The sequence below is a fragment of the Meriones unguiculatus genome, chromosome 10, assembly GCF_030254825.1.
Source record: "Meriones unguiculatus strain TT.TT164.6M chromosome 10, Bangor_MerUng_6.1, whole genome shotgun sequence".
In the NCBI taxonomy this organism is placed as follows: Eukaryota; Metazoa; Chordata; class Mammalia; order Rodentia; family Muridae; genus Meriones; species Meriones unguiculatus.
In genome coordinates, this window is record NC_083358.1 from 76,173,556 (window position 1) to 76,287,968 (window position 114,413).

A 114,413-nucleotide genomic window follows, 5' to 3' on the forward strand; every position below is an offset into this window, starting at 1 on the left:
TCGTTACGGGTTGCGCTGAATGATATCTGGGTTCCCACCCAGCTTTACCACCACTATTTTAAAGCAAGACATGGCTCATCAAGTTCGACAAATGCAGGAAGGTTAGATGGGGTCAGGCCTGTTAAAACCCACAGCCACCTTTTTGTTTATATTTCTGCGCCAGAGTCTTGGCCTATAGCCTAGGCTGCGGTCCAACTTGCTTTGAACATACTATCTTACATCGGCCTCCCAAGTGTTAGGATATTGGCCTGTCTTTTCTATTTCTTTACACATTTACATCTTGATGAACTGATGTCTTTTACCGTAACCATAACACTGTGCTCTGAGGACTCGGTTTGCTGTCTCTGCCTTTAGGGATTACGTTCTCAAATGCCAGATTTTCTGGCACCTTTTTTCTTTTCCGTTGCACACTGTGTAGTCTCACTGAGCTCCCCAGAGGACACCACAAGTTCAGAATAACCCGAGTGCCTATAACCCGTTTCAGTTAGTCTCTTCTCTTAATCTGCCATCCATGGCCACACCAATCACCTCATAATTATGAGATAAATAAAAAGTAATAATGAAATATTAAAAATCTCACAGTTGCCGTAGACTCAAATCCCTCTCCCTGGTACCATGCAGTCTGTTTTGTCTCCAGCTGCTGTGTCTTCTCTCCTTACCCTACCTAGAATCAGGGCCACTCTCTCCTTCCCCAACTTGGCTTCTACCGTCTTCAGTTTCCCTTGGAACTGTCTAGGGTTCTTCTGTCTTCCATATCTCATTTCATCCCTCCACTCTCCCCTATACATCTTTCTCCCTAATTCCTGCTTGGACTTTCTAGAAGTCTTCAGTTTCAGCGCTTGGGCACAAGGGCCACACCCAGCTTGTCCTTTTCTCTGATGTACCCTGGGCGCCAGGGCCACCAAGCTGCTCTCCATCCTGTGTCTGGCTGGCTCCTCCAGCCGCAAGGTCTCTGGAAAGCTGCTCTTCTGTGCCTGAGTTTTCTTTTCTGCTGCCATGAGAAAGTACTCTGACAAAAACAACGTGAAGAACCAGTGAGGTAGCTCACTGTTTGCTAAGAGAGCCTCATAACCTGTTGATGCCTGGAACCCGTGGTGGAAGGAGAGAAGGGAGTCCCTCAAGTTGTCTGCTGACCTCTGCATGCACTTACACACACACACACACACACACACTGAAAATGATATGATAATAATAATAAGGCTTGTTTGTTTTTCTGGCTCAGTCCCAGCGTCCCATTGGTCACAATAAAGAAGTCAAAGTTGCAAGAGCTTCAAGCAGCTGGTCCCATCCCAATTGGAAAGCAGAAAGCAATAAATGAGTCACTTTCCACACATTACACATCCCTTGCCTGGGAAGCAGTCCTACCCACTATTGAGCTAGCTCTTCTCACATCAGTTAAGGGACTCAAGATAATTCTGTGCAGAGGCCCATCTCCTAAATTCTTCTCGATTCTGGAAAGTTGGCAGTCAAGAATCACCATCACATTCCATAAGCCAGATTAAGCTCAACTCTGGGAGAAGTGCTCTTTGGTACATCAGGCTGAGTGCCACTGAGTTTTCTTACCATTGTTTCTGCAAAGTCCAGCTTCATATTTTATTTTCCAGTTAGCCTCATATGACATAGAAAATCTTGATTATGACAAGCTATTCACAGCTCAGTTATATATAACCCAAGGATCATATATATATATGTATATGTGTATATATATATATATATATATATATATATAAATTACTTCTAGCTCCCTTTGTTCTCATAACTCGCCAATAAGCAGCTGCAGTGGTTCTTGGTTAACTCTCTGTCTGCAGAATGGCCTGGGGTCCCTTTCCTGAGGTAGGGGAGGGCTTTCCTGCCATCCTTACATTTAACCTAGTTTGTTATAAAAGCCAGAATACATGAAGAGACAGTAGTGCCTGTTTAGTTTTGCTTCTGTTGCTGTGATAAAGATTATGATCAGAGGCAATCCGAGGATGAGAGGATTCACGTTGCCTTACAGTTCTGGATAGTGGTTTATCACTAAGGAAAGTAAGGGCAAGACGTCAGGGCAGGAACCTGCAGGCACGACCTAAAGCAGAGGCCATGGAGGAATGCTGCTTCCTGGCTTGCTCCTCCTGACTTGCTCAGTTCTCAGGATCTCCTGCCCAGGGGTGGCACTGCCCCCAGTTATCCTGGCTCTCCCACATCTACCATTAATGGAGAAAATGCTCACCAATTTGTCTACAGGTCTACAGGCCAGTCTGATGGAGGCATTGAGTCTGTTTGATAAAGCCAATCATACTGCATTCTGTTGTCTGTAATTCAGAGTCCTGAGAGAGACCTCTGAGTTGATAAAACCCTGGAGTCAGCGCATCCCATTCCCACTGTACCTGGTCTTTTTCTACACAGAGCCACTTTGGAGAGCTGACCCATTGCCCTTGAGAACCTGACCCTAGTACATTCTGGGCTTTTTGTTCATCTTTGCAGGTTTGAAGTCCCTGTGCATTGTTGGTATAATGTTCTTTTGGAATGTAATTTACCCTTGTTCATTTAAATGATGATTTCTCTACCCCATTATCTGGTTTCAATCCAGACATTGTTTTATGATGCTTATTCTAATCATCACTGGTCTCATGTAAACATGCCACCCTTTGTTCTCTATATTGTCAATTAAACAACCAGCCCAAATGCTGAGCAATGGAGAGGATAGGGTGGGACATCTTGGTCCAGACGAAGAGGAGGAAGCAAAGGGAGGAGAGCGGAGAATCCGCAGGAGAGGTCTTGGAACCATGTGGAGAGATGGACTGGACCTAAGATATGACTAAAAGCATGTATAATGGGTGAAATCTGAATGGTAGGAAATTATGTGGGCTTGGAGGTTTAGGATGGATTAACTATCGCCTAGCATTGTGCTCTAGGTTAAATAAATCCTAGTCTCTGGTGATTTGGGTATACAGCTGATTTAGGACTAACCACTGCTTAATTAGTATTTACTAAACACTAAATACCCACAACAGTGCAGCCTGCTGCCTTTACCACACATGTGGCAAAGTCACACTGCGTGGTGACTTTCCACACACAGGTATCTTCTGAAGATTCTTCCATACATTGTCCTGGAGCTGTAATGCTTCTCAGAGCTGTAAAAGCTCTCCACGAGCCTCTGGCTGCTACTGTGAGTTCATGGCAAATTGTTTAAAGCTGTTAACCACAAACTGAGAGCAAAGTAGCTCCTTTTTTTATTCATTGTCTGACCAAGGTAGTTCTTGGAGGACGGTGAGGCAAGAACCCGGCTGGAGATGCCTCCACTCACTGCTTCATAATGACAGCACTGATTTGAAAACAAGTCCTAAAGTCAGTTAATGCTGATTCACTGAACATCTCTGAATTAGGAGCAGGAGGTACAGCTAAGAGGAGGACAGACAAGGACTCTTGTCTGTTGTACATTGTCCTTGGGGTGACAGTTGGAGAAGAGGTAGGAAACTAATAGAAAGAATACTGGGAGGATGGTAGGTGCTGTTCTGAGGTTAAAAGCAGGGCGTTGTCATGGAGGTAGAGCACTTGCTGAAGCCGTGACAGGATAGTGATGTCATGTGCAGAGGTGAGAGGGGAGGGGCACATTAGGAAATACAGGGTTGACCACGTCACTCCTGAAATGGCACCTGTTAGTGGCACATTTAGTTAGTCTGGCATTCTAGGAAAATGTCAAGGCTGGAGATGTGAATTCATGAGTCCTTGGATTGTGAGTAAAACTGAATCCGAGTCGAGATACAGAACAACATCAAAAGAGCAAAGTAAAAGAAGCAGCTGGAAGTACAGGTGTCTGGCAAGGAGGTTAGGATCGAGGAACCCAAGATACAACTAGTGCTGCTGATGTGAGATCAATCAAGTAGCTGTGACAGCATGGAGAGCTGTGCAGAGCTTTCCAGAAAGGGTCGAGGGGAGCCTGTGACATGAGGGGCAAAGACAAATCTGAGGAAAAGAGTCACTAGGCCCTTGTCCAAGGTAGTGTTAGTGGTAAGCAGCAGCTGGGAGAGGAGACTGTCTTCCATGGAATTGCCTACAAATTAGGTAGGGAGCTCCAGAGCATCATCTCTGGGTGTCACTGATACTTGGGGGAGCCTATTCAGGTGATCCAGCTGCTCCTCCATGGTCCTGTAAAGAACCCCAATAATGCATTGCTTTACCAAGCTAGACTTGGGTGGAATAATTTCTTTGGTCTGCAGTTGGTGCCCCGTTTGGGACAAATAGATGCTTGTTCATGTTTCCCAGGGAAAACCGCAAAATACAAGTTGAAAACTAGACACAAAGAAAGTAGCAAATCACCCGAGGTCTAGTATAGCAGGTGGCAGCTTTGTGGCTTGAACACAGTCTTGTGTGATTCCAGTGTCATTAAGCTGTGGTCAAAACATCATTCCTTCCCGAATAGCTAGTCTAGTCAAACTTTCTGTGAATAAAACTTATAGGTGGAGGATGTAGCTGAGTGGTACTCAGCACTGAAAAACAAACAAACAAAAGGCCACCTTGTATGCTTGACCAGAACATTTATTTGGAAATTATATGGCAGAATTCTAAAATGGCATAAACTCTGAAGAAACAGAACTAACCAGTAAGACTTGCCTCTTGCCATATCTGAGAGGAACAAATTACACAGCTCCATTTCAACTGACTCCTGTAAGAATAAGTGTAGAAGGAAGGAGGTTGTAGCTTCAGACGTTGTGTTGAGAAATAAGGGACCTTCCCACGTGATAGCTAATCCAGTCAAAATAAGTGGCCACTCTGGTGTAAACACCCGGGAACTCTGGTTGTCCACAGTTTTCACCCCAGCTCACAACACCCCAAACATAAGTCACGTTGTTTACATCCTCGCAGACCAGGGGCCCTCCAGAGTCTCCTTTGCAGGCATCTATGGACCCATCGTTGGTACCTGAGAGAGAGAAATCACATTTCCTTCCATCTGTCAGGGCCACTGTCCCGCTGTCCTGCCTTCTGGAAAGACTCGCACTTTTTTGAGCTTTCCTGATAGGGAAGCCCATGGGTCCCTATGGGGATTGCAATGCAGCATGGGAAATCATTTTTAACCTTCTGTTTGTGGCTAGCACAGTCTTCCTGCTCGTCTTTTGTCTTCTGCACTGCTGTGTAAGGGGATGCAGATATAACATGGAAGTATCCGAAGCAGACTCATACAGTGCATATCCCAGGTTCACCACGGGGCACTTACCTGCACATAGCATTTCTTTCTCATAGTAGCGGTCCTGGTAAAACTGAGAGCAGTTGTCCATTAGCTTAACTTCACCCCATCTAAGTGAGTAGACCCTTTGGTTATCTATACAAAGTGAGAAAGCAGACATTTAGAAGCCACAAATGAGAAACCTAAATAAAGGTGGTCATAACTTAGTCAACCATGAAGAAGATAAATGAACCTACATTACTATTACATGTATTAATCATTGACACTAAGTGTTAATATGTTAGATATTAACACTTCCTTGGCACATTTAAATCATAGTCTCTTCATATCCTTAGTCTCTAGAATTATCTTTCTAAATTTAAATGAACAGTTAAGGAAAGTTATTGAACATGTGAACTGAAGTCACAGCCATTTAGTAAAGAGCTGACCCTCGTGGTGCCTGAGCTGTGACTCTTTCCTGTTGCTGGGATCAGTAGGGGAATGGCATAGGAGGCAGGGCCTGCTCACATGTATATTTTTGGTGTCTTTTTACAGCTCCTAATTTCCTTGACGTTACTATTAAAAAACAGCCTCAAAGAAGCCAGAAAACACACATGAAGTTGTCAACATGCACATGTGTTTGTGTGTGAAGAAGTCCCTATTTAAATGATCTGAGCTGATGGGCAAGGAGATAGGACTCTCTTCACATTGAAGTCGAAGTTTGGGGAAGGAGAAAGGCCGGGTGCTCCTGACTGACAGACCATGGAAAATGAGAGAAGCGTAAGCGCATTCAGAGGTGGGTGGGGCGAGGAGCGAGGCTTCATCCCAGGTTCCCCTCTTTTTAGCTCACAGCAAATTTATGATGCAGTTTTCCATTCAATGCCTGCTTGCTCACTATGCAAAGTTCCGAGAGCTCAGGGGCTAGGCCTGCCTCATTGCTTAGCAATATCCAGAATCTCCTTGCACAAAGTAGTTGCTTAACAAATACTTAATGTAATTAGTGACTGCATAAAATCACAGTCATGTAATTGCATACCTTACAGGTCCAAATCACTCTCCCTGCCTACATCTCAGCACTGTGCTGAGCAACACGGTATATGATCTCTCTACACCTACTCTCTCAGGAGGTCCATTCAAAATAAAAATGTTTAATAGCCCTTCTCTAGGTCAAATATACAGCAAATCTAATTGATCTCAAGGATGGTCTTGAACCCCTTGATCCTTCTGCTTCTGGGATTATAGATGTGTACCATCAGAGAACACATTTGGTCTCTTGTTTTTGGTCCTGGGGATGAAACCCAGGAACCTGCACATGCTGGACAAGCACTGTCTCATTAAGCTACATCTCCAGTTCTCTGTGGTCCTCCCACAATGAGAGTCTGAGCAGCGATGGAGGTCATGAGCCCAGGCAGGCAAGCCCTTCCTGGATGGGCGCCCACTTTTCTGTACAGGCTGTTTCTCTGAGTACTGCAGTGATCCCTTGCATGTCTACTCCTATCTCCGACCCCAGAGGTAAAGCACATACCTTTCTCTCGACCCCATCCAGAGATGACGCACATGTCGTTTGGCTGGAATAGATATGGAGACCATGGGACACACGCAGGGACAGAATTAGGGAGCTCACATTCTTTCTTGCCCGCTTGCTTTTTCATTTCAATCAGAGCTATGTCATTTTGGTAGGTGGTTCCACTGTAGTTCTCATGAACAATAACTCTGCTCACTCTCTGAACTGCCAACTCCAAGTTAGGTTTCAGCCAGTCTAACAATGCAGTCCACACTTGGTAGTTGCGGTATCTACTGGGTCTATAAGAGAAAGGAAATGTGTATCAAGGAAACGATATAGAGGTTGATGCTTCCTTCCTTATAGTCTTTCCGTTAAAGGATGACTTTCAGTTTCTGAATTTTTATATTGGTGAGATGAAGCTGTAAAATTAAATTTATTTAGGGTAGGGTTAGCTGAGTGGTAAATGGAGAGAGTGGGTCCCCAGCTGTTCCTATGATCTCATTTTCTAACCTTTCCAAATAATGAAGTATTTGTCACAAAAGGGATCGTCCATAGGCAAAATACTTGAATATTTAAAATATCTTCTTAAATTATATCCTCAGTATCTTATTGAAAATTATCTGTAATCTTGTTTTCTCATCAAATAGCATAAACTGAACAAAATTTATCTTTCCTTAACTTTTGGCTCAGACGGTCATATTATAGTTCAACAGCAATTCCTAGGAGATAATATGTTTGGATGTTTTTATTTATACTTAAGTATCCCAAGAATGCTGTCATCCTGTTGATTTGGTGTATTATAGGCTCAGGGATCATAAATGTTCCTTGGAGGTTAACCCTGTTCATATGGCTTAGTGGACACAGATGTAGTGTTTACCAGCTACAGACAAGGTGTTGTACCAGTCACTGGGGTGAATTAGCAAAACCAGAAAGCATTGAGAAATCACGTATCACTAAATGGGTGATCACAACGACGATGAGATATAGTCTATGAGAAGGGAGAGGCGTGATCAGGAGAAAGGCTTTTTAGAACTTATCAGGAAGGCTTTGATTGAAAGCACTGGGGGAAGATTCCATAGAAAATTAAGGGTTGAGTTGAGATCTGAGTGAAGAGCAACCTTAACTAGGCAAGGGAGTCAAGGAAGCTCATGTCAGGCAGGGGAAGAATAAGGATATACGAGGGTCTCTTTGCGGAGGAAGCAATTGCTTTTGAGTATCTGAAGAAGCCCAGAGTTAATGGATCAACAGTCAGGCAGGAGGTGATGGTGTGGGGCAGGATGAGACTGGTGAAGGGAAGGAAGGCCAACTCATGTAAGGCCTTCCGTGATATATATGTGTTGACATTTTTGTTTTGATGCTGTCTGAAGAGACTGCAAAACTCTCGAATTGCATGTAGCTGCACCAGAGGACAGACAGGTAGGGCAGTGGATAGACAGAGTGCATGTAGCTAAGGCAATTGGACAAGTCCTGTAATCCAGATGACAAACAGAAGCAGGATGATAACAAAGGAGTAAGACTCGGGAAGCATTTAAACATTAAGAATTAAAGAGGAATTAATTAACGAAGTAATTCTTGAGAAGAATTAGACATTAAGAGTGCCTGTGCTGCAGGGAGGTTGGGAGAGTGGAATAGGATGGTTCTTAGATGTCTGCCTGTGATAACTACCTAACTCGTGTTTGTTAAGACAGGAAACCATATTTAAGAGAACTGGAATATGTCCAAGTAGGCCTTGGACATTTGGAATTCAGTATTCTCTCTCAGTGTGTGTGTGTGTGTGTGTGTGTGTGTGTGTGTGTGTATGTTTATGTTTGGGAGGGGGAAATATGTGCACATACATGTGTGTGCACGTGAAGACCAGAGATAAATCTTGGGGCTTGTTCCTCAGGCACTGCCCACCTTGTTTTTGTTGCAAGATCTGTCATTGGTCTGGAACTTACCAAGTAGGCCAGGCTGGCTGGCCAGCAAGCTCCAAGGAGCTCCCTCCCCAGTGGCTGGCATTCCAAACACATGCCACCACACCGAGCCTAAAATAATAACTGTGGTGTCAGTTCTGCTGCTCAGATTCAGCTCTTCATGCTCGTATAGCAAGTGCCGACTGAACCGTCTCTCCAGCCCCCAATGTCATTGTATGTAGCCGGGAACTACAGATGGGTGTTGACTGTTGGCAGTGGTTGGAGGAAAGTCTCTATTGCGGTTGCCTCTCAGTCACCGTAGAGTGGGCTGTTGGAGCCACAGAGAACTTTCAGAAGAATGAGTAAGAGGGGAAGAGGAAGCCAGGTGAACATTGAAGCACTCCAACTCTTCAGAGGTGCTGTGAGGCAAGCACAGAGACAACCTAGAAGGACAGCAGAGGAGGTACAGCTGAGGGTGGGGGCGGGGGAGAAACCAGGGAGATGCTGAGCTGCAGAAACTAAGAGAGAAGCATCTTCAAGAAGGAAGAAGAAGAGGGCCTTGCTGTTCCCATCCATGGAGGTTTTCCCAGGTGTCACTGAACACACAATTCATCATTCAGTATAAACACCACCTCTCACAAAGTTAGGTCACCGGAAAATTAGTTACAGAGGCTTTTGTCCTAATTTTAATCAAATGCTAATGATGTCCTGGCTCTACCTAACTGGTTGTATAGCTTCCGCTAAGTTGCTTATTTAGCTTCTCGGTTCAGTATACTTATCTGCAGAGTAGGAGGAGTCCTGGTAAGCCCCTAAAATTGTTGAGAAGGCCAAAGAAGGCAACATGTGAAGGTGTCTGACCTAGGAAGTGCTCGATAAACAGCACGTTCACTCTGAAGTCCAAACTGAGGCCAGAAGCTTTTTGCAAATTGCCTTTGATTTGTCAGTGGACCAAAACCTTTGGAAGATTGCAATCCCATCACTATGCTGGGCTGAATTTTATCTGATGCATTGTGGGTGTCCTGATCCCCTGAATTTGGAGATGGTGCTTTTAACCAGGCAATTAAGATTAAATGGCATCACAAGGGTTGGGCTTTAAGCCAGTGAGGCAGGGGTCTTCATGGGGACAAAGAGTATCTTAGAGCAGCATGTGTACAGAAGAAACCTCTGAAGGGCACAGGGAGAAGGGAGTACACACAAGCCCAAAGGGACTCCAGGAAGAGCCAGTGCTCCAGTTGAGCTTGACCATCTATGTTATTTGTTGGCAAAGTAATACAGCCTCGTGTAATGCTCCTTGATGAACATGTGTCAGACTTGTATTTTTCTTTTGTCACAATCCAAAGCTGAGGCCATATTATGCCTAACCTGTTTCTCTGACCTGAGACTTTCAAAACCCTGTCAGAGGGTGCACAGTATGATCAGTCTTCAGCACATGAGTTCCCTCTGTCCACTGGCTCTTCCCACCCCATCCTCACCCCCTGACCCCAACAGTGTTTCTCTGTGTAGCCTTGGCTGTCTTGGACTCACTTTGTAGACCAGGTTGGCCTCCAACTCACAGCAATCTGCCTGCCACTGAGTGCTGGGATTATATGCTCGGCTTGTCCACCGGCTCTTTTATGATTCAAAGTCTGTCAGGAGCAGACCCCACACCCCTACACTTGAGCGATCTTCCCAATAGCAACCCGCGTAGTACCCCTACCTGGTACAATTCCTTCCCTTCAAAGCAGCTTTCATCATGGCACATGTAAATCATTTATCCATATTCAAAGCGCAAGCCAGCCAATGCTGGATCAGTTTATCAGACAATTAACACTGAGCATTGGACATTTCCTTTATTGCTTCGAACACACTTTAAATGCATTAAGGGTATGTGGATTTGAAAAACTGATCTGTGGTTGTGGAGTAAAACTAGCTCTTTAAATGTCCTTGTTATGGAAAGAGCAGAGGGAATGCCAGGTTAGCATTACCCCTTCGTGAATGCTCAGTCATAAACTCTTCCAGACAGCTTTGTCCTAGCATGGTGCAAATGAGCCAAATAAAGTCATATGGCATTTAAGCTCTGCCCTCACTGCAGCTTAGCACCTGGTCTGTGGAGAACAAAGTGGGTTCTGAGGGACTGGTTCCTTCAGTCCAGGTCATGAAGGCATTTAAGAGATGACAGAGCAGAAATTAATTTCTCACACAAGCCTTTATCTGTCATCTACCATCATCTCTATTATTTGTTTCTCATGTTTCAAGAGTTCTAAAACCCACTGAGGACATTCTTACCTGACACAGTGTGCAGCAGTCAGAACCCAGCAGCCACCAATATAAATTCCCCCGCAGGTGATTTTTTCGCCATCCCTAATTGCCACCTGCCACGGGTGGTCGCCCTGTAACAGACATTTGTGTGGTTACTGGATGGTGTCACACAAGGTGACCCGAGGACATTTCCACATAAGGACCTGGTCTCCTGTGAGTACAGCGTCCCTCACTTCTTTCTGACTCAGGCTGGTCCTTGGAGGTACTGGGATTTGGGTGCAGGCTTACCACCTTTGCTGGCTTCCCTCCAATCACTCTTTTCCTTCGAGTGTGTGTGTTTCTTTTGACGCCACAGGATAGTTTAGGTAATAGGGACTTCATCCGTTTTCTTTCTTTAAGAAAGGAAGAGGGTGTATCATTATTTCCCCAAAACCGCTATCTTGCGGATAGAAACTTCTTGGTTCTATCTATTTATACCCATCCATCCATCTGTCCATCTATCTATCTGTCTGTCTGTCTATAAGTGCATGCACATGTCTATTTGAAACCAGAAGTTAACCATCAGACACCTTCCTCAATCACTTCCCATCTCATTTTTTGAGAGTCTCTCACTAAACCTGGGATCCACTGATTGGCTAGGTTGGCTGGCCAATGTGCTTCAATGATCTGTACCTCTCTTTCTTCAGCCTAGCACTGGCATTACAGACACGTACCACCACAGGGCTCCTTACTTGGGTGCTGGGATCTAAACTCAGGTCCTGCTACTTGTGAATAGATTATATACGTAACACATGCACACACATTATCTAGTGTATGACAAAGCAGCCCTATTCATCAGTAATCGTTTTGGGGATTAAACAGTGCTGTTTACCTTAACAGGAAAATCTGAGGCAAGATTAAAATTGACTTGATTTTCTGAAGTTCTGACGGAAAGTGGACTTGGGGTGGAAAGCTGGCCGAGAAGTTAAACATTTACCAGCCTCTGATAGATGAAAGATGCCACATGACCAGGCATTACTACAACGAGAACTCAGGGTGAAGGATGTGCCACATTTTGAACTCATCAGAATAAGATTATGATATAGAGCAATGCATCTTTCATTGTTGTGGTTTTTACTTTCTAGGAGAAAATCTTTTTTCAAAAAATATCAATACGATAGCACGTACTTTGTGTTTGGGCCCACACTAAATGTTCCATATATTTTGTCTCATATATATTTATATAATTAATAACTTATCTCCATGTATATTAATCCTGAGAGATCATATGTCAGGGACTCTGGATGATTGAATCAGCAGGCCTCCTAGGGGAGCATATACATGTGATGTATTTGTCAACAAGAAACCATGCTAGAGCAAGACTCAAAGGGTGACGCTGCAAGGGAATGCATCAGAAAGGAAGAAAATGGGACTGGAAGGATTTTTTTTTCATTCTCTCTCTGTATTTGCCTTGTCATGAAAAGGTCAATAAATAGTTTCTTCCAATGAGAAAGGACACTTCATATTACTAATGATTTCTTTGGGCATATCAAGAGGAGGTAGGATCCTAAGGAAGAGAAGTTGCAAGTGAACATAAAGAAATTTACTTTGGTCTAGTCTATTCTATAAACTGAGTTGAGGGAAGAGTGTGATGATCTTAAGGTTTTATTTAGACTCTTGCAGTAAGAGAACTAGCCTCATTCATGGAAGTACGTGAAACCAGGATGGGTGGAATATGAAAACAAATATTATCTCTAGTACACAAAAAAAATGGGGTGTATATGAAAAGCCCTCTTATCTGTAAATAGGAAGTAGAAATATTTTACTCAGTGGCTTATTTAGGAAATTATTTACTAATTTGAGACCCTGGAAATTAGAAGTTGATATCATATTAATTTCATTTTAAAATATCCCAAAACCAACTGGTACATAATCTAAGGTGAGAGAGGTGATAAAATTAAATAGTCAATAAAAACAACGGATCAAAAGTCAGTCTTGCTACCTTCAATAAATTACTCCCTTCTCATGAATGTACATCTAACTCAGTTTGGCTCTTACTGCACAAGTGCCCAGGATACAGGGCTTCAGGATTCCCTGCTACCGTGATTTATAACACTGAGAAGACACAGATCTACTTAACTAATGTAGATTATTTCCCATTTCAGAAGATGTTTGAAATCTAGTTATTTTTGACAAAACTAAACTGACAAAGCTCTTATCTCTAAGGAAAAACTCCATGTGGAAGTGTGTCACTGCAGAATCATTCATTTTAACTAACCTGGCTTTAAGAGCAACTCTCAATAATATGAGCTTGCTTTTCTTAAAAGCAATGGGGAAGGAGAAAGACAGTGTTACATTTTCTTTTACTTAAACCAATATCAAAATTAATTTCTATTTGAATTGATTATATATGCAATACATGCATACATATTATATATTATTGTGTATATTATACACATGGTATATACATGGTTGTTACTAAGATGAAACCATGAACTACCAGTAAAAAAAAAAAAAATGTTAACTACCAGTAAAAAAAAAATGTTAACTCACCTATGCTCATATCAGGAGTCAAAATTTCTATTTCTTCAGTTTCATTTCCTGTGATAAACAACAGAAAATCCAAGTGGTTAATGTCAGGTCTCTTAGAGAAAATTCAATCATTAAAGTGACTTAACTCTGATAATTTTGAATATTGCTTTCTTTTTATAGACAAACACCCGAAGCATGTCGTCTGGTTTCCTCCCGATAGCTGAGCACCTGTAAAGATGCAGATGAACCCTGTAGGAATCCCTGCTGGAGATGGGTGGCAGGGAAGAAAGAGAACTTCTCCCTCTATTCTCGTTATGTCCAGCTCTTTACATGGTAAAGAGAATAGCCAAGGAGCCCATGCGGGCATCAAAAAGGCTGCCCTACATGGCACATCATGAGGTGCACAGAGATATCTTAATGATTTTCATGTAGGATTGGCTAGATAGCAATGTGATCTGGGGTACAAAACTCAAAGAAAAGGGGTGCCCTGCTTCCTTAGACTGTTGCTTACACTTATGTGGACCTATCCACCCTGCCATCCCAAGACACCTTGTCAGATAGCATCACACTCCCTGTCGCCTTCAGGTCCACAGGCATATCCCTGCCAACATGCAGCTCTGTTTAGGATGAGGATAAAGCTGGGGACAGAGCAGGCCAGTCTAACAACTCAACTTTGACACGGCGGTCTAAGATTTTGTTCCTGGATTTCTCAAGTTCTCTTTGGAACAGGCAAATAGGGGTCTATTATATCACATACCTAAGTTGTGTCCCCAGGCACAAAGGGCTTCACTCAGAGGTATTCGCATGAGTACACGTGTAAATCAGAGATGACTAAAATATTAACATTAAATGCTCAACAAAGGCAAGTAAGGGAAGTCCAGTGCAGCTCAAGTGTTCTGGGCATGAGAAGAGTGAAAAGCTTCAAAGGCACAAGCCAGAGGAAAAGCAATTGATGTCTTTGGTGCTGTAAAAATGAAGGATTTCCATTTTTTCACATTTAATGTTGCACACATGTGTAAGTATTGTGTACTTGTGGCCATAAGGACGTGTGTGGAAGTCAGAGGACAACCTGAAAGTGTCAGTTCTCCTTCCACTATTCCTGGGGATTGGACTCAAGCAGTCAGATGCGATGGCAACTGCTCTTATCCGCTTATCCAGCTTGCTGACCCAAAACTAAGAATTTCTTTTCAATAGGTTTTTATCACGGATGGAGCCAGTTGACAGAGAGGTGACAGAATAAAGATATTTGTGATGTTTAAAGTTGACAAAGGGTTAACATCTAGACTGTAAAGGGGACCTCTGCAAACCAGTAAGAGAGAAGACTGCAGTGAAAGATGTCTATGTGAGCCGCTGAGAAGATGTGAAAAATGGGCGAAAGGAAAGAAAAGGCAGAAGGACAACCTGCAAAAATACCAGTAGACCCGTGACTCTTACCCAAGCCATTGCCTATTATCAGTGTCTAAGCTAGCAATTAACGATGCCATCACCTGGCAGTTGGCAAGCAGCACTGTGTAAAGATGGATAGTGATCTACGTTGGTGGGTGAGGAGGAAGTCCAGACAGCATAGATTGATGTGAGAACTGGTCCTTAAGGCTACTTGTCGATTAAGGAGTTGCTGCTTACCGCAAGAATTAAGCTCTTGCCAGGTTGATGTTTCAAAGGGATTTATACATTTGTGGAGAAGATGTTTATCACAGCACAGTGGTGGGCTGATAGTTCACTGCTCAAAAATATTGAGTAAATTGAGAAAGCTGAATTTGCATTTTAGGCAGCAGCTAGAAGCAGCAGAGTGGATTTACACATAGCAACATGGTCAGAGCCTTCAAATCCAAAGATACAAAAAAAAAAAAAAAGATCTACAATACAGTGAAAGATATGTGATCACTAGATCACAGAGTACATTGGAGAAGAAAGCACACATGCAAAGCCACACGTACATTCAACCACACTAGAATAATTGGCAGGGAAATAGGATTAAGAACTGGGGGTATGAGATAAGCAGGACTGGCCTAGAAAGAACCAGTCTGATCACATAAAAAGACCTGAGCAGTGCCATCTTCACTGATGTCTGAAGCTAGAGAGGGAAGAAGGAGGGAGGAAAAGGAGAAGAGGAGTAAGTGGGGGTGAGCAGCAGCTTCAGAGGGATGAGGATGACAAGTGAGATGGAACACAAGGTATTAACTGAGAAGTGACACTTAGGGCAAGGGTTGATTCTAAGGTAGGTCACCTCCAGAATTCTTAAGAAATTCTAAGGAAAACCACAAGCCTGTGGCATTATGTGTGTTGGGGACTTGAGTCATTTTATATGAATGGCCAGGGGAGGTAGGGGTGAAGAGATGAGACAGGAGAATCTACTAATACTCTGAAAATGTCATAATGATAGCTAATACGTTCTATGCTAAGTTTTTTAAAAACGTAGCTCCAAGGAGCTGGAGTATTTGGGGATACCAAGTATATGAAATAAACATCAAAATCTGAAATCTGTTATAGTTCCTCTTGTGTCAGTTCCTTTAAAAGCTTGGTTTTGTGGGGGAAAAAATAAGGGAGACAAGAACTGTGTTGTGCAAAGGCGCCAGGTGCGGGGAAACACCCACTGTGGGTGGTGTTCCCATGGGTGTGACTGACAGTTTTTCTCACCGAAGAGAAGCCTCTGCCAGCTAAACAGCTGAGAAAACTGGGGTCTTGCTTGTGCACGCTCGTACCATACTCAGTTAAAAAAAAAAATCACCTTTTTCTTTCTTTTTTTTTTTTTTGCAATATTCTAATATTTTAATAAAAACTTACCTCGATCTGACCGTGCAGGGCCTGAAGAACAACAAAACACAAAAGCAGAGTTTTACAGCAGTGAAGAATAACTTTAACGGCGGGAAAAATAAAACCTACATCATGTTATTACACATGTACCCAAACTAGAATTATAAAATTTCTATTAAGAAACAGATTTACCTTTATGAACCTTAGGCCACCTGGCTTCTAAAATCAAAAGGAAACAAAACATTACTACAAAGAGATTGTTAAGTAAAACACTTGCAAATAATTAATATTCCAGAAACTGTAACAACTTAAAATTAATGGTAACAAGGATTAAAAAAAAAAAAAAAAGAAGCCAAATATCATGCCATTTTAAATTACACTTTATTCACTTTGTATCCCCCCATAAGCCCCTCCCTTTTTTCCCTCCCAATCCCACCTTCCCTCCCGCTTCTTCACACGTGCTCCTCCCCAAGTCCACTGACAGGGGAGGTCCTCCTCTCCTTCCTTCTGATCTTAGTCTATCAGATCTCATCAGGAGTGGCTGCATTGTTATCTTCTGTGGCCTGGTAAGGCTGCTCCCCCCTCGGGGGGGGGGGGTGATCAAAGAGCAGGCCAATCAGATTATGTCAGAGGCAGTTCCTCTTCCTATTACTATGTAACCCACTTGGATATTAAAAGGGGTCTTCTCTGGGAAGACCCCTGTGTTCAAATTTTCTGATTCTGTTGCTCTCCTTATGGAGTTCCTGCACTCTCCAGATCTTACTGTTTCCCACTTCTTACATAAGATTCCATGCACTCTGCCCAACAGTTGGAATTATTTTAACCTTAAAAGAGATTAGTTATTTAGAAACATCTGTACACATACTCAAAAGCAAAATTATTATACAATTGTACGAAATTATAACTATTTTTAACTTACACTAACAAACAGGGTATTCTGTTTTTTTTCATCTTGACACAAACCTGGACTATTTGGGAGGAGAGACTCTTGAAAGAGAAAATGTCTCCCCAAGAGATTGGCCTGTAGGCAAGTTTGTGGGCATTTTCTTGATTAATGATTGATGTGGGAGGTAGGAGGGCCCAGCCCACTGCAGGCAGGGCTACCCCTGGGCAGGTGGTCCTGGGTTGTAAGAAAACAGGCTGAGCAAGCCACGTGAAACAAGCCACTAAATAGCATTCTTCCAGGGCTTCTGCTTGAGTTTCCTCAGTGATGAAGTGTGTCCTGAGAGTAGGATGGAATAAACCTTTTCTTTCTCAAGTTGTTTTTGGTCATGGTGTTTTAGCACAGCGACAGAAACCCAAGTATGACAGAGAACTTCTAAGAGGTAAATGCGATTGAGAGATGATACGAGCTTGCTTTGATTCAATGACTTTGATCTGGCTACTTAATAGTCAGTGTGGTGGTTTGAATAGGTCTGGCCCCCATGGACTCATGTGTGTGAATGCTTGGCCCATGGGGAGTGGGCCTATTAGGAGGTGTGGCCTTGTTGGGTCCTCTTCATAGCAACAGAACATTGACTGAGACAGTAGGCACACATTCCACAGTGCACATATAGAGAGGACAACCTGTGCGTTGAACTCAGGTCATCAGGCTTAGTAGCTGATACTTTTACCCACTGCTCCATCTCACTGACCTCTCATAGCACTTTTGTTTTCACTGAATGTTCACTTATTTCTCTTATTTGTTGTTTTTCTTCCTCTGCTGAGACTTAAAAATCTACAAAGAGTAGATATCTTTATTTATCTTTGAGACAAAGTTTTGCCGTGTAGCCCCTGCTTTTTAAGAGCTTGCTAAGCAGGCCACACTGACCTCACATTTACAGCCATCCTCCTGCCTCTGTTTGCTGACTGCTGATATTTCATGCCAGCTTGGGTAGGGCTTTTGAAATGATATCACTATCATGGCTCTGTTATCTAGAACAGGGCCAGGGGTATATAACAATAAAGGCTCACTTAGGAAGGAAAGAATACAATACTTATATTTTCCCTTCAGAGCCTCATGGCTGAAAACAAAAAGTCAGTGTGGAAAAGAATAGGTTCATAATAACTTTTTTTTAACCATTTGGAGTCATTCATTGAGACTTGGTAAATAACAGGAATAACAAAGTATTACATGTTATTAAACATTTCTACCATTAATTGTATCACATGAAAATGAAACAGTGAGAGTTTATTCCCCTATAATTTTAGTTCATACATACAGAAACTGATAAAATGAGCAATCAACATTTTATAGCCTTTTGCTGACATAATGGATATAGACAGCAATTTCAGGTCTGCTAAGACTATAGGTGAATGATTGAGATGGAGCTTTTCAATGCAGACCTTAAACTTACCAGGGGAAATCTTAACATCAGTAGAAGTGAAATGGTGAAGCAACCAAAATTCACTCTACCACCTCATCAAAAATTCATGCCACGCATCTAACCAAGTCTATGAATCTAGAATAAGGATCACTGCCCAATGGGTGTAGCAGCCTTGCCAGGCCACAGAGGAAGAGGATGCAAGCAGTCCTGATGATGGTAAGGGAGGAGGTCTCCCCCTTTCTGAGGACTAGGGGAGGGAACAAGAGGAATGGAGGGTGGGACAGAGATGAAGGAGTGGGCTGCAATTGGGGTAAAAAGTGAATAAATTATAAAAAAATAAATTACAAAAACAAAGTTAATGATCAATTGTAACATCCATGTTCCTGGGTATCTTGGTTTGAATATGTTAACTTAAAAGATGCCTTTTTTTGTTGTTGTTAGGAAAATTTGAACATGGCTGTTATTAAATGATGCAAGAGAGTATTACTATTTTCAGGACCACTTATGAGAGAGAAGCTTAAGATATAGTGTTCTTATATGAGAGAGGTATATAAATTAAGTGACATGGTATCTGAAGCTTTTTAAATACTGCAACAAACAAACAAACAAACTGGAAGACAGAAAGAGCATGACTAGCAAACATGCTGTCACAGTTGGAAGATGGTTCCCAGGAGATCATGCTAATGTCATATCTTTTTATATATGATAATGTGTGCTGTGATAACAAGTAGCTATAAAGAGAGGGTCACCCAACCATTATTCAAGTGCCTGCTCACCAACAGTGCCACTCAGAGCTCTTACCTATGACCACTTAAGGTTGTGATTTACCTAAGGAGAGGTCTCACACTTCAGGGTCCAGTATAAAATAGAATGGCCACAGAATTTTGGATTACCTTCACAACCACTCTCATCTTCTCCTGTAATGCAGTCCACCTCACCATTACACTTATACTGGTTTGGAATGCACACTCCGGACTTACATAAGAAAGCTTTACCTCGGCAACCTGTGTGAACACAAGTACAACTTATTTCTACTCTTCAGTGTTGAGAGAGGTGGGGGCTGAGGCAGCAGCTCCATGCTTGTATAGCTTGTGAGAGGCCCTGGGCTCAGTCCCCAACACACACACATATACACGCACGCACACACACACACACCACATGCTTGCACACATATGAAATGAGACCTTGTGTTTAATAACGGAGCTGTTTTGACATTTTCAGTCATAATAATGAACGTAGAGGATTTCAAAAGTGGGTTTATCCCTACCTTTGCAACATAGCTCATCACTTTGATCTCCACAATCATTGATGCCATTGCAGGCTTTCTCCTGAGGAATGTGCTTCCCGTTCACGCACTTGAAGGACCGATTTATTGCAGAATCTGTAAAGTAGGGATTATATTCGTGCAATTTATTTATGGGCTCATGGTATAACATCCTTAACATATTATGGGATACAGGGGTAACTAAGATAAAATATGACTTCAAGAAATGATATAATTGGTGTGGCCACTATGGAAATCAGTGTGCAGGTTTCTTAAAAAAAAAAAAAAAAAAAGATAAAAGTAGAATGTGTATGTGACCCTGACAGATATCCAAAACAACTCTATACCTTATGACAAAGATACTCTCAAATCTGTGTTCTTTTCTTCTGTATTCACAAAAGTTAGGAAATGGGCTTAGCTGTCCCCCAGCTGATGAAGGGATGATGTGATACACATACACAACGAAATTTTTTTCTATCGTAAAAAGAAAATGTGCAGCTAAATGAATGGAACCGGAAGTTATTATACTAAATGAGATAATCTAGGCCCAGAATGACAAATGCTCTATCTTCTCTCTCAAATGTGGATTTTAGCTTTGAATTTCTAGATTTCTGTGTATAGATTGGCATGTCAGTCAGTGGAGGCCAGGTAGTAAAAAAGGAGCCAGGGGCTAGGTGAAGGCAATAAGAGGGAAAGATAGTGAAAAGTATGAGATATGAAAGTGAGGAGGGCATGCTAGGCAACCAAAAGGTTTAAATAGGCGTTGGGGTAGGAAGGTAGGGGGGCATGAGGATGAGGTATGGATTGAAAAAATCAAAGGATTGAGAAAAAAGCCAAAAGAAAGCTGCTTTCTAAGCTAATTAAAAAACAATGATTTAAAAAAGAAGTTTGAATAAAGAGATCCTACATCTGCCACTCCCAGACTTATACATTTTTTTTTAAATGAAACTCCCCCACTCTAGGTATGGGGCACCTCCCTGCAAGTTTTTAGTCAGAGGGAGTCCCCAGGAACTCCCGAAATAGTAACGGTTACTGCCCTATTATTCTTGGCTGCCCTATCATAACTAGATTGTAAGACTCTTTTGCTAAAGACACCACATCCTTTGTCTGCCAGACACGTAGAAATCAAGCTGGAACTAAGCTGTAAGCTTCTTCCTCGATGGCTAGCTTACGCAGTACCAGAAGGTGCTACGTATGGTGCTGGGGAAAAAAAAACTATTAATGGTCTTACCTAGTGGGTGGGGCCTGCCTTCTGTAATACAAATCTTCCAGGCAAGATATGCCTACTGGTGTAATAGCATCCTGACTGTTTTGAGGATGATCAACCCATTTCTGACTGGATTTGGGGCCCGCTTTGTGGGAGGGATTGCGTGCCTGGTACTGTAAGCCAGGTAAATCTCTATGGCTGGAGCAATCATAGGCCCTAGGGGAGACCCTACTTATGATGGTTTGAATAAGCACAGCCCTCACAGGCTCCTATATTTGAATGATTGGTCACCAGGGAATAGAACTGTTTGAAAGGATTAGAAGGATTAGGTGTGATCTTGTTGGAGGAAGTATGTCGCTGGGAGTAGGCTTTAAGGTTTCAAAAGCTCAGGACAGGCCCAGTGTCTCTCTCTGTCTCTTTGTCTCTGTCTCTGTCTGTCTGTCCGTGTCTCTGTCTGTCTGCCTGCAGGTTAGGATACTGCTCTCAGCACTCTACCTGTATACCGCCTTGTTCCCTGCCATACGATAGTGGACTACACCTCTGAACAAGCCAATGCTTTCTTTTTCTAAGAGGTACCTGGTCATGGTGTCACTTCACAGCAATAAAGCCAGTGACTACAACGTTATGACTGTTTTTTGCTAAATGATCATATTGTCCAACTGCCTTCAAAATATTTGTGTTTATATCTACAGACCAGTGTGAGTCTGCCTTGGGACAGAGAAGCTTCTTCTTGCCATGGATGAAGGTTGATGCATACATTTATGTCTGGTCAGTGTGCTAAGAACAAAAATGACTACTAAGTGCTCAGCCATAAATAGGACATGTCTGTATCACCTCATCTAAGGCCCAGGGACCATTGCAGAAGAGGTGTTTCATCAGGGTCAGTGGAAGTGTCCATAAGGCCCTGCTCCCTTCTAAGGAACTACTCTCTCTCTCTCTCTCTCTCTTTCTCTCTCTCTCTCTCTCTCTCTCTCTCTCTCTCTCTCTCTCTTTCTCTCTCTGATTCTTTTTCTTTTTCTTCCTTTCTTTTTTTTTTGATACAGGGTTTCTCTGTATAGGCTGTCTTGGACTCACTTTGTAGACCAGGCTGGCCTTGAACTCACAGAGATCCACCTGCCTCTGCCTCCCTGAGTGCTGGGATTATAGGCATGCACCACTGTGCCTGGCTGTGTGTGATTTTCCTAAGTTGTGTAGGCACTGGTGTGTTGCTCATGCTCCAAAAATAGCTCCTAACCACTGGGGGTGAAGGTACAGCTGGGTGTGGTGGTAGGTGCATGTCATTAACCCCAGCACTTGGGAGGCAGATCTTTGCGTGTTCAAGACCAGCCTGGTCTACAAAGGGAGTTCCAGAACAGCCAGGGATGCATTGTAATACCCTATCTCTCAAAAAGAAAAAAAAAAAAAGTAATGAAAGCAAAAGGGAAATTTTTTGGCAAGAAGAGAGAGCTCACAAGGAAGCAGGAAATAAGACAGAGTATTAGGGGGTAATATATTGTAGAGGTGTATGATTATTAAAACTAAAAATCAACACAAGTAAATAATCTAAAAAATAAAACAAATCATTAAATATATTGGTTGCTAGGACAGAACTCAGGAGCCCCGAGCGTCACCTGACATTGGGAATCTACTGATCACCCTTTATTGTTTTGCTTTAGCGGTAACCCAGCTTCCAGTCTTTGGACTCAATGGGCCAGACCTTTATAGGTCCTAGTACTTTTGATTTTTTTTTTTTTTTTTTTTTTAGCACTGGAAAGGGTATGATTCTGTTCATTGATCTCATACATATGCCAAAATATTTCTAAGTTAGGATAGAGGAACATCTGGCTGTGGTTTCTGGAAAAACTGAGGCAACAAAGTGATCACTTAAGCATTCAAAAGAAATATATATATATTTATTAATGATATATATATATTAATGTATATAGGATTTAATGCTCGAAAGAGGCGCCAAGGTGTCTATGTTTAATCAACTTATTTGCAATGGTTATTTGAGCCTTCATATTCAAGGAAGCAAAGAGGAGGCAGATAATTTTGCTTCCACACAGGAACCTGAACAGCAGGTTTTGAGTGGCAAAATAAAAACAATGGAGGTCACAAATATAAGTTCTAAACCCCAAACCTCGGTAGAGGTATCATTGTCTCCTTAACTGATCATTGCTCATCCATCATTGCTTCTTTACTATAGGCCTCTATGAAAGAAGTGAGCTTGATGGAAGCACTCTATACCAACCTGTATCGTTTGTGTAACACATGACATCCGCTAAATTCTCAGAAACGTTAGTTCTCTTCTTGGTAAAGGTACACTCTGCCAAGCTGGTCTCATCACCCCGGCAACGTACATGCAGGCATTCTGTGGCGTTCATTTGGAGGTTTCTCGGTAGAGTTAACCTCCTTCGTATGTGAACAGCACCCCTGCGAAAGGAAGGAGTGAAATCTGGTGGAGGAACAATTCAACTTTGCATTTAAAACTTCATCGCAGGAAGGAGGCTCTACAGAAAACCCCTCCCCAAAATGATCTGCAGACTGTAGAAGGCACTAACACTCTCCTTCTTGTTGTCTTAAAACCTTCACTTGAGCCATAATGTCTCTTTGGGTTTTGTGAAGATTAACTAAAATAATCAGTTTCAACCAGCCAGTCAGCAAACATTCGGCAAATATTGTTTTCCCGATTTTATTAAGAAGAACGTCTCCTTTTCATTGGATGGTTCCTCCTCTTTAGAGAAGGTCATTCCTGACTTCTTATTATGTTTTTTTTTTTTTTTTCTCCCTTACAAAAGACAGTGAGTTGCCTTGGTCAGAGGATTCTGGAAGTATGTGTCAGTAAATGTCAGCACAGATGTTTTCCATCTTTTCTTCTGAGGAGTCTCCACACCTGCCCCTGTTGTGGAAGCCTTACCTGGTTGATCTCATTATTGCTTAAGACTTGGAAGATTAACTTGTTTGAGCTATAAGTTTCATTTGGCCTTTGCAATAAATCGCACCTTTGATTGAGTCTTGATAGTATGAAGGAGGCATTTCTTTGGACATTAATTTTGGCTGTCAATTTTGACATTCTCTTTAGGAAAGCACAGTGCTGGCTGTGTCTGTGAGGAGAAAGGTTTCCAGAGAGAACTAGTTCCAGAAGGCTCTGACCCAATGAATGGTTAAATCCCTTGATGTGTTCATAATATGACGGCCTTGTTTGCAGTGGAAAAGGAGTAGAGTCTCATTAGAGGAAGTGTATCAGTGGGAGGATACACTTGGGGGCCACTTCTTGTCACTAGCCCCTTCTGGACTGGTTGTTTCCTGTCTGCCAGGAGACACCTTTGCTACACATTTCTACCCCCATGATAATCTGCCTCACCACAGACCTAGAAACAAAGGACCTAGGTATGATAGAGGGAACTCTGTGAAACTGAGAGCCAAAATACATATTTTCCGTTAAGTTTCTCATTTACATGTGTTTTGTCAATGCAGTGCAAAAAGTAACTAATATAATGTTATTTGACTTCTCAGTTTTTAAGGAAGATGTGAAGAGAAACTTTTTGTTACCCAACATCCCACAAATGATGACTCACAGTGAACTGTTATTCTAGGATATTCGATTGTTTCCTGCTTCTCTTTGGGGGAAAATGAATTAAAAAGAAAAGTCGAGCAAACAACTTCTTTAGTCAACAGGAAAATGTGAATCAAAATTACTCTGAGAGTCCATCTCACACCGGTCAGAATGGCTAAGATCAAAATCCAAATCGACAACACATGCTGGAGAGGATGTGGAGAAAGGGGAACCCTCCTCCATTGCCGGTGAGAATACAGCAATCTTTGTACAACCACTTTGGAAATCAATCTGGCACTTTCTCAGAAAATTGGGAATAGCTTTACCTCAAGACCCAGCTATACCACTCCTGAGTATGTATCCAAAAGACTCTCCACCATACAACAAGGACATTTGCTCAGCTATGTTCATAGCAGCCTTATTCACAATAGCCAGATTGTGGAAACAACCTAGAAGGCCCTCAGCCAAAGAATGGATAAAGAAACTGTGGCACATTTACACAATGGATTACTACTCAGCTCCTAAAAACAAAGAAATGATGACATTTGCAGGCAAATGGATGGAAACAGAAAAGATCATCCTGAGTGAGGTAACCCTAAGTGGACTTTAGCCCTATAGTACAGGATAAGCATACTGTGAGGCACAGACCCAAAGAAGATAAGCAACATAGAGGATCCAAGGGAGGACGGATAAATCTCACTTGGAAGGGGAGACAGAATAGACAGAGGTAGTGGCTGAAGAGAGAGAACAAGGTAGGAGAGGGGACATAGAGAGTTAAGAGGTGGAGATCTGACCTGGGGAGAGTGAGGGCAAGGGTAGGTTAAACTTCAGACCTAAGTCAGGGTAAGCTCCTGAGAGGACATGAAGGGTACTCAAGCAAAGACACCTAGTAGCAGAGGCCATAGAGACTGAAGAGGACACCCACTAGCTTGACTAGTCTCCTAGCATAGGGAAGGGAACACCAACCCACCCACAAAAACTTTGACCCAAAATTTACCCTGCCTACAAGGTGTGCAGGGATAAAGATAGAACAGATACAGAAGGGATTGAGGGAATGCCCAAAAAAAGACTTATCCTATGGGAGTGCCAACCCCTGACACTATGAACAATGCTCTGCTAAACTTGCAGACAGGAACCTGACAGAGTTGTCCTCTGAGAGATGCTACCCAGCAGCTCCTCAAAACAGATGCTGAGACTCACATCCAAACATTGGGTGATGAAGAGGGGTCTCATAGAAAGAGAAAAGGACCTGGAGGTGACAAGAGCTCCACAAGAAAAACAACAGAGCCAACTAACCAGATGGGCTTGCTGAGACTATAAAGCCTCAACCAAAGACCATGCATGAACTGGACCTAGGCCCCCTACAAAGATGTAGCAGGTGGGCAGCTTAGGCCTTATGTGGGTCCTCTAGTAAGGGCAGTGAGGACTGAATTGGACACAGACTCACTTGCCAACTTTTTTTTTTTTTTAAATCATTTTCCCCTGGCAGGACTGCCTTGTCAGACCATAGGGGAAGAGGACATACTCAGTCCTGATGTTCTGGGGTGGATGGGAAAGGGAGCTCCCCTTTTCTGAGGAAAAAAGGAAGGAGGAGGGGGGTGGGGCAAGTAGGGGAGGAGGGATATGGCTACAACAAGGATATAAAATGAATAAAAAAGAATAAGAAAAACTGAGTAAAGACACATCAGAAATGGAAATAGAAATAAAATGCCAATTGCAATATAAGTAACAGATTAATTAGAAAGAAAGGCAAAAAGAGAACAAAGGTAGTATTTCTAGTTTCTCTGAGTCCATAATGAAGACACAGAATAGTCATACCAAAAAAAAAAAAAGTCATCAGGGGCAATGCACAAAGTATTGGGTTTAATTTCCAGCACTGTGCTAACTGGTTGTGGTGGCACAAGCCTATAATCTTAGCATTTTTGGAGGTGGAAGTAGAAGGAAGAGAAGTTAAAGGCCACAGTATACCTTTTTAAGGAATCTCTACCATGATTTTCATAGTGGCTACACTCCATGCATCAGGGAGTAAGTGCTTCTCTTATCTGATACACGAGCCAGCATTTGTTTGAGTTTTTTGTTTATTGATTTGTTTGTTTCGATCACAGCCAATGTCACTGGGCAAAATGAAATACCAAAGTCTCTTTAATGTGTATTTATCTGAGAGTGAAGGAGGATTAAAAAATAAATATTTCATAGCCAAAAAAAAAAAAAAAAAAAAGAAGAAGTTAAAGGCCATCCTTGGATCCATGGTGAATTTGAGACCAGCCTGGGCTACATGAGAGCCTGCCTCTAAAACAAAGCCAAGAGGCCTCACTGCCTGAAATCATAGAAGTCTGTCCCATGAACTTAGGCAATTTATGGGAAAAATAAAAGTACCAAGAAGGTTAAAGACCAAGGGTTCACTCCTAGGCTGGTCATGGTGGTACACGCCTTTAATCCCAGCATTCAGGGAGGCAGAGGCATGATCTCTGTGAGTTTGAAGCCAGCCTGGTCTACAAAATGAGTCCAGGACAGCCAGGGCTACACAGAGAAACAAACCAACAAACAAAAAAATTAAAAAAAAGAAGTTCATTACTAGGTAAAAATGATAGGTTGAGGGCCACAACTACAACAAATCAGAAATATGCTGGGGCTCACCCAGACACCGAGAGGCCCGCTCATGCACTCACCACAGCCTGGTTACCAGGAAAGCCAGTAAAACAATTCAGAATGAGCAGAGGAGATACTCGTGGGCCTGGCCAGAACCGAGGAGCTGCTGGGTAGTGGGAGCTACTGGGGAAGGGAGAGGCGTTTTTCTCTGGGGGTATGGCCACTAGTGACTTGCTCATGCTCCAGTGAATGGCTCTCTACCCATGCATGTGTTATTGGGAGGAGGGAGGTGTTACAGAAGGTGATGCAAGATAATGTGGATGGAAATGACCAAATGACTTGTATGAAATTCCCAAAGAATAAAATTATATATTAAAGGAAAGAAAGAAAAGATTTGAGTAAAATAGTTAACTTGCTTATTGTAACATATAGCTATTTCTTAGACCTCTGAATATAAGTATTTAAAATAAAAAATCAAACTCCAACGAGTATTTTAAAACAATAACCATAGAGGGTCATTCTGTGACAATACCGTTAACTAGGAAATCAATAACAAATAGTTAATTAGAAGCAAACTAATGTCTTCATTTGTGAAGCACACAAGAAACTTCAAAACTGCATCAAAAAAGACATTGTGTTGGAAAATTAGGATATGTTATGAGTTAAACCATAAATAAAATATCACTTATGGAAACTTATAATAGCGTTTTCATAATCTTATAGATGAAGCATTCCCAAAGTAAGTTAAACATCCAACCTCAGGGGTTAGAAAACAAATCCAAAGGAGGGCTGGGGCTATATTGCTTCATGGGCATGAGGCTCTAGATTAAATTCCGAGGACTGTCCTCTTCAATTACATAAAGAAACAAACAGAGGGAAATTAAGCAGGAAAAGGACACAGATAAAGGTAACAGCAAAGATTAAGGATATAGAAATTAATAAGAGCATTTACAAGCACAAAAAATAAGAGTAATCAAATACATCTCTGCAAGGCCGACAAAGAGGAGAAAGGGCAGAAATAAACAATAGGAGATCAAAAGTGGATGGATGTCGTTCTAGATGCGTGAAAACAAACCGTCGGAAGTGTATGTGAGGGTGTAAACATCTCCACGGGATTCCGTCCAGAAGCTCAGGCTGACAGGTGCTCTGTGCTCAGCGGGACATTCAGTCCCAGCAACAGTGCTGTGAGGTGTAGTTTTCATTCTCAGGTTACATGTACGGGCACTGCAGCGTAGAGAGATTAAGCAGGCGAAAGGAAAACAGTTGGAACAATGAAATTAATTATACGGTAACTCCTGTGGGACAAGCACTCACTGTTGAAATCCAAGGTCAAAGCAGGCCACGTTGGCTTCGGTCATGCTCCAGCTCTTTCTACATAAGAACATTTTCTCATCTCGGTCCACAAGTTTGACTTGAACAATTCCCTCTGCATTTGTGCTCCCACAACATAAAGAAACATTAAAATTTCCTGAAATAAAAAAACAAAAGGATGGACAATATTTTAGTATTTATGTTTTCTCCCTTATACTTGTCTATTAAAACAGCTAATTCCAAATTAACTGTGAGCATCATAATGATTTTAACAAATGATAAGCTATTATTTTGTGAATGCTAATCATGCGTTAGTGGCCATACTGATCAGTGGCAAAATACTAAATTCTCATACCAACCCTTAAGGACTGTTACACTTATCTTCAATTGAAGACACCACTTACCCAAGTAGTAAAGCTGGGAATTGGGATTTGCTTTACTGTCATGGTTTGAATGCAAATGGCCCCCATAGGCTCATACATTAGAATGGCTGGTCCCCATTCTAAATGGCTCCCTAGTTGGTGGAACTGTTTGGGAAGGATATTGACCTTGGTGGAGGAGGCATGACACTGAAGGGGTGGGTTTGAGGGTTCAAAAGCCCATGCTAGGCTCAGTCAGTCTCTGTCTCTCTCTGTGTCTCTGTCTCTGCCTCTGTCTGTCTCTCTCTCTCTGCCTCCAACTTACAGCTAAGATGTGAGCTCTCAGCCACTGCTCCAGCAGCCTGCCATGATGGTCTCACCCTCTGAAACTGTAAGCAAGTCTTCAATTAAATGTTTTCTTTTATAAGTTGCCTTGGTCATGGTGTCTTCTTACAACAATAGAAAAGTAACTAAGACGCCTTCTCTAACCTTACTCCAACAGCCACACTCTTAGAAGTAAGCCAGACAATGAAAGAACACATCCAAGGGGTTTCTACAGTCTCACAGATGTGAAGTAGTCGGTGCTTCAGGAGAAGAAAAGTGATGCTTAGCGTGTCAGCCACTGCCTTTCTGTCTACCCATCAGCGGGTAGTAGAGGCTGACCCAAATGGGGAGTCTCATTCCTCATTTGCACAGTGTCTTACCCCTTTCACCTCGTACCACTGAAACACTAAGCTATGACAGCAGGCCTGTGTCACGGTACCTAGAAGAGGGATGCCCTAAGCATACCTGCCCAAACGCAATGTGCCTGCGGTAACCGTGCATCTGGGGGTGGAGCCTGGGTTTTGCTCTGATAGCCAAACTGTAATGAGTCTTTGCAAAGAGCCTTGCACACTTCATTTTAGTTCCCACAAGAGTCTTAGGCCTTACCAACTTGTACTATTCATACTTTACAGGTGATGGAACTGGGGTTGGGAGTGGTCCCAAAGGTCACGTAACAGCTGGGTAAACTTACAGGAGCTTGAAATTAAGCTTGACTGGCAGGGAGGTCCCTAATTCTTTATCCTGTATACATTCCTAATCTGCATGCCAGGGGTCTAGCTTCCTAGTCCCATCAGCACAGGACTCAGCTCCTGGACTGAGTGAAGACAAGCTCTGGCCTGAGGTGCTGCGTTGTCCCAGGACGCTAGTGTCTCAAGCTAACCTTGCATAATCAGGGTCAGTGGGCTGGGTCTGGATAAGAGAAATGACAGGGTTGAGGGGACAGATATTAGAAGATATTGCTAAGGTTAGATGTCTGAAGGGTGAGCTGAGGCCAGAGCAGACTGTATCTGTACAAATCTTATGCTAAGATGGTTTCAGGATTTATTGTTTGTTTATGTGTAAGATTGTGCTGTGTGTGTGTGTGTGTGTGTGTGTGTGTGTGTATAAGGAAGATGCCCCAGAGGCCAAAAGAGGGCTTTGGATCTCCTGCAGCTGGAGTTACAGACAATTGTAAGCCAACCAACATGGGTGTTAGAGTCCAAATTCTGGAAGAACAAGGAGCTCTCATGACCGTTGAGCCATCACTCCAGCCCCCTCCTAGCAAGACCTTTTCACTGAATTCTGAAGCAGTTGGATGGCCCTGTGACTAATCCCTTAAATCAAGCAGAGGGGGCGGTGGGGAGATCCTGAAGGGCTGGGCAGCAAAGAGGGCAACCTCAGAGGCATGGGGACTGAAGGGAAAGCTGTATTCCTATGACCCCTGTTTTTCTAGTGATCACTGTTATCTAAAAATGGCTTATAGATGGTGGGTCATGGCCCTACATGGCTGGTTAATTGATTGTGAGTGGCAAAAGTTGGCAAAGAGTTCCTGAAAGCATAAACCAAAAGTTAACAAAAAAAAAAAAAAAAAAAAATCAAACATGTAGGTGGCTTGTTGCTGACTCACACCTTTAATCCCAGCACTCAGGAGGCAGAGGCAGGCAGATCACTGTTTGTCCAAGGCCAGCCTGGTCTACAGAGCAAGTTCTGGGACAGCCATGGCTAGACATGGACACCCAGCCTCAAAAAAAAAAATCAAAAGTGTAATGACTCTCAGGTGTTTCTGTCAGTGCATGGCCATGTTGCTTCATGTGATTTTACTTTAGCCGTGGTTTCAAACACACACCACTCACACTTTTCTCTGAGCATGCGCCATGCCGTGCAGTAAAGATGAATGCCGTCAGAAATGCCTTGGCTCAGATCCAAGACTACTGTAGCTTTTTTTAAAAAACCATACATGCATACCTTTTTGCTCATACAGAAACATAATGCTCTAATTGCAGAAAACAAACACTTCTAATATTTTCCCACCATCCTCTCTCAGCACACAAGCCTCAGATTACTGTGCATCTTTGGATTATATTGTATTAGGATGTTTAATTTTTTTTTAATTACTGACTGAGTTGCTGACTTAAGTAGTATTGGTTTTTTTTTTGTTGTTGTTGTTTGTTTTTTGTTTTTTTTTTTAAACAATTAAATGTATTTTGGCTTGGGATCAGGACAGAATTTTGAACAATTTCTGAGGCAGTCCTAACCATACCCCTGCTGCTTTGTATTAGTATGAACCAAGATTGCCCCAACTGACAGACTCCAAAATCAAAATATTGATCACCTCTGAAAAACACTGAAGATTATGTCCTACAATGTCTAATGCTTAGGCAAGATTCAACGCATGTAAAAATAAGGACATCCATATCATTAAAATGCAAGTTTTCTTTCATGTTAAAAGTAAAACTATAGACATATCAAAGAATTACTTTTAACTTTTTATAATCACCATCCAATATTTGGTGTGCACACCCATTTCATGTATTTATATATTCAGAGTCACTCAAAAATTTCCTGAGTGAAAAGGGGGTCATGAATGGGAAAAAAATGTTTTAAGAAGCCCCCAGTCTAAAGAATGTTAAGCTGCCATTAGAATACTTCGCAGCAGAAGCATTTTGTGACTGAAGGGGTCACATTTCATCGCCCTCCTGTTAGAATAGCCTGTTACGCACATCTTCCCTCCCTACCTTCATCCGCGCAGGTTCCATTATTTGAAAACTTTGTCTGCGGGTTAAGACACTCGGCACTCTTCTGGTGACAGTACGTCGGGTAGACCCTTCCGTTCGTGGCGCACACTGGGAAGTCCTTCCTTGGGCACTGGTAAGGGAGTTTGCAGACACAGGTTCCGTCGACACATTTCTGCCACGGCTGGCAGAAGACTTTGTAACAGGAGCGATGTGTGTATTTTTGCAGCAAGCATTTCTGATCTAGCAGATCCTCCTGAAGCAGAGCTGACGCTTGCGCGCGCTGGGAACAAGAAGTAACAAAACACAAGTTTTGTGAGAAAAGTGGAGTTAAAGAACGAAGCAGACCCAAATGGCAGCACAGGTGAGGTATCAGCTGGTGGTCTCATGAATCGGACAAACCGACTCGTAGCCCCAGGTTTGGTTACTTTGGGCAAGTTACCCTCAAGAAACGTGAATGCTGTCATCTGCACAATGAGGTTGTAATATCTCCTACTTTTTTGCAGTTTCATTTGAAGGTTCAGTAGGAATATCTCAGTGTTGGAAGGTCCCAGGAATGCAATTAATTGAGCTATTATAAGGATGCTGGGATAAAAATGTGCCTTGGAAGAGATTGGTGAATCTCAGTGCCATGGTAAGGGGCAACAAACTTGATGCTGGATACAGTCTCATAGGATGACTTTGATGCTTGTCGTTTATTAATTCTATTATTAAATGCAAAACCACTTAATGAACTAGTACTACATGTAGAAGCATGCAGAGCATGACAGTCTCTGTATTTTAAGGGCTTGATTACCTGATGATAATTAGAGACGAACACACACATTAATGTTCTGCAAGGCAGAGGGTGTGTTGCATCAATGTGCTACAAATACGACGTGGTGGTGAGGAGAAACAGGTTGAGAGAGTGTCTTCCTGGTTCTCTTAGAAGTAGCAGCCCATGAACAAGGCCAGGATGAACATGGCTGGCGCTAGAGGAAGGAACATTGCACAGTATATACTAGGAATAGCAAGTAGTCTTAACGCTGGCGTTTTCAACCCTGAGTGCCGAAGATGGGTGGTCACGGATATTGAACCTGGGGAAACGGAGGCAGCCAGAGCACAGCATGACAATGGCCTGGAAAAGTACTTGTCAAGGTGAAACAATAGGATTCAACAGTTTAATCCATGTGGGAGTTGAAAGTGGGAGTGATTAAATACTGTTTTTCCTCCAGTTGGTACTACCAGGGACCATTTGAAATACACGTATCAAATTCCATTAATGGCTGGGCAGTGGTGGTGCTGCCTTTAATCCCAACACTCAGGAAGCAGAAGCGAGCTGAGTTATGTGAGTTCAAGGCCAGCCTGATCTACAGAGTGAATTCCAGGACAGCCAAGGCTACACAGAGAAACCCTGTCTTGAAAAAATTCCATTAATGACCAATTTCTCTTTATGAATTTATTCTCCATGTTTCTGTTTGGCATATCCTTTTTTCTTGATATGCCATTAGAATAAAATTGATTTCAAAAATAAAGTGATGAGTGACATCACTAAAAGATGAAGTTTTTAATTGTTTATTGATTATTATTTATAAATAGATTCATGTATCTTGGGATTCATGTATCCCCATCATTTTAAGCAATTGTTAGCATAACTTTGTGTTGTGGGACACTGTTCCCCAGAAGACAGGAACAAATATTTATCCACCCCAGACAGGGAACCAAGAGTAGAGCAAGATGAGCATACCAGCAGAGTCCAATGTGGTTAGCTGTTGGGGGGTGGTCTTGTGCACAGTGTATTCGGGTGCTGATTTCTGTGCCCAGAGAGCTGGTTACAGTACGGACATGGGCACTGTCATTTCTATGAAGAATCTCTTGTCTCAATATTGTATAAAAATTGTTCTCTGTCTTTCCTGATTGGTTAATAAAGAAGCTGATCTGCCTGTGGCTGATCAGAGAGAGGACAGGAGGCTAAACTTGTGATTCCAGTGAGGGGCTCTCAAGTAGGTCCCAGGTAAAAGAGAGAAGAGTATGGATCCATGAGGAGGTCAGCATGAAGGGGACTTAAGGGAGCTGCCATGAAGACAAAGATGGAGCAGGATCAGCCAGGGCGAGACTAAGATGGCAGGTAATGAGACGCATGGCTGGGAAGTAGGCCATGGCCAATGTAGACAGCTTAAAATAGAAGAATATCTGCCCAGTTATAGTACTTAAATCTTGTTGAATAAATAGGTCTCTGTGTCGATTATTTGTGAGCTATGCGATCTTTAGTGAGTAGCTTTTCCCTTCTCATCCTGTTTTTGCTAAATAAAAAATAATGGTCTCAGTTACTGAGGATCAAATTAACGGAAGATGGGAGATAGCTAATTATTAAATTGGTAGATCAGTGGTCAGGGAGGTCCTAGGCCAAATCAAACTAACCTGACTCTTTTCTCTTTAGATTTGCTATGGTTTACTTCTTATCCCCAAAGAAACTCCTCTTGAGGCGTTTTACCTCTCTGGAAGGTAGCTGGATGACCCTTGAGGATGGGCGAGGCAGGCTTTCTTCTCGAGAACATCAAAGGTCCCTATCCTCAGTCTCACCCTGCTGTCATTTAAAATGACACCACAGGCTGAAGGCATTGTGCCAGGTCCAAGAAGGAGAAAGGCTATGGCTATGGCTATCCATGTGTGTGTGTTTGTATATATGGATGCTTATTTCTGTGTATGGATATATATATATATATATATATACATATATATATATATATATATATGAATGCACACACACATACATATATATGTATACGTACACATGTTTCAAGTTACGTAGGAAATTCAATATGGTGTTTATTGTTTTGGTTGGGATATTTTTTAAACATAAATACCCCTCCTTTCCCAGAATCAGCATGCAGTTGGAACTGGCAGGAAGGTGGCCACACAGTGTGGGCAAGAAGGGTGGGATCTTCCATGCTTCTCTCTAATTGCTCCAAAGGAATAGAAAGCATTGTTTTGGAATCAACTCTATTATTTTTTCCTTGGGGATTAAAAAAAAAAAAATCATTGGCCTACTTAGTTCTTGTGGTTTCCCAGAGGTCAGTAGTGTATATATGAGGAAATAGTTTCCTCTTCAGTTCCTCTGACCACTGTAATTTTCATCTAATGGCCCCACAGGCAGACTCTGAAAAGAAGCAATTTACTTTGTTTCCCATGTCTCGCTGCTATAAATAATACTACAATGAGTTTCCTTATTCATGCACATTTCCCACATATGCTACCTACATCTGTCAGACACTTACCTGGGTATGAAATCACTGACTCTAAAGCATAAACAGCTTTAACACTGAAAAATGACTCAATTTTTCTCAACAGAGGTTTTCTCTCCTTCGTGCTTGTGGTTCAAGATGTGCATTTTCAGCTTTCTGTTCCTGCTGCCAGGCCTGCTGCCTAAGCTCCTGTTGCCATGCTTCTGCTCTGCCCGTATGGATTCTTTTCCCTTGGGAACTCTAAGCCAAAATAACACCCTCCTTTTTATAAATTGCCTTTGTCATGGTTTTTTTGTTTGTTTGCTTGCTTATTTATTTGTTTTTGAGACAGGGTCTCACTATAGAGTTTTTGCTGGCCTCGAACTCACAAAGATCCACTTGCCTCTGTCGTTCAGTGCTGGTTAAGGCATGCAACACTACACCCAATGGTTGTGGTTCTTTTATTATACCACCAGAAAAGTTACTAATACAAGTCCCAAGGCAAAGCAGTTTGAGCAGAGAGCTTGATAAAAACATATCGAGGACCCTACAAAATTCTTAGACTGTTTGAAATGAATAGAGCATACATAGATAGTGATCCAAAGACAACAGAAACTTTGAAATGACAAAGCTGACTTTCCTTGGTGTTCTAGTTTGGTTTCTGTTGTTGTGATACACATGGATCCAAAACAACTTTGGCTCACAGATTATAGTCTATCAGTGAGGGAAGTCAAGTCAGGAACTTAAAACAAGAACCCAGAAGACTGACTCAGAGACCATGACGAACACTTCTTACTGGCTTGCTCAGCTACCTTTCTTTTAATAGCCCAGGCCCACCTGCCCAAGGGATGGTACCTCCCATAATGCACTGGGCCCTTCCCCATCAATCATCAGTCAAGACAATGCTCCACAGTTTGTTGTAGGCAATCCTTCACCTGAGGGTTCCTCTTCTCAATTGTGTCCAGTTGACAACCAAGGTTAGCTATAATTGTCCAGAGTACCTCAGATACACAAAGTAAGGTAAATGGAACCCTGGAGCTGCCTCAACTGGCAAAACTGTCCTGTGACATTTCAGTAGCAAGGACTTTCTTAAAAATGGAAGGAACATCAAAAGATGAAATTATCAGGTGCATGGATTCAAAGACCATTCCTTGACTTGCCATGGAATAACCAGAACTAAGATCGGAAGCCCTGTTCTAATTCCCAAATTGCATGGGTCATCCTACTGTGGAAGCAATTTAGTTCATCTTTAGCAAGCACAAGACCTATTAAAAAAAAAACAAGAAGAAATAAAAAGGATGCCCCTAACTACATAGAAATCTTTAAAATTTTTTTACTTTATTTTACTTTTATATTTTAAGGCTTTGAATTTTATTTTCTGTTTCAACTATTAAAAGATTATTCTTTTTATTAATAAGTGTTATTCACTGATTTTTAAAATTTAAATAATCCTGATTACTCTTTCATCTCTCCTCTCTCGTTTCTCCCCCACCCCTACCACTACCCATTCTTTCCTACATATTTTTAATTAATTAACTTATTTATTCACTTGATATCCAATCGTAACTCCCTCCCTCCTCTACTCCCCATCCCATCTCCCATCCTCTTCCTCCTATCTCCCCCATCCCTACCTCTCAGAAAAGGAAAGCCCCACCACCACCAATCTAACCAGACAGGACTCCTAGTGGAGAGAGGGGAACACCAACCCACCCCCCAAAATCTTTGACCTAAAATTACCCTGCCTACAAGATGTGCAAGGATAAAGATAGAGCAGAGATTGAAGGAATGTCCAACCAATGCTTGGCCCAACCTAAGACCCACCCCGTGGTGGGTAATCCCTCACACTATTAATGATACTCTGTCATCCTGCAGCTAGGAGTCTAGCATAGCTGTCCTCCAAGAGGCTTCACCCAGTAGTGGTTAGAAGCAGATGCTGAGACTCACAGCCAAACATTGGGCAGAACAGAGGAAACTTTGTGGAAGAGTAGGGTGTGTGTGTGTGTAAGGATAGAAGCACCTGGAGGTAATAGAAAATCCACAAAGACCAACAGAGTCAACTAACCTTGGCCCAGGGAGGCTTGTGGAGGCTAAAGCACCAACCAAGGACCATGCACGGATTGGACCTAGACCCCCTATTCATTGTACCTGATGGGCAGCTTGATCTTTATGTAGGTTCCCTACCTAGTAAGAGGAGTGGGGACAGTCTTTGACAAGGACTCTGTTGCATGCTTTTTGATCACTTTGCCTTGGCGGGGCTACCTTGCCAGGCCATGGAAGAGGAGGATGCACTCAGTCCTGATTGACTTGATGCGCTGGGGAGGGTTGGTGGGAGGAGCTCCCTTTTATTTTTATTTGTGTGCATGTAGTTATAGTTGTAGGTATGCATACATGAGTGTAGATGCCTGTGGAGGCCAGCAGAGGGCATCTCATCCCTTGGAGCTTGAGTTACAGGGGTTTGTGAGCCACCTGACGTGGTGCTGGGAACTGAACTCAGCAGCTCTGGAAGAGCAGTAAGTATTCTTAGCTGATGAGCTATATATCTGGACCTACATAAAATTCTTCAAGATGGTGGACAATGAGTAGTTCACCAGATGCAGGGGTTAATGTTAATTCTGGAGCTCACTCTGACCCCACTGTCCCTGTCAGAGCTTCCTTTGGAAAGCCTGGTGGCTTGGATGATGAGAAGCACACTGTTGGATTTTTCTCATTGACATTAGGTCAACTACTTGATTTTAAACATAAGCTTCCCAAATTTTCTGGAGAGACAAAGATTCAGGGGAAACCTCAAAAATTTTTTACTTCTTAGACTGACAAATAAGAAACACATACTAAAAGAATCATTCCCTACTATGCATGCTGAATGTACTGTTCAATTGTTGGGATAAGATCTACTGAAAATTATGTCAGAGTGACCTTTGAGCCTGATGAATGAACATGTAACTATCACCTGAACAGACTTGTGGCCTGTAAGCTGAGAGAAATGAAAGAAACCCTTTAAGAGTTAAGATTGGACATCTGAGCACATAGGATCCAGGGAAGGGGACATGAACATTTACATTTGTCCCACACCAAGAATTCCAAATTTGAGGTCATAGCCACTGAAAGAACATACTAGAAAAGCTATTGAACTTCTACTGGCTACGTTTTCTGTATACGACCTCAGCTACCCATTCTGGCCCCACGTAACATCCAATTTTACTAGTACAAAAGTGAAGTTTTAGGACATTAGTCAGATTGTGGATGATACCGGCCCAAAGGTGTCAAACTCACCGTTTTGACCAGAGGTTTCTGTTGGCTTGTAGTTCTCAAGGATGCTTTGTTCTGCCGTACATCAGCCTGAGAGAAGTCACATATGCTAATGAGCATGCATGTAATTATATCCATATAGCTGAATGAGTAAATGAGTTTATTCCAGCTGTCCTGTTCTAACAGACCTGAAACCATAGGATGCTCACAATTGGGAGTGGCTCTGTGGAACAAGAACTTGTAAGAATGAGTATCTGGTGATATCATGTCAAACGACAATGGTAACAGCAACTCCTTCACATAGAAGATAGAATTTATAGTCCTAGTAAGGACCCTCCACCTGGGCAAGGATAGGAGAGCACTAATGTGCTTTTTCAGTTCACTGTTGTCGTTGTTGGTGGTGATGGTCATGGTGGTAGTGGAAATCAAACGGAGGATCCGGCGCACACTAAACACATGCTATATTGCTGAACTACATTCCAATTCCCATGGGTCGATTTGGAAAGAGAGAGACTGTGAGACAGTTAAGAGAGAGAAACTGAACATGCTAGCAAGCTTCAGATTTGTTAGAAACTGTCCTGCAGTCATTGGCCATAGTCTGTGGCAACAGATATCCATTTATCTGCCTGTTAAAGGAAGCAATTGAGCAAGTCAGAAAGCGAAGGCCCTAGGTCCCTCCCCAAATGTCCCTGATTCTTGGGATTTCACAAATATTCTCGAAGAGTGCTCCTGGGGAGGGGCTTGCTCAGTGGGTAAAGTGCTTTCTGAGCAAGCAAGAGTGCCTCCCTGATTTTGGAATCCTAGGACCAATGTGAAAGCCAGGCATGACAAGAGACCGTGTCTTAAAAGGAGAGCAACTGAGGAAGATACATGGTGTCAGCCTTTGGGTCCCCCAATACGCATAAATGGATGAGTACAGGTGTGTAGAGCACACACACAGAATGTTCCTGAGAGCTTAACAACAGTCAGCAAATAGGGACTTGATTGGAGTTTGTCCTACTCCGAGACCCAAAGCAGGTTGGGTATCTATGACAATAGTGCAGCAAGCAAAGTGCTCTGCTTTGGTAACATTCTTTCTTGGTTCTTAAAAGCCACATATGTGCGTGTTACAGTCAGCTCTTGTTGCCTTGACCCTTTTCACACCGATCTATCACGATGTTCTGGTTCAAGAAAAAGCAAAATAGACAGGGGTATTTTTTTCCCACCCCCTGGGTAGAAATGTGCATCTGGCATTTAAAATAACAAAAATATCTCCCAGATGACTATAATTTCATTTTGAAAACGCAGTTTGAGCTCTTTGAACACATTTGGGTTGCTCCTACGATAAGCTGTATTATAAACAGTGGAATAAAAGTGTTCCATTTTCTTTCATAAACTGATTTTTTTTAAAGTGCGGAAATCTGTGCAAACTTTGTATTAGCGTTTGTTTGTTTTGTTGGGAGTGGGGTGTGTGAGCCACAGCCTGTGTGCGTGGAAGTCAGAGCACAGCTTGTGGGAGCTGGTTCTCTCCCTCTACCACGTGGTGCCACAGAGCAAACTCAGGTCACGGGCTTTGGTGGCAAGTGCCTTTTCCCACTGAGCTATTTAGCTGGCTCCAAATGCAGTTCTTAAAGCACCAAAGAGATCTTTATTTTCAAAAGACTGTTCAAAAAAAGAAAGCCACCTTGTTGTTGTTTCCAAGTGGAGTACTACTGTATTAATTCTTTAGTTTGTTTCAGGAAGCAGAAATGGGACTATAACGGTTAGTTTACCCTGTCAACTTTATACAACCCAGAGTCACCCGGGAAGAGTCTTGATGACAATTTCTCTAGACCAGATTGGCCAGCTTGTGTCTGTGAGGGATTGGTCATGATTGTTAATCGCTGTGGAAAGACCCAGGTGACTACAGGGAGCACCATTCCTAAGAATTGGTTCTAGAACGGTATAAAGTGGGGGAGGGGAATTTAGCTGAGAGCAAGCAAGCAAGGATCTGTGTGTTGATTCTTTCTGCTCTTGACTGTACATGCGATGCTTTCATTTCCTGCCTCTACTTCCCCACAATTATAGGCTATAACTTGGAATTAGGAACCAAACAAACCCTTTCTTCTTTAAGTAGCTTTTTGTCAGGATATTTCTCAATTTCTCACAGTAACAGAAATGAAACTAGAACAGGGCTATAAATATTCTAAATAAAATTTCTAATTATGAATGTTTTAACAAAACAGATTTTTAATTGTGAAATTTAAAAATATAGAAAACATAAAATATCAGTAAAACAAATGCCCAGAGATAAGAGCTGTTAAATATTTGACACATACACCACAAGAATCTTTTAATTGTCATATAGAGAAGGAGCTATACTATACATTTATGTGTTGTGTCTATATATCTATTCACATGTGTATTTCTTCTATAACAAAATATACTATCATTCAATTTATTTCTTATCAGTGAATGTTTAGCTTAGTCCCATTTTATCAATATAATAACAACATTTTAAATGATACATGTAAAACCCTGATCTCATAAATAATTCTGATCTCATAAGTGGTTTTTTGTTACATAGTTGCTTTTGCAAGCTACAGAAAAGCAAAAATTTTGGGAATATTGTCTCAAAGTTGACAGTCAGCAACAGATGTTTAAGATGGCTTAAACATGTTTAGCCTTAAGAGACAGTGTACCATTACAGTTATCTTCTCTTGGAGACTACAAAGTTTCTTTACTTGAATGGGACACATTTACTTAGCTGGAGGACAGGTGGTACTTAAAATACCTGCTCCCCTTTCTGCCTGAAAGGGCTGCAAAGGATCACTCTTTCTTACCAACTGTCAAATCAAAACTGGAAAGACGGGCCCAGCATAAGTCCCTCTTGTTCCATAGTCTCATCCTGACCTCTAAACTTTTAGTGATTTCTCCTCTCACTGAAGTTATTCACCCTCTGGTATTTTTACCACTTTGGCAATTAGGTGTGTAGAGACACTTTATAACCATTTTCCTTCCAATAGTATTTAAATGATACATATCTATGCTACAAATTTTGATCTTTCTTGAACTAATGCTATGTGGCCACATCCCTTTGAAAGCTGGGACACACGGTGATCATCAGGGTGAGCAGCCACATCTTGCCAGTGTATCCTAGACCTTGTGTTTTGACACCCTGACCTGTGTACAAAATGCCCTGTACTCAGAACAGTATTCAGCAGACTGCGGAAGACAATCAGTGCTTCCCACGGTGCTCTTATTGGATGACTTTGCCCAGCTTCAGGAGAGTGTGCCTTGAGCATGGTTAAATTAGGGTAGGCTACACTGTCAAGTGCAGTTTCATTAGATACATTTCCCACTTAATGGTACTTTCAGGGTATGATGGGTTCCTCAGGATGCAATACCATTACAAGTAAAGAATCTCTTTCTGATCTTGTAATAGCCCCCTTGTTTTTGCATTTTCAAAGGTAATTTAAGTCTTACTTACTATTTTTTGTCTGACACATTTAATCATCTTTCTGCAATTTTGTTAAAAGGGTGCTCAAGGATCACTCCTATTATCTTCCTATCACTGTACCTTACACTCAGAAGAAGCACGGTGAAGGTTTATTGATTTAGTAGAACAGTAAATTATAGCAATGAATCAACAAGTTCTTATTCAGCTCAATATTTATGCATATGTTAAGCATATTAAAAACTATTTCCTTAAGCTCCTTTTATCAAGATATTAATTCAGGATCCTTGCTACTGTATTTTTGCTTTCTTAACAACTGACCTACTGTAATGTTTATGTCTAAATCACATATTTTAAGGATTTCCCTATATTTTTATAATCTTCAAAATGTCTCCTTAAAAGACTTTCCATAATGATCGCATCACTCACCTTAGAAGAGCTCCAGTGGAGGTACAAAAGCAGCAGAATAAGACGAGAGAGCTTCATGCTGGAGGTGTGCGGGGCTGGGTCTCCACGAAAGACTCTTGTCCATGTCGGATATTCTCCCGAAATTTAATCTTTAACCTCTGAAAAAATATTTAAAAAGGAAAGAGCTTTGTACTTTTGAACTCTTAGAGGATTTGGCTAATATCCAGAGTTTTACCGTAACTGAAACAAAAAACAGTCTTCCCAGTAAATAGCTGGGGCAGGCTACCAATAGGAAGTGTTTGCACCAGGGGATTGTTCCATCTTGGCTTTGACAATGCCCCAATTCTGTTTTCCAGGGAACTGTGTGTGTGTGTGGGTGGGTGGAGGGGGGGAGGATTTGGTAAATAAATTACACTCTTCGGCTTCAGACTGAGGAGGAGAGGGCTGTGGCAGCTGAAATGCTGCCTGGCTGCGTTCTCTAGAGCCATATATGACAGAGGCTTGGGTGCAAGACTCTCATCAGGCATCAATATCCATGCTTCCATGGAGAGAGAAGCAATGGGAGAACAGGGGGAGAAATGGGTCCTCTGTGTGGGTTCAACAAAAGCCGGCTAACCTTAGCCTGCCTATGGGGCGCCCTGGAGAACTGTGCCTCCTGAGACAAAGACGACCGTGAGACCTCACCTTGCTCAGTCAGAGGCAAACCCTTAGGGAGAGCAGTTCACTGTAGCTGATGCAGACTTGGAGGGCTCTGACAAGGGCTTGTTGTCTGGTGTTTCCTGGCCCTTCTCACAGCCGGCCGGCAAGTTCTTCCATGAAGGACACATCTGGAAGACGCACCTGTGTCTTCAGTGCGCTGCTTGTACCCTTTCCAACTCCTTCCATATATACTCCAAAAGTAGTTCTTCCAAAGTTCTTCTTTGGGCCTCTTCTGCCGGAGAGAAAGCTCACAGGAGGGAGTTGGGGAAACCCCACTAACTCAGACAATGCAGGTCATGTTGAGGCCACAGATGATGCTTATTGGCTGTCTCTTCATGGATTCCCTATCCTCTTCCCTCTGGGAGCCTGACCTCTGTGGCTTTATGGCTTACGCGGTGGTATTAACCCACAGCCTCTTCCAGGCATGGGCTAATGTCCTGGCTTCCACTCTCAGCGCAAAGTTACTGTTTCCAGGCCCTCCAGAAGTCACATGATTCCACACACACACTCCTTCCAACCCCCACTGGGAGTACAGGAGCTCTGGTTCTCCTGAGTTGTCAGAGCCAATTACCTCTGTCAAGACCAAGGCCCCATTTCTTTCTTCCTTGTCCCTAGTCACAAAGAGGCCAGTGTGTACCAGGAAACAGCTTAGCTTTCATTTGATTAATGGTGTTTTTGCTGATATTGTTATTTCAAGGCAGGGTGTCAGTTCCAAAACGTAACCTTGGCTGGCCTGGTTCTTACTATGCAGACCAGGATAGCCTCAAAGTTATAGGGATCCTATTCACTCTGTCTCCCGAGTGCTAGAATTGCAGATGTGTGCCACCACAGCTGGCTCAATAGCGTTCTTCCTGCACTCCCTGGTGAAGGTGTGGTACTTCCGGGGACCCAGACCTCTATCAAAATCCACAGAGCACACGATTGTAAGGACTGGCAGTGCTAAGTGTGGGCATTCCTGCCTATTTCCCTTGGAAGTTCCCAGACCCATGGGTCCTTCCTATGAAAGACACAATATTAAGTAAGAGGCTGTGGTTAAATGTACACATTGATTGCTAGAGGAAGGAGCAGTCTTCTCAGCGTGCTGCTGACTAGCACGCTGGCTCTGCACTCAGCAGGTCCGGCAATGCTATACTATTTTTTGGGGGTGTGGTATGTGATAATGCAGTGGAATCCTGGGCATAGGCCAACTTCTGTATCTCTTTTGCTGTCAAGAGGGTACTCTTGTCAGGCAGGTTGTTATGTGGGCTCTCTTACTTTGAGATCCTTTGGCTCATGGCACTAACCAGGTCTGGAGGACCCAAAAGGCACACCCCTATCTCAAATACATCTGCCGTTGTGATAAGACACGGCTGTTGTTTTTAGGCCTGAAGGAGTCAGATGTAGTCAATTAGCCACTTGGTCTCCTTGATGAATTGTGCCATCTTGTGGGCACCATGTTTTACTTTGCAGCTGCTGAATCAAGCGTTGTGTTGATGGCATCAGCTAAATAGACTTTGGAGGTTATCCTCCACTTCTGCTTCCAAGGCCATATCTGTCTTGTGCTTATTATGCCAGCACTGGGTCGACAGATGGCTGAGTCTGGGTGATATCAAATGTCATTAAAAAATCTTAGTGTCTTTTCTCTTGGAGCACTTTCTGGCAGATGTTGCCATGTGACACAAGGAGCTTGAAAACTTCATCCCATTGGCTTATGTACACCCACATACTTCTACCCCAAATTTCTTTAAGTATGTTTTAGTCTAGGAAGATGGTTATATGAATACTGCAAGTAATTATATATGTAAAATAGTTTAAGTCTGATTCCAGACCTGGGAATGACCAGGCTCGTTAAGGCTTATTCTAAGGCAGAATTTCACAGCCCTGGAACTCAGTCGTCATGCCTCAATCTCTCTGCTGCTGGGATCCACATTGCATCCCAGTGAGCATGGGATGACTGCTGGTTTTCAAAGCCACCAGGAGGTGGGTGTAATGAGATGCCCTTTGGTTTTGATTTGTACCCACACATCCCATGCAACCGTCTAAAAGTCTCTCTCTTCCTTCAGCTGCTCAGAACACATTCCCCCACAGAGTCAGAGGTGAGCTGAGACATGGTGGCCATGTCAACTGTTGGAGGTTTTGCTAGCAGGTCTGAGTTACTTGCTGTGTAGCTTGCTTGTGACCTCTGACTCTGTGTTTGATTACGGAGGTGACATTTTCACGAGGCTTGCCTTGTCTAATGTTTTAGTTTCCTAGTTGAGTTAGTTTAGTGTGTAAGGACCCAGTTCATGAGGTGCAGCTCTAGACACATGATGACCAGGCTTCCTGGTTTTTTTCTATTTCAATTACCAGGGAGCAGAAGAGTGCATAATGCTTCTCAAAAGGAGCATGGTTATCTGTTGTTGCTGGATTGGCCTATCACATCGATTTTGCATTACTCTTCTCTCACTGAGTCCTTCTCAAATACCACACACCGTTTTCCTCCATGACACCTTGTGACACCTTGGGGTTTTCTGTCTGTCAAAAGAGCTAAAGAGTCCCAGAAGACTTGCTAGGCTTATGCTTCTTTGGAGGTGAGAGGTATAGTGTGAAATATCTTGTCTTTCACTGGAGGGAGGATGTTTTGACTTTACTGCTGTGCCCAGGCCTCCTCTCTTATCCCCAGGAGCACACATACCTTATCAAAGCACCAGCATGCTACCACCGCTTGCTTGTCTGCTTTGATCAAGGCAATGCCATCACTGCAAAAACAACAACATGTTTATGGAAATCCTGAGGACCCAGATTTCTTCAGATTTATGATGGCAAAAAGTAGGAGATAAGACCTGCCAAACATAGGATTTTACTGTTGTGATAAGCAACCTGGGGATGAAAGGGCTTATTTCAGCTTATAGTTGTCCATCATGAAGGAAGGTCAGAGCAGGCACTCAAGGACTGGATCCTGGAGGGAGGAGCTGAAGCAAAGGCCATGGACAAACACGTCTCAGTCCCCTGGTTTGCCCAGAAGGCATTCTTGCATACCACATCATTCTGCTAGAGATGGCAGCTCAAGCCGTGGTCTGGGCCTTTCTCCATCAATCATCAACTGGAAAAAAAATGCCCCCACAAGTTTGCCTAGAGGCTAATTTGATGGAAGCATTTTCTCAGTTGAGGTTTTCTCAGATGACTCTGGCTTGTCTGGTTGACAAAAACCTAACCGACACAAGAACTGAGGAGACACCAGGTGTTCACCATCCCAGTGAATGAAAACTCTTTGTGGTTCTCTTTTCTGCTGAAGAGAATTTCAGTTTACCATTTATTACTACGCCTTAAATTATTGCTAAACTAGAATCAACATTCTCATATGTAAAACAAATTCTACTGAATGAGTTTTAAACTTTAGGCAATAAGTGGAATTTCTTTTTTAAAAAACAATTTATTTGCCAGGCAGTGGTGTCTCATGTCTTTAATCCCAGAACTCAGGAGGTAGAAGCAAGAAGATTTCTTATCTACAGAGAAAGTTTCAGGATAGCCTGGACTCCACAGAAAAGCTCTGCCTTGAAAACATTTCAAAATTATTTTTTATTAGTGTGTATGTGTTTGTGTGAATGTATGCCATGTGTGTTCAGGTGCCCATGGAGTCCAGGAAAGGGCAGTAGATGCCCTGAAGCTGGAGGTACAGATTGGCTGTGAACCTCCTGAAATAAGTACTGGGAATTCAACTTGCGAGAGCAATAAACATTCTAAACCACTGAGTCATCTCTCCAGCCAGTGGATAGAATTCACACACTTAAGAATAATAGAAAAAGGCAAAATGAAAAGACAATTATACATCTAGGTTATATTAATTTAGCGGTGTCTTCCTTTGGGAAATGCAAGGCACTTCACGAAGAGCAGTGCTTATATCAGTACCTATGGTGCCCATAAGCACTCGGCTCCTTGATGGTTTCTATATCAAACCATATCTATATCACTCCTATATCAAAAAAGCAATCCTAATAGATTCACGACACACTGCTCTCCACCCTTGTCCCCTCCAGAAAGATGGTGATGTCAGAAAGTTGGGGATAAAATGAAAAGAAAGTTCTGTGTGGTGTTCTAAGAATGGTGTTTAGACTACCTCGTTACTATGACCAATACTTGACATAATGCACATAAGCACTTAGATCATGCTTTCTGAGCATCAGCCCATCAAGGCAGGGAGGGCGTGGCAGAGCATGGCACCACACTGCATGGCAAGGCAGTTCACTTTGTGGTCTCCAGGAAGCAAAGGAAGAGGAATGGATCGATGAGCGGCTGTAAGCATCTTCCTCTATTCAGGCCTCAACTCCCAGAGTTGTGTTATTAGCTGTGTTCAAACATTTGACACATGAACCTGTATGACACAGTTCTAAATGAAAACATGGTATTTATCAAACACGAGCTACTTCACTCAAGAACACTTAAAAAAAAAACCTGAAAATCTAGTAAAAAAACCATACAGATCTCTTGCAACTTGTACAATTCTTGTGATTTAGCAAACTGTTTGTTCTGGGGGGGGGCAATATTTATTGACTCTGGCCACTAAGCACCAGTGTAAATTATAACAGTGTAAGCTAAAGTGTAGGGTTTTAGCAATTAAAAGGATGTCTGAGTTGAAAGTGAAGTGTAGGAATCCTTCCTAGAAAACAGCAGGCCAGAGGTTCCCATGGGACTTGCAGATGAAAGATGGCTGTAGAAGTGTCCATACAAGAAAGTTTTCACCACATTAACTAGTTCAACAACTATCTCCATGTCTTTAGGGAAAATATTTAGATTTGGTCATGAGATTCTTGGGCTTAAACTGATATTGACTCTTTGAAAATCATATTGTAAAAGGAAATTAAGAATACTTTAACCTGATCAAAAACTCAAGTGACAACACATGCTGGAGAAGATGTGGAGAAAGGGGAACCCTCCTCCATTGCTGGTGGGTATGTAAACTTGTACAACATTTTTGGAAATCAATCTGGCATTTTCTCAGAAAATTAGGAATAGTACTTCCTCAAGATCCAGCTATACCACTTCTGGTCATATATCCAAAATATGCTCAAGTATACAAGGACATTTTCTCAGCCATGTTTGTAGCAGCTTCATTCAAAAGAATCTGGAAATAATCTAGATGCCCCTCAACTGAGGAAAGGATACAGAAATTGTACATATGCACAATGGAATACTCAGCAATTAAAAACAAGGAAATAATGAAATTTGCAGGCGATATTAGCTATATAATATAGGATAAACATACTAAAATCTATACTCCTAAAGAAGCTATAGAAGATGCTTTATCATCATTCAGAAGGGCAAACAGCATAAACATTGAAAACTGGAGAAGACGGAACAGGACAGAAGCCTATCACAGAGGGCCTCTGGAAGTATCTGCCAGCAGGGTATCAAAGCAGATGCTCAGACTCACAGTCAAACTCTGGGCAGAGTTCAGGGAATCTTATGGAAGAAGGGGGAGATAGAAAGACCTGGAGGGGACAGGAACTCCACAAAGAGAGCAACAGAATAAAAAAATATGGGCCCAGGGGTTCCTGCAGAGACTGATACACCAACCAAGGGCCATGTATAGAGAGGACCTAAAAATCCCTGCTGAGGTAGCCCAAAGGCAGTTCAGTCTCCATGTGGATTCCCTAGTAAGAGGTGCAGGGGCTGTCTCTGACATGCACTACTGGGTCATATATTGTTCACTCTGTCAGTGCATGCCTTCACACATGTGTGTGCATGTTCATGTAACTCTTATGCAGGGGCCCTGGAAATGGTAAAATTATTTAGAGCATTCCTCCACAGTCAAAATATAGGATTGTTCTAGTGGATGGAAAATGAAGCTACTTCAGGAAAGAGGAAGTATTTGACAAAGGCAATAATTCTGGCATACTGGGGCAGAAGGAATGGTATGTGGACATACTGATTAGTAATCTTCTAGAAGGCTTCAGGAATAGACTTCAGGCACACAGATAAGGGATAGTACAGGGTTATCTGGGGGTGGGGTGAGAATGAAACTGTACAAAACAGCAATTTTGTTAAGTTCACTATATCATCAAATGCAGCACAGATGGATGAAGCTAAGTCAACAAGCATTTATTTAGTTTGGGGCTCAGAATGGGAAATGTTGTCTGTTGTGAGGTCTGAGCATCGAAATTCTTATACTATATTGAGTTGGGCTGGCAATAAAAAAGGTGGCAGTGTCAAAAGGTTGCACCCAGCTAGTGACATTACAAAGTTATTTCACAGGAATCAGTAGAAGTCTACCACATTAAGATGGGCAGTGGTGGCACATGCTTTTAATCCCAGCACTCAGGCAAAAGCCAGGGGAGCTCTGTGAGGTTGAAGCTAGCCTGGTCTACAAAGCAAGTCCAGGACAGCTAACTCTACACAAAGAAACCCTGTCCCTAAAACAAACAAACAAACAACAAAAAAGAAAGAAATCCATCATGTTTTATAAGAGATTGCCACAAGCCTAGGATATGGGGCAGGGGTGGTGCTGATGAGAAGGGCATGCTTAAAGTCTGAGCACAGACATTGAAAAACAAGAGTCTGATGCTACCTGAAGGACAAAAGGGAGTATTGGAAAGACGTACACTTTGGGAGAGAGGGGAAAGAATGGCCTCATGAGAATTAAAGATTTTAGTTGTCTCTCTCACTAGACTGGGATGTTTCTTCCTTCCTCTGAATGCCAGTTCCTCGCTTATATATAAAGTCATCAGCTGCCAGGTGTTCCTGAAGAGTCTGTTCAAGTTCAATGGTTATATCATGCTGAGTTGGAAACAACAGAAGGACGTCAAGTGGAGATACAACATTGAAGTTAATGTTAAATGTCAAAATAGAGAGATATGAATAACTCTACCCTTCTATGATGTACCTCATTACATATACCACAATAATATATTATATTGCAGTTGTATATATTATATTAACTGGATATACAGAGATAACTATATATATCCACTTATAACATCTGAATTTAAAGTACATTTGCCTAATTATATGTGGGACTGGTATGTACTTCTTCAAGAAGTTTATAGTTTAGGCTAAATGACATACTTAATGTTTCTATATCTCTTACAAAGATCTTCCAAAAACTTATTCACATTAATAACTCTTCTGATATGGTGATCAATCACTACCTTCTTTCAAATTAAAGGTGGTTTTGTCAAATATCAAGAGATATTTCAGACATTATCGGATACAAAAGAAGTCAAACAAATTTAATAACTAGGGGTCACTTCCTTTATTATGAGGGAAGTTTTAGTGATGTAGAGAAACCGGTATCAGAAATGAGAGGGTTAAGAATACGGGAGGTGAAGTGCATCTACAGATTTGTACACCGCCTGTCGGTGTTCAAAACGTGTTTGATAAATGAATAAACTGAGACAATATTAAAAGATGGCCGCGTTTTTATCAGCTCTCTCTCTATCTCACACGCACACATACACACTTTTCTGTTTTAATAATAACAGGACACCCCCCCCCCCCCCCGTCAAAAAGGGCAAGAGACTGCAAGGAACTCAGTTGACGGTGACAGGTCCTGACGTGCCCTTGCCGGACCCCCGGCGAAAGCACGGCCAGACCTGACATATGGAAACACTCTGCGGAGCAGAGTCAGGGAGGGACATTCTCACATCCCCAGACGCGAGAGAACCCGGCGGGTGGAACCAGCGGCGGCCAGACCGTCTCACTCACTCCACGCCTCGACAGGGGTTACCTCGGAAAGAGGGCGACACCCGGTCTCCAAGGGCAACGCACGGCACACTTTCGGGAGCGTCACGTACGGGGCGCTGGTATTTTGCGTCACTTCCGCTACTTATCGCGCGTCTGAGACAGGGTTTATGCTAGAGGCGGTTGTTTCTCTTCCGGGGCTGTATGCTCCGTTCGGGAAGGCATTAGGACCTCTGCGTCCGCCGGTGACAGGCTTTTCCTTCGGACCAGCCCTCCGAGTTTCTGGTGTGGTAAAACTGTACCGGTACGGTGGCCGAGAAGGTTTGAGCGCGCCGGAAGTAGTCCCCCGCGCTCGCGCCTAGCCGGGCTCGAGACGCACGTGGCGCGGTGAGTACGGCCGAGGGCGACGGTGTGGGAAGGAGCCAGGTGGGATGCGGCGGCGAGGCGTGGGCCGCGGGCCTGGGACGAAGACACCCCTCTCTCGGCGCCCGCCAGTGGCTGTGTGGGCGAGTGGCGGGGCTGCGTTCCTGCCGTCCCCCTGCTGGAGTCCTGAGCCAGACTGACGGGAGGGGAATGGATAAACGCTTAGAGCCGCAGTGACCAGAACGAGCCGGCCGTCTTTTTCACCAGGCCGGAGAGACCATGTCTTTCCGAGGCGGAGGTTTCGGAGGCTTTAATCGCGGTGGTGGAGGTGGAGGCTTCAACCGTGGCGGCGGTAGCAACAACCACTTCCGAGGGGGAGGCGGTGGCGGCGGCGGCGGCAATTTCAGGGGTGGCGGACGAGGAGGATTTGGAAGAGGTCGCGGAGGCTTTAATAAATTTCAAGATCAAGGACCTCCAGAACGCGTCGTCTGTAAGTCGTTTTCAAACCTTAACCTCCTTTCTGTGGAAGTGCAGTCAGGTAGTGGATTGATGTTATTAGCAAGTGTGATGGTAAATCTCCGAAAGGCTAGTCTGTAGGGCACACTGACAGTCATGTCGTAGCATCTAAGGAAGTGACCGTGGGAAGTGAAATAGAGTGTGGAGATGAACATGAGTTTGGACTGCAACAGTGAGAATTAGACAGTATTGAGTGCCTAGCCCCGTCTGAAAGAGAGGAAATTATTTCGGGGTTCAGTTTCTTTGGTCTTGTAGTAAGATGAGTGCTGTGATCCAGTTGAAATAATAAAGCCAAGTTTTTAGCCTTCGTAGTTCACGATTTTGCTTATCAATGGGCAAGTGTAATGAAAAAAAAATCTGCTTGGGAGAACATAAGAAAAATGCCTAATGTTGAGTGATTATCAGAGAGCGATGGAAGTCATGAAAAATAAGAGAGTGGTGGGTCTGTGTGCAGGATGGGTTTGCTGGACAGAATGGCCAAAGTCAAGGGGCTGTTGTAAGCCATATAAGAGGTATTGAGAGCCATGTTTAATAAGATTACATGAAGAAAACACTGCCGATAAGAGATAGGTCCAACCTTTTGACATTGCAGCATGGCATTGTCATCTGCAAAATTCATACTCCAGAACCATACAGCCTAGTTAGCACAACCATATACACACTCCCTTGCAGAAGCCTGCAAAAACATATTTCAAGTATCTGCCATTTTGCATTGGACCACATTCATGGTCCCCGTGGACCATGCGGCCTGAGGGCTGTGCATTGGACTTATGGGTGGAGAAGAGATTTCAAAGGAAACTAGTAAGTAGAACTTGGCTAATACTGAGAATAAAAGGTTCTAGTTGTTGAGAATGGGTCTTTAGTTTTGTAGGCAAAACTAGCCTCATTTTACTAGGGGACAGAGAGAAGAGGAGCCCCTTTTAGGTCCCACAGTAATGGCATTGCTAACTTAGGACCACAGTGTTGATGACTGAGCTCTGCTTTAGGATCAATGAAAGACCAAATGGCCAAGAACAAACCAGTGTAGTTGGTGAGTATTTGAAATGATTCTCTGTCTGTTTTCTTGTGCTGTTTCAGTATTAGGAGAGTTCATGCATCCCTGTGAAGATGACATTGTTTGTAAATGTACCACAGAAGAAAACAAGGTGCCTTACTTCAATGCTCCTGTTTATTTAGAAAACAAAGAACAAATTGGGAAAGTGGATGAGATATTTGGACAACTTAGAGATTTTGTATCCTTTTTAGTTGGATGAGCCAGTGATGTCATTGAGGAATTATGTCTCCTCTCTTCCCTAGCCAGTTAAAGTCAAAGTAAGCTCACTACTTCATTTAGTAAGTAAGATAGCAATGCTGCAGGTGGGCCATAAGGAGAATCTACAGGGGAGAGTGTAGCCATTAATATTTAGAAGTGATGAGTCAAGGAGAGGTAACCTTTTGAATTCTGGGAATGTTGGTATTGGCCATTTGGATAAATACCACAGGATTGTATTGGCTGTTCTCTTGCTTTACATACGATGGTTCCTCTGGAATATGGTAGAATTGAAGGGACAAGGTATTGATGTTTATTGTTGTTGTTTTGTTTTTTAAGAAACTGTCATTTCCTCTTGGAAATTTCTTTCTTTATAGCCAGGCATTCTTTTAAAAATGCTTAATCTCAAAAGTTTAATATCATTTTGCATCGTTATTTCTTACTTGTTCCTTAATGAATTAATAGTATTTTTCAGTTAAATTATCAGAAAACATGAAGGCATCTTCCTTTAAAAAGCTACAGAAGGTGAGTCAAACTTAAAATTAAAATTCTTGGATTCAGAAGGGACTGTTGTTTGGCTAAGGAATAGTTTTACTTGAGACAGCATATTGCAGTGAAGCTCCAAGGCTGATGCTTCAGAATAGTAACACAAAAACTAAGTTTATTTTCCCCCAAGTGTCTCTGTGCTGTAACCCTGACTGGCCTGGAACTCACTTGCTGAGATTAGGTTGGCTTCTGACTTAATGTGATCTTCTGCCTCTACCTCTTGAGTGCTGGGATTACAGGTATGTGCTCTCACACCCAGTCTAAGCTTACTAGACTGAAAAGAAATGCTTTATTTAGGCATGGTGTTGCAGGCCAATAGTCCCAGCACCTGGAGGCAGAGAAGCAGCAGGATAGCAACTTTAAATCTCGCTACATATTGAATTCCCAGCCATCTTGAGAAAGGCAGCAGTGATCTGTCTCAAAAACAGTAAGTTACTTGGTAATTGTAGATAGATACTAAAGGTTTTCACAGGTATTTTGTTAACATGGTGTGTGTATATATTATATATATATTATATATATTATATATACACATACACATACTGCTTAAAAAAAGATTGCCATGAAACTATCTAGTGGGACCACATTTAGTCTTAGCCTTCCTTAAGGTGTTTTTTTTTTTTTTTTTTTTTTTTTTTTTTTGTTTGTTTGTTTTTTTGAAGCTGAAAGCTAAGGTTAGCCAGGAAAGAGTCTCATACCTGGTGTACATCACAGATGCCTGAGGACAGCTCTTAAGATGACATCCTTTAAGGGCTTGTTCTTAGAGATTTGATCCAGTCGCTCTTAAGTAGCATCCACAATGCAGTTTCCAGAAAGAAAGCTGGAGAATTTTGATGTTGTTAGGCAAGTACTTAACCACTGGGCTAGCGGCAGAGCAAGAAGTGTATTCTACATAGAGAAAACTGTGAGGTGTCTAGCATGGCAAACTGCACAAGGATCCAGTGGGCACAGAACATTTAGGATGGGTGGGGAAGGTTCTGAGTTCAAATGAAGATGATATAGGAAGGAGCTTGATAAGTCATGAAAAAGAGATTAGATTTTAGTTTGTCATTATTTCTGAATGATAGGGTAAGCTTGATCTTTACAACAGAAAAGCCCATTGGAACGTTGTCAGTGCTGGGAAAGAGCCAGCTGTGTAGGTTGAAAGGAGCCATAGATGCTGTGGGGCCAGATGAGACTCTATGAAAATGAGAAGAGGTGGAGTTGTGAGCAGTGCAGGAAAAGGAAGCAGTAGGACTTGGTAGTTAACTCTCTGTTGTTTAATGTTTGATTTCAGCATCTTGTGGGTTATCCCACTTACTGACTTGGCAGCATTGAAGAACAAAGGTTGAGGGGAGGTGATGAATTTCATTTGGGACACAATGAGTTTAAGGTTCTTGAGGTAGTCAAGATCAGGGGTTTACAGGGCTGTATAGACTGAAGATAAAGCTGGGAAATTGTGGATGTACAGATATGGTCTGGGGAGAATGGAAGCAATACAGCACTCATGAGAGCTTCAGAACCCATCCCAGATTTAAATTTCTTACTGCAGGCTGTCATAATTGCCAGTAAATTAGAGGGGGCAAAGGGCTTGGGGGAAATGACAGATTACACCACAGGCATGCTATACAAATAGACACACAAAAGTGGAAATTTTCAAGAGGGAGTGCTTAGCTGTGGCCAAGAATGTCAAAGAGCTGATGGAGTGGTGGTCCTAGATGCCAGGTGGGAACAGGAAATTAGATGGAGACAATAACTTGCTGATTGCAAGTGGCCACTGGTTGTAGATACTCTGAAACGTGTGCTTGGAGCTGAAGAGCCTAGAGAGAAACAGTGCTGAGGAGCGCTTCTACGGGGGTGTGACTTAAGAAAGAGTTAATTGATAGAGACCCTTGAAGCCATTCTGATCCCTGCCTCCCTTACTACAAGATTATTTAAGGATTTACTTAGTGGTTCCCCCACCCCCACACACATTTGTTTCCTAGATTATTACAAAGTCTTAAGATACCAGTGTGGCCAGTTGTACTTTCTGTGGTGGTGGAGTTTCCTGACCAAATACAAGAGCAGTTAGCCGCCCAGGACACTGGATACATGGAATGTCCTGACATGTCTCATGAATGGGAGATGTTGTCATGTCCGATCACTGATTCATATTTAAGTAGCTCTGTAATGTGGTCAGGCTGGACGGTGTAGATTAAGACTGTGTGTTCGAGGTGATAGGGTGTGAAAGGCTAACAAGAGCTTGTATAGAGGACAATAGACATAGTTTTTTAAAGTAACATACTTGTTTCCATTTGAAGCCCTTCCTCATTTGGGTTTTATGTAGAAGATCTGGAAAATAGTCTTCTCACATTTCATTGTCTACACAGATCCTATTTAACTCTGAATATAGGTTGGATTTAGTTTTAAAATAATCATGTTCAAGAAATACTAATGGAATCCTTTCTTAAAATAGCAAATTTGCCAAAGTTTTGAATTTTAGTTTTATAGTTCTGATAAGTTCTCTTTTGACATCTCTCTTATGAAAAATAAATTTTTGGAGACTTTTTTTTTTAATGAGATTGAATTGGCCTTTGTTTTTTTATGTGTATGTAGGTAATCTAAAGCACTGATTCATGTATCTTTAGATCTCACAGAATTTTGTGATAGGTACTTTTATCTGCATTTTTATATATAAGAAAACTTAGTAATTAAAGGGCGGGGGAAAAGGAAGTACTTGCCCAGAGCTGTGTAGTATAAACGGTAGAGGTGGGAATTGAACTTACATGGTTTGGGTTGTTGCATGCTGCCTTGGCACACTAACTACTTCCATTCAACTTGCAGTTTTACATAGACCCATTCAAGCTGCTGCCACTGCAGAGGTTTCTGCCTCGACCTCCTGGTGAGAAAGGACCTTCCAGAGGCGGCGGTGCTGGTGGTGGCAGGGGAGGCCGAGGAGGCAGAGGAGGCGGTGGCAGAGGAGGCGGTGGCCGAGGTGGTGGAAGAGGTGGTAAGTTATTTTGTAGCCACGGTTGATTTATACAGTACAGTGTAATTTTGCATGTAGCCAAACTTCTACATTTATTTCTCTCACATATTGCCAGTATCCAGAGAAGTGCTTTGTTTCAACAGCTTTAATAGGAAAAAAAAAACCCAAAACCGACTGTTGAAGCATTTTAGACCCTTAGGTTATCCATGTTTTAATGGAGATTTTAATAAGAATGCAGTCACCCATTGCTTACATTGCAGTTACATTCTGAGAAATAGTGTGTCCACTTTCATTGTGTACACTTACACAGATCCTCATGTAGAACTTGGTAACTCAAGGTAGCTTCTTGGGGCAGTAGACAGTAATAAAGTGGAGGATAATGCAGGGAAAACGGAGCAGGCTTTTACGGTAAGCTTCTTCTGAAAAGGGTGCACTACAAAGTCCCAATATAAAGGGAAGTAAATGCACTAATAGTTGCTGCTAATAGTTGTTTCTAACCATTGCCAGGTATTGTGTGCTGTGCATAAGTGTGTGTGCTGTACTTCTACATGACGAGGCATTCTATATGACCAGCATTGCTGTTTATGTCTTGCTCTATAATGTGGGATAGTAGAATTTTCCAGGTCCATTATTTTAGGAAACTGATGTCTTTCTTATGTATGAAATGTCACTATTTATTATATGACTATGTAAGGTTGTTTGTTTGTTGTTGTTTTCCTTACAAAGAGTTTTTCTGTGTAGCTCTGACTGTCCTGGAACTTGCTATATAGACCAGTATGGTCTCAGACTCACAGAGATCTGCCTGCCTCTACCTCTCAAGTGCTAGGATTAAAGCCGTGTGCCACACTGCCTGGCAAGAATTTCTTAACTGAATTGTAGTTTTTTAGCTATCACTGAGTCATTTGATTACATGTCAAGAGCTGGTCTTATATGTATCTACTTAATATCCACATATATTTTAATTTCTCCAACAAGTTGTTTGTGCTGTGGTCTAAATGCATGCTGTGGCATGCACACACAGAAAATAAATGAAAATCAGAAGGTACTAGTCTCTACCCTGCTTGGGAAACTGCTCTTTCTCCATTATTTTCTCTTCAAAGGTTCTGTAAAATACAATGGGTGAATTTATAGTTGTTAGGATGATAGGAATTGTATAATCTTTGCAGCTTATTCGAAGATGAGAGACTATAATTATTTAACAAGTGTTTCCTTTTTAAGGTGGCTTTAGAGGTGGAAGAGGTGGAGGTGGGGGCTTCAGAGGAGGAAGAGGAGGTGGTGGATTCCGAGGTGAGTATGACAAAAAATGCCTTTACATGACTGGATTTTTAGCTTGATAATTGTCTGTTGATTTGTTTCCATGGAAGTTTCTTTCCAAGTAACAAGTATGGAGAACACTGATGTCTTGGCTTTAGAGTAATTTACAGGTTTTTACTACTTAATTCCTTGTTGCTTTCTCTTAATTTTTCATCAGATTACTGTTGTATTAATAATTTGAAAAACAAAAAACATAATATGAACTATAATTGTGTTTGGTAATATAAATTTAACAGTATAAAATTACCAAACATAGGAACTCCTATGATTTTAAACTTTAGACTAAGGCATTGTTAGAAACGCTCTTAATCTTTATTTTTATTTATTTATTTATTTATTTTAAAACAGGAAGAGGACATTAGATGTGCAGTTGACAGACCTCACCACTTCTGTTTTGCTGCATGGTCTGCTGCTGTGGTTGAAGTCTGTCTGGAGCAGTCCTGAGGATGCCGCTCTGTCAGTGGAGCGGAAATGCCAGCATCGAGTAGAAACAAGTGGAGCAGGACAGCCAGTTTCCTCAAGAAGAGCATGGAGAAGAGCTTTGTACAGTACCTGGCACCCTGTGGGTGCTTAGGAATGACAGGACTTTATTTGGATTTTTTTTTTAAATAAAATTTTTTATTTCTTAAACTTACTGTTTATTGAACTAAACCTATTTTTTGGAATTTGAAGGAACAAGTAAAGCTTAAACCCATTGGATCACAGATAGAAAAGGGAGTAGGGTGAGACTTTTTACAATATACTATGATTCTGAAAAGCACTGGATACACTCAAACACAAACCCCTTCCTGTCCACCAGGTTGCTGGAACAGTACTTTAGTTACTTAGAGATGGACTCCTTTTGAATAGGGGCAGAGCAGCAACATTTGCTGTATTTCACTTTTGTGTTTTATAGCACACAGAAAAATCTACTACAGTTGGTAGTTACTTAAATTTTTTACTTTAAGTCCATTAAGAGTTGAATGGCTCTGTTCGTGTGAAAACTATAATTGAAATTTAGGAATGGAAGTTAAAGTATGGGATATTAAAAGTTTTCTGGGAAAAAAATTTACAGCAAAGACTTATATGTTGTTGTCTTTTTATGTAAATATTTGACCACCTATCACATGAGCCAAGTTCCTGGGCAGGGATATTATAGATGAGATTGGCTTTGGTCTCCATTGCTAGTGTACTGTCAAAAAATTAGCACCACAGTCAGGTAGGCTACCTCAGCATGGATCCATGTGCCAGCTGTAACTGTCTCCCTCATTGGTTACTTCTCATGCGTGTCTACTGTAGCGTGAGTGACTTGTTCTTTAGTGCTTGTCTTAGTTATATGTAATTGTGTCTGGGTTCTACCCATTTTGGTTAATGGAATCACAGTGCTAATACATAGGCCAAAACAGCCATGGTGGCAGGAACAGGTCAGAGCTCACTTCCTGATCTGCAAATGGGAATGGCATGGACTTTTGAAACCTCGAAGCCAGCCCTCACTGACGCCCTCCAGCAGGGTACAGCTCTAATCCTTTCCCAGCAGTTGCACTACTAGGGAACAAATACTCAAACATGAGCCTAAGGGGGCCATTATTCACGCCATCGGCTTGTGAAGGGTGTTAGCACCAAAGGACAAGTGCAGCATTAATGAGTGTTTAAAATGCCAAAGGTGGGAGGATCGAAGAAATAAGTATGCAAACCACCTGGAGTACACACACGTTTTAAAATCCAGTTCATTTGAGACAGGAATTCATATCCCAGACTGACCGCACAAATTGTGTGTAGCCAAGGTTGGGATTATAGGGTGCACTGCTGTGCTCAGTGTTCCCTAGACTGAAGATCTAATGAAAGGATGGATGATGGGCAAATACAGCTTTCTAGTGATTCTGCTACATGCTATGCTGAAATGCGGTGACCCTTGAACCTTGCTTTGAAGCTCTACAAGAATTCTATTTCACTGTTAAAAAGTAGTCGAGATACCCCTTTATCCTAACCATGCATGTTCATAATGGGTTTTTACATGACAGTACAGACTATTAGGATTATTCTGTCCTTGGTAAATGGAGTAGTTGACTAAGTGGGAACTCATACATGTTAAAAGTACAGGAGAACTAACCAAGGTGGCAAAGAGCATGATGTATACATGCTTAGACCAGGATTTATAGGGTAGTTTTAGGGAAAAAAGCAGAGCCGTGAATGTTTGCTACATATATACAAGCCATGCTTGTTCCATACAGTTGATGATCCCATGTTTGAAAGGAAAGAAGTGAAAACCTCGAGCTCTTAGGCACATGCTTTTTTTATATGAGCAAAAATAAACAAATAAAAGGATTACCCCAGGCAATATTGGCACCATTCATGGAGAGATTTGGAAGTATGGGAGTCAATAGTATATTCAAATTGTCGAGGAAAAGAGGGACCTGACATGAAGAAACGCGACCACTGTGCAGCAGGCAAACTCTAGTACAGAAGTGCAGCCCCACTGGGCAGCTGCACGAGATGAACGCTGGAGTCCAGGCTGCTCCTGAACTGCTTTCCTGGGTGTTTTTTTTTTTTTTTAAATAGGACAAACAATAGGTAATCTGCTTATAAATATGACTGGAGCCTTGAAAGTGCTTAAGATGCGTGGTGGTTGGGGTTTCTCTTTGTTTTACTAAGGAGATTTCCCCTCATTCTAGAAATTAAAACCTTTCCTCTTCAACCCAATTACGTGTTAATGGAGGGCCTCTGTGAAAAAGCCTTTCTTTGAGGTCCAGAAGTGGAAATGATTTGTTCTGAAAGAACTCCCCTGACAGATCGCCATTGCCCAAGGCTACTCTGAAGGTGGTCTCGCCTCCCCAGAATGCTGAGCGGCACTTTAGATTCTAACAGTTCAGGTCCCAGCGATGGAGGGTCTGTCTTTTCAAAGACTGAGCACAGCATCGTGGCTGCTTACCTGATTGTGGCAGGTATGGGGGCTTATTCCGTCAGCTGCTTCTCGGGGGAGGAAGGCAGAGGTGTGCAGTGTGGGCTAGCCTGTAAAGGGAGATGGTGTACTGTTTTGGGGGCTGTACAGGGAAAATGGACATGAAAGAATAAATGAAAAACACTGTTAAGGCTGCTTCTTGACATAGGAGATTTTGATAATTAGTGAGAGGGAAGGAGCAAGAAAAACTTGCTAGGAAACGAAGTTTTAAAATAAAAATTGTCCATAAATTTGGTTCTCACATTAGATTCATGAGCAAAGTATGCATGGTAAAAACATGCTTTATATCATTTACTGTTCTCATATGCATGTTGATAATATGCTTTTGTTGATGCAAACATCAGATTGAGCTAAAGGCTTGTTTGTAGGGAAGGGGGTGAGAGAAATGACAAATCTATAAAATCTGTAAAAGCATGGCTTTTATAATCAGCAGCCACTCAATCTCAAACTGTGTGGCGAGTTTTAGTAACTCATTGGGTTCATTGCTTTTTGGATTGGCTTTTATGAAAAATTTCGAGTGTGTTTCTAAAAACGGTGAGAAATATATCTCCAGTGTCTCCTTTACAGCTGCTCAGTTTTCACCTCACATTTGACTTGGGCTATAGATAACAATTTCCGTTTAATTTTAGTGGTACAGTAGCTAATTCATTTTTGTACTACTGTATGGTTAAAAGGAAAAAGTGGGCCCACTGTTCCAGAATTACATGCAGACACTGTGTCCAAGTTTTGGCTCAGTTAAATATATGTGACAAGGAAAATCCCACACTGATGGGGCATTTTGGAGGCTGAAGCACTAGAATTGCTGAGGATTCTGGAGACACCTGGGCTACAAAGTGAGACTCTGTATTAAAAAATAAAAACAAACAATGACAAAACAAACTAGTCACAGATTAGTATACAAGGGAAATTTTTTAAGAAAATCTTGTAGCTGCTTTTCAGTTTTGTTACGCTAATTCATACAGCTGAAGAGCTTGAGACATTTTTCAAACACACATCTCCAAGTGGCTACTTGGCTTTGCTCACAGGCCTTTTTGTCAGCCCTGTGATGTAACTTGGAACATTAGAGGGTGCAAGCTTTGCTTATGTTTTGTAGAGGAACTGAACGAGGCACATCGAGTAACCTCTGTGCTTCTGTTCTGTGTGTCAATATCTCTTGTTCCTCCTATCCCCTCATTTTCCTGCTTTAGCAAAACAAAAAACAAAACAAGAAAACACTTGGACTCTCAAGTGAGAATGAAAACGTTGAGGAAAAGGATGCCTATATAGAATTTTTAATTGTAGAGTTTATTTATTTTATATATGTATTTAATTAATTTTTGAACCAGGAGTTTGCTGTATTGTTTGTACTAGCCTGGAACTAGCAATGGAGGCTAAGGCTGGCCTTGTACTTAGGATCTTCCCGATTCTGCCTTCTGAGCGTTGGGATTACCGGGGTGTGCTGCCACCATGCCTGGTGTAGCTGTAATTCAATCTATTTTCACTTACATGTCTGTGTGTTGTCTTCGCGAGTAGTGACTGCCGCATGTGTATCTACAGAGCCCAGAAGAGGTCCCCTGGAGCTGCAGTTACAGGTGACTGTGAGCTGCCCCATACAGGTGCTAGGAACAGAAGTCAGGTCCTCTAGAAGAACAGCAAGTGCTCTCAACCGCTGAGCCATCTCTACACCCCATTACATTTAATTTTTATTTTAATCTTTCATTTGGATTTTCTCTCCTATAAACTCTCACCAGCTTCCATTGCTACTGACATTTTGTCAATTTAGTATGCTGTTAATTTAGGTTAATTTGGTATTAATTGACCACTTAAAGTCGCAAATGAGAGTATGATAAATATATGGATTTGAAATAATTCACCATGGGTGAAATGGTGGAATGGTTGGCTGAAAAACGTGGCCGAGTATTAGGCAATGATGGACCACATAACCTGTAAGGCTACAGCTGGTCGTTGAAGGGTTAAATGGGGACAGTATGATCTGATGTGCATTTCAGAAATGTGTTGTGAGACCATTCAAGTGGGCCGCTGCTGTGACCTGAAGTTGGAGCCAGGGAGACTTAGCACAAAGAAGTAGATTCATTCAAGGGCTAGAAGGTAGAATTGCTGATTGACTGTGGGGCTGAGAAAGAAGAGAGAGCATTGACTTCTAGGCTGTGCTGGGGTGGGCTACCAATCAGTGATGCGGTTCACAGAGATAGGAACACACCTGGAGAAGAACAAGTTGGAGGTGGTGGGTGATGCCTCTTGAGTTCAGTTGTACACAAGGTCTTAAGTTTTACAACCCCAACCTCAGATGCACTGAAACCACTCTGACTGAGGAAAGCAAGGGGTCTAGGACAGAGAGCTGGAAGATTCATGTTTAGGCATGGCAGTGTGGAAGAAAGATTATCAGGTAGACCAAGAAGAGATGCAAGGGTAGCTACAGGAACTGGGGTGGGGCAGGGTTTTCAAAAGAGGTGAAAGTGTAGGGCTGCTTAAAATTTAGACTTACGAATCTCAGTACTCTAGGAGGCAGAGGCAGGCAGATCTCTGTGAGTCTGAGGCCAGCCTGGTCTACAGAGCGAGTTCTAGGACAGCCAGGATGACACAAAGAAACAATGTCTTGAAAAACTAACTAACTAACTAACTAACTAACTAACTAACTATATAAATTGGACTTGGCCTGAATTTTGAAGGTTGTCTAGCATTTGAATATACAGAGGAACAGCATGGGGCATTCTAAGTGGGAAAAATATAACAAAGTCAAGATTTGCAGCTTGATGTATTTGACCAACTGCTAGAACAGTGGGCTTACATCACATGTGTGGAATGAGGATAACAACAGATTAGGGCAGAGAGCCTAGAAAATTACATTAGGACTTTGGGGTTATCATTCCTCAAGTGCTGGGGGTACCCAAAGCTTTCAGTAGAGCCATTGCTTATTCTTTTATGAAGCAAGCATACTGTACTAGCCATGTGGAGGAGAGAGAATGGTGACTGCTGTAAAACGATGTTAATGAGGTTTGGATGAAAGTACCAAGACAGAATGGAAGTTCTTACTTAGCTGATCTTTCTGTGTGTTGGTGTTTGGGATTATTCCCACTGGCTTGGACAGTAAATGCTGATTGCTCATCAAGTAGTTCTTTTCATGGGAAACACAATTCTCTTCTGTTTGTTACATAACCTTCCTTCTAGAGTCAGGTCCAGTAATGGTTCCAGCTTCTCCATTGAAACTGATCTTCACAGCAACCTCCACCATTGGGACCGGAGGATAGCCTACATCTGGCCCATGAAAAACATTCGCATCCTTTCAGCCTATAGGAAATGTTGATCCGGCTAACACTGACACCCAGTGGACTCTATAATAGTTCTTACTGTCAATGGCCACACTAGCATGCTGGTTAGTAACTTTAGTCCTCAAGCTAAAAAGGTGTCTGAGCCTGGCCAACTGTGGGACACTGAAAACACTGAATTCTTGATTCCAAGGCTGAGAATGGTATCACCTGTGGCGTCCCAGAAATCTGGCTTGACCTCTTTGGATGGTCAAATATTGCAATATGCATTCTACTGTAGTGTGTTTGCGCATCTGTGTTTCAGGCCAGCTTTGGGATGGGAGGAGGGGGTTGGGGAAGAAATTTAGTTTGCCACAGGAGAGGGTAGCTGGTCATTCCTGTATCCTAAAAACCAACATGTTGGAGTTGTGAAAGCTACAGGAGGAATTTAGGGACAGATGGTGGATGGTGATGACATTTAAGCCAGCCTTTAGTGCTTCTGCAATCAACAGGTTCTTTGTGTTTTAATTTCACTTCTGTTTTCCAGAACAATTTTAAGAAGGGAAGAACCTCTTCAAACAAAATGACTAAGCTGGATTTTCTGTCTTTTTTTTTGAAATAACTTAAATATTTAATTTTTATTCTATTTAAGCATTTGAAGTTAAACAAAATGCACGATCCTTTTGTGTGTATCCTTAGGTATAATAAGCATTCTCAGCAACATAATAGTTCTGGGCATCTTCATTAAGTACAAGGACCTGCGGACACCCACGAATGCAGTGATTATTAACCTGGCTTTCACTGATATAGGGGTCAGTAGCATTGGCTACCCCATGTCTGCTGCTTCAGATCTGCATGGAAGTTGGAAATTTGGATATGCAGGCTGTCAGGTACTGGAGATCTTTGGAATGAAAACGAAGTGAAGTAAAGCAAACAGATGCCAACCTAAATGTCTTTTAAAAATTCCAGCCGGGGCTAGGGAGGTGGGTCAGTGGGAGAAGCGCATGCTGTGGGGGAGCAAGGTGACCTGCATGGTAATACACACCTTTATCCTCGCTTAAGGGAGGCAGAGACAGGCAGGTGACCGCAGCTTGTGGGCAAGTCAGTTTAGCTAAACACCCTGTTCAGAGAGATGCCCTATCAAAAACAAAATAAAGTGGAGAGCTATAGAGAACCCGTGTCAACTTCTGGCCTCCAAATGCTCACACACCGGTGTGTATACCGGCACACACATGTACACACACAAATACATCACATGTACAAAGCAACAAAATAATTCAAATTTTCAAAACAAGATATTGTAGGATAATAGATTCATTGCTTTGGTGGAAAATAGATTAGCAAGGACAGAATACAGTTATTTTTTTAAAATGCTTTATATTTTATGTGTAGAGTATTTTGCCTACATATATGTCTTGCCTGCATATATGTCTTGGACCCCATGTGTTCAATGCTGTTGGAGGCCAGAAGAGGGTGGTAGATCCCCTGGAACTGGAGTTACAGATGGTTGTAAGTGGTCCTGGGCTGCTGGGAATTGAATTCCGGGTCAGTTGGAAGAGCAGCCAGTGCTCTGAACTGCTTAGCCATTTCTCCAACCCCACGGATACATTCTCTAAGAGGATTTGTAAGATCACCAGTCATAAAATTCCTCAAACCCAGAGAAAAGAAACCAAGAAGCTAAACAATTCGCATTCAACTATAGAAAAAAATAACCTGCATATTCAAATAAAATATACATATTAAAATTTTTTAATGTATATTCCCTTTCATATCAAACAAAATAGTTAGTGGTAATTATATCCTCTAAGAAATGTACTTATGTTACCACAGTGTTTTGTTTTGTTTTTTAACTGTTGAAGGTCTGTGGACCAGGTTGTCCTCAAACTCAGAGATCTGTCTGCCTCTGCCTCCTGAGTGCTGGGACTAAAGGTGCGTACCACCACACAGAGTTTAATTCTTTATTCTTTTAATTGCAAATGCTAACTAGCAAAATATAAGAAGCTATCCAACATAAGATCAGGTTTAATTCTTCTTTTGTAGAAAACAAAAAGTCGCTTTCTTTTAATTGACTCAAACAAACAAACAAACAAACAAACAAACAAAAAAATCCCATCACAAAGCTGGTTTAAGGGAGCCACTCAGACACTGTCCAGTCCCAAACTCTGTACATCCCAGTGAAGTTTTATACAGTCAGAATGGCATCTCAGATGCAGCAGACCTTTGCCTATGGCTTTATGTTTTTATTCTCAATTACATTTTGTTTTTATGGTTCTTTCTACTCCAGTACCCAGAAAGGTAAATTTACTTATCTATCCTGAAAAGAGAAAAATGTATACTAGAGTTAAAAGATAGAAAAACAATTAGCTATCTATCCTTTTTCATAAGTGTTCTATCCTTTTGCCTATATCCATTCTTCCTCATCACCTAATGCTAGTGTCCCTGGTCTACTTTTCAAGTTATATACTGTACACTGAACCTGTTTACATTTATGCATTATATTACAGGCAATATATTACAGGCTAGTATCCACACATGAGCGAGAACATGTAGTTTTTGTTTTGTGTTTGGGTCACCTCTCTTAATATTACACTTCCCATGTCCATCCATTTTTCCCACAAATTTTATTTTTTCTTTACAGATGAGTAATATTCTATTTTGTATATGTGTCACATGTTCATTATCCAGTCATCTGTTGATGGACATTGAGTTTGGTTTCATTTTCATCCTGTCATAAGTACCATAGCAATGAACATGGATGAGCATAATAGAATATCTTAAAATTTTTTTAGATTTATTTATTTGTCTTCTTTTATGTGTTTTGCCTGCAGGTATGTGTGTGTACCATATGCATGCCTGGTGCCCATAGAGCTCAGAAGAGGGCATCTGATCCCCTGAGACTGGAGTTATAGTCAGTTGAGAGCCGCAGTGATGCTGGGGTCCTTTGCAAGAACAACAAAACTCTTGTAACTGATGAGCCTTTTTCCCAGACCATAGCAGATTATCTTTTATTTGTTTGACAATTTTATACATGTAAACATCTTAATCATATTCACCCAACCCTTCCTCCACCTATTACTCTTGAGGCATCACCAACACATCTCTCTGTCCCCTGTTCCTCTCTCCCTCCCTCCCTCTCTCTCTCTCTCTCTCTTGCTCTCTCACTCTGTAATCCACTAATTTCATTCAGTGGGTCATAGAGTGTGAAGTTGCCTACCGAAGTGTTAACTGATCTTGGTTTGATCTTGTGCAGGTAACCATAACTGTAGTGAGTTCATGAGTGCCATGGCCATGTCATGTCCAAAGATAACATTACATGGCAGTCTTTCTCCTCCTCCAGTTCTTACATCCTCTCTGCCACCTCTTTTGTGATGGTCTCTGAGCTTTTTGTCATGAGGAATTGATAAAGATGTTCCTTTCAAGGCTGAGCACCCAGTTATTGTCAGCACTTTGACCAGTTAAGGGCCTCTGCATTAACCCCTGTCTACTGCAAAGAGAAGCCCCTGTGGCCAAGGGTACAGGGTAGTACTGACCTGTACGTATAAACAGATGTCTAGAAGGCAATCTAACAACATGCCCCTTTAGGAAGAAAACAGCGGTTGGTACCTTTTGTCCAAGTTTATAGTATCATGCGTGAATTTCTTCCCATGGAGCAGGCCTCAAATGCAGTCCAAAAATAATTGGTTATGTCTGTAGCCTTTGTTTCACTGTTTCACCGTATGGGCATTTAATATGTTTGAGATGTATTCTAACAATGAGGCAAAGCTGCAAATGAGTAGGGCTGGCAAGATGGCTCAGCAGGTAAAAACGCTTGCCATTTGCGAGGCTGACAACCCAAGTACATTCTCTGTAACCCACATCGTTAGGAGAGAACCAACTCCCAGAAACTGTCCTCTGACCGCCACACATCTGGCATGTCACCCACATGTACACATATGTATATACACACACACATACACACCATATATACACAATAAAAATGTAAATGTTTCGTGGGTGGGTGTTGGAATGACAGACTATTTCCAATTTTGATTTTCAGATTTATGCAGGACTGAACATCTTTTTTGGAATGGTGAGCATTGGCTTACTCACAGTTGTAGCTGTGGATCGGTACCTGACCATCAGCTGTCCTGACATAGGTAATGGTGTGTTTCTCGTCTTTCTCATTAGGTAACAGTCACTGAACATGTAACCCTTTTAAAGTACAAATATAATAGTTTGTAATCAGGCTCGGTCTTATTTCTCTAGAAACCCTTGTTCAAAAGTTTTGATGGCTTCCCACATCACTTAAAATTCAATCCAGATGTCAATAGACATCCTTCAAGGCCCCCCAGGATTGGCCCTGGTTGCCTTTCTGGCTTCGTCCTGGGTCCCTCTCCCTTTAGGGTACTGGCCAGGTGTTTCACCCTTTGAGACTTCTGTATGTGTTGTTTTCCTTGGCCTGCAAAGCTTCTGTTCCTGCTCACCCTCTACACGTCTATCATTCGGATTTCAGATTGCCTTTTTTTTTTTTTTTGTAAGAATGTGAAGCCCCATAGACAGGCTTTGTGTGCTCTACGGTACTCTGTAGAGAATGTACTTGATGACTGTGTTGGGTCATCAGTGGAACCAAAGTGAGACCTATCGCTGTGAACAATACTAACGCGTCGCGTGCTTCACAACAGGAAGAAGAATGACCGCCAACACCTACCTGAGCATGATCCTGGGTGCCTGGGTCAACGGCCTGTTTTGGGCTTTGATGCCCATAGTGGGGTGGGCTAGTTATGCCCCTGACCCTACGGGGGCTACCTGTACCATCAACTGGCGGAAAAATGATAGGTAAGAGAAGTGTTTACATTTTATAGCCAAACGCTGAGGTCGATACGTCTTAACCCTTCTCATTTGAGTGTTTCTTAAATAGACTGTAGCAAAGGCTTCCTTGGCAGTGATGGTTTCATCCAAGGGGGAGACAAACAAAATAGTGGGTTATGCTTACTTGCAAATCAAGGTCATCTGGCTCCCTTTGTTTCCTCTCTTTGTTCCTTCCTCTGTCCTCTGTTTAGGCAGCAATGGGGACACTCTTCTACTGTTTACTCATCTCAAAGTTGGAATCACAAATGGGAAGAGTGTTAGCGAAGCTAGAGAGTAGTCCATTCTAACCAAAACGTAGGCCACATCTGTACTGTCTTTTCTAGATGCTCTGGTATTCAAGCATATTCTAAGGGTTCCTGTAAGAATTCACCACGAGTTAATGATGCGCCTCTAGGTTTTCCATGAAATTGAGGGTTCTTATAGTTCACTGAGGGAAATGAAAGGTGAGTCAAAAATAAAACAAAAAAAGTTCTCTAAAATATTTTTATGTAAAGAGTCAAACTTCAGGCTACACTTCAGCTCTGCTATCATACTGTGAAAGCAACCATCAAAAGTATGTAAATGAATGTCCATGGCTGCATTTTAATAAGATGTTATTTACAAAGATAGTTGGCTGGCAGGAACTAGCCATCAGCCATAGTTTAGTGGTCTAACTGAATTAGGAACTATAAGTCAAGCATTCTTCCTACGCCTGCTATGTTCAACAATAAAATGACTGTTACTACTTTGAGCAATTACTTTCTCTTCCCCTTTCCTCCATTTAGGGCATTCAGTGAGTTGTCATGATTGTTTTTTCTTATTTCCAGCTCTTTTGTGTCGTACACCATGATGGTTATTGTGGTGAATTTCATTGTGCCCTTGACAGTGATGTTTTACTGTTATCACCGTGTCACTCGATCCATGAGACTTTATGCTGCTAGCAACTGCACTGCACAACTCCACAGACACTGGACAGATCAGGCAGAGGTAACAAAGGTGAGAAGTCAAAGTCCTTGAGCTGTATGGGTAATAAAGTTTTAAATGTACACAGCTGAAGAGTTCCACGGCCTCCCCCAGTTTTTACTCCCGAATTCTTTCTGCTGTTGTTTGTCCCCATGTTGCTGAATACTATGCCTATGTGCTCCTTGGCTGTCTCGGTGAGCTGCGATCCCTGGACTTCCTATTGCACAGACTGTGAGGATTCCTGTCAAGCCTGGTCCTGATCGTCCCCACATCTTTCCCTCTGCCTTTCTTCTCATCCTGCAACATGGTAGCAGTATTTGTTTACATTACAAGGCTGTCTCTCCCCTTTCGGTTTGTTTAAACACTCCAGACACATGGTTCACTTTATTTTCTCTTTGGAGCTGAGTCTCCCTGTACCCGAGTGCCTTGATTTCTCCTGGTTGGGCTGCTCTGTAAGCAGAGACTTTCTCTTCATCATATAAAAAAAAGGTACAAAGGGCTCCTTTTCACATTGTCTACATGCAAAATACTCAGCCGAGTGGCTACTGTTAGAATCCACTGAGCTTAAGATAGGACTGTCTTTGGAAAGTTTGTTGGATTGAGATTAGCAATAACGAAGGGGTTGGGCCATTGTCAGTAAAACTAGAAGCTGGTAGGAGAGAGTTTGCATGCACTTTTGCTTGAAGCCAACATCCTGTGCTCTCCTCAGCACATCCAATGAAAGGGTGCTCTTTGGAAGTGTCTAACACTCTTAGACACAATGTCATGTGTTGCTAATACAGCCATTTGCAAGGCTCTTATTATCACAGATGACTTCAGGAGCCGACACAAAAACAGTGAGGGCAACTTCTTTTTATGTGACCAGCAGAATTCTAAGGTAGCTTTTCCTGCTGCTGTCGATGTTTTAGTCATGCAAACCTTTTAGATGCTAGTCCTGGTAATCATCTCTTTTGCAGATGTCTGTGATAATGATACTGATGTTTCTGCTGGCATGGTCCCCTTATTCCATCGTGTGCTTATGGGCTTGTTTTGGCGACCCAAAAAAGATTCCTCCTTCAATGGCCATCATAGCTCCGCTGTTTGCAAAATCCTCTACATTCTACAACCCCTGTATTTATGTGGCTGCAAATAAGAAGTAAGTTGTGTTTATTATGTTTCTGAATAAAATGGTAACACAGAAAGAATGTTAATGGCAGCGGCTAGTGCTCTGAAACATTCACAGGTGAGGGACAGAAGCCTATGACAACTGTCTTGGTTAGGGTTTCTAATGCTGTAATAAAATACGATGATCAAAAGCAACTTGTGGAGAAAAGAGTTTATTTCAGCTCAGAGTTCTACATCACAGTCAGGGAAGTCAGAGCAGGAACGATGGGCAGAAACCTGGAGGCAGGAGCTGATGCAGAGACTATAGAGGGGTGCTACTTACAGGCTTGCTCAGCCTGCTTTTCTTTTCTTTGTTTTTTTTTGGTTTGTTTTGTTTTTGAGACAGGGTTTCTCTGTGTAGCCTTGGCTGTCCTGGACTCACTTTGTAGACCAGGCTGGCCTCGAACTTGCAGAGATCCACCTGCCACTGCCTCCCCGAGCACTGGGATCACAGGCATGCACCACAGTGCCCGACTCAGCCTGCTTTCTTATAGCACCCAGGACCACGTGCCCATGGTGAGCTGGGCTCTCCCACACCAGTAGTCCATCAAGAAAATGCACCACAGGCTTGTCCACCGGTCAGTCTGACGGGGGCATTTTCTCAGGTGAGGTTCTTCTCCCTCCCCAGACAACTCTAGCCTGTGTCAAGTCGACATCAAAGCAGCCAGCACAACACGCTAGTTTATAGTTATTTGGCTTAGGCAACTGGAAACTGCCAAGACCTCATATATTGAGAGTTGTACTCCTGTGACAGACTCTTCCCACACGGTGGCAGGAATGTCCTTGGGTAACCCAGAGCCAAAGTCTACCAGCATCCAAAAACAAGCTTCATCTCAAATGACCACGTGGCAGACAAATTCCTGGCTAGTCACTGATTAGCTGGGTTTGTCTGTGTTACCCTACCAGGTATATGGAACAGTGTTTTCCAGAGAAAAGAGTAGACAAGGCAGCAATGGACTCTCAGTGGGTAAAACAGTTGTATGCTTACCAGGAGTGGTCAGTCACTGACTATAATAAAAAGTTCTTGTCCCTTCTCAGAACTCCTAGGTGAAGTTTAGATTATTTCGTTCTCTAGTACTGTCGGGTGATGAAACAATTTGTTGTGCTAAATCTTGGTAAGTCACAGAATGCTGCTGCTGTGTCTGTTTAAATGTGCTAATGCACAGCTTTAGCTCTGGATATATGACGACACACAGAGACTTTAAGATGAGGTGGAGCACATAAGGAGACCAAGGATATATCAGGAGGTCAGAATCTGCTGGAGGTTCTCTCAAGCGCCATTCTCAAGCGCCCTCAAATCCAACCGGCCTTTGCGCAGAGGAAAATGAATCCTTAGTTTAACAAGTAACTCATTGCCCAGTAACTCATTGGGCGGTTGATGTTTCATCTTAAACATACATAGCTATTGAGTTATCGGGTGTCCTCCACGTTTGTCATCAGTGGTGCAAAAGTTGGTCTTTAACTGTCTGCCCTATATATTTAGGAAGGTTCTCAACTGGAGATATTTTAAGTTGGGTGCAGTGGTTTATTTAGAGTATTTATTCACAGTAGTTGCTCTTTAGACATAATTGAAAATGCTTTCATGTCATTATAGAATAGTCATTTTTCTCTTGCTTATGGCAGGTTTCGGAAAGCCATTTTTGCCATGTTTAAATGCCGGCCTCACCAAGAAATGCCCGAGACAAGTGCTGTACAAATGGATATGCCTCAAAGCCCACTGACTCCCGCAAGAATCTGAAGTGCCAGAAAACAATATGCCACCAAATAGTTTATTTGTTTTTTTTTTTTGAGCAATATGCTCATTTTATTTTAAATATGAATCTGTTTAGATCAAGTGCGCACATAGACTGTTGCCTTACTGGACCACGGGTTCCTCCTACACAGCCAGCACAACTCATTGTAGAGCCTTCACTGCGTCCTCGAGGATAAGTGGATAGCTGAGTCTGCTTTGATGAATCCAGGCGCACAAAACTACAGTCTCTTTTCTTTCTCCTTAGAAGGCCCACATTACAGTGCCCTGATGACCCGTAGCTTGACCAAGTTTTCCATTAGACAAGAAACAAAATCGTTGAATAAAAATTATAATCCTCAGTAACTACTGGCTGAAATGAGTTAATTGATGCTGTCGGCTATGAAAAGATGTTGTTAGCATGTGGTACATGTTTTCAAGTGTGCATGTGTGCCTCCCAGCCTGCAGAGGACAGAAGAAGTCATCTGTTGTCCTACAACTGAAATTACAGGCAGTTGTGAGTTACCCAAGGGTGCTGGGAACCAAATTCAGGTACTCTGGAAGAGCATCAAAAGTTCTTAGCCACTGAGCCATCTCTCCAGCTTCTAAGTTATCTTTTTCTGAAAATATATATTCCTATATCTGCCTCTAGAATTAAGTTCAAACAGAGCCAGGCTTTTTGTATTTTTGCCCTTTGTTGTATCCTGAACACATAGACTTATTCTGTCGGTCATATAGGAGGCAACCATGAGCGGATTTGTAGACTCAAAGTTTGTCATGTTTAACGGCTGTGACTATTAAACATAACACAATATACTATTACTTAAAAAGTAGACAACTAAACTGCTTCCATTTTTTACTTAACTTTTTCTTATGAGACCTGGTCTCCTTCTGCAGTCCAGGCTGGCCTCAGACTTGTGGTACCCAGTATCTCAATTTCTGGAATTACAAATGTGTACCACCATGCCTGGATCAATGTTTTTTCACTTTCATAGATGCAAAATTGGGAACACATTAATACAAATATCTTTGCAGGGATGGGTATCAATTTATTCTATCTGAGTCTTTATCCGGGCTAACTTTATTGGATAGAAATATAAAAGAATCTTATTGTTGCTGGCTTTCTCCATGGAGTGGGTCTGCACTGCGTTGCAATGAGTTCTCTCTTCATATTCTTATAATAATGCTCTATCATATTTCCAAACTATGAGTTATATACTGTACCGTGAATTCATTTTACTTCACATCTCTGTATATTCATGTGAGACTATACATCTTTATCTATTACCTGCCCTCTTATAAATTGCCTCCTTAACACCTTTGTCATATTAAAGCCCTGCCTGCTGGTTTCATTGAGACAATTCTCTTCATGTATATCATGGTAAGTTGTTATAACAACTTCCTGCTTTAGCTCCCCATCCTCTGCCCTTTCTCACTGCAGTCATACATTAAATCCATAGCCAACTCTAAAAAAATGCATTTCTAATCCTTCTGGCCAACCTCTCAGATCAATAATTTTTCTTGTCGCTGTGGCAAAAGCCACTTAATGGAGGAAGGGTTCATTTTGGGTCACGATTGGAGGGACTTGAGCTCAGCATGCAGGAGAGGTGTCAGGGCTGGTCCCATGGTATCTACAGACAGGAAGCAGAGTGACATCAACTCAGGTGTTCACTCCCTGTCTCCTTTTCAGCCCAAGACCCCAGCTCTGGGGGTTATGATGCCTATACTTAGGAAGCATCTTTCCACCCCAGTTGCCCCAGGCTAGAAAGTCCCTGATAGACATGCTCATAGATGTGCTCCCTCGATGATTCTGAGCCTGTCAGTTTACCATCACACCTGTAAAGGAAGACCGGATGCCTTAGCTACAAGGCCAAGACGCTGCTTGCCGTGACTCAGGGAGACTTTTCAGCTTTTTGTAAAACTCCAGGGGCAGCACTAACATGTGCTGTGCTCCTGGAGAGCTCAGGGTGCTCTGCGCCAGGAGCTGTTGGCTCATTCAGCCCCCACAGTTATGCTGCTTACAAAGACAACACGCCAGGAGTCTGTGCCTCGTCACAGAGCAGTTAGATGGCTGAGACCGTATTAGCTAGAGAACTGCTTGTGGATTCTAGTTTGCAAAGCCTTGAGTTCATTTCCAACAACAAAGAAGGGACAGCTTCACTTTAATGTGAAGGACTTCAGTGACGCACTAACAGTTAACGCCGTATCAATCAACTAATGTATACAATAAGACTGCCCGTAAACTTTTTTTTTAAGATTTATTTATTTTATGTACATGAATGTTCTATCTGAATGTACACCTGCACACCAGAAGAGGGCATCTGGTCCCAGTATAGATGGTTGTGAGCCACCATGTGGTTGCTGGGAATTGAATCAGGACCTCTGGAAGAGCAGACAGTGCTCTCAGCCACTGAGCCACCTCTCCAGCCCCACCTGTAAACTTTGAATCTGGCTCCTGATAGCCACTGGGCTGGCTAGCCTGAGGCTTTACCACTAAACAGCTCTGCTATATTCAATTGGCCACCAGTTCTCTGGGTCAAAACACCCATCAACCTGATAACACAAAAACCATTTTGGTCACTGAATGAGCAGCGTTTCCCAACAACATATTTTCCTTTTCTTGGGCTCAGACTTACCACCCACTAAAACCCAGAGCTGTCTCTCCTCCCTGCACCTCCAGGACCAGGAAACTGTGGAGTCGTTCTTTGATGCAGTTTTCATCACCCCCACACCTAATCAAGTGATCCTCTTTCCTCTGTGTTTCCCGAAGCCACACGGAGGTGGCAGCCTCACCGCTGCTCAGTAGGACCATAACCACTGGGGCCCACCTCAAGCTGGCAGCTCCTCTCTTGCTGGCTCTGAACCCTTTGTCCAGGAAAGCTACCTGGAAATCCCATGTAATCTGTTGATCTGATGAACCTCTCATGGCTTTACCTTTAAAGTTTTCCTGCCTGGAGGCTGAGTGTGGCTTTTTAATAGGGCTTCTAAGACCGTCTTCTGTGCTTGTCTTTCTCTGTGGTTCTCTTGAAGCTTCACACACACACACACACACACACACACACACACACACACACACACGGCACACTCTTTCCTGCTTTCCTCTCCTGGCTCGGGAGCTCATGTGCCACTCAACATGACAGCTTTGCCTGATTACACAGGCTGAACGTGATGTTCTCTTGTGCTTTCTTATTGACTTGTGCCTCTCTTTATCATTCAAGTTCCTTATGTCCTGCTGAGTGACCACGTGTCTTTATCTTTGTACCTCTGGTCCTTGCTTTGGAGGTTGGCAGGTACTCGGCAAAGGAACAGCTGCAATATGATTTTTTTTTAAGACAATCAAGCAATGTTTTCAGACTCCATTGCTTATATGTGAATCGTATTGGTGTTGGATAACATTTCATGTAATGCTCTTATTTTTACAGAAGTAGTTCTCATTCCTCAAAGTTTTGAGTTTAAACACGATGGCTAGAATCATGTACTCTGAGGATTACGCCTTCCTAGTGGCCTCATGAATTATTCATTTGCTGTGTGAGGAGGTAGTTTTTAAGTTAAATTAAAATTGTATTCTCTGCAGTTGGGTATAGTGGTACATGCTTTTATTCCCAGCATGGACAGGCAGACCTCTATGCATTCAAAGCCTGCCTGATCTACATAGTGAGTTCCAGGCCAGCCTGGCCTGGTCTACATGGTGAGGTAATGTCTCAAAAATTCTTACTGTTTTGGCTAAATATTGCTTAAAGCCATGCCACCTGACCTTCCGCAATTCTTCTTTAGATGGTGTCCATGTTCCAGACGGGCACCCAGCTTGTTGTGTACTGAGTCTCACTTTATCTATCTGATCCTCCTGCCTTCGCCTCTCCAATGCTGAGATTACAGGCACGCGCCCCCACACCCAGGTTTATATGGTGCTAGAGATACGACCCCACACTTTGTTTGCGCACTCTTCCAACTCAGCTGCACCCCCAGTCCTCAGCTCATCCTTAGATAGGACAGTGATACCCCAAACAGAATAGAATATAGTTTTGAACAGAGATAGTTACCTTCATCAGGAATGAACACGCTTGGGAAAACCTCGTGCCTACTGAGATGATCTGGGAGAGACTCAGGATGTGCTCTCTCTGGAGTTGTAGCTCCGACACATCAGGAGTGGACTGAAGGGTATCCTGTAGTGGCAATGACATTGGTTTTGGGGACATGAGGTGTTCAGGCCAACACTGGTAACTCTACTTAAAGTAAATCTGAATTAAAGTCATATTTGCTGGTGAGGATGAAAAAAAAAAAAGAAAAAAGAAAAAGAAAGAAAGAAAAAGAAAAGGCTGAAAATTTGAGCTCAGGCTGGGATATTGAGTTCTTTCTAACACTGGCTATAGGGACAGTCCTGTCTATAGGAAACACACCTGATGCAAGTCTTCTTACAAATCCAAACGTGGGCACCTATTAAAATTGCCCTGGTGGGTTGGATTTTCGCTTTCCTTAGCGAGTGTGTTACTTGGCTGAGCCCGTATTCAAAGGCTGGGTGGACTGACCCCTTGCAAGACACTTGAAGGTTAAGTAAGTGCAGAGCGTGGCTAATCCGGCTAAGCTGCTGATGCTAAATGTCGGCTGGCGTTCGCGGCACATCGGCTTCTTTATGCTCTTGATTTGGTACCTGCTTTCTGTCCAGAGAGCCACTTTGGAGCTATGTGGCTCTTTGCACATCTGTGCCTTGTGCTTAGCTTTCTGGGAGGAGTGAGCTGTACCTGTCCCTCTCAGTGCACCTGTGTTTTTCATGGCGGAAATGACGGCTCAGGATCAAGGTATGGCCCTGTCCTTGCTGATAAGTACTCTGACTGTCCTGGTGAGAAGGGCCCAAACAGATCAATCTGATCTTATGAAGGTAATTTATTTATTCAAAATCAGAGGGAGTTAAATCCATGAGACATGGTTTGGTTTTTATTAGCTGGTTGCCCACTGCCCCACTATTTTTTATTTATTTTATTTATTTTTTATTGTGAGCAACAGTTTACCTCTCAGAAGCCTCCCAAGGTTTCTGAAATTCCAAAAGCACTTTCTGTCTTACAAGACAAATGTTTATTACACTCCTATGCACAAAATGCCCCTCTCTGGAGATCAAACCACGTTTGGTGTGGGGGTGGGGCATGATGCGGGGGGGGGGGGAGGGTTGTTACAGAAAGCACAAGAGAGTGAGGCAGGCTAGGAGCTGCAGGCTTGTCTGTATGTCTGCTGTCAGAGCTTCCCATTTCACCTGAGTTTTTTTTTTTTTTTTTTTTTTTTACACTAACAAGTTGGTAGTAAAAGGACAAGAGTGAAGTTGGTGAGGTTAATAATTTGTTGTTGTTGTTGTTTTAATTTAAATGGAATTTACAAAAGTAAAGATGTTTGGAAACTGCCACCTGTTACAGTTATTGAGGGCCCTCACAGATGTTATTAAGTCTCTACATTGCTTTAGTATAGAATTATAATTTATGATGTACATGAATCCTTTTACATGTAGAAAACAGAGCCCTTATTAACTAAACATGGTAGACTCTGCTCTTTTTTTTCTTTTTGAGAGTATTTACTAAAAAGTAAATGAATTCTTGTGTATTCAGAAACAATGAGTTTCCGAAACAAGGTTTAATAAAGAATAACCCAGTTTTAATCAAATGATGATTAGGGTTGAGGTATATAGCTCAGTGATACAGCATGTACCTGGTACATCTAAGGAGCCATCCAGCACAGCAGTGATGATGAAGATGATGCTAATGATGATGGTGGTGGTGATGATGGTAGTAAGAATGATGATGCAATTAAAATTCATTTGTCAATGATTTTATGTAGCCAACTCTGGAACCATTTTGAGACATTCCCTGAGAAGTAAAATGCAGTGCAAAAAAAAAACCCAAACAAAACAAACCAAAAAAGCAAAAAACAAAACAAACAAACAAACAAAAAACCCAAAACAACAAAAAAACCCAAAAACAAAAAGACAAATTTGTGCCTGTTTTCCCAAAGATTTACAGCACTTGATGACCGGGGGAATTTCTAGGAAAATTGTCAGAATGTCTTCTTCTCCATGGTGGTTCCATTATGGTCTTTTTATAAAAGACACAGAACATTATGCCTGACTAGGCCTTTCAGAAGATTCTAGATCAATACCTGTCATTGTGAGTAAGGAGACAAGAACACACGGGACAGGTGGCTGACCCGTCTTGGGTCTCGGCGCCCTGGTGATGCAGTCCCTGAGCCCACCAAGTTGCTGTGATTCCAGCTGGCCACACAGCTTCTTCCCATGACAGCGCCCTGAAACGCTCACATATGGAGTGGAAACCTCTATCATTGCAGCACAAGGCAACACTGAAATTTGTGGTAAGGAAACCAGGGAAGCACCCCAGAGACCATTCAAGGTTTCCTGTGGTCTTCTAAAGTAACGGAAAGGAGGAGCCACTGGCAGGGCCTCCTGGCTTTGTACTGCTTGCCGCTGTTTACATTTTGGGCTAGTTTTATTTTATTATTATTTTTTAAACAGTCTTGTTTACTTTTATTGTTACAAGTCATGATTTGAAGGTTGTTTTCTTTTAAAAACTGCTTATTCACTTTGAGCAATTTAAATGGGTGTGGCGATATAAATAGGTTTTCGTTTGTTTTGTTTTTCAGACCGGGACAAATCGAGATTCCTCACATTTAAACCCACACTTGGGACAGTTTTCTTTTTCTTTTTTTTTTTTTTTTTTTTTTTTAGGGAGAAAGACACACCTGTACACATGCCTCTCTCCCATTACCAGTCCTCTCATAAAAGGGTCCGTTTATGATTTTTCTTTTAAAGACAGCCTGTCGTGTAGCCCAGGCTAGCTGGGAACTCTCTACACCTCAGGACACCTTGGATGCCTGACCCTCCTGCCTCCATCTCCTGACTGCCATGACTACAGGTGCGTGCCATGCCTGGTTTATGGTGTGTTGAGGATCTGGCAAAGAGACTGGTTGGTGCATGCTCGGCAAACACTTTACAGTGGACGTACGCTCCAAGCCCGTTTATGGTTTTGAGCGGATTCTTTTAACATTGGTCTTTTTTTTTTTTTAAGAGGTTCACTTTGGTGTTGGATAGAAGCGGGTTTGAAAGGTAGTTCTGTAGAATCCCACGTGCTGGATGACATTAAGAAGTCATATACCAAGGGGGAGAGGGGAGAGGGGACAGAAATTAATTTAGATGCTTAACCAGTTGTTGGTAATGGCAGCAAATGCTGACTGAGAACTTAGGTGCCAGGAAGACATATACTTTTACATTCATTTAAATCAACTGTCATAATGTGACAATTTGACAATGGGACTGTGAATTAGCGTTCCCCGGCCACAGAGAGAGCGGAAGAGCTCAGCTTTATTCTGTTACCCCTTATCTGCCTCTTTGGAAAGCTGTGACGACTAAGAGAGAAATGGGTGTAACCTGTGTTTCTAAAGCCTAGCAGGAAACTCTCCATAAATATCCATTGGACACCATGACGTTTCTCACAGCTGATCAATTTTTCACTACGAAAATGGCCGTTTTGAATGGTTCAGCCTAACGGTTGCCATATGATGATACTGGGTAGGAAAGGAGATGGTGATGATGGGGATGATGATGAGGTGACACTATTAATAAAGAGGTTTCCAGACTAAACAAGTATTTTGTAAAATCCAGTAGGGAATGAAAATTTTGATACACGTTTCAAATAAGGCTTTATTTTAAAATGAGTCTTGGAGAGTAGATCTTCTTCTTGCATTGCTCTCGTGACAACAGGTCAGTGTTGTGTAACGACTTGGATATGAATGAAGTTCCTACAAATTTCCCCGTGGACACCGTGAAGCTCCGCATAGAGAAGACCGTGGTGCGCAGAATCCCCGCCGAGGCCTTCTACTACCTGGTGGAGCTGGAGTACCTCTGGCTCCCGTACAACTCGGTGGCCAGCGTAGAAAGCAGTGGCTTTTATAACCTGAAGCAGCTGCATGAGTTGCGCCTGGATGGCAATTTGCTGACTGCTTTCCCTTGGGGGTCTCTGCTGGATGTGCCCAATCTGAGGACGCTTGACTTGCACAATAACAGGATAAGCAGCGTGCCAAATGCGGTGGTCAGGTATCTGAAGAACCTTACCTACTTGGATCTGTCAAGCAACAGGCTAACCACACTGCCACCAGATTTCCTGGACAGCTGGTCTCATTTAGCTATGACACCATCTAGAAGCCCGGACCTTCTTCCACCAAGGAGAATTATTCTTGGTAAGTTCGAAAGCTGCTGGGCACCTTGTGTTTCGAACTAGAGAAATGATCCCTGAAAGGATCGTCTTTGCATCTTCTGTAGAGCTGCCCTGCTGTGCATGGTTTGGGGGCTCGTGCATGCATGTGTGTGTGTGTGCGCGCGCTCAGGTGTGTCTGCGTTTAACTGAGTTGCTAACCCAGGGCCTTGCTAAGTATATAATAAGCATGTGTACCAGCAAGCCACGCCCCTACCCTCCTGAATCCGGTTAATCTACACCTATAGACCTGCTTTTTCTGTAAGAGGTAGTGGCTGTACATGTGAGTGCTTGTGAACCTGTTGGGTGGGAGAGGGAAAGCACCTCCCAAACTGAGGAACACTGCTCTCAAGCTGAGAGAACTTACCAGCCTGTCACGCTCACGTGATCATACCAACCTACATGCTGCTACCCTTTGTCTGCTGCTCTGTTCATTTTCCAACCTTTCACCAGGTCCTTCCATAGTAGACAAGGTGCCGCTGCTTTTATTAAATCAAAAGAAATGGCAGGGAAATTCACTGTTGTGCTGGTCAGTGCTGGAGAGCACTTGAGATTAGGCCACGCTCAGCAGTATTTGTGGGCAGGGTGTATTTTCTGTTTTTTTTTTTTTCTCTTCTTTTTTTTATTACAGTTTATTCACTTTGTATCTCAGCTGTAGCCCCCTTCCTCTGCCCCTCCCAATCCTGCCCTCCCTCCCTTTCCTTCTCCCATGCCCATCCCCTAGTCCACTGATAGGAGCAGTTTTCTTCCCCTTCCATCTGACCCTAGCCTATCAGGTCTCATCAGAACTGGCTGCATTGTCTTCCTCTGTAACCTGGTAAGGCTGCCCCCCACCCCACCTCAGGGGGAGGTGATCAAAGAGCCAGCCACTGAGTTCTTGTCAAAGATAGTCCATGTTCCCCTTACTAGGAGACCCACTTGGAGACTGAGCTGCCATGGGCTACATCTGTGCAGAGGTTCAAGGTTATTTCCATGAATGGTCCTTGGTTGGAGTATCAGTCTCAAAAAAGACCCCTGGGCCCAGATTTTTTGGTTCTGTTGCTCTCCTTGTGGAGCTCCTGTCCCCTCCAGGTCTTTCTATCTCCCCCTAAGTCACAAAGATAGACATTACCTGAGAATATTTTATATTTATATAAGAAACAGAAGACTGAAGCTTTGATTTATTGGTTTGACTCACTAAAATGTTGTACTTTTCACCCATAAAGACCATACTGTTAGTTCCCAACTTATGTCCTCCTGGCCATTGAAGAGGTCATTTTTTCTCAGAAAATTAAAAGGAATTTCTAGGTGCTTGGTCAGTGAGATGGAATACTAGTTTTGTTTATATTTTGATGACATGTGATTTATTATTATTTACCCTTAGAGCTTTCTGGGAACTGTTTAAGAAATATCTACATACCACAAGATCACAGAGGAACTCTGCTTTCTTTATAGACAGAGTCTTTTTGATCATTGTATAGTTTTTATTAATTAATTAATTTATTTATTTATTTATTCAATTTACATCCCGATCGTAGGCCCTCCCTCCTCTCCTCCAGTTCCCATCTTCCCTCCCTATAGGCTAAGTCTTTAAATTCAGTTTTTAGCATTATGACTTTATCTTTTATGCTTATGCCTATGATTCACCTCAAAACAGTCTCTGCCTAAGTGCAAAGCAGGGCTTGTGGTTTATTATTTTCTAGACGTCTGGTTATTCTAACAAGGGTCATTTGTCAGAGGCCTCCCTGCTGCATGGCTACACACCACTGTCTCCACAAAGCTGAGTGAGGCCTCGCCTTTGCTTTGAGGAGTTACTGTTTGCGTGATAAGCTTTGTACAGGAATCCGTTTTTGACTTCCCAAACACACACACTCAAATAGCCAATTTAACCCAATTATCCTCACGCGTGAAAAATACCGAATTTCTCTCTCAGAAGGGAGGAGACAGCACTCAGTGGCCCCACCAAGAACAGTCATGAAATTAATTAATGAATGCAAATCGCTCTTACTGAGCCTAGTGTATTTCCTTCCAAGAATGTGGGTAATAGTTTAACCTTAGCGACTTCTCGTACCTTTGTCCCCAGGTGGAAGGCTGCATGCTGTCAGTTCTTGTAGAGCTATTTTTATTCACATCTTAAAAATTGTACCTTTGACCTGAGATGTTTCAAAACTGGAACAAATAGTCTTCATGTTTTTGAGGAATTCAAGAATCTTTTCTCTTAGTTGATATAACTTTCATATGTAACCAGTTAGATTTATTTTTAACTTTATCATAACTGACACATTTTAATAATTGTTTTAAAATATGAATAAAACGGTTAAAGTTCTAACTCTTGAATATTTCCCTGGGTAGACATTGGCATTGCACTTTGACATTTTTTACCTACAGATCGTAACAGTTAGAGCCACCACCCGTGGGGGTAAATGTTTTTAGTTGACAGAGATGAACTGTGGTAGAATGCTTATTAGATTAAGAGGCTAAAGAAATTCGGGGTTAGTCAGGACTCTAAGCGACTTAAGAAATCAAAGTAGTAATCTCTTTGTGCTTTAGCCTCTTCTGGTGTGGAATCAGGAAAATCGCCATTTTCCCAAGGTAGCCAAGAGCTGAGTGCGGTGTGAGTCATAGCAAGGTGACCTGCTGGATGCTCCAAGATCCCGACCCTTGAGTTCAAATCCTGCCTGCCCAGTCGAGTACCCTTAGAGAAGTTTCCTTCCCTTCCTGAGCCCTGGCTTTCTTTTCATTAGAAGGAGCATCTTGGCACTGTTACTTGCCTCACTATGCTGTGAGGATGGAGGCTGTTTAGTGCTTTTATCCAGCAGTTTCCTGGGCTTTGTTTTCTGAATGTCTGTGAGCTCAGGTGAGAACTGATGCTCCCATTTATTCTCACTACCCCTGTGAAGATTTTGGTTACAGAAAATTCCTCGGAAGGTAGAGAAAAGACCCCTCCCAGAGGGAGAGGAGGGCACGCTTACTGCCAGTGTAAGAAAAACAATTATTTCCTCTACAGCCGTGATTTTCAGTCCTTCACCTCTGGCCAAAGATCGGTCAAACAGTGGCAGGCTGGCTTGTCCAGGTCTGAGTGGTTCCTCCAGGTTTGGTTCTCGGTGAGAAAACCATTAAACTCTTGGGCAAACTGGAATGGCTCAAACCCTGGGCAAACTCATCCTGAGTTGGGATAAAATCTTGTCACTTTTATAGTGCTTGACAAGTGCAATATTTGCCATGTGGGAAAGTATTAGTGAAGAAAAACATCCAACATTGCCAGTGAAGGATATCCTCAAAGCAAAGTGTTCTGCACTCATTAACTGTGATAGAAGATGGCGACTTTGGTCTCTTGGGCAGATTAGAAATCCATCTTAAAGCCACATGACAGCAAAAGCTGGGGCTGGAGAGGTAGCTCAGTGGTCAAAGCACTTGCAGAGGACCTGAATCCAGTTCCCAGAGCCCCTATTGGGCAGCTCACAACTGCCTGCAACTCCAGTTCCGGGGCATCTCATGCTCTCTGGCCTCTTTGCACACATGCACACATATAATGCACATGAAAGTTTAAAATATATGCTAATTGAGATGAACAAAGACTTTTATACATTAAATGTTCATCAAAATTGATAGATCTAAAACATGAAGCTATTCCTATTTCACTTCATTTCTATCTTTGTCATTTTTCGACAGTAAGGTGGGTGTTCACATGTGCCATTTTGAATCTTTAGATTTTACGCGTTCCTTCTCACAGTCTTTGGCACGGTGACAGCCTAGACATATGGCATAGACAGCATAGCACTTGACCTGTTGCATCCTGCTTTCTCCTTGTTCTCCTTGTCACTAGTGTCCTTTCTCTTAAATTAGTCAGCAGGCTCATGACTGGGTCTTCCTTTTCAGTGGTGGTCGTGAATGTGAGGCATTTAGAACCCTCTTTGTCTTTCCTCCCACCCCCCACTCTCAATATCTCACTCCCCTTCACAGTCCCTTTTATGTCTTCATGACCTATACACAGGCACACGTATCTACCCAGAGGTATACTTGAGATCAAGATTCTGAATGAAAACAGGTAGTGTTTGTCTTTCTAAGCCTGACTTACTTCATTCACGTAATGAATTCCAGTTTCATTCAATTTCCTGAAGAAAAAAAAAGTCGGAATTTCATTTTTCTTTACAGACAGAAAAGCATTCGTTGTATACAGGTACCAGATTTTGTTTATCCTTTCATTGGTTGGTGCACATCCATATTGGTGCCATTTCTTAGCTACTGTGATAGTGTGGCAGTAAACATGAGTGTGTGTGTGTGTGTGTGTGTGTGTGTGTGTCCGAGGTATGTTGACTTAGAGTTCTTTGGATGTATTCCCTGTAGGGGTGTGGCTGAGTGATTTGGTGGTTCTACTTTTGTTTTTATCTGTTTTCAGGATCCTCTACGGTGGCTTCCATAGTGGCTGTGCCAATTTATATTGTTGTGAGCCATGTATAGAGGCTGTTATAGGGTCTTTTTAGTGAACAACCTTCTCTTGATGCTTCAATCCCCATTTACACTCAGGGGAGAAAGCGGATGTCTTGATTACTTTTCTATTGCTGTGAGGAGACGCTATGAAAGGAGACTTATAAAGAAATCATCTAACTGGGGGTTTCCTTCCAGCTTTAGGGGTTAGTCCACGATCATTGGGATGAGAAACATTGCAGCATGGCACTGGAGCAGTGGCTACGAGCTTACTTGGGGTAGAGAACAAGAGACCGAATGTGCCTCAAGGCCCAACTCCATCACACACCTGGCCCTACAAGACCACACCTCCTAATCCTTGCCAGCTAGTTCCACCAGCAAGGGACCAAATATTCAAAATAGGAGCTTATGGTGGTCATTTTCATTCAAACCACATCAGACTACAATGGCGACGGCAACAGCACAAAAACAAACAATGCATTTAAGTATAGCAGCGACTCTGTTAGAACACTGTGCCTGTTTTTGTACTACCTGATTAGACAGTCCTGGAGGCAGTGATGCTCTGTCAGGAAGCTCTCAGGGCCTTTTTTCTTCTCTCTCTTGCTAAGATTCCAAGGAGAGAGAATCTTCCCACTTTGTTGTGTTTCTCAGCACACAACAGGGTGTACAGAAGAAAGTGGAGGAAGCCAGTGAAGCACTAAGGGAGCGAGCAAGCAATGGTCCGTGTGTTTCTTCTCTCTGCTCATGGCTGTGGATGTGATGTTTTGGGAACCTACCTTGCTTTCCCCGCAATAATGGACTCATAATCCAAATATCCTCTTCCCCACGGTTGCTTTTGGTCAGGGTGCTTTATGGCAACAGAAGTGACCCCAGGACAACTTGTTTTCACTCTCAATCTAATTACTTACTTAACCAGTATTTAGTTATTTTTTAACCAATATTTCTTAAAATTAATTAATTAGTTAGAGACAGAGCCACAGTATGTAGCCCTGACTGGCCTGGAATTTACTATGTAGACCTGCTAGTCTTAAACTCATAGAGAGATCTGTCTGCCTCTGCCTGAGTGCTGGGAGTAAAAGTGTCTGCCCCCACACCTGTCCCAACTCGTTTTCATAAGTAGGCACATTCCATACCTCAGTTGATAGATCAAAAATGTTACAGATCGGGCATTCTACCACACTAGTCTGATGGTAATGGATCGTACTGTTAATTTGCTGACCAACCTTAAATTCCCTCTAAACCCATGATCATTATTTTTATCTTATAGACTGACAATGTTATTGCCGGAGAGAGAGAGTGCTGGAGTTTTCTCAGCTTTCCCCTCTTACAGATGATGAAGTTGGGGCTCAGGAGGCAGCCCCATCAGGCTTCCCAACCCCATTTAGAACCCATGTGTGGCAGGCTTGCTTCCCCTCCATATCCATTCGTCTTCCACGCCATGCTTAAACCTGCCCTTAGAATGTCAAGTCAGCTGGTATTTATAGTGGGTATCTAGCAGTCTGGGGATGAAGTAAGGTTGAAACTTGATTGTATCTGTCTGCTGTCAGGGCTGTGCTGATCTTACATGTTTAACCTCCATCAACAGCAAGAAAATGTGGAGCAGAGAAGAGAGAAGCTGTGCACAGAAACAATATTTCAGTGCTGTTTATTGCTCACCCATAATTTGAAACTTTGAATTTATCAACAATAGATTTTAAGTATTATATTTAGGAAAGGACGGTTAAAGTTTACGGATATCTCTATCATGAATCATCCGTTGTCAGGTTAATGGCATGAAGTAGTAAATGAACATCTGTGGCAGAATAGTGGCCATTGTGTATGGTCTGGGAGGGTTGTCACATCTGTCTAATGCTGTGCAGCTTCCTAGAAAATTGGAGTTTCGGCCTAGATATTAGATTTCACAGCCACACTCAGTTATTCAATATTAGGAAACAAACAAACAAGAAGTCTGCTTATTCATCCAGGCGTGCAACTGGGTGAAGGAAAGAATATTCAAAAGAAAATAGTACAAATTAGCATTCATTAGAGGACTAGTCACAGATTCACAGGATTTAATGTAAGAGGAAAGAGTTCAAGGTTATTTACCCATAGGAGAAAAACAAACTTGTCAAATAGGAGATTAAAATGTAACCAGTCCTGGCAGGAAAATGAACCCTCATGACCTGCTGTTACAGTACCGGTAGGCAGAGGTGAAAATACGGTCCCTATTTTCGGAACCATAGGCAGTTCCGTGTCCAGCACTGTTAGAATTCCTTAAATCATGGTTCTTCGTTCTCTTCTCAGCTCAGACCCCAGGCCATCAGTAAAAGCCACAATGGCAAGTCTCCAGGGCCAGCCCTTGCCTCAGGTTTTGTGGCAAGGCCGTTGGTTCCAAGGCAGCACCCCTAGAGCGACATCGTCACCTTATTGCATGTCCTAAAGAGCCACCTTGGGTCTCTCAAAGACTTTCAAAGTCTCACTGTGGTTGTTTTGCTCTGAATGCCTTTCTTAATTTGGTAATTTTGGAGAGGCTGGGAATGAGTCCAACATCTTTGGGTTTGGGTAATTTTTGGTATTGAAAGGTTCTCCAGCTGCAGTGCCCATTACTCTCCAGAAGCTCTCTCCCCAGCGTCAGCTTCTGTGTTCCACGTGGGCATTCCCTTACGCAGAGAATGTTCTGTCACAGAAGCGTGCTTTCTCCTCTTCACATACCCTGGATGACAATGCCACTAGTCTTTCTGCCGTTCCACAAGAAGGCTCTTTCTTCTCCTTTCTGGAAACTGTAAACTCACCTTCCTTTAAGCCCTCAAGGGCAGGCTCATTGAGGGCTAAATGATGCCAGCTAACAGCTTCTGAAGCTGAGGTAGATACCGAACGTGCTTACAGCCGGAAACCTTCAGCCTACATACCCCCTGCAAGCTGGTCCCTCTTGTACTGAGATTTGGGCACATCACCTTGGCAGTTACCACACACGACATCCATGCAAAGTCACTCTCTGGTCCTATCTCCTCGTTACTGCTGGTTCTGCTTCCATGAGCCTTGTTTTATCTCAATATGTCTTCAAGTTACACAAACCCACGACACATTCCAGGCTGGGCTAGGCAGCTCTTAGCGCGGTGTATTGGGCTGAAAAGTGCTTGCTGAGCGCTCCAGGACTGTGCACCTCTCTCCCTTACTTGTGGCAGGCTGTGGTACTTGGGTTCAAATCTTGGCTCCAGTACTGATTGGCTATGTGATGTTGGTCAAGATTTAGTCCCTCTATGCCTTGGCTTCTTCACCTGTAAAATGGAAATAATAAAAACAATACCGCCTTCCCCACAGGGGTATTGGGATTAAATGAAAGTAACCACAGAGAGGAGGTCAGGAAACACTAGCAACGAATATTAACAACTAGAAGAGAATGTGCTCGCTGAGGTTGCTGGCTTTTAGGGCAAAGTCGACGTGCAGGTGACTGTACGTTGTCCCTCCCAGAACTTCCTCTGTGAGAGAGACAATGTGTGAACCATCTGTCACTGACAAGCTTGTGCTGCAAACTTAATCCATCACGGTGACCCTTACCGCCCCTTTCCTTCTGTGTTTTAGGTTTACAGGACAACCCTTGGTTCTGTGACTGTCACATTTCCAAAGTGATCGAGCTGTCAAAAGTCGCTGACCATGCTGTTATACTTCTCGATCCCCTGATGGTCTGCAGTGAGCCTGAGCGCCTCCAAGGAATCTTGTTTCAGAGGGCGGAGTTGCAACAGTGTCTGAAGCCGTCAGTGATGACCTCGGCTACCAAGATCACATCTGCCCTGGGTAGTAACGTTCTGCTGAGGTGTGATGCCACAGGCCACCCCACCCCACAGCTGATGTGGACCAGATCCGACAGCTCACCCGTTAACTATACAGGTATAATTAGTATTCGGGCATGAAGCAAGTTTACAAAAATCTGGACTACATCTCACGGTTTTGTGCAAATTTTAAACGGCTGTTTGATTCTTAGGACACCGAGAGTGTTGAATGCAAGGGATACGGGTTAGTTTTGTTTTTGTTTTCAGTGGTGGTAACTGAGCCTGGGCCTGACGCATGCTAGGCCAGCGCTCTTCCAGCAACTTACGCCTTCAGCCTGCAAATGCAAATGAAATTCTGTTTCAACGCTTGGATTAAAACCCAGGGCTTTCTGTGCTATATCCCTAGTTCTCTGGACACACGAGATTTCAAGAGTGCATTTTATTGATTAATATTTTCTCACTTTATATAAATACCTGGAAAATAATTAGCTGATCAAGACATTTTCTTCCCTTAGGTAGAAATTTCATGTGCAGTAAGTACACAATAGCCACCGAGGCTTTTGTCTTGTTCTGTTATCTTGGGCACACTCATGTTAAAGTGCAAAACCTAGAAAGCATTTTTAAAAAAGACTTTCATACAACTTTTTGAGCAACCATTTAAATACCAAATTACTCAGAGAGCTTACTGTGGGGCAAAAATATACGTTTTAGAAATATTAATTATTAGACTTTTCAAACACTGCTAAGATCAAGTCCTGGCTTTGGCCCACATAAGCAAAGATATTCTGATAATTAGAAGGATATAGTCTTCGGACTCTTTAAAATAAAATTAAATTAAAACTGAAGCTAAAAGAATTAAGCTTGACGGAATAAAGAAGTTAAGGTGTAATATTCCTATGGAGTGCTAGCAGGTGGCCCACAGCTTAAGCTCCTGAAGTTTGCGTTCTCATCTGGGCTATTAGCACCCTGATTTCTGTGACACCATATTTTAGGAAGCTTCTGTCTTTTTTTTTTTTTTTAATATGGAACGCTTCACAAATTTGTGTGTCATCCTTGCGCAGGGGCCATGCTAATCTTCTCTGTATCGTTCCAATTTTAGTATATGTGCTGCCGAAGCGAGCACAGGAAGCTTCTGTCTTGATTTCAGATAAGAATTCTAATGTTTAGCAATGGAATATAACAATTTTCTGCACATTTCAAGAGAGAGGGTTCTTGTTTACAGAGTCACAGTCTCCAGTTTATCTGAGTTTAATATGAGGTGAATGATTTGGAATTCCTCTATGCCAGAAAATGACCTTTTGTGCCTTCTACCTACGGGCAAAGATGCATTTAAGCACGGTGAGGAAGAGTTAAGTGAAGTCTTAAGATAAACATTTTATAGATTCACACTTAAAGTTGGGAGGGAGCTTTCGGCAATAGTTTTTCTCAGCATCTTGTTTGACAAACGTAGAGGCGCTGGTCTGTGCTTACCGGTCACCTTGAGTCCAGTTGCACACTGCTCAGGAGACAAGCGTTTACTGCGACCTGGATCTCCTGACTTCCATCTCCACACAAATTTAGATGACTGTTTTCCCAACAAACAGACTCCATGGCACATGGCAGGGCCTAGACAGCAGGTGTGAACAGTTTGCAGCAAGAGCGAACAAAGTTCCCCTTTCCCCCAGCTGTGTGTGCAGAACAGACATTTCTTTCCCTCCTAGTTGGTATGGCTGCTCCAAAGCGTCCTTTTTTGTTTTGTTTTGTTTTAGTAATTCAGGAGTCTCCAGCAGAAGGAGTCAGGTGGTCCATCATAAGCTTGACGGGCATCTCCTACAAGGATGCTGGGGATTACAGGTGTAAAGCCAAGAACCTGGCAGGGACCTCGGAAGCCGTGGTCACTGTAACAGTCGTTGGCGTTGTTACGACCAGCCCATCACCGGATACTTCAGAGAGAAGCCCCGGAGAGCACCCTGACCAGTATCCGCAGCTGGGATTAGGAAGATCAACGCCTCTGTTTGAGCGGTTTTCCCCCGGGCTCTCTTCCACCTCGTCCCACGCTCCCTCAGGTGCTCTGTCCACATCTACATCGCGTCCTCGTTCCTTCTCTTTGCCTCCTGTCTTCTCCGCTGCCTCTGCAACCACAAGTGTAAAAGCCAGCATCTCAGAAAACACCGTCAGGAGCAGCCACCCGCCGCTCCTGTTCCACCCCGCCGGGAAAAGCGATGCAAAGATAGAGAAGAACGGAAGTAAGTTTCCCCCGCTCAGCGCTAGTAAGAAAGAGGAGCTGGCATTGTTGGATCAGGCAATGCCCACGGAAACAAACGTCACTATCGAAGACCTCAGGGTGACAGGTGAGACTGACGTGAGTGTGACTTTGACATGGAACAGCAACGGCAACACAGAAAAGTCTCCCGTGTCTGTGTTATACTCCAAGTATGGCGAGAAGGACCTGCTGCTAGCGAGTGAAGACTACGGCAAGAACCAGGCAACCCTAAATGGCTTGGAGCCTGGCCGTCAGTATGTGGCATGTGTCTGTCCAAAAGGAGTGGCTCCCCGGAAGGACCAGTGTATCACCTTTTCTACCAACAGGGTAGAAGGACATGACTCACAGTGGTCACTCCTTATCGTGGTGACCAGTACTGCCTGTGTTATCATCATGCCCGTAATTTGTTTTTTACTATATAAAGTCTGCAAACTGCAGTGTGCATCAGACCCTTTCTGGGAAGACGATTTGGCAAAAGAGACATATATCCAATTTGAGACCTTGTCACCCAGGTCACAAAGTATAGGAGAGCTCTGGACCCGAAGGTGCAGAGATGATGGGGAAAAGTTGCTGCTGTGCTCTAGGTCGAGCGTGGACTCTCAGATGAATCTTAAAAGTGATGGTCATAGAGCAGAATACCATTGCTGAGCTTTTGCGGTGGAGATGAAAGTGAGCAGAGAAGCCAGGGATCTAAGGTTATCACTGACCCTCCTTTGGACAGATCGGGGTTTTTATTGCTGCGATGTAGCACCATGACCGAGACAGCATGGAACGGGAAAGGTTTATCTGTGTAAGCTTCTACATCACGGTTCATTTTCAAAGGAAGTCTGGTCAGGAACTTAAACAGGACAGGAACTTGAAGGCAGGAGCTGACGCAGAGGCCATGGAGGAGTGCTGCTTACCGGCTTGCTCCTCGTGCCTTGCTCAGCCTGCTTCCTTAGAGCATCAGGACCACCAGCCCAGGGATGGTTCCTGGGCCCTCCCACCACTAGTTCAGGAAATGTCCTGCATGCATTCCCAAGGGAGGATTGAGAGCAGGACTGGTGGCCAGATGTGGTGAAGAATCGTGGTGCTGCCCCTCAAACTGCTCCACAGTGGGTCTTGGGTGGGAGTGGGGTTGTTCTGCTTTCTGCCCTTTATTGCCTTCTGAATGCACTTTTGTGTGTCTCGGTGGAGGCTCCTACCAGGCTGGCTAAACCTGCCAAAACTATTCTTGAGTTTTCCCAGCCTCCTGGGAAGATGGACAGGCTCCTATCTACAGTCTCACCCCTGGTTTGGGTTCCCTTGACATTGCTTAATGTGGCTGGAAATCCTGCCAACGTTCTGAATCACAGGTACACAGTGAGGAGGGCCACTGTAGAAGAGGCCATTACACCAAACTCTATGCCCCCTGTACAGTGAAGCACAGAATAGATTTTTAAAGTTGTGCCAGGAGTTCTGAGATATTCTGAGAAGCAAGTTCTGATAAAATTTATTTTGTGTAAGACATGTGTTGGCTTTTAATGTACTACACCATAGAAATAATACATAGCAGGAGAATTAAGAGTTATTCTAAACATCTCCTTGTTAAAAATTAAAAATAATTTTAGTTTAGATATGATCTGTGTGTTGAAAGAACAACTGTGGGTGAATAGCTTATTCAAATTCTAAAACTTCCCTGTGTCTATAACTTTCTCGTTTTCTTTTCCCCCTTTTTGCCTTTATTTTTCTTTTTGTCTTTCCCCTCTTTTTCTGTTTCCTTTTCCCTTCCCTTCTCCCTCTCTTCCCTTCTTCCTCTTCTCTTTCTCTTTCTTTCCCCATATCTCCTCTTCTCTTCCCATTGTCCTTCCCTTTCTTTTCTCTCTCTCTCCTCCTTTCTCCATTCCTTCTCCTTTATTTTCCCTCTCTCCTCTCCTCTTTCCTCCTATGTATCCTTGGTGCTCTTATCAACAAGTGCATTGTCTAATGATCTAGTTTTAGTTTAGTATTCATTGTTAAGATTTAAAAAATAATTTTGTAAATAATTTTGTTTAACTCCAATTTGTGTTAGATTAACTTATTTTAAACTAAATTGTCAATAAACATATTTATTTACTATGCTATAGGTGTCTTTAATTTTGTCATCATGTATATAAATGGTTCAGATAAATACCAAATTATTCACAACATATTAGCAAGTCTATGACTGTGGGAGAATGTTATAGACTTCTGAGCCCGTCAGTGGATATGGAGAGATGCCCAAATTATATGAAGGAAATCTGTTGAGCCAGGTGGCCTGCCTGGCTCATCAGATATGATAAGTTGCTGATGTCCTTCAAAATCAAAATCAAGTCCATCCGAGAGTTGATTTTTGACCATTTAGGAAAGGCTGGTTGGGGAGGTGGAGTCAGGAGGCTGGGAGAAAGCCCTGTGTTACTCTTGAGCCCAGTACTGACGCATGAGGTGTATTGCAAGTAACTCGTGAAATAGTGGAAGTTGTAAAACTGTAAGTTGTCTATCTTAAAAGCACGCACCCTGGAGGTGTAATCAAAGTATCCATCCCAACGGTGTAATTGCTATCCTTTTCTTTTAAGTGTGCTTTCTCAGGTCGGAAAGGAAGACTAGACAACATGAAATGCATAAAGTTAATAGCTTAATAGTGCTAATGGAGAAAGACTGGTGAGCACACCTAAATGGCATAGAGCCGATGGGTGTGCCAATCAAAAATGACTATGTGGTCCAGCAAGATGGTTCAGGAAGTAAAGGCACTTGCTGCTTGATGATGATAGTTTGATGATGTGACTTTGTCCCCTAGACCCCACGTAAAGACAGAAGGAGGGAAATGACTCAACACAGTTGCTCTTCTGATCCCTGGAGACGATCCACAGCACATACCAGACACGCGCTAAAATTATGTTTCTCCCAATGATTGTAATATTTTACATTGGAAAAACATTTTATTTTGTTATAATGTACTAAAAGATGGAACATGCTGAAATATCCAGACTCCCTTTTTTTGAGATTTTATTTATTTTCATTTTATGTGTATAAGTCTTTTGCCAGTCTTTTGTCCATACATAATTTGTGTGCAGTGCCTGTCGCGGCCAGAAGAGGGCATAGGATCCTCTGGACTAGGGTTACACACCTCTGTGGGCCACCGTGCTGGTGCTGGGAATGGAGGAGCCCTGGTTCTCTGGAAGAGCAGCCAGTGCTCTTAATTGCCAAGCCACCTCTCCAGCTTTAAATATCCAGATTCTTCAAATGTTCCAGAAAGGTAGCACTGAATAGAGTCAAAGAAGTGTGTCCTGGAATTTGGAAAGCATTCACAAAAGCTCAAAGAACAAACCAACAAACAAACAAAATGATTTTGACCCCTAGACTCTGGTCTCAAAAAAGAAATATGAAAGATAAGAAGATGGCCCCATAGGTAAGAGTGTCGGTGTACAAACGTGCGCTCCTGCACTCAGATCCCCAGCATGCCAAAAGCTAGACATGACTATGTGTATTCCTGTAATTTGCCTATAACTCCGGCAGAGGCAGGTAGATCCTGGGAGCTTGCTGACCAGCCAGGCTGGTCAAAGTGGTGAGCTTTCATTTCAGTGAGAAACCCTATCTTAAGAGAGTAACTCCAAAATATGACTTTCACATGTACTCACATGACCATGTGCCTCTGTGTACTCATGTTCGTGTACCACACATGCGTGCGCATGCATTGCTCACATGCACACCTGCATGGACACACACACACACACACACACACATACACACATACACACACACACACACACACACACACACACACACACCCCAGAGTAACAAAGAGAATAGAAATAACGCAGATGAAAAAATTTAACAGAAAGAAACAGAGCTAATCATTTCCACTTGCTGCCATACTACTCAGGACAGATGGAGGATGTCACAGGGCCATGTGGCCAGCCTACAGTGGGAGCCACCACAATATACGAGTGTGTGGTGGTCAGATGGAAGAGACAGAGAAGTGGAGCAGCTTGAGCAGTATGACGACAGATGGAACTGGAGACTCCAGGGTGGAGAGGAGCAGCCTGCTGTGAGTGGCCAGCCCTGCCCCTCGGTGGGGTCATGGCGATGTCCCAGCCGGAACTGCTGCTGAGGGCCGTGTCTGGGTCTGTGCCTCTGAAGTGGCAGGGGTTGGCGTTATGAAATATAATGTGGCAAGGGGTTATCACGGTGGGCCCATGCCAAGGTGCGCCCCTGAGAAATTAAACCACCCCTCAGACCTGGTATAAGGAGGTTTGTGTGGGAAGGGAGAGAGGGGTGAGTGCCCGGAGAAGAAGTAGAGGCAGATGAGTGGACATGTAGATAGGCAGACAGACAAGAGCAGAGTTATGATGGCAGCCAAGTGGGGGCACAGAGAAGGAGAGATGGGGGGAGAGAGAAACCACCTGGAGCAGAGAGAGAGCTGGGGCGGAGAGCAGTCCTTTTATCCGGTGTGGTAGGTCATGAGTAATTGCTAGGTCCCTGAAGCAGGGCAGCAGAATCTCCTTTATGGGGTCCATGTCCATGGCTCATATTACCACTGAGAACATGGGAACGTCAGGGAAACCACCAGGAGCCACGAGGCTGTCCAGGGACTGTACAGAACTGGCACTCTGCCCCTCACTAGCCACCGTGCTCTGGAGAGCTGGCCCTACCTCTCACCAGTGGCAGCGCTCAGGAGAGCAGGCCCCTGTGCCTCAACCAGGCAGCCCGGTAGAGCTGGCCCTGGTGGCAGGGGTGTGGGTGAGCCTGCCCCAAGGGAGTGAGTGTGGGAAAGCTGACCCCATCACTAGTGTGCTGTGGCGTGGCACAGGCGCAGAGGTGGTGCCTGAGCCCCCTCCCTGCTTGTCACCTCCAGCAGCTGGAAAAGCTATCCACAGGGTCATGAGCACAGGGAGAGCTAGCCTTGCCTTTCACCAGTTTTAAAACTGTTCACATATGAGCACACTTTTGTTAAAAATAAATAAATAAATAAAACCCCTAAACTGGCTAATGAGCCTGAGACACTGGCTTGGACCTCAGAATAAATACTGAGCTCATGGAAAGATGAGAGAGTAGTCTGACTTAGACTGTGTCACCCTTCCCTTTCCCCAAAGCTGGCACGGCATCCCACAGATGGGCTGTGCCTGGGTCCGTGGTTTCGTCAGTGGCCAAAGACAGCCAGAGGTATACCGTACATTAGTTCCTCCAGCATCCTGAGGTGCTGTCCAGAAAACTCCCTGTTTGCACTCAGGGAAACACTGGGGTAGTAGAGGCCAGACTTTCTGCGGCCAAGTAAACAAACAAACAAAACAAAACAATCAAAGCACCAAAAAAAGCAAACCAACAAAAACTGAAAGAGGTGAAGACTCGTTGCTTTCTTTCCTGGCTTTGGCATAGGGTACAACACTCATGACTTTATTCGGTTACAAACATGCCGTGTTTGTGCACTGATTGAATGTAGTTCACTACACGGTTAAGTCTTTACAGAAAAGCAGTGATTTCCTACTGTTGCCGCAATCTTAACGTTTTTTAAAATTAAGTGTTACTTGTTCTGTTTTATCCTATTTCCCAAATGTTTAACATGGCGGCAGTACTGAAGAGTTATATTCCTAAAGTTGTTTACAGATGGGGCTTAACTACTTATCATAGTCTCTGCGGTTCTTCCTGGGGTGAGAAACAACCTTAAAAAGCAAGGTCAATAGGCCTGTGGTAGGTGTATATGGTAACAGCACACTCTGTGTAATATGGTTATCTCCATGCACCCTTCCCAAACAACAGTAGCAAACCTTATAAAATACAAATATAGTCGCATACGGCTTGTGTTTTGAGGAATTACTATAAGACGGAACATACCATCCACTTATTTGCTTTTAAAAAACACCAAGAGGCCTGACTGCTGACATTCAGTGTGTGCGGGCATGAGGAAGATACCCAGAGGCCTGCCCGCCATGATGTGCAAGCATGTGGTAGAGAGATGGAGAGAAAGACAGTTTGAGGGACAGTTTGAGCTCTATGAAGAGAAGCAGAACTGGAAAGGAGAGCAGGGGGAGGGATAGCCTAATGTGACATCCTGTCCTGCCACCTGAAGTCAAGGTGAAGTCCCTGCCTGTGCTGCCACTGAGGGCCATGGCTGGGGTCCCGAAGCAGCAGCAGGGCTCTGTGCCCATATCCATGGCTCATATTACCATCAAAGGCCATGAGCTTCCGCCTGGGGCCACAGTGATGTCCATGGGTTAGGACAGCTTCTTTCAGCTATCAAAACCTTCTTTGTTTTTGGTGGGCATGGGTTTGTTGGAGCTCCCTTTTCCTCTTGGTATCTCACTAAAGCAGAGTAGTTATTTTTGAATTGCTTCTCTCCTTCTCTGATGGGCTAGAGAGCATGGTGGCTGTCATCGTTATCATCTGTTAGGCTGCCATTGCTGGATTGGCTGCTTCATTTTAATGCTGGAACATACGAGGCCCAAAACTCAACAGCCACAACAACAACCGAGGAGTGGGAATTCAAGAGTGAGCTCTTCGCAGGTCTCCAGGTCCCTGGCTGTTCTGCCTTCTCTTCTTTCTGTATCTCTGTGTTTTCATTAAACTAAAATTTCTATCACCCATGTTTAGAAAGTTGGAAATGAATATGTTTGCTCCATTTCTCTAGAAGCTTCCTCAAATATATTTTGAGTATAATTTTTTAAAGAAAGAAAAAAAGAAAGAAAGAAAGAAAGAAAGAAAGAAAGAAAGAAAGAAAGAAAGAAAAACAAAACAAAAAACAAAAACCACTATCATCCTCCCCTGGTTCAAAGGAACCAAAAGAACATATCTTGAACATCGGGGTGGGTTTGTTTTGTGAAGAATCCCTGGTGCCGTGATTCTAAAGCTATTCCCGGTGTGTTCTGGGTAAAACAGAGAAGTGTTGGTATCTTGGAACCAGGATATTCCTGGGGTAGAGAAATATACAGACATGAGACAGAGAAGACAAGGAAAAGACTTGTGGATTGGATTGGGGTTTGGAGTCTATATATCACGTATATGTGTGTGTATGTGTGTGTTTAACATATGCTACAAAGAAACATGGCACCTCTATGAACATAACTGACCTGCTTCTGAAGCTTCTTAAAGACAGACGGATGCTGAAGCTGTGGTGAACACTTGCAAGTTGAACATGCTGATGCAACTAAAGCACATTTTTAGAGAGGATACAGTGCCGCACACGCAGTATTAGAACATGACTGCGTGGGGCTGGCATTTTTGGTATTTGTTTAAACATGATCTATGCCATTTAACAGCCAATGTTCAAACGGCAGCTGTTTCTCTTTGCTCTGCACCGATGGAGTTTCCTTAGCTCTGGGAAATACTTGCAAATCAAACATTCGGTGGATACCCTTTCCTGCAGGCTTCCTTCAACCTCCTTCCCACACCCCACTTCCAATCTCCATATCCCCTTACTCCCAGCAGTACCTTCCTTACTTCCACCCCCAGCAATTTGCACATTTGCAAAATTGGACACTCAGAATTTTTTTAAGGGTGTGTTCCCAGTGTGGCTTTTTTAAACGTGCATATGTGTGCATTCTTGCACGAACCGGGCAGTCTATTCCTTAATGAACTGGTCTTTGAGTGTGCTCTTGGAGCTCACATAGACTTCTTGACCTATGTATGTGAATTGACTGTGGCCATAGTTTAGAGGTCATACTTGCAGAAGCACTGACCACATCTGTCAGTTTGCTGAAACTAGATTGTTTAATGTGTGTTATGGTGGTGAGCATAGAAACTGTTATGAAAAACATAGGTCTACGGTTTCCATATTGACTAATATGTTTAATCCAATTGTTATCCTTTAACTCATTTGCAAGAAACAAAATCTTTACAATGGATAGTAAAAGATTATAATGAATCAACTATTTTCCACCAACAGGATTGGGCCTGACTATAGGGATAGATTGTATCCCTTGCTTCATTCATCCTCTATTCATTCACTTACTCACCTTATGTACTACTGTGGAATAAAGAACAAAAGTAACACTGGACTCATATAAAGCCAATCTATTTTTGCTTCATAATAGAAATCTTGAGAGATGTATATTTTATAGATTAATTCACTGTATATTTTATAGACTAATTCTCTGTTGGACACAGAGAAGGAGCTCAAAAATAATTGATCAATTTAATTCTATAAAAAGTCTGTCTGTTTTTTATCAGCCATTGAGTTTGGGGCTGCACAGGAGGCTGATGGCAATATAACCTTCCTGTTACAGCAGCTGCAGTATTTTCATCAGTGTTCAAAGGCAGCTGTGTGGACTAGAGTATCAGAGAAAAGAAATATTGGAGTTTTTCTCTAAAATGGAAACAAGCTGGACATGGTGGTACACACCTATAATCCCAGCATACTGGGAGGCAGAGGCAGGCAAATCTCATACTAATCTTTTTTATTAAGCATTTAAATGTACTTACTCTACAGATTCTCTGGTAAGTTTGAGGACCATGATCTATTAAGTATAGCTGAACTAAACAAACTTTGATTGTTGTTAATTATCCATCAAAGGCTTAACCTTGAAAACATAAAATAGGAGACCAGGTAAAGTTTTAATTTTCTCCAGGAAATGTTTCTTCCATGCTCAGCTTTTCTCAGCACCATGCTGACATTTCCTCCGCTCTGCAGCAGCCTTTCCTGACATGCACTCCCATTCGTCTGTATTTGCTTTGGTTTCCTGTACTTCTGAGGCCTTGGCTTAAATTTTGCCCATCCCAATGTCCTAAAGTATTTACCCTACATTTGTCCTGAGTAATTTTATAGGTTCAGGTCTTACATTTCAGTCTGTAGACCAGTTTGGGTTGATTTTTGTCCTGGTGCAAGAGGGAAGTCTATGTTCATTCTTCTGCATGTAGAGAATCAGTTTTCTGGACCACATGCTCACAACCTTTCCTCAGTGTGTTATTATTGCCATATTTATAAGAGAAATACTTAGTTAGAGATGTGTAGGCTTCCTTCTAGGGTCTCTCTGTCCTATGCCATCAGTCTGTGTGTCTGCTTTATGTCAATACCATGCTGGCTGTTTGTCACACTTGATTATACTTGATGATATTCATGTCCTCAACCATCACTTTTCCCTCCCCCCTGCCTCCTGCTACTTTCCTTGCTTTTCCCAGATAGTCTCATTTCTACCCTCACATACATGCGTATTATAGATATAGTTGATAAATAGATGATATAGACATAGATTAGGATAACATACAAGAAAAAACATGTTTGTCTTTCTTATTTCACTTAATATAATTATCTTTAGTTCTATCAACTTACCCGAAAATGACAATTTAATTCTTATTTATGGCTAACTAAAGCTTGATTTGTATAATACAACTTTTTTTATCCACCAATGGTCATATAGATTGAGTCCATATGTTGGCTACTGTAAAAATGTTGCAATAAAACATGATGTACAGGTTGGCATCTCTGTAGCATGCTGAATTAGACTCCTTTGGCATATTCCTAAGAGTGATAATTGTGGGCTGTATGGTAGTTCTGGTTTTAGTTTCTTAAATTTCCATACGGATTTTTCCAGTAACTTGACTAATATAAGCTCTCATCATAAGCGTATAAAGATTCCCACCTCCTGCATCCTCACTAGTGTTTGTTATTTGTTCTCTCTGTCTCTGTGTCTTTCTCTGTCTCTGTCTCTCTCTTTCTCTCTGTGTGTGCTCATGTGTTTACAGGTTTATATGGATCCATGTGTGTGGAGGACAGAAGACAATCTCTTCCCTTCTTCCTGAGGTACTTTTCACCTTATTTTTTGAGAAAGAGACTGTCTGTCAGAGAATTTACCAAGTAGGCCATCATATCTCATAGATCAGCTAGCCACACCTACCTAGTATTGGATTACAAGAAACACTGCCTCACCTGGTATTTTGTTGTTGTTGTTGTTGTTGTTTACATTGAGGGGATGAAGTGAACTCAGGTCCTCATGCTTGCAAGACAGGAAATATACCAACTAGGTTACTGCCCTACCCTTGTTATTTGTTGTCTTGATGACAACTATTTTGATTAGGGTGAGATGGAATCTCAGGTAGTTTAGATTTCTCTTCAATGGTGGCTTAGAATATTGAACATTTTTTTCATTTTGCTTAGCCATTTGCTGCTCATGTTCTGCGAATAATCTGTCCCTTTTGTCTGTGCCTAGAAATCCATCCACTTTGTTTCTAAAATATGGTATATTTTGGAGAAGTTTCCGTGTTTGCTGAGAAGAGTGTAGTTTGGCAGTTGAGTTGTTGCATGAAAATTGTTGCATCTGTGCACACTTTTGTTTAACTATGGTGTTCTATTGTTGATATATCATCTGGATTGTGAAGGGCCGGCTGGCTCCATTTTTACTACTTTCCCCCTGCTCCCCACCCCCTTTTTTTGTTAAACAATGTTAAGCTTTGATTTATTTCTGTGTTGTTCTTTATGGTATTTTTCTCCTATCTAATTATGTTCCCAGCTAAAGGTCAAGTTTTGTTTTTTAATTTAATTTGTTCTTCCTCAATAATCTTGTGATTTACACATTGTAAATTGTTTCCATTATTTCATGGTATGTTCTGAGAATTGACTGACCATAAAATATTTCATGGTATGTTCTGGTAACTGTCTGACCATAAACTTATAACATGTTCCTTTCCCATGATTATAAAAATAACCGCAGAATTCAACTTTTGTAATCACTTGCTCACCTGTTATATTGAGGTTCCCCTGCTTTTGGTCTGGGCTGCTTCCATCTACTCTCAAGGAAACTAAGTTTGGCCCATTGTTAGCTCCTGGTTTTGGACACTAATGTGGATATAATGTGGATCACCTATCTTTTGATGCAAGTAGAGTATTATGTTGGGATCAGTTTGTGGGTTTATATCTAGTAATGTTTGTTTCATGCAATTGGGTCAAAGCATGGATGCTTCAAGTTGCTTAATATCTTGATAGGTTGTTCCCTTCATCAATATGACATCACCTTTATCTCTCCTGAATCAGATAGTCAAAGCTATGTGCGTTTGCTTTTGAGTTCCATTTCTTTGGATTGTCTTCTGTTTTTACCTCAAGGCTTTTTCTTTTGCATATTGGAGAACTTCCAAAGGCTTTGTTTTTGCCAGTGTGGTGTATTTCTTGTAGGCAATGGATAGATAAGTTTTGTTTTGTTTTGTTTTGGTTTGGTTTGGTTTGGTTTTTCTAGACAGGGTTTCCTTGTGTAGCTATGCCTGTCCTAGAACTTGATTTATAAACCAGGCTGGCCTCAAACTCACAGAGATCTGCCTGTCTCTGCCTCCCAAGTGCTGGGATTAAAGGCTTTACCCACCCAAATGGTAAATCCTGCTTTTTAAATTAAATCTGTTAGTCTGGATCTTTCTTTTTTTTTTTCCAAAACAGGATTTCTCTGTGTAGCCTTGACTATCCTGGACTCACTTTGTAGACCAGGCTGGCCTTAAACTCACAGAGATCCACCTGCCTCTGCCTCTGCCTTCCTGAGTGCTGGGATTACAGGATCACTGCACCAGTTAGTCTAGATTTTTTGATTAGTGAATTGAGAACATTAACGTATAGAGTTATTGTTGAATGTTATATATTAGTTTCTGTCATTTTGTTGTTTTGATAGTGTTTGGTACTTTCATAATTCCTATCTATTCTTTTACTGTTCTGTCAGGGGTTTTTTTTTGTTGTTGTTGTTTTTTGTTTTTGTTTTTTTCTTTCTCACTGTAGTGATGGTTTGGTGACTGTGGATTCTTTTAGTTTGTTTTTATTTTGGATTTTTTTTATTTCTTCTAAATAATTTCTTCTAAAGCATAGGTGTGCTGGATATAGTAATCCAGGCTGGCAGATACTGCCATTTAGAGCCTGAAATACATAATTCTCTGCACTTCTGACTAGCAGATTTTGTTGAGAAGTCTTCTGTCATGCTGATGGGCTTACCTCCACAAGTCACTCACTGTTTCTCTCATGCAGTTTCCAACATTCTTTCCCTGTTCTGTGTACTTAATGTCTTACCTCGAATGTGACGTGGGGAGATTCTTTTATGGTTTTGTCTGCTTGGGATTTTATTTGCCTCTTGTATGTGGGTGACCATATCCTTCTTTAAGTTTTGAGATTTTTTTTTTTTTTGCTATGAATTAACTTTCTTACCTTTAGCTTGTATTTTTCCTCCTTAGCCCATGATCTTGAGCTTAATATTTCAACCATGTTTCATCTCCCATGCTTCATTTGCATGTGGTTCTGGTGTTCTGCTTTAGAACTTGTACATCTGGGATTACGTTGTTGGCTGACATCTTACATTTGAAACGTTCACAGTGTTCAGGTGGGGCCGAGTTGTATAGAATTCAGGTGCCGTTTCTCCCCATCGGACTGGGCGAGGCTTAGAGCACTGGGCATGAGCCCCAGCACCACTCTGAGAATGAGGGAAGAATGCAGAAGTACCCACACAGATGAGTAGGCCTGCTGGGAAGACACGGGAGCCAAACATTACAAATAAGCACCACTTCGTAACTATGGGAAATAAAGAAGCAAACATTACTGCATATACCAAGGGCAGTAGTTACTAAGAAAGGCGTGAAAAGCACGACAAGGCTTGGTATTAGGGCAACGCAGAGAAAATAGAAGAGGGAGAAATAAACAGAAGAGCAAATAATAAAGAAAGGAGGGGATAAGGCATTGCTAGCTAAAGAAGAGAGTGAGAAGAGAAAGGGAAAGAGATGCAACTAGGCAGCCTAAAACAATCCCAGGACTTTTGTTTTACTAAAAGCAGGCACTATGGTTTCTTCTCTGATGTCCTTAGGCCTTGTAAAAGGTAGGTTGATTTGTGAGTATTTGTTCCACTTATACCTGTGGAAAAATATTATCATCTAATTCTTCACTCCCAGAACCATCTTTTAAAAGTTAGCAACATGTCATGTGTTCTGTCACATATCAATGGCTAGTCCAGCCTTGTCATTTTTAATAAATATAATTTTTTATTTATAGAGAAAAAAAATTCTCTAATAAAGATGAACTACTTTTTTAAGATAGTAGTTTCATTAATTCTTTGAAAATTTCATACAACTTATATTGATAATATTTATACCTTACTTTTCCCCTTAAATCTTCCCAGGTCCACCTTTGCCTCCTTATCCTGTTAATTCTTCTTCTTCTTCTTCTTCTTCTTCTTCTTCTTCTTCTTCTTCTTCTTCTTCTTCTTCTTCTTCTGTTTCTTCTTCTATTGCTTCTTTCTTCTTTCTTTCTTTCTTTCTTTCTTTCTTTCTTTCTTTCTTTCTCTTTCTTCTTTCTATAGTCCATTGACTGCAATTTGCTGCCCATATACTCCTGAAATGACCCCATCTACTGGAGTGTGGTCAGCCTACCAGGGGTTACATCCTTGAACACTGACTCTCCCACCATAGTCCATCAACTGCTTGGAGCTCCTCAGCTTGGAGTCGGGCTCATGAACTCTCACCTCCTCTGTGTTCGAGTGCTGGCTGCCAAAGCTTCTGTGAGTTTGTGTCCTGTCCACAAGGAAGCTTTGCTTCCGTCCTCCCCAACCTCACTTCCTTCTGAGATGGTTCCTGAACCTTGAACACGGTGAGATATAAAAGTCCCATTCATCGCTGAGCAGCCCGGTGACACTTATTCTTTACACTTTGATCAGTTGTGATTAACCGCCCTTCACCGCACAAAGAAACTTCTCCGAGGAGGCTGAGAAATGCACTGACCTATGGGTAGAGAAACAGAGCTTGGAGGCGCTTTTCTATGATGTTCATTTCAGAGAATAATAGCAGTTTACCCTTGGTGCCTAGGAGATTCCAACCATGGGCTCTTATCTGTGGTACCAGGCAAGTGCCTTTGTGTTGTGGGCCATGAATCAAACCAAAACGCAGTCGGTTGTTTCCTTAACAACAGTGAGGAAAATAATGCTGTCCCTTACTGCTGCTATACTTTACAAAATGTTTGAGCCAGTTTCCTAATTTAATCCCTTTCTTTGTTAATGTGTCCAACTGTCCTCTGAAGCTAGATTTCCTGAAGAAGCTTTGAGACAGATTGCCTCCCACTATTATGATGCGCATCTCCAAACTACTCTCACCTGAGATATGAGAATCATTTTGCCTTGCATGTTTGTTTTCCATACACCAAAGCACTAGGCATTATCCAAATAATTGCCTATTCGATGAGTGGCCAAATAGTCCTTTTTTAAATTGCAACTTAAGATTGTGTTTCCTTTGCTGAGATTGAACATCTGTTTAAAGTGCTTGGTCGCTTTGTTTTTGTCTAAAGCTTGAATTCCACACATTTTCCAAGTGGGTTGATCCTTGCATCCATAGGTTATAAGAACATTTAATTATTAATTATTAAGGTACTCGTGCGTGTGTGAATTATTCTTGCCTTGTTTTATCTTCTAGCATCATTTTTAGTGTTTTGCCTCCTTGTGTCATCAAATCAGGAGACATCCTCTGACAGTTTTGGTCTTTACTATGCCTGGCAAGGCCCCCTCTTCTCATAGCGCCTATGTTTTCTTGAAAGCCTTTGTGCTTTCTATAGTTGTACTTAACTTTGAAATCTTAACTCTATACGCACTTCAAATTTATATATGGTGTGAAACAGAGGGCAGATCCAACAACAAATTTGAGTGAAATAAAACTGAACACATTTTTTCCACTTAAAAATAGTTCCTTTAACTATATAATGGATCACACTATGTTTGAAATGTCATATTTTTTTTTTTTTAAGGAGGGAGAATAACAATGGGAAAGCACCCCTTTCTGGATATCTCAGCTATCTTTGAGGTGAACTGATGACAGACACTATTCTTTGAGTTGGGGCTCACACCGTAAGGAGGGCACCCAGCTCACCCAGGCGACCCGTGTCATGGAGAGAAATGGTCACGGGGAAGACATTCTGTCCATTTGAAGGACTCTGGAGAGAGGAAGTTGAAAGCTTCCTCTCTGATTTCTCAAACTTGACTGCTCCACTGGCCCTTTTAAAGATGCCATTCCCATCGCCAGACATGCTGCCTTCGTCAGACGTGCCCTAGCCGTGCCCTGGGCATGCACTAGCTGTGCACTACCCGTGCGGGTTACAGAAGTTCCTGCGCATGGCTGCTGCCGAGAGCTGCCGTTCTGTGTGTGTGTGTGTGTGTGTGTGTGTGCGCGTGTGTGTGTTTCCTCAGAAAGCCTATCCCATGCTATACACTACAATTTTAGACACGATTCAAGCATCAATTCCTTAAACTTTGGTTCAAAGCCTTTTTTTGTTTGTTTTTTTGTTTTTTTTTTTTTTTTGTTCAAAGCTTTTATTCCTGGGACGTCACTGCTTTTCCTACAAAACCCACTAGGACCTTGATCTTGGGATGAGAAAACCTGCACACCCCTCTAGATACACTGGAATACACACAGTGGATTTAAGAGAACTGAAAACACAGATGTAACTAATAGACTCCAAAGTGAATTTCTGTGAATAAGCTAGAACTAACCCTTTAAACCAGTGAATCTCAGCCTTCCTCATGCTGTGGCTCTTTAATACAGTTCCTCATGCTGTGATGACCCCCCAACCATAAAATTATTTTCATCGCTACTTCATAAGCTCTCGTTTTCCTACTGTCACAAACTGCGATGTAAAGATCTGGGTTTTTTTTTTTGATAATCTTAGGTGACCTCTGTGAAAAGGTCCTTCATTCTCCAAAGGGGTCGTAACTCACAGGCTGAGAACCACTGTTTTAAACTATGATTTCTTTGCAAGTTAAAAATGGAGACCCTGATGTAAAGGCTTTATAGAACAAAATTTCAGCACAGATACAATCACGTCAAGTTCTCCTTTCTTCACGGGACCGTGAGAAAACACAATGCCAGTTGTGGACATTGCCTCCTCTGAGGACGCGTAGGCTTGCCAGTTTCGTGCCGGTGAATTACTTGGTGCCGAGTTACCTCAGGACGGCGAGGTTTGCTCGGATGCTTAGGGATCAAGGGTGCTATAGAATTTTATTTCGCTCAATGAGCTTGAAGTCAATGCAGGTAACCCAAGCGGACTCCAGGGGAGACACGTTCCCTTGAACATCACCTGAGCATTCTTGGCACCAGAGAGTAAAAGCTAGGAAAATAGCTGCGAGTGCTATTCTTTTTGTCCCCAGAAAAAGTCACCCTTCTCAGGAATGCAATTAAATGATGTTTGGGAATAGAAATTAAAAACAGGAGTAGACTAACGTTGTTACAAAACACTCTTCATTCCTTCAGAAAACATAGCCGGTTACAGCCAATTAGGTAGGTGAAAGGCCCGTTGCTGGGCCTTGGGTGCTTCATAATTGGTCTTTCCAGGTGACTGTTCTTGCGGGTCAGTAAGTGCGAAATGCCGCAAGCTACGCTCCCCTGTTAAGCTGGAGAAAACGGCAGCAAGGAGCCACCAACTGAAGGCCTCGGTTGAAACGGATTCATTCTAGCAAAGGTCAGCTTGTTCAGCTAGTGAGTCCAGCTGCCAAATTCACTCCCATGACCTTAGCCAAAGCTCTCTAACTTTGTGCCCAGTTGGCCTCTTCCTCGTCCCTGCCATCCAAGAACAGCATGGACAGCTGTGATCAAAAACAGGGCGCGTCGCTAGCTGCGGGACTCAGATACCACACTCCAGAATCTTTCTCTCCTCGTGGCATTTGGGGCTGAGAACCACGCCTTGGCTTTGCTCCCTGGGCAGCTGAGAGGTTGCGTGAGGTTTACAGGGCTTCTCACTTTCCTTCCCAAGTGGTTTTATTCCCTTCTATGGTAGAAATAGCGCTTTCTCCTTGGGGACTCTTCGGACATTCCCAAATCATTAGTGGGGTCTCCCTGTGGATGGATGCTGGATTTGGGGATGACCTCCTCCATAAGAGAATGGCATTTATATAACACCCTGGAGGGTTAGTGGGTCTGTCTTTTGAGATCTTTGTACTTATGTCTATACATGCACACACTTTAAAATATTTTTCTCTGATTTATTCACTTTAACCTAATAGCCATTCATTAATTTATTTTAAATATATATTTATATTCTAATATATGATATATTACATAATAGTGTAATGTATATAATATATACACATGTGTACATATACACATACGTATATCTACATACATATGTATACGTATGTATACATACATACATATACACATACATATGTATGTACATACACACACACTGAAGGCCTTCTCTGCTTTAAGCGTTGCCTGTGAGGACAAGGGGTAAGGTTGGTCATATGACCTATGAAGCTGGCAGGAGCATTTTGGAGGCACCTCCACTGAGATAATTAACCTTAAAATAAAAAGAAGCTATCTGCCAAGCAGTAAGGTATTTTAGGGACCACGAGAAAGGAGTGAAGCGAAGTTTATAATCTCTAGCTCAAGCCTCTTCAGTTACATGAATGAGCAAGAGTCAATGAACGTAGTTGTTATTTTCCTTAAAATGAAGGAGTTTGCAAAGCAGTGCAAACAACACCAGGCTTCCAGGTGATGTCAATGCTACATGAGATGTTTTTCCAATAAAGAAGACTCTGGGTATCAAACTTGAGCTATCAATAAAAACATCTAAAACGCTAACGCTCAGTTTTATTTTTTGCTGTTTACAATCCTCAAAGAAAATATGGTAAATTAAAAATACGTTTGCTCCTGTATGTGGGATGAAAAATTATTCAGCGTCAAAGAATAAAATTCTGTTACTTTTAGAAAAAAATGGAGGACTTATATCAAAGTAACCATTTGTCAACAAATGAAACACAAAATATATATCTCTTTTTAGCATACAGAATAAGAACATAATCTAGGGATAGTGACATCATTCCTCATGTCAACAGGCCAGGCAGTCACAACCTTCTGTCCTGTTCACTTTGGACGTAACTGTGGAATAAATTGTCTCTACTGGAAATAATATTCTGGACAAGCTGTGGCCTAAGCCTAGGGTGCAGTAACCCATATTCTTTCTGCCACAGCGTACACAGTAGGATGGAGGTCATAGCTGCGTCCCTGTGGTCACACATGACCTCATTTTATCTCAGTCCTCCTACATGGAGAGACTAGGAGTGATGATTAACACTGGCTCATTCCGTGAGATCAGCAAAGATTTCCTTTAATGGAGTAAACAGAATACGTTCCACAGTTTAGACAGCTACTCCACACAAGCAGTTTCACTTACTTAGTTTCTGGATTGTCTTGATTTGTATTCCTGGTTCAGTGCAGCCAAGATGCATGTTCTAAACTTTCTAAGACGAATGTGCAAATGCACCCAGGGAAATTAGAGCCCCAGCAATCCTATGGAAGAATCACCTCTTTCAGTGATGTCCATTGAAATAAGGTAAGCTATCATACCATCTCAGATCCTGGGTTTTTTAATTGGCTGTGTTAGTCTTTGCGTCTCAGCTAAAGCGGCTTCATTCCTTCTTCTCTTCCTTCTCAGTACACTTAAAATCTTTGTGTAGCACTTGGAGTCCCATCATTTATTGGCCGTGTCACAAACAGGGCATTCACTCACCTTCATTGTTGGGGTTGTTTTCATATATTCGTATTTCACTTCCCTATTATGAGTACCGACTTAAGAACCCCTGAAAATAAACATAGGTATCTATCAAATTTAATGCTGTCTCATTCTTTTATTATTTATAGAACACATCTTTATGGATCACTAAAAAGAATAACTACTTCCTTTTGCCAACAGGGAAAATTATAGCATTCACCAGCAGCCAGAGAAACGTTAGAGGTGAAATTTTGATTGTAGAGAAGACATAAAAGAAGTTGGCAGGGGGCTGGAGAGATGGCTCAATGGTTAAGAGCACTGTCTGCTCTTCCAGAGGTCCTGAGTTCAATTCCCAGCAACCACATGGTGGCTTACAACCATCTATACCCTTAACTGCTCTCTTCTAGCATGCAGGTGCACATGCAGATAGAGCACTAATATAAATGCATAAAATAAATAAATAAATAAAATCTTTAAAAAAAAATAAAAAAAAAAAGAAGTTGGCAGAAAGAAGAAGGAGTGGTCTATATTGAGGTGTGGGGACCCATGTGATCCTGCTGCTGTCTGTCTCACAAGCGCATGGGGGGATACATACTCATTCTGGCATTATTAATAAAAGAAAAGAAGGCCTGCACACATGAAAATACAGAAAGCAGAGGCAGGAGGATTGTTGCTTAAAGCTTAACATGGGTTACCTAGCAACATTCTGTCTAATCACTTCCCTGTCCCCAAACAAACAAACCAACCAACCTCAGGGTACAAAATAGATATTCTAGTGACAGGCTTGGGCATTTAAAAAAAATCATCCCATTGCTTATTAATGATGAATTTTGGGACAAGATGTTTGGCATTTCTGATTCCAAGCTCTTAGTCTATCAGTCTATTAGTCTTCCTGGTTGCGGCTTCTGAAAGATGGTAAACTGAGGTGGCTGATACTTGGGAAAACGTAGTAGCATCCCTTATCCCATTTTATCCCTGATATCATGGACGAAATATTAGGCTTCAGACTCACCAAACTCTAGATGTAATGAAATACATACCAAAGAGAAAAGCTAAAAGCTCTTTATATAAAACTTAATTTTATATAAATTTCTATAAAGGACCATAAGAAAATTGGAAAAACAAAATTAATAGAAGCAATACATTTATAAGAGACTCAAAAAGATAATTTTACAAAAAAAAAAAAACCCTCTACACTTGTCAAAAACGTTGGTAAGAAAGTTTTAAGATCTATATAAGCAGAGAAACATACTATGTTCATAGATTAGGAGACTCAGTATTGTTAATTTTTCCCAAATTTGCCCACAGGATTAAGTGGAATCCCAATAAAAGCTCCAAAAGAAAATTATTTTGAAAACTGCCACATTAAACTCCAAAATTTACATGTGAATGCAAAGAAGCAAGAATAGTTAAAAAAAATAATATTGAAAAAGAAGCCAAGCTGGAGAGGCTACTCTAGCATAAAGACCTGCAAACAAATACAGAAGTAACCCAAGAAATAAGTATTAACAAAAAAAGCAAGTTTAGAAATTGGCTCATAAACATGGTTGTATTTTACAGTATTATCACCCACACAACTAAAAAAACACTCTCATTAATGACACTGGAACAATGAGATGTGAAGAAAATTAAACTTCAATTGCATTTAGTAATCAAATGTTAATTAAGATGAATTATGAACTCAAATAAAAGCACTCTTAAAGCTCCCAGAAAAAAATCAAAACCTTTGAAACTTGAGCACGGTCAATGATTTTCAAAGAAGGAAAGTGTACATGCCCAGAATGCTAATCACAACAGAAAGAAATGAATGAATTGGGCTTCATCAAAATTAAAATCTTTTGTTCACCAAAAGATACTATTAGGAATAGTTGACAACTTACAACCAGGAAGATATACTTGCAATATAAGCCAGTCCCTGGGAGGCAGAGGCAGAGGGATTGCTCTGAGGGAAAGACCGGACTGACATGTACAGTGAGTGAGTTCTAGACCAGCCAATGCTACACAGTAAGACCATTTCTCTAAAAACCATATCTATTATAATATATATAACATATTTATATATATATATAAATATATATATATAGTTCCATTTTGAGCTAGATTGTATCCTTCTGTAAGAACACAATACAACTTGTTCATCCAATCTCTTATTTGTATGTATGTATTCATGTGTGGCTGCCAGAGGTCATCCTTGACTGTCATTCCTCAGATGCCTTTGGTTTTTGAGACAGTCGCTCACTGGGACCCTCAGCTTGTCCATTAGGCTAGGCTGGCTAGCCATCTAGCCACAGGGTCTAATTGTCTCTGCTTTGATGAAGCCTAGTTCACTCATTTCTTTCTGTTGTGATTAGCATTTGGGGCATGTACGTTTTCATTCCATGAAATCATTGACCGTGATAATGTTTCAAACGTTTTCAGGTCCAGCATGAAGATAATGGATAAGTAGGCCTGGGAGATGGTCGCCTGATAACAGGTGTGCCGTGGAGGCCCGAGGACCTGAATTCGAGCGCTCCCCCCCCCCAAAAAAAAAGCTCACATAAAAAACTGGTCTGGTGGTATGAGCTTGAAACCCCAGATGGGAGAAGATGGAGACCAGTGACCCCTGCGGCTTGATGGCTTGCCACCCGGTATAGTCGGCAAGCCGAGGGTCCCAAAAAACAAAAACAAAAAACAAAAGGCACCTAAGGAATGGCACTCAAGGAGAGCCATCGAGACCAAACACCAAGTCCTGTCTGTAGCTCCATATGTATTGTCTGGGACTTTCATTTCAAAGGGCTGTAGACGGCGTTCTCATTAGGGATCCTATTGCTGTGATGGAACACCATAACCGAAAGCAACTTGGGGAGGAAAGGGTTTATTTGGCTTCCATATCCTGAATCCCGTTCTGTTGAGGGAAGCTAAGACAGGAACTGAAGCCCAGTGGAAAACTGAAACCCCAGGAGCTGATGTAGAGGCCATGGAGGAACACTTGCTCAGTCTGCTTTCTTTCTTTGTTTTTTTTTAAAGATTTTATTTATTTATTTTATTTTACTTCAGTGCTCTATCTGCATGTGCACCTGCACGCCAGAAGAGGGCGGTAGAGGGTATAGATGGTTGTGAGCCACCATGTGGTTGGTGGGAATTGAACTCAGGATCTCTGGAAGAGCAGACAGTGCTCTTAACCACTGAGCCATCTCTCCAGCCCTCAGTCTGCTTTCTTAGAGCATCCAGCAGCACTAGCCCAGGGCTGGCACCACCCACAATAGCCTGAGCTGTAAAAGGAACTTTTATTCTCCTGTTTCGGTTGTTATTTTGGAGGTTTACTGCCTCTGTCTGCTAACCTAGGCCTAATTCTGGAAGCGTCTAATGTCTGTGCAATCTAACCTAGGCCTGGAATGTTTGCTGCCTCCGAGACTTACAACTTAACATGCTAACCCTTTCTAGTTCTTTCTGAGGTCACAGCTGGTTGGTTCGGCTCAGCTGTTCTGGCTCACATTCTTCTCCCAGCTAACCTATTTAATCTGGCTTTTCTCTCAGCCTCTAAATTGCTCTACGTGGCCTCAAACTAACTCCAGTATCTGTTCTAATCTCCTGGCTCATTCTGTCTTCACCTGTGTCTAGCTTGTTCTCTCATTCAACCTCTGTCTAAATCTCTCCCAGCAAAACTGCCTCATCTCTCCTCATTCTCTGTGTTGCTCCCTTAAATAGCTTCCCTTTCTGCTCTACCCCAATCACTAATTTAAAAAACTGGTCTACAGGCTTGCCTGCCAGTGCAATCTTATTTTTCTCAATTGAGGTCCTCTCCTTTCAGAGGTCTCCAGCTGTGTCAAGCTGACATAAACTGTCATTTTCTTCCTGCAACACACATCTCTCTTTTGGGCTACTTCCACCCCTTGCCTGCAGGAATCCTGAGGAGACTTTTCGTAACCCCAGGATGTCCACCATCTTGGGGTCTCCACTGCAACACAGGCTTCACTTTCACATCTTTATGCGATGGCCTTTCCCAGTTCCTTGCCATCTCAGGGACTTCACACAGGAAGGCTGCCACCACCACCACCACCACCACGTTCTGCCTAGCCTCAATGGCCCTCTGAAACTGGGGAGGAAAAATTCGTGACTGTTTCACTCTTGAAGCCTTTCATGCCTCTAAAGCCAGCGCCATACAGATGACACTACCGAGTGTGACAGCCAGCTTGGGATGGATCTTGGTCCCCTTACATTACATTAGCTGCAGTGCTTCTGCTCAGTTTATTTCCTGGAGCACGCCTTGGAAGCGTGTGCAGAGGGTGTGATGCCTTGAGAACCTCACTCCCTTGGTTCCAGGGCAGAATAGCATCTTCCTTAATGGCACTAATCAATCTCCTTAACAGTTACAGTCTCCTTTCCAGCACAAGCGTTGAGCTTCCTAGTGTTCCTTTTTCCCCCCAAAACCATACATTTAATATTTCCTTCTGCCCCGCTTGCTCTTTTTCATTGTAGTTCTGCATAAACAGGGTCAAAAATAACCACATCACAGACTCAAAAGTATGCAGTCTTTGATGGAAATTGTTTCCATCAAAGAAATTAGTTTGCTACTTTTAAACTTAGTCAAGTACTCAAGACAAAGGCAGAAAACAACCAGATTCTTTGCCAAATAGCATTTGACTGGTCTCTAGCCCAGTTGCTGTTAAAATTCTTGCTTCTTTCTGAGATCTCTTGAAGCTGGGTTTTCACAGTCTGTGTTACTCTTAGCAATGCAGTCCAGGTTCTTACTAGAATTGGCTTTTAAGCTCTGCTTACAGAATTCAACCAGTTATCTAATCTAACATCATAAAGTCTCCCACAATCTTCCAAAAATCAACACGGTCAGGTTCTTCCCAGCAATAGCTCACTCTCTGCTGTCATCTTCTATATTAGTTACTTGTACGCTGATGTAATAAAACACCAGAGCGAAGGTAACTTACAAAAGAAAGGGTTGACTTGGACTCCCAGAGGGTAAGAGTTCATCACGGGGAGCCATGGCAATTACAGCAGGGACTGCATCAGGAGCAGGAAGCTGAAGGACCACATCTCAACCCCGACGAATAGCCCACCTCTAATGGAGTACTTCCTTCAGCAAGGCCACACGTCTTGGATGATGCCACTAACTGAGGACCAAATATTCAAATATCCAAGTCCACGGGGGACATGCCTCAATGGACCGCAGCATTATTTCTGTAAGTAGCTTGCTAAGTGCTCATAGTCATTTTACTAAGACGGATGACCTGTCACCTCTGGTTTCTGCAGTCATAGGCTGAGTAATCTAAGTTCTGTCCTTCCTTTTGGTGATCTCTGCCTGTTCATTCAAGTCAGTGGTGCCGTGGAAGAAGGGAAGAATAAAACTTCGGGGTTC

At 42.4% G+C, this 114,413-nt stretch overlaps 4 protein-coding genes and 1 non-coding gene across 11 annotated transcripts; 3 read left to right on the forward strand and 2 right to left on the reverse strand.

Annotated features, from left to right (window-relative positions):
• Window positions 1-4,497: 4,497 nt before the first annotated feature.
• Cfi (complement factor I) lies at window positions 4,498-50,319 on the reverse strand. Of its 4 annotated transcripts, XM_060392697.1 has the most exons (16): window positions 50,301-50,319; window positions 41,942-42,078; window positions 38,122-38,187; window positions 31,652-31,931; window positions 28,258-28,411; window positions 23,050-23,231; window positions 19,616-19,729; window positions 19,242-19,352; window positions 16,235-16,261; window positions 16,073-16,093; window positions 13,310-13,357; window positions 11,066-11,169; window positions 10,805-10,908; window positions 6,669-6,946; window positions 5,195-5,299; window positions 4,498-4,900 (listed from the first exon to the last, which is right to left on the reverse strand). In XM_060392697.1, the coding sequence occupies exons 2-16, from the start codon at window positions 41,996-41,998 to the stop codon at window positions 4,683-4,685; spliced, it is 1,869 nt and encodes a 622-aa protein (XP_060248680.1). In that variant the 5' UTR covers window positions 41,999-42,078; window positions 50,301-50,319; the 3' UTR covers window positions 4,498-4,682. The 4 variants fall into 4 exon arrangements, with proteins under 4 accessions (XP_060248680.1, XP_060248682.1, XP_060248681.1 ...); XM_060392699.1 differs by lacking the exon at window positions 50,301-50,319 and adding an exon at window positions 42,605-42,623 and having other exon boundaries at window positions 4,498-5,299; XM_060392698.1 differs by lacking the exons at window positions 16,073-16,093; window positions 50,301-50,319 and adding an exon at window positions 42,605-42,622.
• Window positions 50,320-50,406: 87 nt separating this feature from the next.
• On the forward strand, window positions 50,407-57,819 carry Gar1 (GAR1 ribonucleoprotein). 2 transcript variants are annotated; one of them, XM_021645005.2, is made up of 7 exons: window positions 50,407-50,641; window positions 50,885-51,107; window positions 52,211-52,365; window positions 52,848-52,907; window positions 55,731-55,896; window positions 57,094-57,162; window positions 57,538-57,819. In XM_021645005.2, exons 2-7 carry the CDS (start codon window positions 50,897-50,899, stop codon window positions 57,549-57,551), a joined length of 675 nt encoding a protein of 224 aa, XP_021500680.1. In that variant the 5' UTR covers window positions 50,407-50,641; window positions 50,885-50,896; the 3' UTR covers window positions 57,552-57,819. The 2 variants fall into 2 exon arrangements, with proteins under 2 accessions (XP_021500680.1, XP_060248684.1); XM_060392701.1 differs by lacking the exon at window positions 50,407-50,641 and having other exon boundaries at window positions 50,648-51,107.
• A 2,185-nt stretch (window positions 57,820-60,004) lies between these two features.
• On the forward strand, window positions 60,005-72,333 carry Rrh (retinal pigment epithelium-derived rhodopsin homolog). Of its 3 annotated transcripts, XM_060393282.1 has the most exons (9): window positions 60,005-60,110; window positions 64,072-64,262; window positions 64,435-64,457; window positions 64,785-64,881; window positions 67,409-67,508; window positions 68,034-68,187; window positions 69,027-69,195; window positions 70,119-70,297; window positions 71,929-72,333. In XM_060393282.1, exons 1-9 carry the CDS (start codon window positions 60,005-60,007, stop codon window positions 72,041-72,043), a joined length of 1,134 nt encoding a protein of 377 aa, XP_060249265.1. In that variant the 3' UTR covers window positions 72,044-72,333. The 3 variants fall into 3 exon arrangements, with proteins under 3 accessions (XP_060249265.1, XP_021501095.1, XP_060249267.1); XM_021645420.2 differs by lacking the exons at window positions 64,435-64,457; window positions 64,785-64,881; XM_060393284.1 differs by lacking the exons at window positions 64,072-64,262; window positions 64,435-64,457; window positions 64,785-64,881; window positions 67,409-67,508.
• A 4,281-nt stretch (window positions 72,334-76,614) lies between these two features.
• On the forward strand, window positions 76,615-92,216 carry Lrit3 (leucine rich repeat, Ig-like and transmembrane domains 3). Its single transcript, XM_021645400.2, has 4 exons — window positions 76,615-76,830; window positions 79,788-80,263; window positions 88,246-88,551; window positions 90,182-92,216. The coding sequence occupies exons 1-4, from the start codon at window positions 76,715-76,717 to the stop codon at window positions 91,321-91,323; spliced, it is 2,040 nt and encodes a 679-aa protein (XP_021501075.1). The 5' UTR covers window positions 76,615-76,714; the 3' UTR covers window positions 91,324-92,216.
• Window positions 89,450-89,556, reverse strand: LOC132646113 (U6 spliceosomal RNA). The gene has a single exon (XR_009584244.1). It is a non-coding gene; the product is annotated as a U6 spliceosomal RNA (small nuclear RNA).
• Window positions 92,217-114,413: the final 22,197 nt, after the last annotated feature.

Bases quoted from the DNA above. Each gene is read 5' to 3' on its own strand.
- Cfi (XM_060392697.1), bottom strand. From the start codon at position 41,998: ATGAAGCTCTCTCGTCTTATTCTGCTGCTTTTGTACCTCCACTGGAGC. The intron at 38,188-41,941 runs GTGAGTGATGCG...GACTTCTCTCAG, and splicing joins TCCACTGGAGCTCTTCTAAG to GCTGATGTACGGCAGAACAA. The intron at 23,232-28,257 runs GTGAGTGCTTGT...TTCCTTTCGCAG, and splicing joins TTTGACCTTGGATTTCAACA to GGGTGCTGTTCACATACGAA.
- Gar1 (XM_021645005.2), top strand. From the start codon at position 50,897: ATGTCTTTCCGAGGCGGAGGTTTCGGAGGCTTTAATCGCGGTGGTGGA. The intron at 51,108-52,210 runs GTAAGTCGTTTT...GTGCTGTTTCAG, and splicing joins ACCTCCAGAACGCGTCGTCT to TATTAGGAGAGTTCATGCAT. The intron at 52,908-55,730 runs GTGAGTCAAACT...TTCAACTTGCAG, and splicing joins CCTTTAAAAAGCTACAGAAG to TTTTACATAGACCCATTCAA.
- Rrh (XM_060393282.1), top strand. From the start codon at position 60,005: ATGCTGAGCGGCACTTTAGATTCTAACAGTTCAGGTCCCAGCGATGGA. The intron at 60,111-64,071 runs GTATGGGGGCTT...GTGTATCCTTAG, and splicing joins TGCTTACCTGATTGTGGCAG to GTATAATAAGCATTCTCAGC. The intron at 64,882-67,408 runs GTAAGTGGTCCT...TTTGATTTTCAG, and splicing joins AACTGGAGTTACAGATGGTT to ATTTATGCAGGACTGAACAT.
- Lrit3 (XM_021645400.2), top strand. From the start codon at position 76,715: ATGTGGCTCTTTGCACATCTGTGCCTTGTGCTTAGCTTTCTGGGAGGA. The intron at 80,264-88,245 runs GTAAGTTCGAAA...TCTGTGTTTTAG, and splicing joins ACCAAGGAGAATTATTCTTG to GTTTACAGGACAACCCTTGG. The intron at 88,552-90,181 runs GTATAATTAGTA...GTTTTGTTTTAG, and splicing joins CTCACCCGTTAACTATACAG to TAATTCAGGAGTCTCCAGCA.